General features: G+C 49.2%; 2 protein-coding genes across 4 annotated transcripts in view; both read right to left on the reverse strand.

Moving 5' to 3' along the window:
- LOC116942811 (volume-regulated anion channel subunit LRRC8D-like) overlaps positions 1–15,359 on the reverse strand; it is an 82,096-nt gene extending 66,737 nt beyond the window's left edge. Inside the window, exon 1 of the mRNA XM_032955118.2 lies at positions 15,035–15,359. The gene's annotated coding sequence lies outside the window, so the exon portion shown is untranslated. The remainder of the gene's footprint in view (positions 1–15,034) is intronic.
- Positions 15,360–51,625: 36,266 nt separating this feature from the next.
- Positions 51,626–121,357, reverse strand: LOC116942810 (caspase recruitment domain-containing protein 11-like). Of its 3 annotated transcripts, none has more exons than XM_076067533.1 (25): positions 121,168–121,357; positions 103,691–103,857; positions 102,651–102,759; positions 99,819–99,944; positions 97,423–97,683; positions 95,568–95,662; positions 94,494–94,655; positions 92,570–92,686; positions 91,412–91,537; positions 88,980–89,234; positions 84,963–85,088; positions 83,747–83,804; positions 82,406–82,496; positions 80,594–80,658; positions 79,580–79,652; positions 76,945–77,146; positions 75,785–75,917; positions 74,210–74,407; positions 69,427–69,523; positions 62,821–62,899; positions 62,008–62,089; positions 58,847–58,993; positions 57,543–57,667; positions 56,305–56,399; positions 51,626–55,011 (listed from the first exon to the last, which is right to left on the reverse strand). In XM_076067533.1, the coding sequence occupies exons 2-25, from the start codon at positions 103,799–103,801 to the stop codon at positions 54,741–54,743; spliced, it is 3,204 nt and encodes a 1,067-aa protein (XP_075923648.1). In that variant the 5' UTR covers positions 103,802–103,857; positions 121,168–121,357; the 3' UTR covers positions 51,626–54,740. The 3 variants fall into 3 exon arrangements, with proteins under 3 accessions (XP_075923648.1, XP_032811007.1, XP_032811006.1); XM_032955116.2 differs by lacking the exon at positions 121,168–121,357 and adding an exon at positions 112,073–112,843 and having other exon boundaries at positions 82,406–82,493; XM_032955115.2 differs by lacking the exon at positions 121,168–121,357 and adding an exon at positions 112,073–112,819.
- Positions 121,358–121,896: the final 539 nt, after the last annotated feature.

The raw sequence follows: 121,896 nt of genomic DNA on the forward strand, positions 1-121,896 counted from the left end.
ACACAGTACGGTACATGTAAATCAGCGTCACTCATGCAGACAGACATGCTCCGTTGCGTTGGCTGCTGTTATTTTGCATGCTGTTATGCTCTTGCAGTCTATTGTGATACCATCAGCGTGTGAGACAGGCATTACTTTCCAAGTTAAATACCGAACCAACGTTAAGTGACATGGCATCATTTAAATTAAGTGCAGACACTTCCGCTAAGTGACCGCCTTTTTAAGTAAGTCACACTTGGGGTGGCCGGGTTGCCTGGATATGTTGGCCTTAATTAAACACCAAGGTTGCATTAATATGATGATGCATTGTGAGAACCTCACCAAATAATAGTACACCTGCCATCCTGTCACAGGGTAGAGTCCATGAGAAAACTACAAAACCATCTGAACAATGGTCGTGCTATGATTATTTTTGTAAATGTCATCTAATTAGAACAAACAATACATCAACACTACATTATACATATACACCTCAAAGCAGCTCTTGCTGTACATATTATGATTACATATTCCCTGACGCGGCATATTGCTTTCGAAGGACGAGACAAGTCAATGTAAATATTAAATAATATTTGAAACTACTCTCCGATTAATATAAAAGGGTAAACAAATAGATTGCAGTCTTGTCCATTCACTGTTAGATAAAAAGCCTCGTTTTGACCATAGCAGCCATGGGAAATGTTTGACCACATTTCCGCACGCTGGTTACTATGGGTTGGTGAAGGGGGTATCAGGACTGGCTCAGATATCACTCGGCACGGAAGTTTGCCATGGCCGGGAATTGAACTCGAGGTTTGCCGGGTTCATAGTGCGGTGCATAACCTTTGCACAACCACGCCCCCTAACAAGCAAAAGAGATAATTAAGAATGCCATATTTGATGGAACCTAGAATAAGATATCTGTAAAATTAAACACATTCATCAGAATTCGACTTGGCCTAATGTAGACGACTTCTACTCATGCAGAAATCGACTCATGTAGAATTTGTGTTCTAATAATGCGTTAAATGGCGACGTGGCTTTGTGCTGCAGTACAGCCCAAAAGATAAACCTGCACACGCGCGTAATTTAAAACACGACTGCCATAAACATTCAAAGCGCACACCTACACACTGAACATGTATACTACAAATGGCATACACAGCACGCACAGTTCAGTAATTATAAAGCACACGTGCTCTCACCATTACCAGTCAGACAAAGCACACTTGTGCATTTCTTTTAATTGACAACACATGTATGCAGTGAAAAAGATTGATATTGAACAGGTACACATCGTAAGCTGCTTAAATTCACGGCAAAACTACTCGCAGGACATAGGCGTGCAGAGACAGAGAACACAGACCTTTCCTGTCTGCACACATGTAGCATCTACATAATTGAGGTCACAGGTCACACTCCAGGAAGAGAATCACTGGGTGACCAATCAGGAGGAGAGAAAAATGTATCCACTTATATACCAATATATGTCTGTTCTTGTTCTGTGCCCAAAAAAATCGAGATACATTTATTTAAAAAGGACGTGTAAATGTTTGTACTGGTCTTGAGTGGGATGAAAAAACAACATATAATTTTATACAGGTTGTTTTCATCTTCCAATTCCTCTTTACCTAAACATCACTTATTGGATCAAACGAGATGAATGCAAATAACATTCCAATGTTTCTCATCTGCTTAAGGCCAAGTATCATTCATAACTCTGAAGCATTAAGTTGATGTTACAAATAATCTGCAAACAAGCTTCATTATTTTCAAAAAAAATTAGACCAATACAATTCTGCCACTGTATTCTGTTACGGTAATGATTGACGCATTTTGATTAACCAGGTGAAAGCTGATATACATTAACACTCTCTGGAGAGCTGAGTAACTGTCATCACATAGGGCGTATTGGTCACTATTACAGTAATTAAGTTCAGATTTTAGTTTTGAGCTTCCACATTGGCACACGACAGCCAACTCTTGCACATGGTTGAACATCCACTTCATACTAGGTGGTGCACAATGCACCTTGCTTTATTGCGAGCATAATTCTCGACTGTAATTGATGCCCCCAAAGGATCATCACATGCCTAAGACCATCCACTTCATGCCTCGAAGCTTCTCCAGATGTTCATCTCTCCGCAATGAAAAATATGCACATCCATCCCTCCACAGCCCCAAATTACCAATCATGACCACCCCTCCCCGCATTGCCGAATTTACATAATCATCCCGAGAAAGCATCAGCAATGCATAATCTTCCCTCTTCAACTCCACACTTGCACCCACAATAATCTCTCCACACTTGCCACATTTTCATGATCATATTTCCACACCCCCCCAAATGCCTTCAGGCCAAGAGACAACAACCCATCACTGGATCATCAACAGGTGCAGTAGCAGAAACCTCTGGAATAAACAAACATCATTCGAGACCCCTACATCAAACCTCCTCCTGGCTTTGACACTCCTCCAAGACACTGCTGTACCATCATCAACCGCATCAGAACACCAACAAACCAATGCGCACATCTCCATCGCAACGGTGGACCATACAGTTAACCCACAGAGACTCACAGAGATTCACTAAAATACAGACACAGCGATACGCAGAGACGCGCATATATATACGCACAGACCCAGAGAGACACATTAAAGCTACAGCACAGGAGTACAAATGTGGCCATGCAAACAAAATTATGGACCGTATGGGTTGGAACAGCAAAAACGACACCAACGAAGCCCTCCATCATCGTGGCTTAGCAGACCTCTCGACACTGCCACCAGGCTCCCGAACGTCCCGCTGCCACCGTACAGCAACAGGACGGAATAACAGCCACCTCTCTCCACTTAACTCGCCGCAGCGTCTTGTGCAGCGGCCACCAACAAAGCCACCGGCTACGAAGATTTCGCCGTTACGTAACCCGCGGCTCCCACACGTGGTCACGTAGCGGCTCCCCATACGCGGTCACGTAGCGGCTCCCCATACGCGGCGTATAAGAAGACTCCGTGTCCCAACCGCCCAGCAGGCCACGGAATTTACACAACATGAGTGCCAGTCTGTGTCTGTGTGTGCGCGCAGAGGATTCACGTCCACATTTACATATCCACGACAGCGAGGAAGCCAGACACAAGCGGAGGGGGTTATGCGTGTTGGCCGTCACAGACAAGCGGGCCGCTTAGGCAGGCGTACTGACAGGAAATCAGGCAGCCCAACAAGCTTGTGTGTATGTCTCTGTACGTTGGGCTTCTTGAGCACCGTACGTGCTAATACGTGTTGACCGACAGACGGTAAGACAGGCCGACGGGCAGAAAGGCAGACACACACACAGTCATCTACACACACACAGTCACCTACACACACACACAGTCACACAGTCACCTACACACACACACAGTCACCTACACACACACACAGTCACCTACACACACACACAGTCACCTACACACACACAGTCACCTACACACACACAGTCACCTACACACACAGTCACCTACACACACAGTCACCTACACACACAGTCACCTACACACACAGTCACCTACACACACAGGCAGGCAGACTGGAGAAGACAGAACCGTGGACTGTACACCGCTGTACGTGAAATGTCTGCTATTGTAGAGGGTTTGAAACACACTGTGCCGGATGTAGACACACAAACTACACATTTGTACAATCGTACGCCTACAGATGCAGATACACACATATCGTGTGCACACATTGTACATACAGTACACATTCCATCTCACACTAACAATGACACACACCGACACCATCACTGACACCATCACTGACACCATCACTGACACCATCACTGACACCATCACTGACACCATCACTGACACCATCACTGACACCATCACTGACACCATCACTGACACCATCACTGACACCATCACTGACACCATCACTGACACTCATACACCATCCCACACACTTACAATAGCACACACTCACAATAACACACACACCATCACTAACAATAACAAAGATCCCCCGTATAGCCTTAACAGACTGTAGGGGCAAGTGCTGTTAGCGAGCGCCTATGAAGGCCGGTAACGGTACACGCCCGACCGCCTTTGTCTCCCTAGTGGCAATGTTTACACACCGCACCAGGTACTCATTTGAGGCTAAGTCGACCTAGGGGAGGCCCGGGACCGGTTCAGATAATCGTCACTGGTGTTGGCCGTGAGCGGGAATCGAACCCGGGTCGCCAGGTTCATAGCGCAGCGCGCTGACCGCTACACTACCGCTCCCCCCAACTCACACACTGCCACACATAGACATAGACACACTGCCACACATAGACATAGACACACTGCCACACATAGACATAGACACACTGCCACACATAGATATAGACACACTGCCATACATAGACACACTGCCACACATAGACACACTGCCACACATAGACACACTGCCACACATAGACACACTGCCACACATAGACATAGACACACTGCCACACATAGACATAGACACACTACCACACATAGACATAGACACACTGCCACACATAGACATAGACACACTGCCACACATAGACATAGACACACTGCCACACATAGACATAGACACACTGCCACACGTAGACATAGACACACTGCCACACGTAGACATAGACACACTCCCACACGTAGACATAGACACACTCCCACACATAGACATAGACACACTGCCACACATAGACATAGACACACTGCCACATAGACACACTGCCACACATAGACACACTGCCACACATAGACACACTCCCACACATAGACACACTCCCACACATAGACATACACACTCCCACACATAGACATAGACACACTCCCACACATAGACATAGACACACTCCCACACATAGACATAGACACACTGCCACACATAGACATAGACACACTGCCACACATAGACACACTGCCACACATAGACACACTGCCACACATAGACACACTCCCACACATAGACACACTCCCACACATAGACATACACACTCCCACACATAGACATAGACACACTCCCACACATAGACATAGACACACTCCCACACATAGACATAGACACACTGCCACACATAGACATAGACACACTCCCACACGTTGACACACTGCCACACATAGACATAGACACACTGCCACACGTTGACACACTGCCACACATAGACATAGACACACTGCCACACATAGACACACTCCCACACATAGACACACTCCCACACATAGACATAGACACACTGCCACACATAGACACACTGCCACACATAGACATAAACACACTGGCACACATAGACATAGACACACTGCCACACATAGACACACTCCCACACATAGACACACTCCCACACGTTGACATACTGCCACACATAGACATAGACACACTGCCACACGTAGACATAGACACACTGCCACACGTAGACATAGACACACTGCCACACATAGACATAGCCACACTCCCACACGTTGACATACTGCCACACATAGACATAGACACACTGCCACACGTAGACAAAGACACACTGCCACACGTAGACATAGACACACTGCTACACATAGACACACTGCCACACGTAGACATAGACACACTCCCACACACAGACACACTGCCACACATAGACACACTCCCACACATAGACACACTGCCACACATAGACACACTGCCACACATAGACACACTGCCACACATAGACACACTGCCACACATAGACACACTGCCACACATAGACACACTGCCACACATAGACATACTGCCACATTGCCACACATAGACACACTGCTACACATAGACATAGACACACTGCCACACATAGACACACTGCCACACATATACGTAGACACACAGCCACACATAGACACACTCCCAGACATAGACACACTGCAACACATAGACACACTGCAACACATAGACACACTCCCACACATAAGACACACTGCTACACATAGACACACTGACACACATAGACACACTGCCACACATAGACACAACTGCCTCACATATACATAGACGCACTCCCATTCATACACACAGCACTCCCACACATAGACAGCACTCCCACACTTAGACACAGCACTCCCACACTTAGACACAGCACTCCCACACATAGACACAGCACTCCCACACAGAGACACAGCACACCCACACTTAGACACAGCACTCCCACACGTAGACACAGCACTCCCACACATAGACACAGCACTCCCACACAGAGACACATCACTCCCACACTTAGACACAGCACTCCCACACTTAGACACAGCACTCCCACACATAGACACAGCACTCCCACAAATGGACACAGCACTCCCACACAGAGACACAGCACTCCCACACATAGACACAGCACTCCCACACTTAGACACAGCACTCCCACACTTAGACACAGCACTCCCACACAGAGACACAGCACTCCCACACATAGACACAGCACTCCTACACTTAGACACAGCACTCCCACATAGAGACACAGCACTCCTACACATAGACACTCCACACATAGACACAGCACTCCCACACAGAGACACTCCCACACAGAGACACTCCACACAGAAACATAGCACTCCCACACAGACACTCCTACACAGAGACACTCCCACACAGAGACACTCCCACACTTAGACACAGCACTCCCACACATAGACACAGCACTCCCACACAGAGACACAGCACTCCCACACATAGACACAGCACTCCCACACAGAGACACCCCCACACATATACACAGCACTCCCACACATAGACACAGCACTCCCACACATAGACACAGCACTCCCACACATAGACACAGCACTCCCACACTTAGACACAGCACTCCCACACAGAGACACAGCACTCCCACACATAGACACAGCACTCCCACACACAGCACTCCCACACATAGACACAGCACTCCCACACACAGCACTCCCACACATAGACACAGCACTCCCACACTTAGACACAGCACTCCTACACATAAACACAGCACTCCCACACTTAGACACAGCACTCCCACACAGAGACACAGCACTCCTACACAGAGACACAGCACTCCCACACTTAGACACAGCACTCCTACACAGAGACACAGCACTCCTACACAGAGACACAGCACTCCCACACACAGCACTCCCACACAGAAACAATCCTACACAGAGACACAGCACTCCTACACAGAGACACAGCACTCCCACACATAGCACTCCCACACAGAAACAATCCCACACAGAGACACAACACTCCCACACATAGACACAGCACTCCCACACTTAGACACAGCACTCCTACACATAAACACAGCACTCCCACACTTAGACACAGCACTCCCACACATAGACACAACACTCCCACACATAGACACAACACTCCCACACAGAGACACTCCTACACATAGACACAACACTCCTACACAGAGACACTCCTACACTTAGACACAGCACTCCCACACTTAGACACAGCACTCCTACAGAGACACAGCACTCGCACACAGAGACAGCACTCCTACACAGAGACACAGCACTCCCACACATAGACACAGCACTCCCACACAGAGACACAGCACTCCCACACAGAGACACAGCACTCCCACACTTAGACACAGCACTCCCACACATAGACACAGCACTCCCACACAGAGACACAGCACTACTACACATAGACACAGCACTCCCACACAGAGACACAGCACTCCCACACATAGACACACCACTCCCACACAGAAACACTCCTACACAGAGACACAGCACTCCTACACATAGACACAGCACTCCAACACTTAGACACAGCACTCCTACACATAGACACAGCACTCCCACACAGAGACACAGCACTCCCACACAGAGACACAGCACTCCCACACACATCACTCCCACACTTAGACACATAGACACTCCTACACTTAGACACAGCACTCCCACACACAGCACTCCCACACATAGCACTCCCACACAGAGACACTCCTACACAGAGACACAGCACTCCTACACATAGACACAGCACTCCCACACATAGCACTCCCACACAGAAACACTCCCACACAGAGACAGCACTCCCACACAGAGACACAGCACTCCCACACAGAGACACAGCACTCCTACACAGAGACACAGCACTCCCACACAGAAACACTCCCACACAGAGACAGCACTCCTACACAGAGACACAGCACTCCCACACATAGACACAGCACTCCCACACATAGACACAGCACTCCTACACATAGACACAGCACTCCTACACATAGACACAGCACTCCTACACATAGACACAGCACTCCTACACAGAGACACAGCACTCCCACACATAGACACAGCACTCCTACACAGAGACACTCCCACACAGAGACACAGCTCTCCCACACATAGACACAGCACTCCTACACATAGACACAGCACTCCCACACTTAGACACAGCACTCCTACACAGAGACACAGCACTCCTACACATAGACACAGCACTCCCACACTTAGACACAGCGCTACCGCACAGAGACACAGCACTCCCACACAGACACTCCTACACAGAGACACTCCCACACTTAGACACAGCACTCCCACACATAGACACAGCACTCCCACACAGAGACACAGCACTCCCACACATAGACACAGCACTCCCACACAGAGACACCCCAACACATATACACAGCACTCCCACACATAGACACAGCACTCCCACACATAGACACAGCACTCCCACACATAGACACAGCACTCCCACACTTAGACACAGCACTCCCACACAGAGACACAGCACTCCCACACATAGACACAGCACTCCCACACACAGCACTCCCACACATAGACACAGCACTCCCACACACAGCACTCCCACACATAGACACAGCACTCCCACACTTAGACACAGCACTCCTACACATAAACACAGCACTCCCACACTTAGACACAGCACTCCCACACAGAGACACAGCACTCCTACACAGAGACACAGCACTCCCACACTTAGACACAGCACTCCTACACAGAGACACAGCACTCCTACACAGAGACACAGCACTCCCACACACAGCACTCCCACACAGAAACAATCCTACACAGAGACACAGCACTCCTACACAGAGACACAGCACTCCCACACATAGCACTCCCACACAGAAACAATCCCACACAGAGACACAACACTCCCACACATAGACACAGCACTCCCACACTTAGACACAGCACTCCTACACATAAACACAGCACTCCCACACTTAGACACAGCACTCCCACACATAGACACAACACTCCCACACATAGACACAACACTCCCACACAGAGACACTCCTACACATAGACACAACACTCCTACACAGAGACACTCCTACACTTAGACACAGCACTCCCACACTTAGACACAGCACTCCTACAGAGACACAGCACTCGCACACAGAGACAGCACTCCTACACAGAGACACAGCACTCCCACACATAGACACAGCACTCCCACACAGAGACACAGCACTCCCACACAGAGACACAGCACTCCCACACTTAGACACAGCACTCCCACACATAGACACAGCACTCCCACACAGAGACACAGCACTACTACACATAGACACAGCACTCCCACACAGAGACACAGCACTCCCACACATAGACACACCACTCCCACACAGAAACACTCCTACACAGAGACACAGCACTCCTACACATAGACACAGCACTCCAACACTTAGACACAGCACTCCTACACATAGACACAGCACTCCCACACAGAGACACAGCACTCCCACACAGAGACACAGCACTCCCACACACATCACTCCCACACTTAGACACATAGACACTCCTACACTTAGACACAGCACTCCCACACACAGCACTCCCACACATAGCACTCCCACACAGAGACACTCCTACACAGAGACACAGCACTCCTACACATAGACACAGCACTCCCACACATAGCACTCCCACACAGAAACACTCCCACACAGAGACAGCACTCCCACACAGAGACACAGCACTCCCACACAGAGACACAGCACTCCTACACAGAGACACAGCACTCCCACACAGAAACACTCCCACACAGAGACAGCACTCCTACACAGAGACACAGCACTCCCACACATAGACACAGCACTCCCACACATAGACACAGCACTCCTACACATAGACACAGCACTCCTACACATAGACACAGCACTCCTACACATAGACACAGCACTCCTACACAGAGACACAGCACTCCCACACATAGACACAGCACTCCTACACAGAGACACTCCCACACAGAGACACAGCTCTCCCACACATAGACACAGCACTCCTACACATAGACACAGCACTCCCACACTTAGACACAGCACTCCTACACAGAGACACAGCACTCCTACACATAGACACAGCACTCCCACACTTAGACACAGCGCTACCGCACAGAGACACAGCACTCCCACACAGACACTCCTACACAGAGACACTCCCACACTTAGACACAGCACTCCCACACATAGACACAGCACTCCCACACAGAGACACAGCACTCCCACACATAGACACAGCACTCCCACACAGAGACACTCCCACACATATACACAGCACTCCCACACATAGACACAGCACTCCCACACATAGACACAGCACTCCCACACTTAGACACAGCACTCCCACACAGAGACACAGCACTCCCACACATAGACACAGCACTCCCACACACAGCACTCCCACACATAGACACAGCACTCCCACACACAGCACTCCCACACATAGACACAGCACTCCCACACATAGCACTCCCACACAGAAACACTCCCACACAGAGACAGCACTCCCACACAGAGACACAGCACTCCCACACAGAGACACAGCACTCCTACACAGAGACACAGCACTCCCACACAGAAACACTCCCACACAGAGACAGCACTCCTACACAGAGACACAGCACTCCCACACATAGACACAGCACTCCCACACATAGACACAGCACTCCTACACATAGACACAGCACTCCTACACATAGACACAGCACTCCTACACATAGACACAGCACTCCTACACAGAGACACAGCACTCCCACACATAGACACAGCACTCCTACACAGAGACACTCCCACACAGAGACACAGCTCTCCCACACATAGACACAGCACTCCTACACATAGACACAGCACTCCCACACTTAGACACAGCACTCCTACACAGAGACACAGCACTCCTACACATAGACACAGCACTCCCACACTTAGACACAGCGCTACCGCACAGAGACACAGCACTCCCACACAGACACTCCTACACAGAGACACTCCCACACTTAGACACAGCACTCCCACACATAGACACAGCACTCCCACACAGAGACACAGCACTCCCACACATAGACACAGCACTCCCACACAGAGACACCCCCACACATATACACAGCACTCCCACACATAGACACAGCACTCCCACACATAGACACAGCACTCCCACACATAGACACAGCACTCCCACACTTAGACACAGCACTCCCACACAGAGACACAGCACTCCCACACATAGACACAGCACTCCCACACACAGCACTCCCACACATAGACACAGCACTCCCACACACAGCACTCCCACACATAGACACAGCACTCCCACACTTAGACACAGCACTCCTACACATAAACACAGCACTCCCACACTTAGACACAGCACTCCCACACAGAGACACAGCACTCCTACACAGAGACACAGCACTCCCACACTTAGACACAGCACTCCTACACAGAGACACAGCACTCCTACACAGAGACACAGCACTCCCACACACAGCACTCCCACACAGAAACAATCCTACACAGAGACACAGCACTCCTACACAGAGACACAGCACTCCCACACATAGCACTCCCACACAGAAACAATCCCACACAGAGACACAACACTCCCACACATAGACACAGCACTCCCACACTTAGACACAGCACTCCTACACATAAACACAGCACTCCCACACTTAGACACAGCACTCCCACACATAGACACAACACTCCCACACATAGACACAACACTCCCACACAGAGACACTCCTACACATAGACACAACACTCCTACACAGAGACACTCCTACACTTAGACACAGCACTCCCACACTTAGACACAGCACTCCTACAGAGACACAGCACTCGCACACAGAGACAGCACTCCTACACAGAGACACAGCACTCCCACACATAGACACAGCACTCCCACACAGAGACACAGCACTCCCACACAGAGACACAGCACTCCCACACTTAGACACAGCACTCCCACACATAGACACAGCACTCCCACACAGAGACACAGCACTACTACACATAGACACAGCACTCCCACACAGAGACACAGCACTCCCACACATAGACACACCACTCCCACACAGAAACACTCCTACACAGAGACACAGCACTCCTACACATAGACACAGCACTCCAACACTTAGACACAGCACTCCTACACATAGACACAGCACTCCCACACAGAGACACAGCACTCCCACACAGAGACACAGCACTCCCACACACATCACTCCCACACTTAGACACATAGACACTCCTACACTTAGACACAGCACTCCCACACACAGCACTCCCACACATAGCACTCCCACACAGAGACACTCCTACACAGAGACACAGCACTCCTACACATAGACACAGCACTCCCACACATAGCACTCCCACACAGAAACACTCCCACACAGAGACAGCACTCCCACACAGAGACACAGCACTCCCACACAGAGACACAGCACTCCTACACAGAGACACAGCACTCCCACACAGAAACACTCCCACACAGAGACAGCACTCCTACACAGAGACACAGCACTCCCACACATAGACACAGCACTCCCACACATAGACACAGCACTCCTACACATAGACACAGCACTCCTACACATAGACACAGCACTCCTACACATAGACACAGCACTCCTACACAGAGACACAGCACTCCCACACATAGACACAGCACTCCTACACAGAGACACTCCCACACAGAGACACAGCTCTCCCACACATAGACACAGCACTCCTACACATAGACACAGCACTCCCACACTTAGACACAGCACTCCTACACAGAGACACAGCACTCCTACACATAGACACAGCACTCCCACACTTAGACACAGCGCTACCGCACAGAGACACAGCACTCCCACACAGACACTCCTACACAGAGACACTCCCACACTTAGACACAGCACTCCCACACATAGACACAGCACTCCCACACAGAGACACAGCACTCCCACACATAGACACAGCACTCCCACACAGAGACACTCCCACACATATACACAGCACTCCCACACATAGACACAGCACTCCCACACATAGACACAGCACTCCCACACTTAGACACAGCACTCCCACACATAGACACAGCACTCCCACACACAGCACTCCCACACATAGACACAGCACTCCCACACACAGCACTCCCACACATAGACACAGCACTCCCACACTTAGACACAGCACTCCCACACATAGACACAGCACTCCCACACAGAGACACTCCCACACATATACACAGCACTCCCACACATAGACACAGCACTCCCACACATAGACACAGCACTCCCACACTTAGACACAGCACTCCCACACATAGACACAGCACTCCCACACACAGCACTCCCACACATAGACACAGCACTCCCACACACAGCACTCCCACACATAGACACAGCACTCCCACACTTAGACACAGCACTCCCACACTTAGACACAGCACTCCCACACAGAGACACAGCACTCCTACATAGAGACACAGCACTCCCACACTTAGACACAGCACTCCTACACAGAGACACAGCACTCCTACACAGAGACACAGCACTCCCACACACAGCACTCCCACACAGAAACAATCCTACACAGAGACACAGCACTCCCACACATAGCACTCCCACACAGAAACAATCCCACACAGAGACACAACACTCCCACACATAGACACAGCACTCCTACACATAGACACAGCACCCCCACACATAGACACAGCACTCCCACACAGAGACACAGCACTCCCACACAGAGACACAGCACTCCCACACTTAGACACAGCACTCCTACACATAGACACAGCACTCCTACACAGACACAGCACTCCTACACATAGACACAGCACTCCCACACAGAGACACAGCACTCCCACACATAGACACAGCACTCCCACACAGAAACACTCCTACACAGAGACACAGCACTCCTACACATAGACACAGCACTCCAACACTTAGACACAGCACTCCTACACATAGACACAGCACTCCCACACAGAGACACAGCACTCCTACACAGAGACACAGCACTCCCACACGTAGACACAGCACTCCAACACTTAGACACAGCACTCCTACACATAGACACAGCACTCCCACACAGAGACACAGCACTCCCACACACATCACTCCCACACAGAAACACTCCCACACAGAGACACAGCACTCCTACACATAGACACTCCACACATAGACACAGAAACACTCCCACACTTAGACACAGCACTTCTACACAGAGACACAGCACTCCCACACATAGACACAGCACTCCCACACATAGACACAGCACTCCTACACATAGACACAGCACTCCTACACATAGACACAGCACTCCTACACAGAGACACAGCACTCCCACACATAGACACAGCACTCCTACACAGAGACACTCCCACACAGAGACACAGCTCTCCCACACATAGACACAGCACTCCCACACAGAGACACATAGACACTCCTACACAGAGCCACAGCACTCCCACACTTAGACACAGCACTACCGCACAGAGACACATAGACACAGCACTCCCACACAGAGACACATAGACACTCCCACACAGAGACACAGCACTCCCACACTTAGACACAGCACTCCCACACAGAGACACATAGACACTCCCACACAGAGACACAGCACTCCCACACTTTGACACAGCACTACCGCACAGAGACACATAGACACAGCACTCTCACACAGAGACACACAGACACTCCCACACAGAGACACAGCACTCCCACACTTAGACACAGCACTACCGCACAGAGACACATAGACACAGCACTACCGCACAGAGACACATAGACACAGCGCTACCGCACGTGTACCTTGACCCGGGCCCCACGCGAGCTGGCGGCGTGGCGCTGTGGCCCGCGCTGTGGCCCCTCTCGCCGCGCCCGTCGTGCGTCACGACACTCGCGGCGGTGGCGGCGCCATCCTTCCTCCTCCTCCTCTCTCTCCCTGCCTCGCTCCTGCTGCTGCTGCTGCCTCCTCCTCTCTCTCCCTCCTTCTGCTGCTTCTCCTGCTGCCTTCCTCCTCCTCTCTCTCCCTGCTCCTGCTGCTACCTCCTCCTCCTCTCTCTCCCTGCTCCTGCTACTGCCTCCTCCTCTCTCTCTCTCTCCCTGCCTCGCTCCTGCTGCTGCTGCCTCCTCCTCCTCTCTCTCCTCCCTCGCCCTGTAACTTCCACAGCGGGCTCAGACGGCGCACGCGCGGGGAGGGGGCTGGGCACGGGGATCGAGGGGGGGGGCTGGGCACGGGGATCGAGGGGGGGGGCGGGGATCGAGGGGGGAACAGGCTACGAAGTGGCCACGCGTGTCCGGCCCTGGACCGTGAATCGGCGACTGACTTCGTTATTGTCATTAAACCCTGACCATCTCATTAGCCCTGTCGCAGATCTCAAAGAGGGATGCCGGTCATCGTCGTGAAGTCTCTCACACTCCCCTCAATAACCCCCAATGTGTGTCATCGTCGTGAAGTCTCTCACACTCCCCTCAATAACCACCACCATGTGTCATCGTCGTGAAGTCTCTCACACTCCCCTCAATAACCCCCTACCGTGTGTCATCATCGTGAAGTCTCTCACACTCCCCTCAATAACCCCCACCCCGTGTGTCATCATCGTGAAGTCTCTCACACTCCCCTCAATAACCACCACCATGTGTCATCGTCGTGAAGTCTCTCACACTCCCCTCAATAACCACCACCGTGTGTCATCGTCGTGAAGTCTCTCACACTCCCCTCAATAACCACCACCGTGTGTGTCATCGTCGTGAAGTCTCTCACACTCCCCTCAATAACCCCCAATGTGTCATCGTCGTGAAGTCTCTCACACTCCACTCAATAACCCCCAATGTGTCATCATCGTGAAGTCTCTCACACTCCCCTCAATAACCACCCCGTGTGTCATCATCGTGAAGTCTCTCACACTCCCCTCAATAACCACCCCCGTGTGTCATCGTCGTGAAGTCTCTCACACTCCCCTCAATAACCACCACCGTGTGTGTCATCGTCGTGAAGTCTCTCACACTCCCCTCAATAACCACCCCGTGTGTCATCATCGTGAAGTCTCTCACACTCCCCTCAATAACCACCACCGTGTGTGTCATCGTCGTGAAGTCTCTCACACTCCCCTCAATAACCACCACCGTGTGTCATCATCGTGAAGTCTCTCACACTCCCCTCAATAACCACCACCGTGTGTGTCATCATCGTGAAGTCTCTCACAATCCCCTCAATAACCACCACCGTGTGTCATCGTGAAGTCTCTCACACTCCCCTCAATAACCACCACCGTGTGTGTCATCGTGAAGTCTCTCACACTCCCCTCAATAACCCTCAATGTGTCATCGTCGTGAAGTCTCTCACACTCCCCTCAATAACCACCACCGTGTGTGTCATCGTCGTGAAGTCTCTCACACTCCCCTCAATAACCACCACCGTGTGTCATCGTCGTGAAGTCTCTCACACTCCCCTCAATAACCACCACCCGTGTGTCATCATCGTGGAGTCTCTCACACTCCCCTCAATAACCCATCGTCGTGAAGTCTCTCACACTCCCCTCAGTAACCACCACCGTGTGTCATCATCGTCGTGAAGTCTCTCACACTCCCCTCAGTAACCACCACCGTGTGTCATCGTCGTGAAGTCTCTCACACTCCCCTCAATAACCACCCCAATGTGTCATCGTCGTGAAGTCTCTCACACTCCCCTCAATAACCACCCCAATGTGTCATCGTCGTGAAGTCTCTCACACTCTCCTCAATAACCACCACCGTGTTTCATCGTCGTGAAGTCTCTCACACTCCCCTCAATAACCACCCCAATGTGTCATCGTCGTGAAGTCTCTCACACTCCCCTCAATAACCCCCCCGTGTGTCATCATCGTGAAGTCTCTCACACTCCCCTCAATAACCACCCCAATGTGTCATCGTCGTGAAGTCTCTCACACTCCCCTCAATAACCCCCAATGTGTCATCGTCGTGAAGTCTCTCACACTCCCCTCAATAACCACCACCGTGTGTGTCATCATCGTGAAGTCTCTCACACTCCCCTCAATAACCACCACCGTGTGTCATCGTCGTGAAGTCTCTCACACTCCCCTCAATAACCACCACCATGTGTCATCGTCGTGAAATCTCTCACACTCCCCTCAATAACCACCACCGTGTGTGTCATCATCGTGAAGTCTCTCACACTCCCCTCAATAACCACCACCGTGTGTCATCGTCGTGAAGTCTCTCACACTCCCCTCAGTAACCACCACCATGTGTCATCGTCGTGAAGTCTCTCACACTCCCCTCAATAACCACCACCGTGTGTGTCATCATCGTGAAGTCTCTCACACTCCCCTCAATAACCCCCAATGTGTCATCGTCGTGAAGTCTCTCACACTCCCCTCAATAACCACCACCACCGTGTGTGTCATCATCGTGAAGTCTCTCACACTCCCCTCAATAACCACCACCGTGTGTCATCGTCGTGAAGTCTCTCACACTCCCCTCAATAACCACCACCGTGTGTGTCATCGTCGTGAAGTCTCTCACACTCCCCTCAATAACCACCCCGTGTGTCATCATCGTGAAGTCTCTCACACTCCCCTCAATAACCACCACCATGTGTGTCATCGTGAAGTCTCTCACACTCCCCTCAATAACCACCACCGTGTGTGTCATCGTGAAGTCTCTCACACTCCCCTCAATAACCCTCAATGTGTCATCGTCGTGAAGTCTCTCACACTCCCCTCAATAACCACCACCGTGTGTGTCATCGTCGTGAAGTCTCTCACACTCCCCTCAATAACCACCACCGTGTGTCATCGTCGTGAAGTCTCTCACACTCCCCTCAATAACCACCACCCGTGTGTCATCATCGTGGAGTCTCTCACACTCCCCTCAATAACCCATCGTCGTGAAGTCTCTCACACTCCCCTCAGTAACCACCACCGTGTGTCATCGTCGTGAAGTCTCTCACACTCCCCTCAATAACCACCACCGTGTGTCATCGTCGTGAAGTCTCTCACACTCCCCTCAGTAACCCCCAATGTGTCATCATCGTGAAGTCTCTCACACTCCCCTCAATAACCACCCCAATGTGTCATCGTCGTGAAGTCTCTCACACTCCCCTCAATAACCACCCCAATGTGTCATCGTCGTGAAGTCTCTCACACTCTCCTCAATAACCACCACCGTGTTTCATCGTCGTGAAGTCTCTCACACTCCCCTCAATAACCACCCCAATGTGTCATCGTCGTGAAGTCTCTCACACTCCCCTCAATAACCCCCCCGTGTGTCATCATCGTGAAGTCTCTCACACTCCCCTCAATAACCACCCCAATGTGTCATCGTCGTGAAGTCTCTCACACTCCCCTCAATAACCCCCCCGTGTTTCATCGTCGTGAAGTCTCTCACACTCCCCTCAATAACCACCCCAATGTGTCATCGTCGTGAAGTCTCTCACACTCTCCTCAATAACCACCACCGTGTTTCATCGTCGTGAAGTCTCTCACACTCCCCTCAATAACCACCCCAATGTGTCATCGTCGTGAAGTCTCTCACACTCCCCTCAATAACCCCCCGTGTGTCATCGTCGTGAAGTCTCTCACACTCCCCTCAATAACCCCCAATGTGTCATCGTCGTGAAGTCTCTCACACTCCCCTCAATAACCCCCAATGTGTCATCGTCGTGAAGTCTCTCACACTCCCCTCAATAACCACCACCGTGTGTGTCATCATCGTGAAGTCTCTCACACTCCCCTCAATAACCACCACCGTGTGTCATCGTCGTGAAGTCTCTCACACTCCCCTCAGTAACCACCACCATGTGTCATCGTCGTGAAGTCTCTCACACTCCCCTCAATAACCACCACCGTGTGTGTCATCATCGTGAAGTCTCTCACACTCCCCTCAATAACCCCCAATGTGTCATCGTCGTGAAGTCTCTCACACTCCCCTCAATAACCACCACCACCGTGTGTGTCATCATCGTGAAGTCTCTCACACTCCCCTCAATAACCACCACCGTGTGTCATCGTCGTGAAGTCTCTCACACTCCCCTCAGTAACCACCACCGTGTGTGTCATCATCGTGAAGTCTCTCACACTGCACTCAATAACCACCACCGTGTGTCATCGTCGTGAAGTCTCTCACACTCCCCTCAATAACCACCACCGTGTGTCATCGTCGTGAAGTCTCTCACACTCCCCTCAATAACCACCAATGTGTCATCATCGTGAAGTCTCTCACACTCCCCTCAATAACCACCACCGTGTGTCATCATCGTGAAGTCTCTCACACTCCCCTCAATAACCACCACCATGTGTCATCGTCGTGAAGTCTCTCACACTCCCCTCAATAACCACCACCGTGTGTCATCGTCGTGAAGTCTCTCACACTCCCCTCAATAACCACCACCGTGTGTGTCATCGTCGTGAAGTCTCTCACACTCCCCTCAATAACCACCACCGTGTGTCATCGTCGTGAAGTCTCTCACACTCCCCTCAATAACCACCCACCCCGTGTGTCATCGTCGTGAAGTCTCTCACACTCCCCTCAATAACCACCACCGTGTTTCATCGTCGTGAAGTCTCTCACACTCCCCTTAATAACCCCCCCAATGTGTCATCGTCGTGAAGTCTCTCACACTCCCCTCAATAACCACCAATGTGTCATCATCGTGAAGTCTCTCACACTCCCCTCAATAACCACCACCGTGTGTCATCATCGTGAAGTCTCTCACACTCCCCTCAATAACCACCACCGTGTGTGTCATCATCGTGAAGTCTCTCACACTCCCCTCAATAACCACCACCGTGTGTCATCGTCGTGAAGTCTCTCACATTCCACTCAATAACCACCACCGTGTGTCATCGTCGTGAAGTCTCTCACACTCCCCTCAATAACCCCCAATGTGTCATCGTCGTGAAGTCTCTCACACTCCCCTCAATAACCCCCAATGTGTCATCGTGAAGTCTCTCACACTCCCCTCAATAACCACCACCGTGTGTCATCATCGTGAAGTCTCTCACACTCCCCTCAATAACCCCCCCCCCCGGGTGAGGGAATGGGCGGGGCCTACCCATAAAGGGGCGGGGCCTACCCATAAAGGGGCGGAGCTTAACGAATAAGGGGGCGTGTCTAAAAAGGAAAGGCGCAAGTAGCTGGAAGAGATGAACAAATATCAGAATCTGAATTTTTGTTTACAGCTTTAAAGCTCTGTTTTGCAGATTTCCAGTCGGGGCACGAGCTTCCGAACGTTACAACGACAAACAAGACAAAACACAAGGTAGCAATTCAAAGTATAGGAAAGGTAAACAAATAAAAAAATAAGGAAGAGGTAAGAGGGGGCTAAGGGAAAAGGGGGCGGGGTCATAAATCGGAAGGGGCGTGGCCTACAGAGGTTGAACCTCCCACTTGATTTCAGGTAATTAAAAGGCATAGAAAGAAATACGTGCATGGCTTTAGTGAGGTGGAACCTCTCGTTTGCGCGGGTGTTGAGGGCAGAAAGTGATATCGTGCACACGTAATACAGTGGATACAAAATACGTTCAAACTATAACTTACACCGTACGTGACTTTGCCGAAAGAACCAACAAGATGAATCCCTGCAGTCACGAAAGCTTTAAATCGAAATTACACCGTATACATATTCTTGGGTTCTTCGGTAAAGTCACGTAGATAGGTTCAAAGAAAATAACAATTTTCACACGGGTGTGCTGTGAGGGGTGAGCGGGTTGACCAGTTCTTCTTGATGTACATGTGTGTCTTGTTGGTTCCCCTCGTTCCATACGTTCTCCCCCCCTCTCGGTGTATGTACACATGTTTTTTGCAGTATTTATTATTGGCCGTCGGTTATTTATTGACGTTGGTTGTTGGAGGCACACTGTGTTTTTTTGGATTGTCTCAGCCGGGCCATCTGAATTTTAATTGTGGGGGGGGGTGGGTGGAGGGTAATTTAGTGACCAGTAGCGTCACTACTGTGTACACACGCACATGTGTGATGTCACTATGCGGGGGAGCGTCACTACCACGCGGGTCTACACACACACATGACGTCATCCCGGCTGGAGGCGGGAATGACGTCGGGGCCGGTTCTGGACTCGGGACGCCACGGGGGTGGTGTGAGGCCGTGGCACTCTATGACCCCGGCTGGACACGTGACCGGATCCCAGTGGGGGCCAGGGGCCCAGAGAACACCTTGGGGGGCACGTGGACAGCAGGGGGGGAGGCTTCTAGAGGGTTCTCGAAGGGAGGCGTGGCCGGGGTGGAGCCCGTGCACGCCGAGGCCCATATAAGCAGCCTCCTCACGAGGTTCGAGGCTGCCCGTTTCAAAAAGGAAGATGCCTCGTGTAGATGCCAAGAAGAGTCAAGCCTCCAGTCAGCGAACCCGCCAGTAGCCCACCTGGCTGGGTCACGCTAGAGTATCTGAGAGTCAGTGCTAGAGAAGTATGTGTGTTAGCTAGAGTAGGACGGTGGTTAGCCCTCTATGTAACGCACCCAGTGTTGGTGTTAATAAATAGTGTTGCCTCCCAAGAAGTGTGTGCGCCTATTTGAGCCTACTACACAAGCAATCGTCATCAGAAACGATTGCTTGTGTTGTGATCGAAACGTCGTAGTTTTTTGTTATTTTTGTTATTTTCTTTGAACCTATCTACGTTGCTTTATAGAAAGACCTAAGAATATGAATTCCTGCAGTCTCGAAAGCTTTAAGTCAAGATTTACACCGTATACATTTGCAGAATGAACATCATAACACGGTAACACACGTACATAAGTCGATACATGAATAAACTCCTTTAAAAATATATATTTTTTAAACAACGGTTTTATAAACAACTTCGTTTAACTCACGGTCAAGAAGTACGTCAATGATGTGGCACCTGCTCCCACATCAACGCTTACTTGAATTAATTGATTACTTTATAAATGAATCTTCAATGTGCAACTTTTGTTTGTGTAGAGTGAGGGTGCCCATAACTCGTTCACAAGGAGCAGGCGTTCCTGAGACACGTGGCGCCTGCTTCTTGGGCGAGGCGGTTCGAGAGTTTAGGGACCGCGGCGTTTTTTTCCTTCACAAACATATATAAATAATAAGGCGTCCATACAAAATGTTAATTTCTTTAAAGTAGCGAATTAATGTATGCCAAATTTGATACAGGCATGTATTGTCACCGGATCTGAGTACGTGTGCACATTTTGGAATTGATTGGACAACGGGAAGTGGACGAAATGTAGATTACAAGATTTGACCACGACACAGGAATCAAGTTAAGTAAAACCGTTTAAAAAAAAGTTTGTTTTACAAAATGCGGGGGTGTAAGTCCAAAAATACATTAATTTGCACAGATTTTGGCTTTTTTGGAGACAGTGGCGAAAATAGATCTACAATATCCAAATATATTGCGGATTATAGCAGGTAAATCCATCCTTATAAAATTCGCAAAGCACCTAGATGGGAACTATTGGTTTTATTTTAAGTGCGGCGGGCATCGTTGGTCATGGCTGGCGTGTAGTGAAACTAGTCATGCTGTAAAGCAAAACATCTTTCCCTTCGCGGTGCCTTGCTACACACAGGGAGGCACAGAGAGACGTGAAAGATGTCCGAGATACACACAGAGAGACAGCCGGAGATGCAGAGACAAACGACAGTTGCAGAAAGACGGGGCGTGCACAGAAACGAACCGAAGGTTTTTATAGGGACAAGGCGTAATTGTGAAGACTTGGTAATTATATTTGTTTTGTTGAATTATTAAACACGTTTTCTGCATTAGTGGCCTCGAAAGTGCGCACGAAGTAATCTGGGACTGATACCGGGATGCGTGCTGCCCCCACTTGTCTCGTGGCAACCCCCAGCTGCAGAAGAGTAAAAATGAGACACATTGCAAAAACCCTTGGCTCCATGGCAAAATTGATAAGTGCATCATTAGTACATTAGTGAATGATTAACAACACTCAGGTGCTGTGATATCTCGCGAAATGGTTGACGTACAATTTCCCACGGTGTGGAAATTGAACGTAGTCTTATCTTTGTAGTGTCGTCTGTGCGTGCGGGTGGCATGCGTCGCACACACAGTCAGCTGGAAACGAGGTGGTCGCAGGAGGCACCGCTCTGCCCTCTTTATTCGTTGTTGCCGAGCTCACGCCACCACTCGGGCGCCCTCTTTCTCTCACACGACCCCGCTGCCGTGCGCCCCGTCCCAGACATGACCCTGTCCGCGTTGCACCGACGGCGTCGACCGGGACAGCCAACTACTGACCGGCCATGCAATGATCGGGCGAAGGCGGCAGCGACAAGGGCGATGACAACAGCGACGACGAGACAAGTCCAATCCCAGAACCGGCAGCCCGGAGCTCTCGCTCACCGCGGCTAGGCAGAGCCAAGCCGCACCTCCCTTCTCAAACCCTCTAGAGGGTTCCAGAGGTTTCCACACGAAGTCTATCATGACCCTTGCCCCAGTTCCTCCACCCTGCCGGCACACCCGCGTATACGCTCAGCGGTGTCTGCGCTAAGTTCCCACCTGCAGTTGCAGCTGCTGTACAACAGTCAGCGCTATGTCACTACTGTGGTGCCACGGCCACGGAGCAACTCCGTGTCACGACTCCCCCCTGGCCCCCACACTGAGCACACACACATGTAGTGTCCTAGCGGGGGATTGCCTGGCACAACGGGTTTTCATCCGAAGGGTCCCTAGGAGGAAAGTCCCGCGGTTTCTCGGTGCCAGGAGATTGGCCGACCCTCGCAGGACAAGTCACATTGCGGTGCCCCTAAATTGGCTTAAATTTGTATGGGCGCACAAAGTGTCACCGGGCCAGCCTCAATGAGTCATGCACAACATTGGGGAGGGAGCTGGGGTGAGATATTAAGCGAGCAGGGTGTGTATTTACCAGCCAGACGTCCTTCCAGATTAAATAGGATGAGTCAGAAATTAATGAGTATGGGCGGATAGACAATAGGTAGCAGAAGTGACCGTCTCAACGCTCCATGTAAGGGAAGGAAAACTATTGAAAATCACAGGTAGGCGCACGATTGGCACGCGGGATAACGTAACCCTGGATTTTTAAAGTCAGGGGGCATAAAAACGGGAGCCTGAAACCGTTTAGGGGAGATCTCATCTTCAACCTCTTGGCCGCCAAGGCTGCCGTCCTGCCTTCTCGAGCCACTCGCAGCATCCGTGAGATGCCAGCGAGTGCCGCCACGAGGCAACGATAGGTAAAGTTCCCTTTCATCTTCGTCCCTCCGACTCTCACAGCGTCCGTACGACGCCGAGAGTACAGCCGCGAGGTACATGATAGGGCGTGTGAGCATTTGGGGACTTGGCTCTGCTCGTAGAATATTCCCTCTGGGCAGTGCGGGGTTTGCGCCGCAAATGAAAGTTAGTAGAGAGTATCGATGTGGTGTCAGTGATTCCTGTGTGCAGTGGCTGCATGGGCGGACGCGCGGTGAGAGTGAGGGCAGAGCCGCAGCACGAACGTGCGTTGAGATAATCGCTCACAGGTGTGGGCACCAGTGTGCCGCTTCGTGCTGCGTTAACGATAGCTGCGGTGTACACAGACGCTCGTTGAGATAATCGCTCGCGGGTGCGGGCGCTAGCGTGCCGCTTCTCCCTCCGACTCACACAGCGTCCGTGCGACGCCGTGAGTCCAGCTCCGAGGTACGTGGTAGGACGCTTGAGTGACCGGGTTCGTAGGCAGAGTCAGGCTAATCCCTTCTTGCGAAATATTCCCCCTCCCAGGTAGTGTGTATTTGCGCCGTTAATAAACTTTGGTACAGAGTATCGGCGCAGTGTGATTTCTGTGTGTGTGGGTGGATCCTCGGTGTGGTGTCTGCGATTTGTGTGTGGCGCGACTGCGCTGGGGGGGGGGACGATGCGCGCGAGAGAGCGAGTGCAGGTCTGCAGCGTCGATGTGTGCGTGAGGCGCAGCGCGTAAATTAAACCATACACGGCCGCCGACGCCCACGTGTCCGTGCGGTTGTGCCGCGCAAATCTTAGAGGGCGGGGGAGGGTGGAGTTAAAAACCCGCTCGCCGATGCTCGCGCGTGTCCGCGCAAATAACAATGCCACCATCAAAGGCGAGGCGAGGCGCAAATTCGCGCAGCCCTTTAGCGCTCGCCTTCGTGCGTAAACGAGCGCGCGCAGGAGCGCGCGTGTGCACGCAGCAGCCTTCGTACTTTGTGGTGGTGTACATGGGCGTGTGCGCGAGATAACTCCCGGGCGGTGGTGAGCCAGCCGGTTAGCTCTGTCCCTCAGAGATGGCACTGGCGAGGGGGGGGGGCAATCACCCGATCGGCGGGGGCCCGGCGAGAGGCAGCCGACGGGAAGGAGGGGGGAGTGGAGGGGGTTGGCGTCGCGCCCCACCTGCCTAGCGAGGGCGGTGGGGTGGACGTCGGCCCCCAACACTACATCTTTAAAGATAGAGCCATTCGAGTCGAGTCCAAATGTTGCATAAAAACTATGAACTGCAACTTTGTTGTTACTGTTTTGGTTTATTTATTAAAAGTTCGACATTTAAGTCCTGCCATTTACATACGTTGCTGTATTGGCGAAACAGACCGCCAGCAGCGTTAGATACATAATACTTTCCAACACTAGCAATGTAAGCAGTACGTTGCCAATTGTTTAAACCTTTTTTTATTACCACAAACTGATGTGCCAAGATAATTATACTGCTAAAAAAATCATACTCTCATGAGAAAAATGTTTTGCTGGCTGGATTCATAGTTGCCTGGCGGTCGCGCAAGTCTGCGTGCGCCGTAGTGACATCACCGCGTCCGTCTGCGTGATGACGTCATTTGTGTCACATCGTTGAGCTGTGTTCGTGCGTGGTGACGTCGTGCCCCCCCCCACCATCCACCCCGGCCGTGTATCCTGCGCATTAGCACGGGATGCGCTGTCATACTGCATGTCCGGACATCCGATTAGCAGCGCTCCGACGTACGGTGCGAAAGTAGTTCAGCGTACACACTGTACTGTAAGGTATTAGAAAAGCAAAGTTTTGCTGGCTGATGGGAGTTAGTGGGGGCGCGGACGGTACGTGCGGACTGCGAGTTTATATATTTAGAAAGTTTGACTATCTTTTTCCCAATAGCAAACTCAGGTCGCCAAGTTGATGGAGCAGTGCGCTGACCACCGTGCCAATAGTTCACGTGAATTGCAGAAGTTAAACCTCTTTTAACTTAAACACGACCATAGGGACCATAATTAGTAACAAGTCGTTGAAAAAAAAACTGTTGATAAAATTGTTCCCAAAATTCAAGTCAATTGAGTAGAGAAAATGTCGCCTTGGATTACACACAGTGCAGTATAATCAATGATGCACAGATAACCTCTACCAGAGGTAATGGCATCACCATTACCCCTCCGTACACTATTACATTGATAATAACATGAAACAAACCAGAGCCCTTTAAATACATAAATGAATAAAGGCCTCCCCATGCTGTAGTCAGCAACGGGGTTTATTTGACCATACTTCACCACAATGGTCAGTGCAGATTGGTTACCATACATTGGAGGGGGGTGGGTAGCCTCTGATACCATTTGAACTCTCGTCGCCGAGTTCACAGTACCACAGGCTGACCGCAGTGCCACCACTCCTCCACCTACACTGATCATGCTTGATTAAAGTCTACAACGCACTATTACAAAAGGGAAGCCGAAACCACAGAACTTGTGAATTGTAAAAACTCACTGTTCTCCAAGATGTATTATTGCTTTATTTTTATATTTTGTTTTAAATCAACGTACTGGACACAGAAACTAAACACTGCAACGGCTTCTCCCAGCGTGTCTAGCCACATAAGTGTGCCGGTTAACGAACAGCAGATACGTTCTGCGTGCTCCCGCGCCCATTGGGTGTCCTCTAGGCAGCCAGGCTGTCCATCGGTTCCTCGCTGGGCCGCACCGTCGCCCGCACCGCGCGGCTTCCTCGCTGCCCCTTACGATCGGCACCGCTCCTCTACCCCGTCTCCTGCCTGCCCCCACGCCCACCGGGCATCCTCTTGGTGGCTCGGCTGCCGGCGGTTGCCTGCCGGGTCACGCCGGCGCCGTGCGACTTGCGCGCCATCCTGCGTGAGCGGTGGACCGCTCCGTCACCCGTGTCGGGCGGCTCCTTTTCTGGGCCACGTTGCCGCCGAGGCATCGGCAGGCCCCTGGACGTTGGATGGGAGGTCGACTTCCTGCCCGGGGGAGTCTTCACCGTATCAGCATGCCGGGCATGGAGGGAAGTTTCGCGTCCGTGGCAAGCGAGCTGGGCCCGAGGCTGCGTGTTCTTCCTCGTCGCGGCCCGGCCGGGACTCCGCTGCTGCACTGCACAGATGTTGCGGACGTCGTCGGCGGAGCGGGGGACTCGATCGCACTGGCCCCTCCCTGCCCCCCTTTGTCTCCCCAGATTTCTATGGCCCCCAACTATGGCCAGGCCTATCTCAACTCCTCTTTATCAATCAATATTGCTTTGCTGCATCAAAACTACACTACGTACAATAACCCTTTTCTTTATTTCAAATTATTGTCATGCTATGGACAATTTTATAATTGCTGTTAAGCGCCTTGGTAAAGGCACTATATAAATCTCATTAAGATTAGATAAGAGAGTACTTTCTGAAGGATGACATCAGGATTAATGTTCAAGTTTGCTTTAGAGAAGTAGCATTTACATCACTGTATTGGGTTATAAGTCCATCATTCATCGTCCCTCCAGGTTTGACACAACAGTTACCAATTCAGTTTAACATGTAAGTTTTTGTGACCAATATAATCCATAATAGGTTTTATTTTGTTAGATCGCGTGAATATAAAAGTGTCGTTAAACCCGCCACCACCCGACACAGCCAATTAGTAAGGTTTGTCACTTAAAAAAGAACATACCAATTCGTAACTGTCGAAACATCATCCTCAGATTGGAAATGTTGTGCATTTGCTCTCAAACACACTGGTGTGCTGTATTAGTGTAATGACTCTCGGACGCCTCGAAATGTAGAGGTTTCTTTCATTCTTATTTACGGCGCTTCACGCAGATAACTAGGTCAGAGATGACACGCAGATAACTTGGCCAGGGATGATGCACAGATAACTTGGGCCAGGGATGGCACGCAAGTGGCGACGACGCGAAGACAGCGATGGCATGAAGACAGTCGACCCAGATCCCACAGCAGCCCTGAACCTTGCCTCTCGCCTCCTTTTATTCCCGGCATGGACCTCACTCCGCCCCCGGCCACGCCCCCTTTCTCGAACTCTCGAGCCCGTTCCAGAACTTCCCAGATGGTCCCCCCTCTGTAATTACCTCTCGTGACCACTGGGCCACGTACTGTTCCTGCACCTGCACTGTCTCCACGCACGCACTGTCTCTAAACCCGCACTGTCTCTACACTAGTAACGAATTGGCACTTTTTTTTACGGAAAACACCTTACTAATTGGCTGTGTCGGGTGGTGGCTGGATTAACGACACATTCATTGATATGAACAGAATGGCCCCTGTCATATGAATGTTGAATTTCTAGAAAAAAATCCGTGTTGCTAAAACTCACATGTTTTTGGCATAAAACGAGGCAATGTTGTCATTGCCATACCACTCTTTTAAAAAGTTTGCGTTACTGGTTTGTAACAATGCGTTCCCCCATTCAGATGAATTGTTTAATCAGCCTTGCTCCTGGGAACGCAAACACCCCTGCCCCAATTGTCAGCCTCGAGACCACCCATGAGGACCCGACCCACCATCCTCTGGTGCGTGTTCTCATGCACGAGTGAGACACAAACACTGCGCTCACTAGTGAGTGAAAATATTGAACTGAGAGATTTCATTAACAACTTTAAATATCACGCATAATGTTCTATAAAATCTAGTTGTAACTCTATACATGATTCTATTGTGTGCGTGTTGTTTGCTGTTGTAATGTTCTGACCTGCCCCTACTGGACATCTGTGAAAGATATATTTATAGCTCATCGGATTCCTCCAGTATAAATACATATTTTGAGTCTGATAATGGTGGTAAAGTTGTGGGAGAGCAGAACAGTGAGCAATAAAAGCCTGGTGCCAGGGACACATTCCACAACCTCTGTCAAATCTTTGAAGTATCAATTTATTTGGGTTATCTCATTAATTGTACATGAATGGCCAATGAAAACAAAGACAATGCTTTGTGCAACAGTAAAAGTCACGTCAACTGGAAAGCCTAGCCAAGTGTGTAATGCATAAGTACAATACACTACAGTCCTTAGATGTCTGTTCAAAAGTAACCCTGATATGAAAGACAAAACGTGCTATTCTTTAGCAAAAAAATGAAAATATTTCCCCTCCACCCGATTGTCACGTACAAATAGATCAGTCCAAATTGCACATCCATTTGAACAGGTGGAGCTCATTTTTGAATGCACAATGTGCAGGGGTCGCAGGAGATTGGGACATGCGAAAGCATTTCCTTTGGAGTAATGGGATTACGCATTTATATTTGTCTGTAGATGCTTAATCTCTAAAAGTTAACCTTCTGGTTGTAATTCGCCTTCGTTTATTTGCAACTTTTTTTCCAAAACCGAATAAATGCACTTTTAAAGGAAGCCATTTGCACGATCAAATATTTGTCAAACCCAAAGCTATTAATTTCCTTATTCTCATACCAAGCGCTCCACACCCACCGCTTGTGGCTTTGGCGGTAGATGTGCACAGCATTGGCGGAGACAGTTTTCATGTTTAGACAAACTGTGTCCCTTCACGAACAAGTATTAAATCACTCCTGCCTGACCGTTCACAGGTGTGTGCATTCACCAAGGAACATAGCTTAATCCAGTACTTGAAAAATGTGTCTCATCAAGTCGCCTGCCAGCTATACTGAGAATTATGTTTTCACTTATAAGTCGGATAAGTTGATGTGTAAGTAACACGTTTATAATATTAGGTAACGGCAGTAATTAAAAGGTAAAAAAAAAATTCTTCCAGATTTGATATTGACTATTACTCCTAAACCTCTCAGGAAATATCAGCTGTCACTTCAGCCTGCCAGTTGTTGCCTCACTAGTTCACTCACATCAAACTGTACAGCTGCACTGTACTACCTCCGGTTAGCACGGTTGTCTACGTACGGCGCGAAAGAAGTCCAACATACCTTAGATACATTCTACAAAATGGCATGGCAACGTGTACAGGGACTACTGAAGGTGTGTTGTTATTATCCCACAATCCCTTTCATACACCCATGAGGAGTGATTCAAGCACAGGTGACGTTTCTCAAAGCACAGTTTACAACAAAAGACTCAACGTGCTCGTCAATAACACCCTGGTATTAAAAGGGAAATAAATAAAACTATCTGTACCCAGGCGTAACATACGCCAATCTAGCAGATCTAGATCGGTAGAAGATAAAATATAGGTGAAACATTAAATAATAAAGAAGATGTAAAATAATAATACTGAAGGTAGATATAAAAGATGGCAAATTGCCAAAAACAAATATTAACTTCAGTGAAGCAAAAGCCTTAAGAGAATTGAGAGCAAATAAAGATATCCAAATTCTTGCTGCTGATAAGGGCCGATCAACTGTTGTGATGCCCCGTGAGGACTACGATAATAACATCAAAGATTTACTCGTTAAAGGTACCTACCTTAAAATTTAACGAGACCCAACCAGCACCTTGGAACGTAAAACAATGGCAATCATTGCCAAGTCATCAATTCCCAAGGAAGAGCAATACCTGATCAAACTAAGGGCATTAAAACCACCAAGACTGTATGGGCTACCAATAATTCACAAACCTGATGTCCCACTAAGACCCATAGGACAATAAGCTCTGCCACGTACAAATTAGCACAGTACGTAACGAAACAAATACAGCGCTACATCGGTAGGGCCTCTTCGTTCATCAAAAACTCCGAACATCTCGTAAATATAACCAAAGGTATTTAGCTTAACCCTAATGATATGCTCGTACGTTTTTATGTGACCTCTCTGTTCACGAGGGTTCCGGTCAACGAGTCAATTAAATTACTCGACACTCTGGTAACGAACAAAAGTTTAGCCAAAGATATCCCAGGACTCGATGAACACTGTCTAAAGAACACTTACTTCTTGTGGCAAGGTGACTTCTATAAACAAAAGGAAGGAGCAGCAATGGGCTCTCCTTTGTCTGCTGTGATAGCGAATTTGTACATGGCAGATTTTGAAATAAAAGCAATAGCTGCAAGCAGACTAAAACCCTCTGCTTGGTTTCGATATGTGAATGGCACATTGGTGGTCTGGCCACACGGCAAAGATACACTTATCGAATTTCTAAATCATCTGAACTCGCAAAACCCATCCATCCAGTTCACCATGGAAGTGGAAGCTGACAGAACTCTACCATTTCTGGATATTCTGCTCGGACGGGGTCGAAATGGTAAAATAACACACGGCGTTTACGGAAAGAAACCACATACTGACACATCTGAATGCAAAGTCACACCATCACCCCGCACAGAAATCTGCTTTTTTCAAGACGCTCATTCATCGAGCAAAGAAAGTGTCAGATGGTGACAGGTTGAGAAGTGAAATTCAACATGTTAAAGAAGCGCTGCACGGTTACAATGATGCACAAGCCAACAGAGCATTGAATGCCAACACCAAATCAAATAACACGAACATTGAAACTGCCCAAGTAATTAAAACGATTAAAATACTGTCCATTGCGGGAGTAACTGATAAACTAGCCAGATGTGTGGAAAAACAAAACATCCAAGTCAGATTTGGCACGGTACATAAAATACAGAAATTAATATCTGGTACAAAAGATGGATTACCGAAGATATTAACAGAAGGTATGTACAGGATTAACTGCACGTGTGGCAATTGTTACGTTGGCCAAACACGATGAATGATCAACACTAGACGAAAATAACATCAGATAAATATGAAATTATCCCAAATACAACTGTCAGCAGTAGCAGAACACGCATGCCAACAAGGACACTCAATTGATTTTGATAATGTTGAAGTTCTGTGCAAAACTAGCTTCTACTGGCCAAGACTAATTAGATAATCTATCGAAATTGAAAGAAATTAAAAATAACTTTAACCGTTCGGATAGCTACCGCCTTAGTGCTGCGAAAAAGCGAATAATCAAATGAAACATCATTTATATTTCCTCCATAGTGTCTCATCTTCGGAGCTGAAACACCATCTTCAGAGGCAGCAGACGCACCATCTTCGGAGTTGTAGCTTATCCAGAAGCACTGTCTTCGGAGCCGAAGTAGACGATCTAGGAACCGGAAGCCAGTTGAGTTGTTGCAGAAATCCTTCGCCATTTATATACAGTATATAGATAGGTGACATTTTGGAAAATGTCCCTTCTTCATAGCAGCTTATTTTCATATGGAGTTTATTGATGAAAGTTATTTTTTGTTAAATTGTTCTTGTGCACCACCGCCAGTGCAGCATCACAAAATAATGCTCAGATTTTCTTGCGTGCATTATCCACAAGACACACTCGTAATTGGCCATTACTTTTATACCTGGCCTCGATTCGCAGTGCTGCCCTGCTCCCGTGAGTGTGATGCGATGCTCACTGACGGTCCCCGGACCGGTGGTGGAAATCACACATCGCTGTGTCGGAACCAAGAACGCCAGAGGTCAACTGTTGTTGAACTTTCTACACAGTTGACTTATTTAGTTGACCATAAGTGGGATTTGAGTCGAATGCCTAACCACAGTACCTACCTGGCCACACGACGGCACGCCTAGCGGGGTAATGAATAACACGGGGAAGAATGCACCACGACATGGGCCTAGTGATCCGATGTGTTTTCGGGTTGTACGGCGTTGTTGTTCTTCTTCTCGCACAGAGTCCGACGTTTTGCCCCACGTGGGGCTGGCCGATTGTTCAGAAACGGAATCCACGCTGAGCAGAACGTCGAACATCGTGGCGACCAACACACGGTACAACTCTAAAAGACAGATAAGGTGGTGGTGGTGCTCGTTGGAGTGCCACCGGTGGGAAGTGCGCGCTTTGGCTGCCCGCCCGCCCAGCGGCACATCGGCAGTGGTTCAGTTGGGGACAGCTGCCCCCTGTGGTGCCGCGTGAAACGAGGCCCGTGGTGACCTCGTCGGCTCCTGGCCAATCCTCGCAGCATTGGTGGCGCGAAGCAAATTGGGGTTGTCCCAACGGGAGACCTCCCCCCTCGCCATATTTGAGTGTTGAGTTGATTTGATCTTGATTTGAAGCTTTCGTGACTGCAGGAATCCACACTCTTTGGTTCTTCCGGTAAAGTCACCTAGGTAGAAAAATAATAATAGATCACGACGTTGCGATTGCAACACAAGCAACCGTCATCAGGTGGGACAACCACAGCTGCGGTCGTCCCACCTGATGACGGTTGCTTGTGTTGCGATCGAAACGTCGTGATCTATGATTTTTCTACCCACGTGACTTTACCGAAAGAACCAAAGAGTATTGATTTGATCTTGTTACATGGATGGTCACCCGTGTAGCGACGTGAATATTACAGAGAACGAGTACAAGACGGGGTCCTTCAAGAATAATGCACAACTAAGAAAGACAATGAGCGCAAGAGGCGGCAGAAAAGGAATGTCTCTGACCCCCCCCCGCCCCCCCCCCCCGTGAATCCGTGTATTAAACAAATCACTCAGGACGCTGGCAGGAAAGAGCAGTTTTTTTTTATGCGAATGCTGCACCCAAGAGGTCACGACGTTTGGCGGAACGGCCATTCGCCGACTATGCGCGATTAATGAGTGAATGTTAACGGTGAAGATAAAGAACACATAAATGGCATCCCTTTGCACGCCGATACAGACACGTCGTTTAGCACGCACATGTGCAGGTGTTGAAACTCCTCTCTGCGTATTGCACACTCGTTTGCATTGAGGTCAATAATGTGCACAACAGGAGCAAAAACAATGGCGAGGGCTGAAATAAAGGTGTCACAAAGAAGGGAGCAGTCAAAGAAGGGGATTAGCCTACAGATCAGGTTATCGTTGCCAAGTAACCCAAGGCCCTGCACAACTCACGCAGTACACTACTTATGTTACTGCCACATACGCTGGTGGATTGGCACTGCGGTCCCGAACGCTCATCGCGCAATCGCAAATAGTGTCCCCGTTTTAAAATCCCGAGTTTTGAATTCAACTGTGGCTAGTATTCCTCCAGAGTTTTAAAGTGCGCACTGCACCACTCATTCTACAGATGAGTGGGTTCTCAACTTCTGTTGGCGACTGTACCCTCATTATTGAATTTTGCTTCAACTGAGTTACCCCAATTTGCCTGACCCCAACATGGTTCTTAGAAATAAATGTGTGAATAATGAACACCAATCTTTTACCCAACCAATTGTCCATTTTGTGAGGTAGCCTAACTAGCTAGTAACTGCAATCAATAAAAAAATAACATTCAACGGACGCTCTGCATGCTTGACGCAATGTGTTCGCACTCGCTGTTTACTCTTGGAAACCGCATTGTTGACGATAAATGAGTTCAGAAAGATATTTCATAGCGTGCTAGGTTACCATATGGGTTTACAATGTTATCGTAGTTTGTTTTTATTATTGGCAGATTCATACATGATTATTCACCAATGACTCATGTATTGTGCCATTTCACACATTTATAAATCACCTCACGCACCGCCTGGGACATTGCCAGTTACCCACAGGTGTCCACTGAGGTAGAGTGAATGACCTGGGAATGTGGAATTTCCACGACTGTCTCAGAGCTGCCAATGGAGATGAACGCTGCCTCATTGCTCATTTGAACAGGGACGACGCTTTTGGACATTTGAGCGTAAGCTTCACTACGTTTCGTTTCACAACTCTGCAAGCGTATTGGGGGATATAGGATTCGTGGCACAAATCTCAACTCGTGGGTCTATTTAAATGGCACTTGCTCACCAGGCTCATCAAAATGTTCCACCGTTTTTGCCTGCACATTAAAAAAAAACCAAGAGTGACTTCAACGCCAGGATTTTGCAATAATGAGGTGCGGTGCTCACGCCTGTCCGTGTTTGAAAGCTTCAGGAGAGAGGAGGGGCGATGTGGTGGGATATTTATGGTATCAGCTATTTCCACGCCAATCCCTGAACGCTGCCCGGCTGTCCCGTTCCTTCGACCTTCGGCAACCGCCGTAAAACGGTGCCACGTGCAGCTTTTGGGTTCGTAAAAAACACACACACACACACGGACACTTTCCCTCCACAAGCTGCTGAAAAGTAAAACAAATATTACGGTGATTTGTCAATCCACTGCTGGCTGAGGGCCTCCCCCATGCCTTGTCAATCGTGGAGGCTGTTTAACCGTACCTCACCACGCTCATTGGTGCGGTTTGGTGAAGGTGAGACCTGGGAATCGGATCAAATGTCACTCGCCACTGAGATTTCCCACGGTTGGGAATTGAACTCGGATCACTGGGTTGACCGTGCGGCGTGCAAACAACTGCACCACACCGCTCCCCTGTGCCACACGGTAGTTATTGTTCATGATTATTTTGTTCGAAGTGTTTTACCTAAATCTGCTTGATTGAAATTTACAATCGTAACTTTCGGAAATGCTACTGAGGCAGAACGTTGGGAGCAAACGTATCAGAGAGTTACGTTTCCCAAGAGACTCGTGTTCCTTGCGAGCATAAGTAAATGTACACACCTGGATATCCTGTGGCCACGCCTACATGTTCTGCATTATAAACAGTGAATGTAGCAGAGTTGTAATATCAGACAACAGTCTCAGCCTTGCATCACAATTCAAGTATATTAAAATTAGCAATCACAAAGATTAGCAGTTTCCTCTTGCTGGCAGGACAACGCAGTGGTACCATTCGTGCCTCATTGCAAGAAATGTCTGGGTTTGATTCCCACTTCAGGTGGATTTCTGAGCGGAGATGGATTTTATTTCCCTGTTCCACATGGATTTCTCCTGGACTCCCCAATTTCTGATTGTAGCTAAAACACAAAGACCATATAAATGTATACGGTATTTAACTGGCAACCAGTGAGGTGATGCGAAGATAGGGGTCAAATGTTTTAAATGAGGAGTTCTGGGCAGGACCACTTTCAGCTGCATTCTGAATGGACTTGAGTTGACAGAATACCGGACTGGAGTTGACAGAGCACTGGACTGGAGTCGACAGAGCACTGGACTGGAGTCGACAGAGTACTGGACTGGAGTCGACAGAGCACTGGACTGGAGTCGACAGAGCACTGGACTGGAGTCGACAGAGTACCGGACTGGAGTCGACAGAGTACCGGACTGGAGTCGACAGAGCACTGGACTGGAGTCGACAGAGTACCGGACTGGAGTCGACAGAGTACTGAAATGGAGTCGACAGAGTACTGGACTGGAGTCGACAGAGTACTGGACTGGAGTCGACAGAGCACTGGACTGGAGTCGACAGAGCACTGGACTGGAGTCGACAGAGTACCGGACTGGAGTCGACAGAGTACCAGACTGGAGTCGACAGAGTACCGGACTGGAGTCGACAGAGTACCGGACTGGAGTCGACAGAGCACTGGACTGGAGTCGACAGAGCACTGGACTGGAGTCGACAGAGTACCGGACTGGAATCGACAGAGTACCGGACTGGAGTTGACAGATCACTGGACTGGAGTCGACAGAGCACTGGACTGGAGTCGACAGAGCACTGGACTGGAGTCGACCGAGTACTGGACTGGAGTTTACAGAGTACTGGAGTGGAGTCGACAGAGTACTGAAATGGAGTCGACAGAGTACTGGACTGGAGTCGACAGAGTACTGGACTGGAGTCGACAGAGTACTGGACTGGAGTCGACAGAGCACTGGACTGGAGTCGACAGAGCACTGGACTGGAGTCGACAGAGTACCGGACTGGAGTCGACAGAGTACCGGACTGGAGTCGACAGAGCACTGGACTGGAGTCGACAGAGTACCGGACTGGAATCGACAGAGTACCGGACTGGAGTTGACAGATCACTGGACTGGAGTCGACAGAGCACTGGACTGGAGTCGACAGAGCACTGGACTGGAGTCGACCGAGTACTGGACTGGAGTTTACAGAGTACCGGAGTGGAGTCGACAGAGCACTGGACTGGAGTCCACAGAGCACTGGACTGGAGTCGACAGAGTACCGGACTGGAGTCGACAGAGCACTGGACTAGAGTCCATAGAGTACTGGACTGGAGTCCACAGAGTACTGAAATGGAGTCGACAGAGTACTGAAATGGAGTCGACAGAGTACCGGACTGGAGTTAAGAGAGCACTGGACTAGAGTCCACAGAGCACTGGACTGGAGTCGACAGTGCACCGGACTGGAGTCCACAGAGCACTGGACTGGAGATAACAAAGCACTGGACTGGAGTCGACAGTGCATCAGACTGGAGTCCACAGAGCACTGGACTGGAGTCCACAGAGTACCGGACTGGAGTCGACAGAGTACCGGACTGGAGTCGACAGAGCACCGGACTGGAGTCGAGAGAGCACTGGACTGGACGGCCCAGACAGCTAGGCGTTGTCGTCGTTAATGCGTGATAAAATAAAACCACGAACGAATTTTTCTGCATCGGCGGCTGAGAAGATGGGGGAGGTAACTGGCCTAATGTTTGGTCAATTAAAAAACAGTGACCTCGACAATTGTATGTGCACCTCAACAGTGATTGATGAATCGAAGATGACACCAATCATCCTGACGTCCTGTGCAGGGCGTGCGTTTTGACCGTCGATCCTCAGACTGAACAGACCAACTGGCTGGACGAGACCCACTGAGCATAGCCACCATGTCATCCCATTTTAGCTGATGGAAGTTGTGCTGCTATGCTTGCAAGAATATAGATACTGAATATACTGAATATAAAAACACCCAGGTCTGTGATTCTGTCATTCTGTGACTAACGCGGCACGGATTGGTTGAAGTGCGTGACGTGCCCGGGACCAAGCAGCCAACCAACGCTTGGCGGGGCTATAGAGGCGCTGGTGAAAGTCCGCATCGAACCAAACCCCCAGCAGGGCCATCGACTTAACGACGAGAGGAAATTCACCACGAAATGTCGTCTTCAATTAAGTATTCCAGATGTTAAATGATATAAGCTTTTAATGAAGAAATACAAGTATCTAATTCAAAACATAATACAATTCAAAAATATGTTTCATTTTACAACTTCAAAACGGAGCATCGGGTGCTCGCGTGAACGCGTCGTTCGTGTGCAATCTTTTTAGTGACATTCCTGGCCGAAGGTCGTAAATGGTTGTGAGGGGCCCCATAGGCGCCGAAGAACAACCTCTAGTACTGATTATATATATTTTTAATTGCCGTTGTAATCCAGAGCCCGAGGCTTGGCAGGGACACATGGCTGCCCTGTCCCCCTGTGCTAGGAACCACGTGGTTTCCTGTAGGCACACCCGCGGCCACAGAGGGGGGGCAGGTCACGACACTGCCCCACTCCTTCCCCCCCTCTCTCGTGATGTAGACAAGGGGCAAGCAATGTCGTCTATTCCTCCACACCCCATACAAAAAAAATCCCTGTGGGCGATGAGCAGGGTTGGTTGCCTCCTGGCTGACTGTGAATTACTTCATGAGCCGCTCGGAGTGAGTTGACTCACTTTAACACGAGCAAGTATCAGCGTTACGTGGCGGCGTCGCCGTTTCAATTTTCATAACACTTTCATTTCATACAATACTTCTTTCATTTCATACAGCGTCATTCGTGCCAACAGCGTCCCACAAGGCTGTACATCAATTATATATAAGGACCAGGTCCCGTATGTACGCGCTTGGCTTCGCACGGCGCGAAAGAAGCCCAACAACGTAGGCAGATGTAGAGACGGACTGCGCCGTTTGAGGGCCTCTTGCGTGAAGCACAAAGGCCATGGGTCTGGTGCTTGAGTTCGTCAATGTTCCGTTTATTCTCCAAAGAGCTGCACTTACACAGTTTGTACTTTTCTAATTACGCACGGGAAAATGGGTGGAAACGCTGGCTTGTTTGACGAGAGAGAGAGGTTAACACCCTGTGCTGTTAATAAAGAAACACGACCCTTACGTAAGTGATTTGTGCAATAAATATAATCGGATCTCGATCAGCAGATCGCAGTGCAGTGCGGTGAACACCGCTTGTGCAATTGGGTTGCTGCTAAAGCCCAGATGCATCCTCCTCTCTCCCCCACAGAACTAGCACAACGAACCATTGGCATTTCCCTACCGCATGCATTCACGGTTGAGAATAGTCTTGTTAACGAGCAGTAAGGACTGGGAGAAGTGGTTCTGATCGTAACTCGCCAGCAGGTTCACTCCCACCACGCTACTATTCGTCGGTATCTTCCTTCACCGACGCACGCATTCGTGGTTCAGTCGCTACTCACTAATGTGCCCCGTACACCTCCAACGGGTGAAATTCTCGGTTAGATTCCAATTATATAATATCGCCGTCATGGCATGAGGCCAAGGGATTGCCATTGGGAGCTACTAGAATGAGCAGCGCGACATTCCACTCTGTCAGGGGATGGCCACGGAAGATGACATCAGAGAACTACTCACGAAGTCACTTCAATAGGAGTCGATTACTAATTGTTTCACGACACAGTGCGCGCGTGCGATCTATTAAAAAAAACTGATCCAGTGGAAAGTGTGTCGGAACTAGGATGGGTAGCAGAGAAAATGGCTTCAAGATAACATTGTGTTGTTATCTAATTCACGTTTTTTCAAATTTTCTTGCTGTGGTTTTCACACCTGATGATGATTGCTTGTGCTGCAATCGAAACGTCGTGAGAATTTAGTTTAATTTTTATTATTTTATTATTTCCCTTCTACGTGACTTTACCGAAAGAACCAATAATATTTTTAAAAAAATGTCTTATCTCTTGACTTAAAGCTTTCGTGACTGCAGGAATTCATATTTTTGGGTCTTTCGGTAAAGTCACGGAGATAGCGTCAAAGAAAATAACAAAAACTCTTCCTGATGACGACCGCTTGTGTTGCGATCGAAACGTCGTAGTTTTTTGTTATTTTCTCTGAACCTATGTACGTGACTTTACCGAAAGACCCAAAGAATACAGTGTGTTATCTCTACGAAGCCACAGCGGATCGTTGCCCAGGCAGCTTGATTGCGACTCTAGTGGCGGTGGTTGCCTCTAAACCACAACACGGCAACTCACTCGCACGAACCAACAAGCAGGCGAGACCAATTCTGCACCGGGCATTGTTTGAAGCCTCCGCTGACAATCGGCACTAAGAAGATGTGGTGGGTATGTTTTGATTCAAGGGGTTTGCGTTATTGCTAGAGATGCGATCTCTTAAAAATGCACCTTGGAGAACGCTTGGTCCGCGCGACATGTTAGGAGTTAGGATTTATTGAGCCATCGAATATACTACAGGACACGCTTACAAATGACAGCATACACACACATAATTGCGATTGTATGTTTCAACCAGTTCCAATTTATATACAGAATCTTCAAACAAATTTAAAAGAACAATTCACATCCAGCAATGCGACATGTAATGCTTTAGGGTTGCAATTGTATTCAACAATCTGTTCTTCTTTGTTTTGTTTTTGCGGCTTTATTTCTAAAGTTTTTCATTTTTCTATGCATTTTTGTAAAGTTTCGTCTGATGCATTCACCATTCATGTAATGGCACGTAATTTAGAATTTTCATGCACTGCAATGTAATTTGCATACATTGTAAATACATGACAGCATTCTCACGTGATTCAGTGCTCGCTTTGTGTGTGCAAGGATACAATTTAATCCACGAATGTAACCGATGCATCGTTACTCCCCTACAGATTATGCATTGGTTAGATTCCACACATTTAGAGCACGCATGACCAAGCGTCTGGACACAACCCAACGCCTTGCACACAGCTCTAAGAGTGACAAGAAGCATTTGCAAAAAAAATTAGTTAAAGTGTACGTGACCGATATTCCTGTTTTACAGGAAAGGTATTTCCTTTGAGACCTTGGCCCACGGAATTGTGCTGTTGAGCATCGGCAGCCTGCTGCTCCGCAGCTGCGTGTGGCTCTTTATTGTCTGCAATGTGGCTCTTGAAATAGTAATTCGAAAAAAAAGGCTCTTTTTTTGTTATTTTGGTTGTCGACCTTTGGTTTAGAATCACGCGCTCTTGAGAGCAGGATACTTCAGGCTCTAGCTTCTCCTTATCTTGCATATATATTTTTTACACTCCTTTGTCAATCCACTGCTGGATGAAGGCCGCCCCATGCCCATGTTTCTCGTGGGGGTTGCTTGACCATACTTCACTACTCTCGTCAGTGCGGGTTTGTGAAGGTCGTGAGCGGGTACCCAGGACCGTACACACTTCACTCGCCACCGATGCTAGCCGTGGCCGCGATTTGAACTCAGTCTTGCCCGGGGTTCACAGCACAGTGGTAGCTGACCACTGTTACCACTTGCCATGGCCCCTCAAGGGATCATTATGGCCATGTTACCATTTGCACGCAATTACAGATGAGGGAGTGTTTTGTTCATGGAGGCCGCTTTCCATTAGCATCGCGGGTGATTTAAAACAACGACTGTAAAAACAAACAGCCCCACCGAAGCGGTATATTGCACGTTATGGATATTTTGCGGTAAAGTGGTTGAAATTGATCAATGGCGGTGAGGTTTATGAATAAACCCAACAAGGCTGAGAATGGGCCGAGTTGAATTTCAATAGGGACCGTTGTGAACCGTTGCTACTCTTTCCTGTGTATTTTATTCTAATCACAGGCAATGTAAAACGTGGCAAAATGTTAGGGGGGGGCACAATAAACCCACGAGGATAAACATATTTGTTTCTGTGCAAAAAACTATTTAACTAAGGCTCACTGAGCTATACAGCTAACTAAGGCTCATTCAGCTATATAGCTCTTTTCACAAGAGCTATTATAGCTCAGTGAGCCTTAGTTAAATATATGTTTTCTGAAAAGAGCTATTTAGCTTCAGAAGAGCAAAAAGCTCAGTGGCTTATCATGTGGAAATTTACAGCAGCCTAATACTCTAAATGCATTTTTCTAAATGTGTAAGGAAAAAACCGGAGGACCCGGAGAAAATCCACACGACCACGGGGAGAGAAGCATGCAAACTCCAAATATATAGACGTTAGGGTAGGGATTGAACCCACGACCTCATGTATACCATACGAGGGAGTTAACATCTCGCCACCGTGGCGCATCAATGCTTGACCGTGAGACAACAATAACCGCCACTCCTCTTTAACATTTTGCTCCAAAACAACAACAACCGCTTTTCGCCACTAAGTGGTGGTGACGTCACCACGACGCTTGTGTCAGGCCATGTGCACCTTGAGGCCAAGATGCTCCTAAACACCACAAACCACACAAACACTTTCCCAGTCCACTACAGCCCTGAGCTGCGTGGCCCCCACTCACTTTCACCGCACATTTCTGTTCTCATTGGAGTCACGATCGGCGACAAGAGGAAGCCTGCAAGTTCCCTCATTCTTCTGCTGAGTAAATGTTTAGCGCCAGACAAAAGAACCTTTGCCCCAGCGCTGCTCGATTCACCGCGCCTGCTAAGAGGAAGATCGCTGCGTCCCCATGACACATGCAACAAGCCCACGAGCTGCACCTGGGCGGCATGGCCGAGGGGGTAACGTAAGCTACAAACGCGAATGCTCGTAAAACCCAGTTTCAAGAAATCACTTCCCTCTGCCCACAGAAAAGAGAGGCTGAGCCGTATGTTGGATCTGGTGTGGAATCATCGTGACAATGCAGAATAAGCAACAGTTAACAACAACGCAAATCATTGTTAACATATCCCACAAATTACAAACATGTCAAGGAAGCCAGCATGTGAAAATGAAAATGTTATTTGGCATGAAAGGACTTCCCCTCCCTGGAGTCAAACATTGCACGATGTAACACAAGGGAGGCACGTTTATGGGTCCAAATTGCATCAAAAGTAATTTTCATAAAAATTCACAAAAGCCCATATTAATACAAATTATAACTGAATATTAACAAAAAAAATCACGAGCCAACGACGACATTTGCCAAGCTGTGTTTGTTTTTTGTAGTCGCTATTCCACAGCGCGCAATAAACAGATTATTGCTTTAACCTGCGGCATATTTCCTGAAAGCAGTAGTCAGCGAGAAGGCTGAAACAGGCCTAGTCGTCAACAACGGTGCCACGGTTCGAACGAGCAAGGGGGTGACACTCATTGCGGCTCGTAGCCATTAACCCAGAAGTGCAAATTCCCCGTGTGGCAGACGACCTCCTTATATCGTCGTTTTGATCACGGCCCTCTGGGTTCAGCAAAACTCTCCGACCTGCCGGGAGTTTCGGCCGCGAGGGCCGGACGCCGTAAATGCTTTTGTAAATATCAAATTGTATTACTCTTTGGTTCTTTCGGCAAAGTCAAGAGTCATTCCTGCAGTCGTGAAAACTTCCACTCTAGTTTGAACCACCTCTACGGAGAGGGTTTGCCGTGCGTGTTTGTTTCACACTTAACTTCTAATTTAGCAATCTTTGGAAGAACGTTAATCAACCAGGCTATGCGTTAACTGTGTGCTAACCGACTATCTGTGTTGCATTGCATTACACTTCTTAAGTTTACTAAATTTGCTTTCTACCGTGCTTGTTTATAAGTCCATTCTCTCCTCCGGCCGCTATGGGCAGGAATTCCACACAACTCCCCCTCTGCACCTCCCTCTCTCTCTATTTAAGGCCTCGACACAGAGACATTGTCTTTCTGTGTGCCTATGTGTGTGTCTCTCTCTGTTCGTCTCTGTGTGAGTCTCTCTCTGCATGTGTATCTGTCTGTGTGTCTCCGTGTCTATGTTTTGTCTCTTTCTCAAATTTAGCAATCTTTGGAAGAACGTAATCAACCAGGTGGGGTGTTGGCTCCTGTGTTGGCCGACTCTCTGTGTTGTATTCCATTATATTTCCAAGTTTACTAGGTTTGTTTTCTCATTCATTTGTACCTGATGATGGTTGCTTGTGTTGCAATCGAAACGTAGTATTTTATTTAATTTTATTTCTTTCTATGTGACTTTACCGAAAGAACCAAAGAGTAATGCCTGCAGTCACAACAGCTTCTAATCTTGTTTATAAATTGTATTGTTAGAAGCAACGTCCCCCAAAGGAGATCATTTCAATCTGTGCACACCGCCTTGCCTGCTGTGACACGTAGGGCTCGCTAAAAAAATAGGACATTGACATAGCACATGGAAGTAAAGGTAGAAAATAAGATTAATAATCGTGGAGATAAGCGTGCTGGGATTAATTACACCTGAGAGACAGAAAGAAGAACACGTGGATCAGGGACGAAACATAAATTAGAGGCATGACATTGGCTGTGAAGGAGATGCTGAGCATGGTTGGCTACGTAAGGTGCGAAAAAAGTTAAACATGCGTAAGTACGTACATACAAGTGGGCTCGGGCAGGGCACTCCCATCAGAGGGGGCACAATGACCGACGGATGAGACTGGTAATGGAGCATCAGCCAAAGGGAGCACATCCTTGGGGGATGATCTCCACGGAGACGGAGCGATGGGATCAGTTGACGTGTAGGAGCCAGACGGACGGCAACGGGAGACCCTCCATCAAGCAGTGGATGGATCACGGCTGACCGATGGTGTCGTCTAAATCTCTACACAAGATGGTCCCTGCTGACCCTTCGCAACGTGGTAGACATATTTTTTTACTAATCCTTGAGACGCGGTAAGGGGCCGTCCATAAATGACGTCACGCACCTGGGGGGGGGGGTCAGACATTTGTGACGATGTGTGACTAGGGGGGGTTGATAAATGTGACGTTACATCAAAATGCGCAACTTTAAATAAATATAGACAACACGTTCTACATTATTAAATAGACTTTTTAATAAATGTTTTCTCCTACAACATCAGAGTGCAGCGCCACATTAAATACGCACTACAAGGACAATAGTTTATTTGGGGGGGGGCAGAGCTTTGTGACGTCATATTTGAGGGGGGGGTCTGATTTTTTGTGACGTCGTGTGACGAAGGTGGGGGGGGTCAAAAATCGTCCAAAATCGCGTGACGTCATTTATGGACGGCCCCTAGGTTTAGTTGACCTCTCATCGTAATTTGAATGTGCAACCTTTTGATTGTGAGCGGAGCAGCAGCAGCAGCTCCACCTGGCGATACCCACACAGCGTGGCCTCGCCAGTGTTAGAGCAGAGAACGCCAAAAGGCGAACAGGTACGTACAGTACGTCTTTATTGTACGTTGGACTTCTTTCGCACCGTACGTAGCACAAAGGCAATGCAAATATTAAAAAAAACCATTAAAATATCGGGTTGAGCAGTGATATCTATGGCACCTTTTCAAAGACAAGGCATATGATATTAGAGCATGTTTGTTTACATGTTTTGCCACAAGCATGCGTGTGGTTAATGCAGACCTGATCCCTTGCAAAATGTATCTATTTGGTGTTTGAACATCTTAACACCCCCTGTTTTATTGCCAGAAAGGGTAAAACCCTATTCTTATGTTTTCATATTTTGGTACTGGCAGAAAAAAACATATCCCATTTGGCGGCATGCCGGAGTTTCCCCTTTGTATTCCGCAACAGTTTCCCACTGGAGCAAAGACACCGCAACATCGCGGCGCGTATGTTCGGCAATATCATCGTGCACTACAATTACGTGAATGCCAAAACTATTAATGCAGGCAGCCCACCTCCACGTTCAAACGCGTCGTGGAATAGAATATGAAGTCTGTTGTTACCAGGGCAACAAAGCTGCCAATGAAAACGAAGACAAAATACGCCTATTGTACGGTCTTGTTCTACTATAACGCTGCGGGTTGTTTTCATGGCGCAAATTGGATACAACGCGATTCATGTATTGGTGGAAACACATTTGTTTTATAACGCGGATGTGAATTGGATTGAGTGAATAGAACGACGTCGCACAAGGCACTGGGATGCTGCTGGATGCTTCTAGGCGCTACCCACGCGCCCTCAGTCTTTGTTCAGCCTGCGTACGCATCTCACGCGCTATCGTGGACTGTGCTTTACCCTTTATTATTTATTATAACGCGATTTTTTTTCCCATAACGCGGTGTTCTTCAGGAACGCAACTTACCGCGTTTATAGGAGAACAAACGGTACTGCGCTCTTTACGAAGGAACGGATTAATAGTAGATGGAGCGGGCATTAACAGCCATGCCGGAGTGAGGTGGACCACTGTGGAAACGTCCAAGAACCATTGGCATCGGCGAGCTTACAAGCTTATATCAAAAAGATCATTTAAAATGGCAATTAGTCGTGTTTTTATTGGTAAACATTAAAGAGATTCAACCACTGTGGATGATCTCCATATTCTAGCCATAGCAGCGTGAACGTACTTGGGATTCTATCCATCGTACGCTAGGGACGAAAATGTTTTGTGAAGCCAGTGTGAGAGTGTGAATTGTGACAATGAATTGAGTCGTGATGATAGTGAATCAGAACATCTCTTATAATAACCACGGTGAGAATGATTTATCGCTGGTTTTCAAGATGAGAAATACTGTCGCTTTGATTAATTTGATGGTGTTTGTAAAGTGTGCAGGTGAAAACAATCACTGGATATAATGGCCAATAGTAATCGAGGGTGTAATTATGGGCTTGTCATATACACTTCCTGAATGTTGATTCATCTTCTTTTGCAATGAAATGTACTCTCAGCACAATTGGTTTATTAGGAGACACATTTGAAACATCTGGATATGATCGCATTCGAAATTGGGGCTGCGTGCTCTCTCTCATTAAATGCAATCATTCCCTTTTCCCAAGTGGCACTCATTTACCCAAGATCTATATAAAATTATCTTGAATCTGATTGTGTGAGGGGGAGAAAGCCCATACACAAGTATCTTATGAAGCGCAAAAACAATCAAACGTCTATGCATCACATCAGACATAAGTTTAACAAATGTATGAATGCATACAAAATTGAGCTGCATTTTCTTTACGCAGAGAATTCAGTCACTGCACCAATTTAAAGTTAAGGGCTCCACTGTGGCAACATATTGGCTACTTTGCCTGGTATACAGGAGGGCATAGGTTCGATCCCGACCCTGACGCCTTTCTATTTGGAGTTTGCATTTTCTCTCTCTTCTCCCGTGTTCGTGTGGATTTTCCTCCGGGTCCTCAGGTTTCTTCCCTCCACATTTATAAACATACGTTTAGAGTATTTAGAGTATTTGGCTGTTATAAATTTCCACGTGATAAGCCACTTCGTTGAGGTTGTGGCCAGGTCGTTTCTGATAAAGAGCTCAGTGAAAATCGTAGAGTAGAATGATAAAACGGGGTTAATTTGTTTAGTGTTGCATTTGTAGCTGCTCTGTAAGCAGTGTCAGAGTAGTCAAAAAGTGGTAAATTGAGAGCATCAACAATTTGCAAGCACAATCAAATGGTAAAAACAATGGTATGAATAAAAACCCTATTTTAATTTGATTTTATTTGAGATGTGAATTACATGGGGTTGGTATTTAAGTTTTGAATCAGTCAGTAAACACAAGTATTTGAAGCACTCCGTTTGTTCAATGTTGTTGCTTTTGATATCCGTAATAGGTGAAGGGAATTAAACTGAATTTTTGTTTGAAGGAAATAGCATGACGTTCATCTTTAGCGATTTTGAAGCAATTCTTTCAATGGCAATTAATATTGAATTAAGTCGAAATCGTGTTGGAGATTCTATTTGACTTCGTTTGGAGATTTACCCAATACTAGTGTAGTGACATCGCGTGATGTCACTGTGCTGTGCCGGCCCTAGAGAGTCACGGCGTGCGATGTAACGACATCACGGACACCACGATGGTGTCGGTTTAGTACCGGTCCTAGAGAGGCACGGCGTGTGATGTAACGACATCACGGACACCACTATGACGTGGGTGTAGTACCGGCCCTAGAGAGTCACGGCGTGCGATGTAACGACATCACGGACACCACTATGATGTGGGTGTAGTACCGGCCCTAGAGAGGCACGGCGTGCGATGTAACGACATCACGGACACCACTATGATGTGGGTGTAGTACCGGCCATAGAGGGGCACGGCGTGCGATGTAACGACATCACGGACACCACTATGATGTGGGTGTAGTACCGGCCCTAGAGGGGCTCGGTGAGTGCTGTTGATAGCGCTAGGTGCCACCACGCTTGGCGTGCAGTGCCAGCCCTCCAGGATAGGGTGTGGGAGTGCCGAAGTTACTAAAGGCCATGGCACTCTGGTTGACCCGAGAGGACACGTGACCGGTGAAGTCTACAAAGGGGCCTCTAGTGGGGGCTAGGGGTGGTCACGTGGTCCGGGTCCAGATCCTGCTCGAGGATTCTGGAAGGTGGTCATGGCCAAGGGCGGAGCCAGCCACGCCTCAGAGAATATAAGCCGGGTCCCCCAGAGGGACCGGCGTTGTTGTTCATTCTGAAGAAACCTTCGTCTACGTCCTACGTTCTACCGAGTCTCCAATACCTGGACCTGGACCCGAGCTCTGGTCCGGTCCGTTGTAGCTCGTTACATTGTAATTAGTGCAGTTAGCCTGGTGGTCACCACCATAGATTGTTATACTATAAGGGGCAGTTACCCCGTGTGTTGGTGTTAAATAAATGTGTTGCCTCAAAGAGTACGTCTGCGACTCGGTTGAAATCACTACAACTGGTGTCGGAAATGGCCAAACATTATTTTATGAGTAAGCTAGCCGAGTTAGGTTATGTTTACACGAAGCAGACTACATACCAGGACGTCGGACGACGAAGTTATCCCTCAAAGAGCCCCGGGGATGGTGACTCCGGAAAAAAGGAGTGAGGCGCCAGTGGCGGAGCATTGCGTCGACCATTCATGCGACAGCTCACCACCGTCGGGGAGGGAGCGCCACACAGCCCACTCCCGCCTCGCAAAACTCCTCCAAGCCGCGAAGAGCCAGCGGTGGAGGAGAGAGAAACGGATCCGCGTGGGACTAAACATCCCGTCGCCATTTCCCGCCAATGGGGAACCTCCGTGGCGCAGCCCGCGCAGGCGGCCGCCATTTTGATCATGGAGAGGAGCGAAGAGCCCGCCAAATCTGAGACTGCGTCAAACTCGCCCGTGGATATTCCATCTCTCAGGCGACGACTGCCCTTTGTTAAAGAATTTATAGCCGCCGGAGGCGACTGGGTGGCCTTCAAGTTCCGGTTCCAGACGAACTGTGACTTGGCGGGGTGGACGGAGGCAGAGGCACTGAGAGCGCTGCCCGCCAGGCTTGACGACAATGCCTTGGCAGCGTTTCTCACCATCCCGCCGTCGGAGAGGGTCACATTACATCACGCCTTTGCGCAAATGGCGGCAATCTACGAACCGCCGTCAAATGTGCACCATAAGTTCGCTGCGTGGAGGAGGAGGGAGGCCGAGATGCCCCTCACCTTCCATAGCGCACTATTGGCGCTAGCAAAGGCTGACGTCTCGAAGATGGACCACGACGGATTCGATTTGCTGGTTTTCGAGAGATTGTTGACGTTGGCAAAGGACCTCAACATCATCCTGCCGGCTGTCGACGGAGACGACTTGTCTTCTCTCAATGTTGCAAGATGCATTCAGGCGCACCTGCTCTTGCAACGGCATAAGGGGTTGGCGGCGTGTACCACGCCTCGTGAGGTGCGGGATACACCTAAAGATGTGGAGCCCATCCAAACCTGCGCTTCAACTCAAGGCAGAGGCTGGCGGGGGGACGGCATGGTGTGACGAGATGAACACCAACGATGGAGGAAGACCTCTCCTGATCCTGGGAGCGGGCTCGTCGTGTGCTACAACTGCGGGCCTGCCGGGACACGTCTCAACGGGCTGCCGCGTGCTGTGACGACGCCTCCCCGGACCACCGCCGTCATCCGCCCGACCGTCATCCAATCCACTATACCCAAACGCGAGTCATGACACACCACACACTCGGCCCCTGAATCCACCTCACTCATCGCGTTCCTCACTCATCGCGTTCCATAAGGTTTTTGTTTGGTTAGATGACGTAAATATGCGTCGTTAAACCCACCACCCAACACAGCCAATTAGTAAGGTTTGTTATGTAAATAAAACTTAACCAATTAGTTACTAGTTCAGAACACCGGTGTGATGGAAAGTAAACCCACAATATTTACAATTTGAGTATGATGTTTAGCAGATAATTATTAGACAGAAGATGTCCGGCCAAAGATGATTTAATTCCATTTTGAATTTCTCAATTTTGCACCGGTGGGGCGGCCGACTTTTCTCAACTCTGCGAGTTGGTGATCTTCACGACAAAACGGCCTGGACAAGGCCGACAGCATTTGCACGTGCAAAGCGCATCTCTGCGTGTTGTTAAACATACACGGCGGTATGCAGAAGACGGCGTCCAACTGTTTACTCCAGCACTCGAGGTTTTTCTGTCAAAAGTTCTGGTTTTAATTTTATGCTAAAAGGAGTGACCAGAGAAGAGTCGTGCACGATAGGACTCTCCCGACTCCACTATACTGCCCCAAATGCAGGTGGTGTCTCACGCTCACCTCGGCAACGATCCCTCAACCCTGCCTTCTAACTGGCTGCACCACTTCACTCTCTCTGCAGCAGCCTTTCAGTCCGGACACACTACGGTCTCTCAGTTGTGCCGTTTTATTAAATCACTGTTACACTTCACACTCTATGCTCACACCAGTGTAGGTGCTCTCTATGTCGGTCCTTACCCCGGACACTGATCACTATTTGGTCCTACCCTCGGCTATCCCGTTGGGCTCTCTCACTCGTCTGTCCGGAGCGGGGGTTCAGCCAATACCGCCCCGTGATGAGGAGAGAGAGACCCTCCTCCAGCCGATCCTTTACTCCACACTACAGGGCCTTACCCTCGGCTATCTCCTTGGCTCTCTCCAACCGATCCTTACCCTGGCTCCCCAAAACAACCCCGCCTCCATCACGGGGTCCCCCTTAAGAACCCCTTGGGTGGCTCCACCCCCTAGCTCGGACCCGCCTTTGTTCCCGAAGGTACCTCTTACACCACTGTGACATTACGTCATCCTTGACTGTCAACCCACTCACACCTCCTTCTGTTTGCCCCCTTATGGTTACTCATAATACTCCTCGACATCTCTTAGTAGACGCTTTCTTTTGGAAATTCCACGCAGGCCTTCCTGGCCCACCGAGGGAATTGAACCATCAACCCAAACGTCAACGGGTTCAAAACAAGCACGCTCACAGCTCGGCAATGCAGAAAGCACAAATTCGCGGTCATATCATTTCAGTCTGGATTCGAAACTGAATAACACATTTCCCTAGATGTATTTTTTTATCACTGTGGATAAATGCCCCTTTCTTACACACACATTTCTCAAGTAAACTATAAAATATAACCTCGCCTAGTTTCTTGCCAACTTCCAAATGCATCGTCAACATAACATTTTGTCATAAGTCAGTTTTTTGTTGTTGTACCGAAGTAACAGCTTGCTGGAAACACGCTTTGGATTTTGTAAAAACAAATTCCGTACGTTCGAAGCGGTACATCAGGCACTGGCATAATAATAATAAGCGATTTTTATGACCAGTTTTATTAGTTCTTCACAGTTGTTAACATGGGAGCCAGAGCAAGTAACAGTACCCAGAGCGTTTGCAGTCGAGTCGGTTAACACGAGAGAGGAAGCACAGGTTGAAAAAGTGAATCCAGAATCCAAGCTCCGTGAAGATGGACGGGGGGGGGGGGGGTGAGAGAATGTTCTGTGTTGCAGTGAACGAGCCGCAAACAGCTGAGGGAACGAAATGTGGCAAGGCGTGTCGACCGAATCATGGGAAATGCATTCGAATCACGCGCGGACGGACACTCGTGTGACGGATTGCGTTTATAAACCTCCGGTACGATTCTAACAATACGCCTTGAGGGTTTGCATAAATATAACGCGCACGATTGCTGTGAATACAACAATCTTATACTTGATTTTCTTACGTATTCTCCCTTCGTGTAATGACCCAATGGCTGGGCTCGCTCAACGGCCCCTGTGGGTGTTAAGTCAGGTGCAGTTTCTCCGAGTTGAACGTTGGTGATTATTGCGGTAGTAACGGGTTTTCCTCTGGCTGGGAGCTCTGGTCATGGCACATAATGGACGCCACACAAGTCACCTGTATCACCCCCATCATCTTACTTCAGCATGTACACCGACGCAGAGGAATCCACGCCGCCAAACGGGCATAATTAATTGCCAGTAAAAAAACAAGTTTACTAAGATTTGTAAACAAGGTATGATTCCAAGAGAAATGGAAACAAAGGTTTAACTACATTCCCTGACTAGTGTCGGAGCCCCTATCCGGTACTATAGCTACTTAGGAACGCGATAAGGCAACATTAATGTTCACTTGCAGTGAGAGGTCAGAATGGGGGGGGGGGGTCTTTAGCCATGGAAGGCGGTGAAAACTCCTAATAAATAACCTGCAGCAGCAAAGCCACCACCAGCCCTCCTGGGTGAATTCTGATGAGCGTGCCGAGAGAATGCGCGGCGCAAACGCCGCCGATTGGCGCGGTTGGCTACGTATGGTGCGGGAAAAGTTCGGCACACTGCGCAAGTCCCCAACCACTGAAATCAATCCACGCGCACGCATCTCTAGCATGTATGCGGCGTCTTGGTAGCTTTCCGCCGTCTTTGAAAAAGATGTCGTGCACTGTCTCTCCTAGTTTCATACTTCACTAACGCCGGCAAAGAAATTAATTTATCGAACATCGCGATAATGTCAGGTCACGGCACTCTATGGGGACTCAAAAGGGCATGGCGTTTTGACTTCATTCGCCTGGTGGACACAGACGCCAAGACCAACGTGACACTTTCAGTATGAAGATAGGGTCACGGCCCTTAATCATATATCCTATATATCTCGAGACAACTTTACACGCCCCAAAGCATGAAATATTGACAATGTAGAAAACCCAAAGGTTGTGCAGGTTGGTCCACTTGAGAACATTCGTCAATTGAAACCGCCCTGTCGTGAATGCTGGCCATGTGCGATCAGTTCATTGCATAACAAAGCACTGCCCCATTGTATGAATGCTGTGCTCCACACACAGCTGCCAGTTGCATTTCAAACGCCATCGTCGATTAGGCTGAATGCTTCCATTGCTATCACAGTCCTCGTTCTCCAAAGTGGCTTGAACCACGGCATCATCCTTCTCGTTCTTCATTCTCCGTTGCTGTCAAAGCAGGACGTGACGTAAAGCGCACACGGGCGTCGCACTGTAGGTATCTATATCGAATATTCGTCCTGGAAACCTTGGCCGGGTCTCGGGCTGTCTGACGCGAATTTAAAGGTTCGTTCGGGAGGAAAAAGGAGACATTCTGGGCAAGCGAACATTATGGAAAGGTGCGTCAATACGGCACTCCAACATGGGCTAGTACACCGATCGGGGTTGATACACCTTGAGCCATTTGAATTTTGGGTTCCATTTTCCTGAATTAAAAAAAAAAATGCAATATCAGTTCAACACGGAGACAACATCCCCGAAACGACGTGAGCAGCAGCGTGAGAGAGACACAACGCAGCGCAAGAGCGGACAGGAAGCAAGTGGACGCGCAGGTCAGCACGCGCAATTAGCCCTTAAAATACAGGAAGCTGCTAAAATACCAACAAGTAAAACAAACGCCTTGATGGAATGTAACAAGTCAGCAAACGTTGTGTATTTAAATGCATTGCAACGTTTACAGCCGGTAGGATGAAAGCTGCCGATGTTTATGTGAACGGGTGAACACGATGGTGAACATTGCTCTTTCAATACACTGTCATTTTCAGCAAATTTTTTTTCATGGAGACTTCTCTAACAAATACAAAAGTGATCAACCTTTGCGAGATGTGACCAACATGTCGTTACACCCTACAAAGATAAAGATCCCCCGCATAGCCTTAACAGACTGTTGGGGCAAGTGCTGTTAGCGAGCACCTATGAAGGCCCGGCACGACACATGAAGGTGTGGGTGGCCAACAACACGACCGGCCACCTTTGTCTTCCCAGTGGCGATGTTTACACACTGCACCAGGTACTCACTTGAGGCTGAGTCGACCTAGGGGAGGCCCAGGACCGGTTCAGATAATCGTCACTGGTGTTGGCCGTGAGCGGGACTGGAACCCGGGTTGCCAGGTTCGTAGCGCAGCGTAGCGCTAACCGCTACACCACCGCACCCCATTTACACCCTACACACACGCGTATGCGCGCGTGTGCATATATGCAAGGAGTTAAACGTGGAAACATTTTAAACAACAACAAACCGAGGGACTCTCAAAGGACGCTCCGCGAGCGACGCAAGGCGTTGGCTCTGTAGCCAGCTGCTGGAGCCATCCCCGTTCCCGAGTGAGACCAGCACTCGCCCATCCCTCCTCAAGGCCCCACACGCGGTGCCCCCATCCCGCACAGCGCACTGGCAAGACGAGACTCGTGCCGCGCATTATTTTTATTAGCTACAAATTTTTTAAACAAAAATGCGGTCACCCGCGGAAAAAACTTCCCTCGCAATTGATGCGACGCATGTGGAACGTGCACTGCACATGGCTTTTTCCCTTCGAGGGTGCGCGCCATGCACCCTCCTGGCTTCCGTCCCGGACCGTCGTTGCCCACCGTCGACGCCGTCACGGCGGCAATCCCCCCCCCCCCACCCCCCCAGATGCCCCCCTCACATGTGCTTGCGCGGGACCCAAACGCGCCTCTTCTGCTCCGCGACGACCGCCTCCCTCGCCTCCTGCAGGATGACCCCCACCACCGTGCCGTCCTTAGCCGCCGGCGCGCCGCCGTCCTGCTCGCTGGCGAGCGCCTTGAGCAGCGAGCCTCTGCCCTTGAGCTCCACGTAGTTGTATCCGCTCTCGGCCAATGCCTTCCGGTCCTCGTTGAATGCCACGGTTGGCGGCGACGAGTTGTCCGTAGGATCCACGAGCGACAGCTCCTTCCTGCGAAGCGGTGTTACGTGTCCGTGATTATTGCGCTTCGCTCGCCGCCCCCCAGACGCGTGACAAACAACAAGAAATGTGGGGGGGGGGTAGGGGCATGGCACGGAGCAAGAGCACGGATGTTACAATCCCAGTTGTTCAAAGACTACGAAAACTATTTAGCTAACCGTTTTTATTTTATCAAGGCCCACCGATCTATGTAGCTCGTTTTCAGAAGCAACAAATGAGAGCACAACACAGTCGCTCATCATGTGGAAATGTAGAGCAGCCAAATACTCTAAGCGCATGTTTTTAAATGTGGAGGGAAAAACCGGAGCACCCGGAGAAAAATTCCACGCGACCACGGGGAGAGAACACGCAAACTCCAAATATACAGCGGCAGGCGTCAGGGTCGGTATCGAATCTACGACCTCCTGCACACCAGGCCAGGGAGTTAACATCTCGCCACCAGCTGGCAGCGAATTGTACATATGTACGTACGTTGAACTTCTTTTACACCGTACGTAGCCAACCGTGCTAATCGGAGGCGCGGGAATTGTCCATCTGGGTGGATACACTGAGTAAATTTGGAAAGGAACAGTGATCATTCAATGGAAAAGTGACCATGGGAATGTGTAGTTTTCACCTTAGGCTCAAGCCTATCCATGAAGATGAGCGCATTGTCACACTTAATTGCGTGGACGTTTAGAAGCGGTGGTTTCCCCGTTCAATACAAAGTGGTTACAGACTGAGACGAATGAGCTCCCACTGTTGTGATGATTCCGCTCGTTGACTCAGGAAAGGCTCGAGTATTTGCATTTAGAGATTACGTTACTTTTTGTAATCCCATCTCAGTAATTTGCAGATATTTTTTGCATTGGGATGTTTGGCCAAGGCCAGTTACATTGTTCTAGATTGAAAACTCATTTCTTCAGAACTGCTTTTTGTGTTTAGTTTGTTGCTCTTCCCCCGAACCCTCGATTGGCTACGTACAGTGAGAAGTTAAACATACATACACACATATATATTGTACGATTGTTTTTTTTTCAGATATCGGAGTAAACCGAAGAACCCAGAAGGAACCCATGCAGAGCAAGGGGAGAACATTTAAACTCTGCACAGGAAGGCGCCCTAGTCGGGAATCGAACCCAGGTCCTTCTTGCGGTGAGGTGCGAGTGGTGGTCACCACTGCACCGCCGAGCTGCCCACTGTTGGAGTGCACCAATAAGTGTGGGGTTAGAGGTCGGTTACGTTGACGCACACACACGCACACGCGCACACACACACACGCGCACACTCGTTGCATTTGCTCACTTGTTTTTTAAGAAGATGAAAATGATGATGGGGAAAATGTCAGCTTTGTGAAGAAGTTCCACCGCATCCAAACCGATTGGAATCACGCAGTGAACCTGCGGGAGAGAGACACGCATCAACAACACGGCCAGCGCCTTCTCGGTGCCCATGGGGGAAGCTCTCCTGAACTCCACATTCAAGACGTTCATGCATTTTTTGTTCAAAACGAGAGTGAGTGGATTCAGCTCGGCCACAACGTGGTTACAACAGAGAGGCACAGCCCTGCAATGTCTTGCTCACGCCATGTGCTTCGAGGGAGCTCTGGAGAGTAGAGTATCTTGGGTCTACTTTTCTAGACGCCGTGGCAGAAGTGGGAGTACCCACATTTTACCCCGCCACAAATGCCCTGCCCATCGACTGACTGCGGTGTGACTCACACTGCTGGGTGGCCGGAGGCAGAGGGATTGAAGAAATGTGCCCCATTGTTTCAACTGCAGCGCAGAGATTTTAATGTGGTGACCTTCGGATTGCAAGTCCAGTGTGTGTACCTTTGCACCAGAGCATCTTGATTGTATGGAAGGATATATATTTGTTTATTTGCTCTTTGCAACTGTCGCGCATCCAACACTGGGGGTACAATTAAAAAAAGCTACACGGAGCCTTGTACCGGAGCAAGCAATTCACTGGAGACACAGAGGATTCCGAGGGATAAGGCTACGACGGGTTGAGCCACTGACTGTAAACACTGGCTCCGTGGCAGGTGCGCTCAGCCCAATGGGACTATCAGTGCACTTGGAGCACAGCAGTTATAGGCCGCATGCCTACAGCTCGCTGAGCTGCATTTGCTTCCGATGAGGCCGCACTCATTACACGCAGAGTTCTGGACAAATGAAGCAGTGTGCCTCCCTGATCTTTCAGATGCGCTTCTGCGGCCGTCTGGAACGCTCTTCCCATGTAAGGAAGCCACTTTTAAATCATCTAGGATGAAAATGTATTTATTTTAGAACTGCTTTTTGTGTTTAGTTTGTTGTCCTTACCCACCGCACCTCCAATTAGCATAGTTGGCTACGTACGGTGCGAAAGAAGTGCAACAGGCATACAAAAAAACACAGAGACCCCCTTACAGCCTTAACAAACTCAGTTACGGAAAGTGCTGTTAGCGAGCACCTAAAAAGGCCGGCGCGGCACAGGCATATAAAGACACACACATGCGATTAGCCATGGAAATGGGAGCGTGTCTACTGTGGGTGGGAATCCACCTTGTCCATCTGCTCCCGCAAGGAAGGAAGGAGCCAGCAGCTGTGAGGTCCGCTCCCAGGGCAACCCGATTTCAAAACCTCCCCCTTGTTCTCGCGCCTGGCAAACTCCTCGGGTGAGAGGTTCACTGTGAGGGGGGGGGGGGGGGGGTAGTGCCAGACACCGTCGCAGATATCCACGAGAGTTACCACGTCGCAGTAGCCTTGTAGATTACATACACAACAAATAAGCACACACGTGCATCAGCCTGTACGATGCCTCGTCACACTGCTCCACACAGGAAACATCTCCCATTCACCTTCGTGTCACCGCTCAATTCACGCTTGATTTTTTTAAAGGTATGTTTTACTGGAACGAGCGGTGCACACCACATCTCCCACGTTGGAAGCAGTAGGAGGCCGCGATGCGAGCCCGAGTGCAGCGTCCCGAGGAGGTCATGGAGACTTCGACTAGCACGGTTGGCTACGTGCAGTGCGAAAAAAGTTCAGCATACAAAGTTCAACATACAAAGTTCAACATACAAAGTTCAATATACAAAGTTCAACATACATACGTACAGACGAACGAGACAGCACAGCACACAGCTGGCGACTATCACCGTCCAAACGATGGAGGGCACTCGCTCGCTCTGCCCTTACGTACCCCCCCCTGCCCGTCGGCCCCCGATGTTTCCGTGTCCCTGGTGATTGCAGACATTACGGACAGCGGGGAAGGGAGGAATGACCACCCATAGAGCAGAGGTTGACAAAGGGGATGACCGAGAGGAGTCGGTGGTCGTTGCAGCGGCAAAATGGGGAGAGACGTCAACAGGGTGGAAAGGAAAGGCCATGGCTGGTCGTGGCCGCCACGTTACAACGCGGTAGACACTGCAATGAAGGGGTTGATGGGGAAGCAGTGGAGCAACACGAAGACGTTTTCAATTTGGCCCCTCTTGTCGGTCCAACAAAGGGGCCCGCAGCGGGGGCGCGTGAATCATTCCTACCAGCCTCCCGTGAATCGTTCCCACTAGCCCCCCCTGAATCGTTCCCACCGCCCCCCCTGAATCATTCCGACCGGCCCCCGTTAATCGTTTCCACCGGCCCCCCGTTAATCATTCCCACCGACCCCGCAAATCGTTCCCACCGGCCCCGGTTCGCCTCCACGGTGCAGGTGGAAGCTGAACGGGGCCGGTGCCACTTTGTTGGGTTGTCATTTGTGATAGCCAGGACGCTGATGAAAATGAGCCACATAGCTCAGTGTTTCCTTACCTGCTAAGATAAAACATAGTTTAGTTTAATAGGTCACAGTGAAGGCCGAGCAGCACCACCTGGAAGGTAGTGGACCATGTCCTGGTACTGCCTGGCGAGCAGCGGGCCCAGGTGCCGTGCCACCAGGCTGGGCAGCACGACGACGGGGCGGCGTGCCGTCACTCGGTGGGGAGTCACCAGCGTGTAGGGCAGCCAGCCCCCACTGTCTGCAGGAGGAGGAGGAGGAGGGGGGGGTGGAGGAGCGGGGGATGCACCCCAAGCGGTGAGTGCACGCTGGCGTCTCCATCGTCCTTGCTCCGGGTGTCTCGGGGCGATGTGCAGCTCGGGCCGCGGTATCTTTTGGCAACGCCCTGCACTGCCCCGAGCCTGACTTACGCTCTCATTGTACCCCCCACGTAGATTGGTGCAACGTGCGGATGGCTAGGAGATGTTAACTCCCAACGCCTGGCATGCAGTAGGTCGTGGGTTCGATCCCGACCCTTACGACGCCTGTATTGATTTGGAGTTTGCGTGTCTCTCGCTCTCCCCGTGCTCACGTGGGTTTTTCTCCGGGTCCTCCGGTTTTTCCCTCCAACAGTTAGAGTATTTGGCTGCTATAATAATGCTTTTTTGTTTACAGTTTTTAATAGGTCACACGGGACTAACTACAGGTTTGGATAACTGCAACTGCTCATTGAGCCACCTGCGACTGTAATCCACACGTTTGGAATGATCCGGTGTTACCTGAAACACGTGAGGGTGGCCACGCCAGATCATCACACGAGTTCCCTCGATTGGATTATGATACTTATCATTCAACTACACAGAGTCTACAAATCGCCCTTCATGCCTTGGGCTTATACTGGTGTAGCGACATCGCGGGATGTCACTGTGTAGTGCCGGCCCTAGAGAGGCACAGCGTGCGATGTAACGACATCACGGACACCACTATGGTGTGGGTGTAGTACCGGCCCTAGAGGGGCTCGGTCAGTGCTGATTTATAGAGCTGGATGGCATCACGCTTGGCGTGCAGTGCCGGCCCTACAGGAGAGGGTGTGGGAGTGCCGGCCGTAGGAATGAGGTTACTAAAGGCCATGGCACTCTGGTTGACCCGAGAGGACACGTGACCGGTTAAGTCTACAAAGGGGCCTCTAGTGGGGGCTCGGGGTGGTCACGTGGTCGGGGTCCAGATCCTGCTCGAGGATTTTGGAAGGGGGTCATGGCGGAGCCAGCCACGCCGCAGAGGGTCCCCCCAGAGGGGCCGGCGTTGTTGTTCATCCTGAAGAAACCTTCGTCAACGTTCTACGTTCTCCGAGTCTACAACACATGGACCTGGACCCGAGCTGTGATCCCAGGCCGTAGTAGCTAGGTATGTGTAATTAGTGTAGTTAGCTTGGTGGTCACCACCCGGGTAACTACACTAGTTACGTTGTAATTAGTGTAGTTAGCCTGGTGGTCACCACCCTGTTAACTACACTAGTTACGTTGTAATTAGTGTAGTTAGCCTGGTGGTCACCACCCGGTTAACTACACTAGTTACGTTGTAATTAGTGTAGTTAGCCTGGTGGTCACCACCCGGTTAACTACACCAGTTACGTTGTAATTAGTGTAGTTAGCCTGTTGGTCACCACCCTATTAACTACACCAGTTACGTTGTAATTAGTGTAGTTAGCCTGGTGGTCACCACCCAGTTAACTACACGAGTTATGTTGTAATTAGTGTAGTTAGCCTGGTGGTCACCACCCGGTTAACTACACCAGCTACGTTGTAACTATTGTAGTTAGCCTGGTGGTCACCACCCGGTTAACTACACCAGTTACATTGTAACTAGTGTAGTTAGCCTGGTGGTCACCACCCGGTTAACTACACCAGTTACATTGTAACTAGTGTAGTTAGCATGGTGGTCACCACCCGGTTAACTACACCAGTTACGTTGTAATTAGTGTAGTTAGCCTGGTGATCACCACCCTGTTAACTACACCAGTTACGTTGTAATTAGTGTAGTTAGCCTGGTGGTCACCACCCGGTAAACTACACCAGTTACGTTGTAACTAGTGTAGTTAGTATGGTGGTCACCACCCGGTTAACTACACCAGTTACGTTGTAACTAGTTACGTTGTAACTAGTGTAGTTAGCCTGGCGGTCACCACCTTGCTAACTACACCAGTTATGTGGTAACTAGTGTAGTTAGCCTGGCGGTCACCACCATAGGTTGTCATTCTGTTAAGGGGAAGTTACCCCGTATGTTGGTGTTAAATAAATGTGTTGCCTCCAAATCTACGACAGTAACTCGGTTGAACGCAATACACTGGTATTTCACCACCGCCTCTCTTTTCTGTTGAGACAAACATCAAACACCGAATTAAAACATTCAGCTTAATCTAAATACGAGGCAAAGCGATAAACTTGAAATCTGCGTTTAAGTTTGTAAAACTGGCAAAGTGCCAACCGTGACTCGGTAGTGACGTACGAGAGTGGCGCGATGGCGCAGCCTTGCCCCTCTCTAGCTCTCCCTGGCCCCTCTCATCACACTCGCTTCACACTCGCACTGCCGCTGCCTGCATTGGTTTTGGGGCCATTTCTTCATTTCTTTATGAAATATTTTTTTCGCTTGGTCAGAGAGCCGGACTCTGGCACAGCAACTCTAGAAGAAGCTCCCCGCCTTTGCATACAGCTAGGATTTCAATGACACTCCACCAGCAAGCTTACCAGCTTGGTTGGGAACTGGTGACTGTGGTCTGGGATGTGTGGCAGTAGACCTCATGGACTCATTGCTCTGTTGTGATAACTTTTTTTAGTTTTTTGTGCTTTTTGTTTCGGTGCCATTTCATAATCAGTTCATTAATTCGTTTTCTTAGTCTTCTTGGCAGTAGAGTTTTCATTTGCTTGGTAATAGCCATATATGGTATATGGGTCCTTATATATAATTAATGTACAGCGTTATGGGATGCTATTCGATTGAATGACGCGAGATAAAATGAAAGTATTGTTATTTGTATGCATGATTGTGCGAGCCTTGTATCACTGCATCGGTGTGGACCCGAAATCTCATTCTGCCTTACGCAACTCCTATCAGCATCATTTAAGGAATCAACTTCTTTATCAGATGCTGCCACTCCAGCCATGAGATAACCAAAACTCTGTGCAGAGATATCCCCACGACCTAATAGCGTGCGAGCGCGAGTACACGTGCGTATGCCCACCACCTCAGGTGTGTGAGTTTTGCGAGGGTTTTACGCACTTGTCTCTCGCACGGACGGCCAGCCTCCATGTCTGTTGGCTCGTACAAAGCGAACAATCTCGACTCTCCTGGAACGGAAAATCTGAAACAAAGCCAGAGGGGAGCGTGAAATCTCAGCCGTAACACCACAAAACAACTCGATAATGGACAGATGATGGACACCCCTTATTATAAAACCAGCTGAGAGTTCATCGAGTCTCATACTGCTGCATCCGCACACACCATGTCCAGACACGTTCTGTGCCGTGCCACGTCAGAGCCGTTATCGATAACCTGGCATTCGGGTAAACTCTGGGCTGTAATGGGCATCCCCCCCCTACACTTCAAAGATGGACTGCCTGGACCCGCTCCAGCCCAGCAGTCCCAGCTACAGCCCAGGATGATGCAGTTAAGGAGACAGCCCAGACCCAAAACACAGCCTGCGTTCAGCTGCCTCTACTGGTGCATGTATGTATTTATGTTGAACTTCTTTCGCACCGTACGTAGCCAACTTTGGTAATTGGTGGTGCGGGGGAAGGACAATAAACTCAATGCAAAAAGTGGTTAGAAAATAAATTGTCAATCTGGATCTCTTAAAAGTGCATAATCTCCAGTGAATTCCTAATATCAGAAGGAAGAGCATTCCAGCCGACCGCAGAAGTGCATCTGAAAGTGTGCGATACGGCGACCGTCTTTTGTTCGATGGTTAGCCAAAAGCTGCCACCGCTGCTGCGAGGAACAACAACAACAACAGAGAGCAAGTAGCCTGCTGTGTTGGAGCGTAACAATGAGTTTTATGTTCAAATGCATGTGAACCGAGTGCAGACGATTAACCTGGCTCCATGACTGTTGGGCACCATCGCCGGAGCCTCCCATCATCCGCTTCTGTTTCACAAGAAGCAGTGCCTTCGCCCTGAACCATGCGACCAGACAAAGCCACCGGGCACAACAAAAACGGAGTTCCAGCAGCCGTTTAATGACACTCACAACAAGCCACATGTCCATTGAGACACAGCAACCAGCCACATCGACACGCAGGGGCCAGAGGTGAAGACGGGAAACCATCTTAAAGCACGACTTTCATTCACGTGTTTAGGATTTTTTTCATGAAGGTTCCGGGAATCGGTTAGTCGAATGAAAAGTAGAGACTAAAGATACAGCAATTAGAGGCACGACAACAAATACACCGACATCCGAAAGGTCGCAGAAGGGATGGCCAACGAGGCACGCGATGACGACTGTTACAAAGTAGACTCTGACGCCAATGAGCTGCTCAATTCCACCGCTCTCTTTGGACAATGCACCCCACTCAGAGGTGAAACCCCAGCAGACGACGCAACTAAACGTCTGAGCGTCCAAGTGTGTGAGCGTCCGAGCAAGCATGTGTGATCCTTGTGGTATCTTGTTTGAGAGCTTCAATGGCAGAATTGCATTGTGGGATACAAATATGAACGGTGTCACTGCTTGTGAACCGACAACCGGACCACACACATTCATCATTACAATGGCTCTCAACGCAGGGTCGTGCATTCAATAATATGAATAAGATTTGTGGACAGCAATTACCAATCGCGGGAATTATTAAGTCTGCTCCTGTTTTGGCCTACAGTCCTCATTAGATGCATTCAGTACCACGGAGCTAGAGATGATCCGGCGTGACGCGATGGGAAATGGGATTACCAGCTCGTTACCTTCGTTATTTATTCATCAATGTGTTCACCACCACCGTTGTCCTCTACCCTGCTCACTGTGACACCCATCCGTTAGCGGGTCCTGACTTTATCACCAAACCCTTAGCATGTCCTTACTTTGTCACCCATCCCTTAGCGATTTCTCACTTTATCACCCATCCCTTCGTGATTTATCACTATCACCCATCCCTTAGCATGTCCTCACTGTGTCACCCATCCCTAAGCGTGTCCTCACTTTATCATCCATCCCTTAGCATGTCCTCACTGTGTCAGCTATCCCTTAGCGTGTTCTCACTGTGTCAGCCATCCCTTAGCGTGTCTTCACTGTGTCACCCATCCCTTAGCATGTCCTCACTGTGTCAGCCATCCCTTAGCATGTCCTCACTGTGTCACCCAACCCTTAGCATGTCCTCACTGTGTCACCCATCCCTTAGCGTGTTCTCACTGTGTCAGCGATCCTTTAGCATGTCCTCACTTTATCACCCATCCCTTAGCATGTCCTCACTGTGTCACCCATCCCTTAGCATGTTCTCACTGTGTCACCCATCCCTTAGCATGTCCTCACTGTGTCACCCATCCCTTAGCATGTCCTCACTGTGTCACCCCTCCCTTAGCGTGTTCTCACTGTGTCAGCCATCCCTTAGCATGTCCTCACTGTGTCACCCATCCCTTAGCGTGTCCTCACTGTGTCACCCATCCCTTAGCATGTCCTCACTGTGTCACCCATCCCTTAGCGTGTTCTCACTGTGTCACCCATCCCTTAGCATGTCCTCGCTGTGTCACCCATCCCTTAGTGTGTCCTCACTGTGTCACCCATCCCTTAGCATGTCCTCACTGTGTCACCCATCCCTTAGCGTGTTCTCACTGTGTCACCCATCCCTTAGTGTGTCCTCACTGTGTCACCCATCCCTTAGCATGTCCTCACTGTGTCACCCATCCCTTAGCGTGTTCTCACTGTGTCACCCATCCCTTAGTGTGTCCTCACTGTGTCACCCATCCCTTAGCGTGTTCTCACTGTGTCAGCCATCCTTTAGCATGTCCTCACTTTATCACCCATCCCTTAGCATGTCCTCACTGTGTCACCCATCCCTTAGCATGTTCTCACTGTGTCACCCATCCCTTAGCATGTCCTCACTGTGTCACCCATCCCTTAGCATGTCCTCACTGTGTCACCCCTCCCTTAGCGTGTTCTCACTGTGTCAGCCATCCCTTAGCATGTCCTCACTGTGTCACCCATCCCTTAGCGTGTCCTCACTGTGTCACTCATCCCTTAGCATGTCCTCACTGTGTCACCCATCCCTTAGCGTGTTCTCACTGTGTCACCCATCCCTTAGCATGTCATCGCTGTGTCACCCATCCCTTAGTGTGTCCTCACTGTGTCACCCATCCCTTAGCATGTCCTCACTGTGTCACCCATCCCTTAGCGTGTTCTCACTGTGTCACCCATCCCTTAGTGTGTCCTCACTGTGTCACCCATCCCTTAGCATGTCCTCACTGTGTCACCCATCCCTTAGCGTGTTCTCACTGTGTCACCCATCCCTTAGTGTGTCCTCACTGTGTCACCCATCCCTTAGCGTGTCCTCACTGTGTCACCCATCCCTTAGCATGTCCTCACTGTGTCACCCATCCCTTAGCGTGTTCTCACTGTGTCACCCATCCCTTAGTGTGTCCTCACTGTGTCACCCATCCCTTAGCATGTCCTCACTGTGTCACCCATCTCTTAGCGTGTCCTCACTTTATCACCCATCCCTTAGCATGTCCTCACTGTGTCACCCATCCCTTAGCGTGTTCTGACTGTCAGCCATCCCTTAGCATGTCCTCACTGTGTCACCCATCCCTTAGCATGTCCTCACTGTGTCACCCATCCCTTAGCATGTCCTCACTGTGTCACCCCTCCCTTAGCATGTTCTCGCTGTGTCACCCATCCCTTAGCGTGTCCTCACTTTATCACCCATCCCTTAGCGTGTCCTCACTGTGTCACCCATCCCTTAGCGTGTTCTCACTGTGTCACCCATCCCTTAGCGTGTCCTCACTGTGTCAACCATCCCTTAGCATGTTCTCACTGTGTCACCCATCCCTTAGTGTGTCCTCACTGTGTCACCCATCCCTTAGCATGTCCTCACTGTGTCACCCATCCCTTAGCATGTCCTCACTGTGTCACCCATCCCTTAGCATGTCCTCACTTTATCACCCATCCCTTAGCGTGTTCTCACTGTGTCACCAATCCCTTAGCATGTCCTCACTGTGTCACCCATCCCTTAGCGTGTCCTTACTGTGTCACCCATCCCTTAGTGTGTTCTCACTGTGTCACCCATCCCTTAGCATGTCCTCACTGTGTCACCCATCCCTCAGCATGTTCTCACTGTGTCACCCATCCCTTAGCGTGTTCTCACTGTGTCACCCATCCCTTAGTGTGTCCTCACTGTGTCACCCATCCCTTAGCATGTCCTCACTGTGTCAGCTATCCCTTAGCGTGTTCTCACTGTGTCAGCGATCCTTTAGCATGTCCTCACTTTATCACCCATCCCTTAGCATGTCCTCACTGTGTCACCCATCCCTTAGCGATTTCTCACTTTATCACCCATCCCTTCGTGATTTATCACTATCACCCATCCCTTAGCATGTCCTCACTGTGTCACCCATCCCTAAGCGTGTCCTCACTTTATCATCCATCCCTTAGCATGTCCTCACTGTGTCAGCTATCCCTTAGCGTGTTCTCACTGTGTCAGCCATCCCTTAGCGTGTCTTCACTGTGTCACCCATCCCTTAGCATGTCCTCACTGTGTCAGCCATCCCTTAGCATGTCCTCACTGTGTCACCCAACCCTTAGCATGTCCTCACTGTGTCACCCATCCCTTAGCGTGTTCTCACTGTGTCAGCGATCCTTTAGCATGTCCTCACTTTATCACCCATCCCTTAGCATGTCCTCACTGTGTCACCCATCCCTTAGCATGTTCTCACTGTGTCACCCATCCCTTAGCATGTCCTCACTGTGTCACCCATCCCTTAGCATGTCCTCACTGTGTCACCCCTCCCTTAGCGTGTTCTCACTGTGTCAGCCATCCCTTAGCATGTCCTCACTGTGTCACCCATCCCTTAGCGTGTCCTCACTGTGTCACCCATCCCTTAGCATGTCCTCACTGTGTCACCCATCCCTTAGCGTGTTCTCACTGTGTCACCCATCCCTTAGCATGTCCTCGCTGTGTCACCCATCCCTTAGTGTGTCCTCACTGTGTCACCCATCCCTTAGCATGTCCTCACTGTGTCACCCATCCCTTAGCGTGTTCTCACTGTGTCACCCATCCCTTAGTGTGTCCTCACTGTGTCACCCATCCCTTAGCGTGTTCTCACTGTGTCACCCATCCCTTAGCATGTCCTCGCTGTGTCACCCATCCCTTAGTGTGTCCTCACTGTGTCACCCATCCCTTAGCATGTCCTCACTGTGTCACCCATCCCTTAGCGTGTTCTCACTATGTCACCCATCCCTTAGTGTGTCCTCACTGTGTCACCCATCCCTTAGCATGTCCTCACTGTGTCACCCATCCCTTAGCGTGTTCTCACTGTGTCACCCATCCCTTAGTGTGTCCTCACTGTGTCACCCATCCCTTAGCGTGTTCTCACTGTGTCAGCCATCCTTTAGCATGTCCTCACTTTATCACCCATCCCTTAGCATGTCCTCACTGTGTCACCCATCCCTTAGCATGTTCTCACTGTGTCACCCATCCCTTAGCATGTCCTCACTGTGTCACCCATCCCTTAGCATGTCCTCACTGTGTCACCCCTCCCTTAGCGTGTTCTCACTGTGTCAGCCATCCCTTAGCATGTCCTCACTGTGTCACCCATCCCTTAGCGTGTCCTCACTGTGTCACTCATCCCTTAGCATGTCCTCACTGTGTCACCCATCCCTTAGCGTGTTCTCACTGTGTCACCCATCCCTTAGCATGTCCTCGCTGTGTCACCCATCCCTTAGTGTGTCCTCACTGTGTCACCCATCCCTTAGCATGTCCTCACTGTGTCACCCATCCCTTAGCGTGTTCTCACTGTGTCACCCATCCCTTAGTGTGTCCTCACTGTGTCACCCATCCCTTAGCATGTCCTCACTGTGTCACCCATCCCTTAGCGTGTTCTCACTGTGTCACCCATCCCTTAGTGTGTCCTCACTGTGTCACCCATCCCTTAGCGTGTCCTCACTGTGTCACCCATCCCTTAGCATGTCCTCACTGTGTCACCCATCCCTTAGCGTGTTCTCACTGTGTCACCCATCCCTTAGTGTGTCCTCACTGTGTCACCCATCCCTTAGCATGTCCTCACTGTGTCACCCATCTCTTAGCGTGTCCTCACTTTATCACCCATCCCTTAGCATGTCCTCACTGTGTCACCCATCCCTTAGCGTGTTCTGACTGTCAGCCATCCCTTAGCATGTCCTCACTGTGTCACCCATCCCTTAGCATGTCCTCACTGTGTCACCCATCCCTTAGCATGTCCTCACTGTGTCACCCCTCCCTTAGCATGTTCTCGCTGTGTCACCCATCCCTTAGCGTGTCCTCACTTTATCACCCATCCCTTAGCGTGTCCTCACTGTGTCACCCATCCCTTAGCGTGTTCTCACTGTGTCACCCATCCCTTAGCGTGTCCTCACTGTGTCAACCATCCCTTAGCATGTTCTCACTGTGTCACCCATCCCTTAGTGTGTCCTCACTGTGTCACCCATCCCTTAGCATGTCCTCACTGTGTCACCCATCCCTTAGCATGTCCTCACTGTGTCACCCATCCCTTAGCATGTCCTCACTTTATCACCCATCCCTTAGCGTGTTCTCACTGTGTCACCAATCCCTTAGCATGTCCTCACTGTGTCACCCATCCCTTAGCGTGTCCTTACTGTGTCACCCATCCCTTAGTGTGTTCTCACTGTGTCACCCATCCCTTAGCATGTCCTCACTGTGTCACCCATCCCTCAGCATGTTCTCACTGTGTCACCCATCCCTTAGCGTGTTCTCACTGTGTCACCCATCCCTTAGTGTGTCCTCACTGTGTCACCCATCCCTTAGCATGTCCTCACTGTGTCACCCATCCCTTAGCATGTCCTCACTTTATCACCCATCCCTTAGCGTGTTCTCACTGTGTCACCAATCCCTTAGCATGTCCTCACTGTGTCACCCATCCCTTAGCGTGTCCTTACTGTGTCACCCATCCCTTAGTGTGTTCTCACTGTGTCACCCATACCTTAGCATGTCCTCACTGTGTCACCCATCCCTTAGCGTGTCCTCACTGTGTCACCCCTCCCTTAGTGTGTCCTCACTGTGTCACCCATCCCTTAGCATGTCCTCACTGTGTCACCCATCCCTTAGCATGTCCTCACTGTGTCACCCATCCCTTAGCGTGTTCTCACTGTGTCACCCATCCCTTAGCGTGTCCTCACTGTGTCACCCCTCCCTTAGTGTGTCCTCACTGTGTCACCCATCCCTTAGCATGTCCTCACTGTGTCACCCATCCCTTAGCGTGTCCTCACTGTGTCACCCATCCCTTAGCATGTCCTCACTGTGTCACCCATCCCTTAACGTGTTCTCACTGTGTCACCCATCCATTAGCGTGTCCTCACTGTGTCACCCATCCCTTAGCATGTCCTCACTGTGTCACCCATCCCTTAGTATGTCCGCACTGTGTCACCCATCGCTTAGCATGTCCTCACTGTGTCACCCATCCCTTAGTATGTCCTCGCTGTGTCACCCATCCCTAAGGGTATCCTCACTTTTGATAGTTGGGTACCATGCCTCTTTGCTTGTGCTCCAGGGTTTCTGGATCAATCTTCCAGGCATGCCACGACTCGTTGTTCTTCCAATGCAAGTCTATTAACGGACCACACACATTCATCATTACAATGGATTTGACAGAGTCCACTGCCGTTCGTAATAAGGGTAACGCTCTCTAACTTGCACCTGCCGAAATATATTAGGACATCGTGAAAGGAAAACTATTTTTACATGAAGGGGCAAAAATGTGATGTAAGTGGTGAAACACTCACTCCTTTATTAAGTTTATTGAGGCATCTGGCACGGATTAGACAACACCTTTCCCACTTTTCACCGGGGCAACCGGAGAGCAGCACAGACTGAGTGTTATTCACCTAACATTCACATTCTTATTCTTGGTTCTTTCGGTAAAGTCACTTTACCGAAAGAACCAAGAATATGAATCACTGCAGTCACAAAAGCTTTAAATCAAAATTCACATTATTAGCCCGGTTGGCTAGGTACGGTGTTTAAAAAGTTCAACACACATACAACATCTTTAAGAATCCCAATTAAGAGAGACCCCACCAAAGGATGGTAACCTTATCGTGGTGGTGGGGTTTTTGTGGTACAATGACCCTCAGGGCTATGTTGCCTGGAGTCTTGTACTCCTGGTTGGGTCTCCCTTGGCAAACAGGTCTGGTGGGTGGTTCCAGACAAATTACGGTCCAAAAAAGCCCCTCGTGAATGATTAAACAATACAAAAATCAGAGAACCTCGCCCAGACAAAGCATACCGGGACACACCCCTGGTGCCAGGCCTGGGGGTGGTGTTCGCCGGCAAGCACCTGGTGGCCGGGTTATCCCCCGTAACCCGGTCGGGCCCAGCCCAAAATGGCTATGTGGCACGGTCCTGTGGGTCCACCATCCGCAGGATGAAGGGTGAGGGGCGGGTGCGATGCCAGTGTGGCAGGGAGAGTCTCAGACGGACTGGACCTTGGCGATAGACACTAGATACTGGGACGTGGAATGTCATGTCACTGGGGGGGGGGGGGGGGGGGGGGGGGAGAGAAGCCATGGCTGGTGGAGGAGGTGGAAAGATACCGACTAGATATAGCTGGTCTCACCTCCACACACAGCATTGGCACTGGAACCAAACTTCTCAATTGGGGGTGGTCTCTCTCCTATTCTGGAGTAACCCCTGGTGAGAGGCCCTGGGCAGGTGTGGGGATACTCACAAGCCCCCAGCTGGGTGCTGTTCAGTTGGAGTTTGTCCCAGTGGATCAGAGGGTCGCCTCAATGAGACTTCGGGTCTTAGAAAAGAAAACTCTGACTGTTGTCTGTACTAATGCACCAAACAGCAGTTCAGAGTACAGGCAGTCCTCTACTTACAATGGAGATGCGTTACGACGACCCCATCATAAGTCAAAAATACTGTAAGTCGAAGATGGCCTAGCCTATCCAGGAGTCTTAAAGAATGGTGATAATTTAGCAAAACAGAGCAATTTACAGTACCGTACTGTATAAACTATATACTGTATGTATTTATTAATTACAATACTGTATTGCACAGTAAAATGTAAAGTAAAAAAAGGTATATGCTTAGCCTACCTATATGAACTGCAATTTAATAGAAAGTTTTTTTCAGGAAACAATCCTATCTGCTATAAAAACTTTCAACATGCGTTGAACGTATCGTATCGTGGTTACCCTAAAATGAAATCGCTAAAGCTACGTATCATACATAAAATTTTATCGTATCGCTATCGCCATCGTAAGATCGAAATATCGTAAGTCGGACCGTCGTAACTCTGGGACTATCTGTATTTGGCCTTCTTGGAGATGGTGGGTGCAGTGCTCGAGACACTGCCACCTATTGGCTCCATAGTCTTACTGGGCGACTTCAATGCTCACGTGGGAAACGATGGAGATACCTGGTGATTGGGAGGAATGGCCCCCCTGATCTGAACTCGAATGGTGACATATTATTGTAATCCTGCGCTCGTTACAGGAATGTCAATAACAAACACCGTGTTTGAACACAAGGATGCTTATTAGTGTACTTGGTACCAGAGCACCTTGGGCCGAAGGTCAATGATTGACCTTATAGTTGTATCATCGGACCTAATGCCGTATGTTTTTGGACACTCAGGTGAGGAGAGGGGCAGAGCTGTCAACTGATCACCACCTGGTAGTAAGTTGCATCTGATGCTTGGGGCACTGACCAGATAGACGTGGAAGGCCCAAAACGAATAGTGCGGGTCTCGCAGAAGACCCAGTGCAGAAAAATTTAAACTTCCACCTCCGGGAAAATTTATCCTGCACTTCAGGGGAGGTCGTGGACATTGAGTCCGAATGGACGATGTTCAGGAGCTCGATTGTGGATGCAGCTGCGAAAGGCTGTGGCCTGAAGGCAGTTGGTGCCTGTCATGGCGGTAACCCTAGGACCCACTGGTGGTAACCAGTGGTGAGGGAAGCTGTCAAGTTGAAGAAGGAAAAAAGGTTTCCCGACTCGATTGAGAGGTACTGGCTTGCCAAGAAGGCAGTCATCGAAGCGAAAGCCTGCGCATGAAAGGAGTTTGGAGTGGCCATGGAGAGGGACTATCGGGCAGCCTCAACGATCTCGACTTAAAGCTTTCGTGACTGCAGGAATTCATATTCTTTGGGTCTTTCGGTAAAGTCACGTAGATAGCTTCAAAGAAAATAACAAAAATCTACGACGTTTTGACCGTCATCGCTTGTGCTGCGATCGAAACGTCGTAGTTTTTTTAATTATTTTCTTTGAACCTATCTACGTGACTTTACCCAAAAACCCAAGGAATAATCCTCAAAGATTTTCTGGCAAACCGTCCGACGCCTTAGGAGGGGTCAACGGGGCATGGACCAGGCTCTTCTTAGTAAGGGTGGCGTAACATTGAACTCAAATAAGGAAATAGTCAAGAGGTGGAAGGAACACTTTGAGGAGCTCCTCAACCCGGTAGACCATGCCCTCCTCTCAGGAGGCAGCACTGGAAACAGCTGCGGGGGTCAGATTCATCACGGCTGCTGAAGTTGCTGCGGTGGTCGAGGGCCTTCATAGTACACATTCTATCGACGTGACTTTATCGAAAGAACCAAAGAATAGGCTTTAATTGTGGCAAAGTTTCTGGGGTGGACGAGAATCGCCCAGAGCTCTTGAAAGCGCTGGACAGTGTAGGAGTGTCATCATTAACATGCATATTCAATGTGGCATGGAAGGCTGGTACAGTACCTCTGGATTGGCAAACTGGGGTCGTGGTTTCCATTTTTAAAAAGGGGACCAGAGGGTGTGCTCCAACTCCTGAGGGATCACTCTCCTGAGCGTCCCAAGTAATGCCGATGCCAGACTGCTGGAGAGGAGGCTCCACCCGGTGGTCGAGCCTCAGATTCAAGAGGAACAATGCGGATTCCATCATGGTTGTGGAATAATGGACCAGCTCTTTTCCCTCTCACAGATATTTGAAGGGTCATGGGAGTATGCTTCTCCACTCTACCACTGCTTTGTAGACTTCGAGAAAGCATATGACTGTGTTCCCCGCAATGTCTTGTGGGAGGTGCTGCGGTAGTATGATGTACTGGTGCCACTTTTATGCACGATCCGGTCCCTCTATTCCCGGAGCAAGAGCTGTGTCTGTATTCTTTGTGTTAAATCAAAGTCGTTCGCTGTGGGTGTTAGACTTGTGTCTTGTCTCCACTCCTGTTTGTGAGTTTCATGGACAGGATATAAAGGCGCAGCCGAGGTATGGAGAGTATCCAGTACGGGGGCATAGAGGTGGCTTCGTTGATTTTTGCAGATGATGTTGTCCTCTTTGCCTCATCAATCTGTGATCTCCAGCATGCATTTGAACAGTTTGATTCCGAGTATGAAGCGGCTGGGATGAGGATCAGCACCTCCAATTCTGACGTCATGGTTCACTCCCGGGAGATGGTGGATTGTTCTCTCCAGGTGAGGGGGTAACAGCTGCCCTTCGTAGAGGAGTTTAAGTACCTCGGGGTCTCTTTCGCAATTGAAGGTAAGTGGGAAAATGAGATCAGCCGGCGGATCGGTGCGGCGTCCGCAGTGATGTGGGCGCTGTACCGTTCTGTGCTAGTGAAGCAGGAGCTGAGTTCTCGAATAAAGCTCGCAAGTTTACAGGTCGATCTATGTTCCCACCCTCACCTATGGTCATGAGCTTTGGGTAATGACCGAAAGGATGAGATCGCGGGTACAAGGGGCCAAAATGAGGTTTCTCCGCAGGGTTGCCGGGCTCACTCTCCGTGATCGGGTGAGGATCTCAATAATCGGGGGAAGCCTCAGAATTGAGCCGCTGCTCCTCTGGATCGAGAGGAGCCAGTTGAGGTGTTTCGGGCACATGGTAAGGACGCCCCCCGGTAGACTCCCCCTGGAACTCTACCAGGCTCGGCTGGCCTGGGAACGCCTGGGAATTTCCAAGGAAATGCTAGAGTCTGTCGCCAGGGAAAGGGAGGTCTGGACCGCCCTACTCAACATGCTGCTGCCGCGACACACCAGAACAAGCGGACTGAGAAATGAACGAAATGAACGAAACGAACGAATTAAGAGACAAAAAACAAATATACCATTAAACAGAAGAAAAATTTAAAATCTCATCAATGATGTATATACAGTATGTTGAACTTCTTTCGCACCGTACGTCGCCAACATGTGTAATCGGAGGTGCAGAAAAATTATGATGGTGATGATGATGATAACGGAAATGGTGATAGTGATGATGGTGATGATGACGAGGATGGCAATGATTATGATGGCGATGACGACGCTTCTTGCCTGTTTCCCCGTCCAGGGAGTGGCTGGCCTTGGTGCAGCGGGGGAGGTCGGAGGGGGACGGCACGGAGTTGGTGATGTGCAGGTAGTCCCCACACAGCACGGGCAGGGCACAGTTGTCTGTCTCTGGCGACAGCGAGAAGTGGATCTGCACGTAGAAGGAATCCCCAATGTCTGGGTTGCTCAGCACCTTGGCAAACCCTGGAGAGGGAGGTTAAACAAAGGCAAGGAAGCCACTGTATCGCTGTAAAGATTGTAGAAAATTCCACCGTGAGACGATGTACACTTGCACACGTGTACAATGTACACGTGCGCAGGTGTACATTGTACAAGTGTACATTGTACACGTGCACAAGTTCTACTCCTTGCCCACAGTGGGACAATGTACACTTGCACAGTACACATCGCGCACGTGTAAAATGTACACTTTTGCACACACTGTCAATCTAATGGTGACATTTTCTGCACGTGTCTTTGTGTTGCTGCACCCAAGGACAACGTTTATGCTGCTGCTTTTCTGGCCTTTTCATCTTTCAAGTGTCACCTTATCACCTCAATTACAATGGTATTTACAACACATGACAAGAGCATTAAACATGACTCAGGAGTCAATTGTAACGACAAACAGATGCAGTGTCCCTTGTGGCCACTCTCCTATTTATGTCAATATCTCTGCTTTTACGTTATGCACGCGGGCGCAAATTTCGGCCAATCCGAGAGCTCATAAGTGGGGCTGGGCTATGCCTCAGCCAATCAGCGACGCCCATTTATGAGCGTTTAGACCTGGACTGGCTTTGTTTACATTGCATTATCTGTTTTGGCAGTGAAAACAGCTCTCTTGCGGACTTATTTTTCAACTTAGAAGTGAATTCGATGAAACAGTTATTTCGGGAAACAGTAGCTTTCGTGAAATGGATTAAAAACTGCTTTCGCACCGTACATAGCAAACCGTACTAATGTATCATCGCGCCTCGTTTAAACGTATCCACGTTCACTCTCTATGGAATGGCAACTCCGGCAATCGACCCCAGAGGAGGAATGCCTCTTTCCAAGGATGAGTGAAGTGCTTTGTCAGTCCGTTCTGGTATGGCGCACAACGCAGAGTGGCAAAAGCCAATGTGCGAGTGTCTGTGTGTGTGTACACACAGACACTCGTTTGTGTACACACAGACACTCGTTTGCATATGGCTGCTTGAATGCTGCCAGCACGAGGTAAAGTTCATTTGTTTCGCCAGGTTGAGATCTGAAGAGACTAAGATGAAGTCTCACTTGCGAGATGGACCTTGGGTCACCGCAATGGCAAAGAAAGAAACGAATTAAATCAAGTACGGCAATCTGGGCAAAAACAACTGTCACGTGAGAAATCAAATATGTTGCTCGAACGTACACCGTTTAAAGAATATCTTTTTCTGTAGCGTTGGCTCATCCACATTATTTTTTTTATACTCATCATAAACACGAAACGAATATCGTATTATTATTTGGCTGTTCAAAGTGAGATGATTTGGTTTACAAGTTTGTATATGCCCCATGGTTATCATCGTTGTTGTTGCTGCTGCAACCTGCTGTCCCACCCACCTTCTGGGTTGTGCTTGAGGGAGAGCGTGACCTCTGCCGTGAGATTCTGAAGGATCCACGTGGCCTCTTCTTTCGTTGTATTCTCCAGCAAAAACCTCTGTCTCTCCATCAACCCGCGCATCTGCCCCTCCACCTGTGGAATTTTGTAACGTCTGTATTGCGCCGAGTGAGGACATTCCCGTTGCAATCCCCGCGCTTTGACATCGACATTGACGGATCGCGTAACGCAATTATCCATCACACAAGACTCTCCATCTGAACAGCTGCAAGGTGACGAGCGGATGGCAGTGTACATCGAGGAGGTTCCGAACTGCGGTGACATAAACCTCGTTCTCCCTGCTAAGTGGCAGACAGAAATGTTGCCTTGAATGCTGCATCGCCCGTGCTTGTGTGTGGGTGCTTGCAATACGCAGCATCGTATGATGCAATGCAGCGTACGTGAATCCTTCACACAAAAAGCACAATTGAACTTATAAATGGATAAATGCATCCGTGACCTCGTGTGTAATTAATTCATTCTCGTTTCTAACTAAATAAATTACCGCAGTCATGAATTTTGATTTAAAGCTTTCGTGACTGCAGGGATTCATATTCTTGGTTATTTCGGTAAAGTCACATAGAAGGGAAACAATAAAATAATAAAAATATAAAACAATAAAATTCTCACGACGTTTCGACTGCAACACAAGCAATCACCCTTCTATGTGACTCTACCGAAAGAACCAAGAATATATACCGCAGTCATGTTATATCCATGCCTTGGAACAGGGGCCGGGAAGCCATGGCTCATTAAGGCCTACTTCATGACAGTATTCGCATAGTGCATTGTGGCTCTTGAAATATTGATACTTTTTTTAAATATACCAAATTCGAAAAAAATGCCTCTTGTTATTTTGGTTGCCAACCCCTGCCTGGGAAGATGCCAAACTAGATAACACTCTACCACTTGCATTGTGTTCCAGTTATCAACAATATTGTTGACGCTTTAAGTCGGCACAAATTATGTTATTCACGACCAGCATAGGGTTTTCAGTTGTATTTTTGTACTAAAAAAAAAAACTACAGTGCACTATACCCCCGGACAAAATTACGGCGTGCCTGGACCTTACGCAGTGTGCAGGCGAAGGCCGCCGTGCGAGCGTCGGGCACACGAGTCTCACCGTCAGGATTTGGTAGTTCTCCTCAAGTCCAGAGAGGCCCGGCGCTTGGCCGTTGTGAGGGGTTTGCAGGAAGACCCCGGTCTGGTTTCCTCCGATCACGGTCACCCAGTTGATGAGGGTCTTAGCAAGAATCGTGCGATACACCACAGGCCGTATTGGGTTCTGGGGCAAATCGCTCGGCAATGGGCTGACTCGGAATGGCCTGGTGGTGGGGGAGGGGGGAACAAGGGGGATGGCCAATTAGCAAGGACATCAGCCACTCAACTGCATCCGACCCCACGATGCCAGCCTTCCCCCAAGCTGGAGCCCACTGGTAAAAATCACACGTTCAGTCTTCTTCTTTCGTACATTCAGGTGGTCAAGCCAGACAACCGAGTCAGGAGCAGTAGAGTGTACCGCTACGATGCCTCCTTCGTATTTGTGTATCAGGGCATTACGCCATCACACGTTGTATGGTTTGTTCTGGATGACCACAGTCGCACACTGCAGCGTTTTTAATTTTCCATTTGTGTATTGGGTGTCCGCATCTACTGCCATGGTTTGCACAGTGGATGCGATTTAGGGTGGACGATGAGCCTCGTGAAAGAGCAAACCCAGAGATCTTCTGCATTGGGTCTTTCAAAAGGTGTTCAGTAACCAAGGGTTTATGTGAAACATCATGCTTTCCCACTGTGTCTGTGTCCCACGACCAAATACTAAACACGTTTCCTTAGATCAGGTTCACTAAAGGTAAATGTACGCGTACCAAATATTTTTTTCTGGCACGTTACAAATTGAACAGAAGCTAGTTAATATATACCAGCCAAATAGATTTACAAAAGGGATCACTCTTAGTTTGATCACTCTTAGTTTGATCACTCTTAGTTTGATCTTGAGGGCATGGGGAGATATTCATGGCTTCAGTGTGCAAAGTCAGCACAAGCCGAGTGAAGTTCATGTCTCATGGGAATGTTTTCCGCATCACACAAAGACCTTTTTTCGCGCGAAAGTAACAAAAACCGCCATAAATGAGGGCACAATTGAGATGACTGAAATCACTCTCCGACGTTTTCCTAAATGGTATTCACCAATTACACTTAACGTTTAACCAGCCGCTGCTGGCAAACTCCAGTGTCAGTCGTGACTCACTACTACTATTTTTATTTTACCAGGTAAGGCCCGCCCGACTCTGTTTTTCAGTAGGGTCCTGCCAAGTTTTGGTGGCGAGAAAAAGGCGGCCGGGCGTGGTGCTGGCCATCCACCTCCTCGTGTGCCGTGCCGGCGTTCATAGGTGTTACTCGCTAACAGCACTTGCCCTAACAGTCTGTAAAATTCTATATGGGGGATCTTTGTGTCTGAGACCTCGTATAAAGGCACACTTTAATTGTTGCTTCTTTTCAAATAGTGTGTACATGCCGGCGACGTGTGTGCTGTGCATCACGCGATACTGCAGACACCACTTGCAGCCATGGGATTATCCAGGTGGAGCAGCATTTTAGCGAACACAAACTAAAATGTTACACACGACGAGATTACTTGGTGATGCTGCATTGGCAGTGGTCCACGAGCACAAATAACAACAAAAAAACTGAATGACACGAATCAGGAGCACCCGTGGCCTTCAAAGAATTAAAAAAACATGATAGGAGACGTCTTGGGCTATTTGTCATGAAGAAGGCCATTGCCGGAAATGTCGCCTCGTGTATATATTGTTACTTCTAAGACCACGCAGTCTTATTGATGACGGTTTTGAATGGTGTTATCATGTACAGCAATATCTCGATATGTGAATGTTCTATCTACGCATTTTCAGTATGCCCAGGTCGAGGTTTTGGTCTATGGGTGACCGAGATTTATCCCGTGTAGCCCCCAGGCTATGGAACGCTCTTCCACGAGGAATCAGGGATCTTTGAGTCCGTGAACATTTTAAAAATGCGCCTTAAAACCGTTTTATACGCTTACGCTTATTAAACGTTTAGTTATTTTAGTAAATTATTGTTAAAACGTATTTATAATATTATTTTTGTGCTGAGTGTCTGTTGCTGATGTGTCCTGTACAGCACTTTGAGATCCTTGATGAAAAGCGCTGTATAAATGTAATTATTATATTAATGAGAAAAAATATATAAGTAAAACAAGAAATAAATGCACAGAAATGGATAGGTACTAAATAAGTAATGTGTTGCTCATCTATAGTACTACATAAATAACAATAGAATTATTATAAGATCCGGTTTCTTGAGTGTTGTCCACCTCAATGAGTCACAGCAAGTTTGTTTACAATCGTCTCGGCCAATCAGCGTGCTCTAGGGAGCAGTGGTGTTTGCTGGACAATGCAACCTCACGACTGCGCCCAAGACTACACTGGAAAGTGTGAACATATGTTAACGTACAGTACACTATGTTTCTTTCATTTATGTAAAGTTTTTATTTATTTTAATAGTATACAGTATGATAAATATCATCTCGTTTTCAACATAAATTCTCTTCCTTTACATTATGAATGGTGAGAGGTGTTTATAGGATGAAATGGTAAGTTACGGAGGCTGGTGACGCATCCGCATAAGCCAATACGACGTTTTGACATACGAACGAAGCTCCAGTCACGCATCTACTTCGTATATATCGAGCTACAGACGGCACGTGCGTGTTTTACCTGTCCGTCCTGCAGTCGGGAAATTTCAGCAACTCCCTTGGTTCTCTATCAGCGGAGGTCAGGTCTTCCTCCTCTGTTGCACAATGTGCACATCAACAGCAGCAACAACAACAACAACACCACCACAGTCGTTTAGAGAGCTTCCCCGGGAGCTCTACCAGTGTGGGCCACTGTGTGGGCCCACACACCGCGCCGATCCTTTGTACATTTTGCACTACGTGGGCTCTTCCACCCCTCCCCCCCATAAGGGACTCTCAGTTTATATATATATTTGATTACAAAACTGGCAAAATTAACGAAAAGATGAATCTTTCAATGAAAATGAAATTATTTTATTTTACCAGGTAAGGCTCGCTTGAGTGGCATAGTTATTTTTCAGAAGCGACCTGGCCGCAAATGATAGCTCAATGAAGTGGCTTGTCACGTCGGCATTTGTAGCAGCCAAATACTCTAAATGCGTGTTTCTAAATGTGGAGGGAAAAACCGGAGGACCCGCAGAAAAATCCACGCGAATCACGGGGAGAGAGACACGCAAGCTCCAAATTTACAGCAGCAGTGGTCAGGGTCGGGATTGAACCAACGACCTCCTGCATACCAAGCGAGGTAATTAACATCTCGCCATCATAGCGTCAGTCTGGGGCCAGCTGCCCAGAATATCTATACCTCTGGACTGGAGATACGATGAAGCCGTCAATCACGTAAATGCAAAATCCCAACCGTTAGTACGCTGCTGCGCTATGGGCTCTGGGTCTATCGTTAGTAGCAAGCAATAACCCGAACCCGGTCCTGCTATGTCCCTGTGCCCCCGCCCCTCCTCATTCACCAACCACACAGACCAGCGTGGTGAAGTGCGGTAAATAAAAACACACACACAAGATTGACATGGCGTAGGGGAAGGCCTTCACATACGCCGGTCCGTTGAAAATGGCTGGAATATTTTTTTTTTATCTTTTTATTTGATTCTTAGTCCCGAGCATCGGATATGTCGCATAAGATGGCAGCGCAAGTACATACCGTCCTGCTTTGAAACGCGCGGGTTTTCAGGAGTGTTGAATGCTTCGTACTTGCCGTAACTAAGCCTGCGCGAGACACGCGAAAGCACGCAGACTCAGCACACGCACGCGGCACGCGTACCACGACCTGTCAAGCGAGTTAAAGGGCACGGAAACGAGCGACGCTGTTCAATCAGAGGGTCTTTCCATTGTAGCCACGAAACAGTGACCCCTCAGATCGAGGTGAAGGCACAGCCCTGCAATTGCGAGGTCGTGTATATTTGGAGTTTGCATGTCTCTCTCCCCATGGTTGCGTGGATTTTTCTCCGTGTCCTCCGGTTTCCCCCCCCCCCCCCCCACCAAATTTAGAATCACGCGTTGAGAGTATGTTGCCGTTATAAATGTCCACGTGATAAGCCACTTCGTTGAGCATTCATTTGTGGCCAGGTCGCTTCTGAAAAAGAGCTACATAGCTCAGTGGGCCTTACCTGGTAAAATAAAATAAAAAGTTTAGTTTCAGTTGAGTTGATGTCATGTTCAAGCCATTGCTGGTGGAATGGCCTCCGAGAGGGAGCGCCAAAGAGCCCCCCTCTAAAGTGTATTTGGCCTACTCTTCCACGCTGGTCCACTGGCCACAAGTAGCTTGCCCACGCTCCTACGTGTGGCTGCCGCTGTCGCGCGAGAGACGTCGTGTGAACAGTGCCGGATTATCGTAGTAGCGCAAGTAGCTACACAAGTAGCTACATATGTAGTAACTACATATGTAGTAGCTACACAAGGAGTAGCTACTACATATGTAGTAGCTACTCCTTGTGTAGCTACTACATATGTAGTAGCTACTCCTACATATGTAGTAGCTACATATGTAGTAGCTACACAAGGTGTAGCTACTACATATGTAGTAACTACATATGTAGTAGCTACACAAGTAGCTACTACATATGCAGTAGCTACACAAGGAGTAGCTACTACATATGTAGTAGCTACATATGTAGTAGCTACACAAGGTGTAGCTACTACATATGTAGTAGCGACACAAGGAGTAGCTACTACATATGTAGTAGCGACACAAGGAGTAGCTACTACATATGTAGTAGCGACACAAGGAGTAGCTACTACATATGTAGTAGCGACACAAGGAGTAGCTACTACATATGTAGTAGCGACACAAGGTGTAGCTACTACATATGTAGTAGCGACACAAGGTGTAGCTACTTGTGCCTTGTGTAGCTACACGGAGGAGCGTGGGCAAGCTCCTTGTGGGCAGTGGACCGAGCCGGGCCTGCGAGGCCGCCTCGTGAACGTCGCGGGCGAACGTGGTGGGTGAACGTGGTGGGTGAATGTAGTGGGTGAACGTGGTGGGTGAACGTGGTGGGTGGACGTGGTAGGTGAACACGGTGGGTGAACGTGGTGGGTGAACGTGGTGGGTGAACGTGTGGGTGAAAGTGGTGGGTGAATGTAGTGGGTGAACGTGGTGGGTGAACGTGGTGGGTGAACGTAGTGGGTGAACGTGGTGGGTGAATGTGGTAGGTGAACACGGTGGGTGAACGTGGTGGGTGAACGTGGTGGGTGAACGTGTGGGTGAACACGGTGGGTGAACGTGGTGGGTGAATGTGGTGGGTGAACGTGTGGGTGAATGTGGTAGGTGAACACGGCGGGTGAACGTGGTGGGTGAACATGTGGGGTGAACGTGGTGGGTGAACGTGGTGGGTGAACGTGTGGGGTGAACGTGTGGGGTGAACGTGGTGGGGTGAACGTGGTGGGTGAACGTGGTGGGTGAACGTGGTGGGTGAACGTGGTGGGTGAAGCCGCTCCCATCGGTGCCGTGCATCACCTGGGAGGTCGGAATTGTTGATGCTGACAATCAACCGTTGGGCTTTCGTCGTTTTCCGTCTTGTTCGGCGCGGGTTCCATCGGCGACCCTTCTAGAGAAAAGGCAGAGGCGGCATGAGGGGACGTTCATTGCGTTAACGTGAGAACGTCGGTGCTTTGGCGGGTGGATGTATAAACCAGCTGTGTTGTGTACGTCCCCTTCACACGTCCATCCCGCCACCCACACACATCCCATGAACAAAGCCGTTAAAACTTTCAATGTCCACCACGTGATTCTGGAACCTCGATTTTTTTAAATCCGCCTTACGATCGCAACGAAGCCAACCACTTTGGCAAAACGACGACGCGGCCCAGCAGCAGAAGCGTTCGCCGCTCGTCGCAGACGTTTGGGGTTCAAGTCTGGCCGGCAGCCCTGGTTAGTTCTTGCCAGGGCAATAACCCATTTCCCCAGAATGGAAGCCATATTGGTGGCGTTACATTGCCGAGGAGGATCGAGCAAAAGCGTAAATGCGTGCGAAGCAACGTGCAGAGGCACGTGCTTGGAATCTCGTCCGAGGAGGCAGGAACAGAAACACGCGCATTAGAGAATGCACGCACGCAAGCGAAAGACGTGATATTGGCTGTTAAGAAAAGTGCGTGACACAAATGCAAAATTGAATGTTATTGTCAAGAATGTTAATGACAAAAGTATCATCCATAATACAAATCCGGCTGTCGCCTGATGATGCTAGTTGTAATTACCGGTGAAATGTCGTACTCGGATTGTAAATGTTGTGGCTTTGCTCTCCAACACACCGGTGTGATGTACTAGTGACACACGGTGTGCTGTACTAGTAACGAATTGTCATGTTTTGTTGACGTGACAAACCTTACTAATTGGCTGTGTCAGGTGGTGGCTGGTTTAACGACACAGTTATATATACTTATGCCATCTTACCCCAAAAAACCTGTATTATAAAAGTAAGTATGCCTCATTCCCATATTCATATTTCCACACATATTTCTACCACAACCCATCGGCCACACGGCCTTCATGATTCAGCATCTCATCGTGATGGTGCACTCAAATATAAAAACTCATCAGATGATCGATGAAACCGGACCAGAGTTTGCTTGTATTTCACCAAAGCTGCTGATATGATGCACTCCCAGAAGGCCATCCCAGCTGATGGGTTCCATAGTAGATACGTTTATTTTATGATGTGGTTTTTCAGCAAAGGCATGTAGTTAGAAAAAATGTTGGTTCCAGGCCAGGAGTGGACTGCAGTGTCTATGGGACATACATGAAATACAATCATTTGTTACGTCGAGAATGTTCCAAGGTAAATCAGATTGAATATACCTTTGTACTTGCAATTAGTCACATCTTCCCTCGAAGCATATCGGTGGGCATTTATGAACTGCAACAGAGATGGAGCACAGTCATCGTTACGCCAAATGTCGTTACCACAGAATACACGCTACGAGTGAACAGCTATTAAACAAGTCTAACACACGACGTCCATGATGTTAACCAGCAGTGGGGGGGGGGGGGGCTACTTCACCAAATCATGCAGCAGTGGAGTGAGAGTAGACGGTGCAGTCGGCACCATCCCTGTTAATTTAGTTTTCCCTCTCTACCCACAACACCGCACAGAGACACGGGCGGCTCGTTAAACGGTTTTAAGGCGGAATTAATCTCGGGAAGAATCCCAGGCAAGTTGCGCGTGATGAAGAATTTAAACTGAATTTCCACTGAAGCCACAACCAACAAAGGACATGTGATTATGGCAGGTAACTGTCACCTACGTATATATGTACAAATTCAGTCACGCTAAAACATTATCGATTCAAAACGTGGGAAATCAAATGGTGGATATGTATTCAATTGATGGGACGTATTGTGCATTACCACTGCGCGGAAAGTTGCGACTACCGTTTGTGAGATAGAAATAATGCAGCTCAGCTACTTTTCCAGGACAGAGGCCATACAAGGGCGTGTATCCGTCTCAATGTCACACACATACACACGTGCGCGCACACACACACTTACACACGTACGCGCATACACACACGTACACACGTACGTGCACACAAACACACGTACACACGTGCGCATACACACACACGTACACACTTACGCGCACACATACAAACATACGCGCATACACACACACGTACACACGTACGTGCACACAAACATACACACGTACGTGCACACAAACATACACACGTACACACGTACTTGCACACACACATGTATACACGTATGCGCTCACACACACGTAAAGACGTATGCGCTCACACACACGTAATCACGTATGTGCTCACAGACACACATACGCGCACATGTACACATGTATTCACATACAAGAACACACACACGTACATATGTACGCAGCTACGCACACACACGTACACACGTATGCGCACACACACTTACGCACGTACGTGCTCACACACACACGTACGCACGCACACACGCGCACACACGCACACACGTACGCACGCACACACGTACGCACGCACACACGCACACACGCACACGTGCACACACGCACACGTGCACACACACATACCGCTGCTTTCAGGACCGAGGCTGGGAGTGACTTGCATATATCGTCATCATGCTGATCCAGTGATGAATTCGAGATGTTGTCTTGCAAAGATGAACTCTTGTTGATCACGTGGGGATGACTCAGGTTCTTTAAGAGAAAAAGCACACGTGCATTCCTTGATTGTGCAAAAACTAATCAAATGTATACACACGAAGACTTAACAAATTGTCAATACAATTAATCGGTACATACTATTCCAAAATAACATGCATATAATACATTAACAAACAAAGCAAAGAGTGGAGTAATAACGTGAGCATCGCCCACGGCCACGTTTCTCAAAGTACCGAACCGCGGATCGCGACTCCATCTCTGGCTGTGTTCTCAACATCGGTGTGGAATTTCCACTGCAAAGTCAATTGGCTACTTGCCACCCGCCCGCAAGCATTGTAACCCACCAGCGAAACATCATCGTGCTCGAATTATACAGTAAATGTCGTGGACTTTGATCTCGAACACACCGTGCGTGTGACAATCCTTACTAGTCGGCTGTATCTGCGGGTGGTGGCAGGGTTTCACGGCACATTTATATTTGCGTCATCTAACCCAAAAAAAAAACCTCTGCTGAGGATTGTTATGTATGTATGTTGAACTTCTTTCGCACAGTACGGCGCCAATTGGGAGGTGCAAACCGCGCTGAATCGTGGGCTCCTTGAGGCCACCGCTGGCTCCCGCAGGCGTCCGAGTAGGGGAGAGCAACATGCCTCAGCTCACCTCCCCCTCCGTGGCGCAAGCGGACGCGTGCCCGATGCACGATCGGTTTCTTTTGGGTGAGATCGTCGTGCTGGTATGATGCCAATTTTTTTTTTTACTAGAACCCTCCACCATCTGACGGACGGAGCCAATCAAAGCAATCAAAGCAGGTCATCGCGTGACCAAACGCGGCGACCGATTTGGCTTTTCAGAAAAGCGGAGGAGGGATGTTGAGAGGCAAGCAATATTTGACAATTTTATATCCGACGTTTCGCTGGCGTTAACAGAAGCTCAGCTCTTTCGCGTGTACTACGTGGGCCTCATATTTGTTTCGTGTTAAATATAAAAGCTACGCTTTCTTTCCAACTGAAATCCTTGCTCATTCTGCCCATTTATGTGTAGGTGCGTTTCGTGCCTTGCTACATGATCTTGGGTACTGCAGACAGACAACCAAACCTAACGAAGTGGTGGTTGCTGGCGCTGTTCAGGGTTAAGTCCTGGTTACAACCGCTCACCAAAGTTATTCACCTAATCTCACCCTCACCACCTAAACGAGTCACTTTGAAACACAGTGCACAGGTGTCATATTGACAACCCTCGCGGAAACTGAGACAGTCGGTCAAGCTCTTAACGTCCACATCCCGTTGGGTTTGGTGACCAGAGCACATCGTCGGTTGGTGGCAGACGCTGGTTTGGGATCGAGGCATCCCTCAGCTGTAATTCAACCGGGTTCTCAAAAGGCAGCGAGTCGATGGTTTCAGCTCGGTGCACCAATGACTGCGCAAAAAAAAAAAACATCACCCTAAATTTGACATTTATTAAAGAATCAAAATCCAAAAGTTGCCTTAGCAATGTGTGAATGCCTCAAGTGCTGCATTATTTGTTTCCCCAGGGCAGCCAGCACCTGCGTTGAGGGCAGCACTATCAACATCAGCAAAGTCAGCCTCTTGCGAATTTGTGCGTTCACGTTCAGAGCTCGGGGTGTGCGATGGCTGCGTGCGACGATTGTTTACAGCAAGTCGATGAGCTGCGGGTCGCCCATCAGACGTTTTCTGCTGGTGCTAAGAGATCATACAAAACTCCAAATATATAGGCATCAGGGTCGGGATCAATCCCACGACCTCCTCTACATCGCGATTCGCCCATGGAGACCGCCACTCGTCAAATTAAAACACAGACGATGCCACCGATGTCCCACAAAATAAAGTCCTCCAGACAAGTTTGGACATCAATGGATTTTAAGAGGACACATGGTTCTCTTGGAGATTAGCGTGCGCACTTTTCATTGACCTCATCCATTCCCCTTACAATCGAATCATGAGTTGGGAGATAAACCATTACCTGGCCCCGACACGAGTGCTGTTTCAACCAACAGGTTTCGACCAACTCCGAACACTCAAATGGTTAAATTTCGATTTAAAGCTTTCGTGACTGCAAGGATTCATCTTCTCTGTCGTCCCGACAGTTCTGTTCTTTCACCTGAAGAAGGCTGCTTGTGTTGTGGCCGAAACGTCGTGAGAATTTTATTGTGTTCTTTTATTGTATTATTTTATTATTTTATTCTCATTCTACGTGACTTTACCGAAAGAACCAAAGAAGACTCAAATGGTTGCGTCCGCTCCACTCCGCCTCCAGACCTGGGACTCATGCCTTTGCCTCAACACGCCTGGGATTGTGGCAACGTCCTCTACGCAGATCTACCACTTGGATTGGTGCACAGGCTCCAGTTGGTGCAGAATGCAGCTGCCTGGATGATCCGGCGGGTTAGCCGATTTAAGCACAGTACGACTACTCCCCACAGCTTGCGCCGGCTACCGGTCCACTTCAGCATCCAATTCAAGGTCACTGCTCTCCTTACCTAGAACGCACTGTGCATGGCTTGGCGCCCTTTCTACATGCAAAAACCGCACTTCCCTCGAATACTCAAGGAACATAACGCAACACTCCGCTCCACGGGAACGGCGAGACGTGGCCCAGCCGAGGATTGCCCACCCGACGCCGGGGGGGGGGGATGGAGCCTTCTTGAGCGCAGCCCCAAAAACTCCGGAACATCATGCCTGCCTCTCAATTCCGTGGTGTGTGTGCAAGACAACCGCTCGCCATCGCCTCTCCGTCCCCCTAACCCCCTGCAGCATCATAATTTAGCACCACCCCCCACGGCCCTTCCTGGCAACTCCCCCCCCCCTTAACCTGTCTGTAATCTCGGGTATCTTAGAGCTCTCTTCACTTGATGCAGCTATCTTGCTGTGACTGTTCCACCTGAAGACAGAAGCTTGTGTTGCCTCCAAAACGTCGTGATTTAATTTAGTTGTTTTCATTTTCTTTGGTTCTTTCGGTAAAGTCACGTAAGAATGAGAATAAAATAATAAATGGATAAAATAAAATAACACAATAATATTCTCACGACGTTTCGGCCACAACACAAGCGGCCTTCATCAGGTGAAGGGACGAGACTGTCTGGTAGGACAGCGCTGGAGTGTCCTACGACGAAACGTCGTGAGAATATTATTGTGTTATTTTATTTTATCAATTTATTATTTTATTCTCATTCTACGTGACTTTACCGAAAGAACCAAAGAAGATTAATCATTGCAGTCACGAAAGCTTTAAATCGAAATTGTTTTCATTTATTTTATTGTACCAACGTGACTTTACCGAAAAAAAACAAAGAGTATTAATCTTTGCAGTCACGAAAGCTTCAAATCTAGAATTAAAGACACACCTGCTCAGACGTGCCTTTCCATGAAGTCTCAAGTAAAAACTTTATTTATTGTTTATTTGATTGACCACTTAACTTTATGCAACTCATTGTGTGCGGTTGCAATTTACTCTGCTCAGTCGGTGTTAGCCGCTGATGATGATGAACCATAACTCTTATGTCCCTTGAACAGATCTCGCATAGTCCAGTCAATAGTGATCATACGAAATATTTGCTTCGTGGAGTCAACATTGAAATCCAAGTGTTTCCTATTCAAAATAATGCAGGGAGGTGCTTGGGCATGATCCTGCGCTAGAAACTCCACATTGCCATTCCGGTGACCTGGGCCACTCTCAATGACGACACTCTATCCTGGCGTCTCGACTTCTCACCCCGGTTAAACAGAATAAACGTGAAACAACGCAAACTTAACCACGGCCGACTACCCTCGCACAGTCGAAGACTATTCTCAACCCCCGGGGGGCTGACGCACGACTGCGATTGAACGCTCGAAGACGCAAGCCCACCGACCCCGATCCACGTGGTGGCTCGGGCAGAGCGCAAAACGCGCGCGCGGTGCACCTCACCGGCTCCGACGCCGTGCTGGTCATGCCCCGGCCGCTCCCCGGCATCAAGAGGTTCGCCGTCCCGCTCGCCGAATTTTTTGCCTGCAGCTTCTTGGCGCAGGCGTTGAGGCTGTTGATCTGCGCCTGGCTCTGCGCGAACTCCACGCGCAGGGCGTCCAGCTGCTCCTGCAGCTCGCGCAGCTGCTTGCGCTGCCGGTCCTTGATGGCGAGGCAGCGCGCGTGCTCCCCTTGAGCGTGGTCCCGCGACTCCAGTGCCTTGGGACAAGGGGGGTACGCGGTTCGGAGACGACGCCCGCGTTACGGGACGCTTCAAGATGGAATCCATTCCACCCACACTCCCACCACGGCTTCCTTACTCTTGCCAGATCCCAATGTTTGTTGCTTGGTCGGCGCGCGACCTGCCGCAAGTTCCACTCTTAAAGAACCCCAGCGTGCGGCTCTCGGTCCTTTCCTCCCCTCGCTCGTCAACCTCGGCGTGCCATTGCTGTACACGCCGAGTCTCCCCCCACGCGTGCCACCACTTGGACACTCCTCCCCCTGATTACAGAGAAAACGATTCGTGTCCAAGTTGCCGACCCTACCCTCTCGCATAACTCCTAGGGCCCACCACGTGTGTCTATATTTGAAGGCCGAATAAACGCTTGCATTCTCGTTACGTGCTGCATGTCCGCGTCTTGCTTTCAGATTCCCAGACATTACTCGTACACAGCACGCCCATCTCCGAGGAGTACAGCTGGTATTTTGTATTTTGTAAAAGTGATGTATGTAGACCATAAAATCATGCCCTTTGAAAGCAACACATTTCTTTAACTCCTTTTCAAAAATGCGGTGCTGCGTACATTTCTGCATACAAATATCCCCCAGTATAGCCTGAACATACTGTTTGGACAAGTGCTGTTAGCGAGCACCTATGAAGGCCGGAATGGCACACGACGGGGTGGGTGGCCAGCATCTCGCCCGGCCACCTTTGTCTCCTCAGTGGCGATGTATTTACACATCTCACTCGGTTCACAATTGAGGCTGAGTCGAAGCCCAGGACCGGTTCAGATAATCGTCACTCGTGTTGGCCGTGAGCGAGAATCGAACGCTGGTCACCGTGTTCGTGGCACAGCAGCGCGCTAACCGCTATGCTCCCACTCCCCATACATTGCTGCATTAACAAAGACAAAGATCCCCCGTATAGCCTTAACAGACTGTAGGGGCAAGTGCTGTTAGCGAGCACCTATGAAGGCCGGAACGGTACACGAGGGGGTGGGTGGCCAGCACCACGCCCGACCGCCTTTGTCTCCCTAGTGGCAATGTTTACACACCGCACCAGGTACTCATTTGAGGCTGAGTCGACCTAGGGGAGGCCCGGCACCGGTTCCGATAATCGTCACTGGTGTTGGCCGTGAGCGGGAATCGAACCCGGGTCGCCAGGTTCATAGCGCAGCGTAGCGCTAACCGCTGCATTAACACACACTCAGACACACGCTCCTTCATCGCCTCATCGTGCCAAGCTCCGACAGACACACCAACGCATGTCTCGCCGCTACCGTCTGCTCCCTTGGTGGGGGATGAGCACTGCGTGGCTGCACAGCGTGTTCATGACAGTTCCGTGACGGCCACAGAGGCGACGAGTCTTTGTCACGTAATCACCCTTTGGGCACGACAGGCCTCGCCTACTTGGTTCAGGTGCAACTGTCGTCCAATTATTTACAAACAACTGCAGGTGACGGTAGAAATCTTCCTTGTTCTGGACCCCGCAATACAGAAACGTGCAGTTGTATTTTGTTACAGGAGGCATTGGGATATTTTGGTGAATTCCTAGCCAAACACTGACTATTGCCTGCGAAAAAAGTAAACACTACCCGAGTCTAACCCACACCCGTAGGTTTTGCGCAACTGATTATTGCATCACAATCCACAACCTCACCTCCACAGCGCAGGATTAACATAGAGACCTCATTGGGTGCGACCCGATCGTAAGTGATGGATTGCATCACGGACTCCTGCAGACCACGAGCGAGCCACGAGCGAGCCACGGGCTAGCCACAAGTGAGCCACGAGCGAGCCAGGAGCATGCCACGGGCGTGCCACGAGCGAGCCATGAACGAGCCAGGAGCATGCCACGAGTGAGCCAGGAGCATGCCACGCTGCCACGAGCGAGCCATGAACGAGCCAGGAGGGAGCCAGGAGCATTCCACGAGCGTGCCACGAGCGAGCCATGAACGAGCCACGAGCGAGCCACGAGCGAGCCAGGAGCGAGCCACGAGCGTGCCACGAGCGAGCCACGAGCGAGCCAGGAGCGAGCCACGAGCGTGCCACGAGCGAGCCACAAGCGTGCCAGGAGCAAGTCACAAGCGTCCCAGGAGCAAGCCACGAGTGAGCCACGAGTGAGCCACGAGTGAGCCAGGAGCGTGCCACGAGCGCGTGAGGGCGCGTGTCCGCACCTTCTCTCGCTCCTTCTCCACGTCCTGCAGCTCGGCCAGGATGCTCGCGATGCGGTGCTTGTGCATCTGGCAATCTTTCTCCGTGGTGTCGCATTTCAGCTCCAGGCACCCTTTGTCTTCCAGGTACTGCCGGGGGGTGAAGCAGGGCGGAGTGTCAGTGGAATCAAGCGACTCAGATGAGCTATTGCTACTCTTCACTATTTTTGTTTTACCAGGCAAGGCCCCACTGAGCTGTGTCGCTCTTTTTCAGAAGCGACCTGGCCATCACGAATGATAGCTCAACGAAGTGGGCTGATCGTCACGTGGGAAATTATAGCAACCAAATACTCTAAACGCACGTTTCTAAATGCGGAAGAAAAAACCGGAGGAACCGGAGAAAAATCCACGCGAACCATGGGGAGAACGTCCGAACTGCAAATAATCAGACGTCAGGGTCGGGAATCAAACCCACCAACTACTGCATACCAGGCGAGGTAGTTAACACCTGGGGGTGTGTGTGTGTGGGGTGTGTGTGTGCGTGGGGTGTGTGTGTGGGGTGTGTGTGGGGTGTGTGTGGGGTGTGTGTGGGGGGGAGGGTGCGCGTGTGTGGGGTGTGTGTGTGTGTGGGGTGTGTGTGTGTGCGTGTGGGAGGGGGATGTGTGTGTGGGGTGTGTGCATGTGTGGGGTGTGTGCGTGTGTGGGGTGTGTGCGTATGTGTGGGGTCTTGCGTGTGTGGGGTCTTGCGTGTGTGGAGTGTGTACATGTGTGGTGTGTGCATGTGTGAGTGGGGTGTATGCATGTGTGGGATGTGTGTTTGGGGTGTGTGTGTGGGTGGGATGTATGTATGTGTGGGGTGCATGTTTAGGGTGTGTGGGGTGTGTGGGGTGTGTGGGGTGTGTGTGGGTGTGTGGGGTGTGTGTGGGGTGTGTGGGGTGTGTGCGTGTGTGGGGTGTGTGCGTGTGTGTGGGGTGTGTATGTGTGGGGTGTGTGTGTGGGGTGTGTGTGTGTGTGGGGTGTGTGTGTGTGGGGTGTGTGTGTGGGGTGTGTGTGTGTGTGGGGTGTGTGTGTGTGTGTGGGGTGTGTGCGTGTATGGGGTGTGTGTGTGTGTGGGGTGTGTGTGTGAGGGTGTGTGCGTGTGTGTGGGGGTGTGTGCGTGTGTGTGGGGTGTGTCCTGGGAACCTTATCTCTGAGCTCCTCTGCCCGTGCTAACTCTTGGCGAAGGGAGAAAATCTGGTTGAGCAATTCCTCTCGTTCCTGGAGGTGTTCGCAGGAGACGTTAGAATTGTTTCCCTTTTCCTAGGAGTGGATGAGATTGGCGAGAAGGTAGAAGGGGGGATAGTCACACACAGACAATCACAGCCCTGCAAAGTGTGCTGTACGTAGTCAACCGTGCTAATCGCACATTAAGTTTCCGTTAATTTATTCACAAATTAGTTGACGCACCAGTTGGAAATCGAACGATACAAAGCATGTACAGCAATGGTTTGCCACGTCCACGCTTTGAACAGTAACGCATCTTCATAACTGCTAAAAAAAAAACATCACCGAACAATAACTGAATGCTTTTAAAAAACAAAGCGCATTGACTGTCGAGACCCGTTTCGAGGGCTCTACAGTGGAATGCGCCCTGTGTGTACGGAGCGCTTCGCACGTGCCCGAATAAAATTCCACCCAGCGGCTGTTGAATTTCGGCCGCTTAAAGAGTCCCCAAGGTCCCGCGAAGAAGCGTGCAGGAAAAACGACGTCGACGGCCATGAGTAACACAATGAGCCGGAACATTAAAGAGTTAATGAGTCGAAGGCGTGGCAAAATGCATCCCAGCCAATTCCTCCCACTGGCAGCTCTCGCAGGGTGTTTCAACAGTGCCACCTCACCCCTTACTCCGGCATCCTCTCTGCCGCGCCCGTCTCGCTCCGGCGACACCGACCCAGCGTGCCGAGGCTCCGGGCTCGGACTTCGCGATTCGTCCGCTGCCGCGGGACGTGAAAGGTTGGGCCTCGGTCTAAAGGTCTGCCGCACACGTGCTCATTGGACTAGGGTTCTGCATTGAAAACTCTTGACCATTTCAGCAGGCTTTGGGAGTCTCGCAGTGCACGTTTAATTCTGTCCTGGCCCCCCGTGAAGTATTGCGCTGCACTGGTAATGTCCATATTGTGTCACTCAGCATCCACGTGTTATTTTAGCCAAGATGATGCATTAGGCAGCCTTTAATTTACATCACCTGCCTGAGATATAACACTTTAAGTATAAGAATAGGTTTTACCCTTTCTGGCAATAAAAGGAAGCCGTCTCTGGTGTGGACCAATCAATTTCAAGGACAATGCATATATTATCAGAGTACGTTTTCTGTTTGCATTCTGACCACAAGTATTGTGGTTAATGCAGACATGATTCCTTGTAAAAGGTTTCAGCTTGGTGTTTTAACATCTTAACACAGCTGTTTTGTTGCCAGAAAAAAGGGGAAAACCTCTTCTCAGGTGTTAAGATGTCCGAACACCAAACAGAAATCGTTTGCAAGGAATAATGTCTGAATGAACCGCACATACTTGTGGTGGACATGCAAACAAAAACATGCTCTTAACACCTGTTTTATTGCCAGAAAGGATAAAACCTATTCTTATACTTTGATACTGGCAAGAAAGGTCCCAAGTTAACACTTTAAGCGTTTCCAAAAGGGCTTTTGTGTCATGTAAATGGAGAAGAAAACAAATCAATCTCCATGAGAGGCAAAAAAAAAAGATCTTCAGCTAAAATTCGAGCACAGGACTCACTTGATTTTCTGAGCCAGTGCATGGATTGTGTTTTCATTTTCATGCTCACGGTAATTGCGCAGTAAATCACAGCCAACGATGATAACAAAAAATAATGACCCTAAATTATGACCCTATGATGGGCAGACCAATGTGACAACCTTAACGAACGGCGTTCCAGGAAACGCATTCAAGTTTGACACCGTCCAGAAACTTTCCAAGGGCGACCGACTAAAAGCCTCCATGCCGCCGGTGCCGCTACCGCCGCCGCCGCCGCCGCCGTGGCGCCGTGGCGCCGTGGCGCCGTGGCACGACCCCGAGCGATGCGCCAGAGGGGAGGGGCGTAGCCGCACCTTGCCCACGCGGTTGCGGAGCAGGGCATTTTCCTGCTGCAGCTGGAGCAGCACCTCCGCGTGTGGCCTGCGCTCCATGTCCTTGAGCACGCGGCGAGAGTTGCGCCGCACGACCTCGCACTCACGCTTGGCCTCGTTGCACACGTGCTTTAGCTCGTCCACCTACCGCGGGGCGGGGGGCGGGGGGGAGGGCGAGGGGGGCAGAAAGAGCCGCGGGGGGGGGGCAGTGTCCATCGCTCGGCAGGGGGGTGCACAAAAGACAAAGATCCCCCGTGTAGCCTTGACAGACTTTCGGGGAAAGTGCTGTTAGCGAGCGCCTACGAAGGCCACCACGGCACACGAGGGGTTTGGGTGGCCAGCACCACGCCCCGGCCACCTTTGATTCCCCAGTGGCGATATGTATCAGAAGTGCACACCACACCACAAAGATAAAGACAAAGATCCCCCATATAGCCTTAACAGACTGTAGGGGCAAGTGCTGTTAGCGAGCACCTATGAAGGCCGGAACGGTACACGAGGGGGTGGGTGGCCAGCACCACGCCCGACCGCCTTTGTCTCCCTAGTGGCAATGTTTACACACCGCACCAGGTACTCATTTGAGGCTGAGTCGACCTAGGGGTGGCCCAGGACCGGTTCAGATAATCGTCACTGGTGTCGGCCGTGAGCGGGAATCGAACCCGCGTCGCCAGGTTCATAGCGCAGCGCGCTAACCGCTACACTATCGCTCCCCACACCACACACACACACACAGAACCCCCCACAGAGCCACGTAAGGCCATAGACTCGAGGGAAGCACTCGGCTTTTTCTGGCAATTGTGCGAGGAAACGAGCCGTTCGAAAATTGCCAAACGATCGATCCGTCTTGACTTTATGCAGGCTCGGCCGTCAACCGACATGATAAAACGGCAGGGCCGGCCAAAATAGCTGCGCGACTCGGTCTCACGGCGCGGCTCCACGCGAGAGCGATATCCCCCCCCGCTGAGCGGACGCATCGCTGCGCCTGCGAGAGGGCACGCGTCGCTCCCAGTGGGCGCGCGAGCGCGGGCCGAAGGGATCGTTGAAGTTGGCGCTCACCTCCAGCTGCAGCTCACGGCACCTCATGTGCGCCGCTGTGCGCTCATTGCTCATCGTCATCATCCTCATCGCCAGCGTGTAGTTCTCATCTTTAACTGTGAACAAAGACAAAGGTCCCACCGCCCCCCCCCCCCCCCCGTGTAGCCTTAACACACTGTTGGTTGGAGCAAGCAACATCAATGGAGCCTTTTTTTTGCCAGGATCAACGTATTAAAAATAAGAGTAGGTTTTACCCTTTCTGGCAATGAAACAGGTGTTAAGATGATCAAACACCAAATAGAATCCTTTCGCAAGGAATCGAGTCTGCATTAACCAGACGTACTTTGTGGTGAACATGCAAACATTGATTCCTTGCAAAAGGTACCTATTTGGTGTTTCGACACCTGTTTTATTGCCAGAAAGGGTAAAACCTATTCTTACTTTTTCATATGTTCGGGCAAACACTGCTAGCGAGCAGCACCTATGAAGGCCGGCACGGCACACGAGGGGGTGGGTGGCCAGCACCACGACCTTTGTCTCCCTAGTTGCGATATTCACACATTGCAACAGGTACTCATTCGAGGCCGAGTCGACCTATGAGAGACCCAGGACCAGCTCAGATATTCATCACCGGTGCTGGCCGTGAGCGGGAATCAAACTCGGGTTGTGGCGTGGTGCACGAGCCACCGCGCCACCGCTCCCGTCACCACCACCGCCACATTCGCTGCTACGGCACCTCCCCTGCTCGTAGCGCACAACGAGCGGCCGCTCACGGCGGTTTGCGTGCCCCAATTGCGCGCTACCGAAGGCAGCACGGGTTTCGTGATGAGTAGACACTTCGAATAACATTGAAAATGATTGCTGTACGTTGGTATAGTTCAACAGAAGACAGTATCGAGGCACGTGACTATAGAGGTGTTTTCTTGCTTCCTGGCCAAATTTTACAGAAAAAAGTGAACGCGGTGAGAGATTATTTTTTTCATTGGGTACATTATTTAAAAATTTGAAATCACATTATTTAAGTGTAATCTCATTTGTTACGGATGTTGTGCCCGTTTTTCAAGGAAAAGACTGTGAGTCTCAATGAGTTCTCAGGTGCTCACCTCTGTTTACTGAACGGGAATAAATCTGTCTCAAGTTAAGGGCAGTCGCGATGCGAGTTATGGGGCAGCTGCAGCCTCCCACGAGGACTTGACAAGAGTGTTGCCTTCCAGCCGTGTATCTTATCCAGACAGGTGTTGAACTCTGCCTACACGGAGCAAGCCCAACGCTCACCGCTGCCCCACCAAACGTAATTCCCATGCCCCCTCTCCTTTATCTCGAAGAGGATATCGCAGCTGTACGAAGGGATTATGCCTGACGGCAACGTGGCTAAAGCTCATGTCTCTCTCTTGAAACGTGATCATCCTCGTAGCAGGTTAAATGAGTTCATAATCCCTCCAGGGTGGTTAAAGTAGGCACCAACAGTAGATGTCGAATGTGAGACTATTGCCTGCCAATAGCATGGAATTTCCACCACTGCCGACGGCGATGAGCAATTGCCCCACCTGCGTTTGAAGAGGGGACACGTTGGTTAGACCTCGAATGACCGACAGCTGTATGTGAGCCTCTCAAGGCCGCCATTCATTCTGTTTCACTCTCTCACTTTCCCAGCCCCAATATTTTTAAACTCGTGTCTCTCTCTCTCTCTATTTCTGCCTCTCCTCCCTCCAGGAGTTCGAAATCATAAATTGTACAGCACTGTTGGACAAACAAACAAAACCGAGAAAACCCATTAAAATTGGTAAAAAGGGGATGCTCAAACACCGGTTGTGCCACTTTGGAAACACCTTTCGGCCCCGCGCACCGCGTGGCCCAGCCCGACCCCAGCGGTCACCTCGCGCCAGCTCGTCGCTGCAGTTGTCCCTCTCCTCCTGCACACGCTGCAGCCGGTCCTGCACCTGCACTAGCTCCACGCCCTTGGCCTCCAGGATTTTGAGTCGATCCTCAAGGGCGGCGATCTTGCCCCGCAGGTGGCCCAGCTCGCGCTGCTTCGACGACAGCTGGGACTCGAGCCGCACGAGCTGCGCGATGAGGCAGCGGGGGAACGGCTCGGCCATTTCACGCTGCTCCAACAGCGGCAAGGGATCCGGAAACTCTGCCAGAGGCAACGGGAGTGAGATGCGGGAAAGGGGGGTGTCAAGGGGTCTCGACGGAGCCGTTCGTAGTCGAAGGCATTTGTCTGTATGTCACAAAGTACAAGTGCATGCATGCATGCGAGCATGCACGTGGTAATCAATGCATGGGTAATGTGTGGTTTTAATAATGGAAGAGTGGCTTTGTAGGCATGGCTAAAAACAGATGATGTATCCCTTCATGCAATAACCGCAAGAAAGAGACTAATTACACAACGTGGACCTCGTTTGCACGTGGAGCTCAGAAAAGCACGGCACGTACATATGTACGTATGTATTTTGAACATATTCTGCCCCGTACGTAACCAACAGTGCTAATCGGAGGCGCAGAAGAAGGACAACAAACTAAACACAAGAAGCAGTTCTGAAATAAATTAGCATGCCCCCCCCCGCCCCATCAATGCAGGTATGGGTCAGTAAATTGTAACAAAAAATGGCCGCTATAGAACATCGAAGTGCAAAATTTAGGGAAGCAGATCACCAACTTGGAACCCCTTCACAGATTCTCCTCTAGTGGACATTGATTTTTAAGATTAATTCGCACATTTAGCCCCTACACCCCCCCCCCCCGCATCTCTCCCGTCCTTCCCTAGAGAGTTATCCGAGTTAAGGAAGTAGTCACCTGGGATGTAGAGTTTACTGAAGCACATGGCACAGAGAGGTTAAAAATAATAAACGTTCGTAATAATTTTCGATTTAAAGCTTTCGTGACTGCAATGATTCATTTTCTTTGGTTCTTTCGGTAAAGTCACATAGAATGAGAATAAAATAATAAATTGATAAAATAAAATAACACAATAATATTCTCACGACGTTTCGGCCACAACACAAGCGGCCTTCATCAGGTGACGAGACTGTCTGGTAGGACAGCGCTGTCCTACCAGACAGTCTCGTCCCTTCACCTGATGAAGGCCGCTTGTGTTGTGGCCGAAACGTCGTGAGAATATTATTGTGTTGTTCGTAATAATCATTGTCATTCGCATTGTGTCTAGACTACTGGTGTCAATTCCCATGCACGCTACCCTCTGTGTATACCTGAATCGTTTGTTCAATACAAATGAATTTGTAAAACTTTAAATGTTTCAATTACACGTGTGTGCAGTTCCACATGGAAGGATAATGGCACGGGGATGGCTGTACTTCGCCATTTAGCAAAACATTTTAAAATGAAACAATGAACCGAGAAAATAGGATAAACGTGGGACATTTCAATAATCACAACGCAAATGCCGTCCGTGTGCTATCTCCGCCTTCTTTACAAGAACGCTGTACGCCTTTACAAGAGCGCTTTACGAGTGCACGCACACGATGCTGGAGAGAACCACCGAGGTATGGCTCAAAGCTCCACTTAGCGCGTTGTGAGACCCTAGAGAGCAGCGCATTCATATTCACGTCACGAAAGAGGCATCAGAACAGTTCATATGTCAAACGTGTTGACCAGAACACAACCGTTTTCATGTCGAAACATTTCTAATCAGCAGGGAAATGCTCTGGGAGGTTGTGTACATGTGTGTGCGTGTCTGCTGGCTTTGGGGAGCGGTAGTGTAACGGTTAGCGCTCTGCGCTACAAACCCGGCTATCCGAGTTTGATTCCCGCTCACAGCCAACACCAGTGACGATTAATTGAACAGGATCCCCCTTTTAGCCTTAACAGGCTTTTGGGGCAAGTGCTGTTAGTGAGTAGCACCTATTAAGGCCGGCACAGCACACGATGGGGTGGGTGGTCAGCACCACGCCCGGCCGCCTTTGTCTCCCGAGTGGCGATGTTTACACACTGTACCAGGTACTCATTTGGGGCTGAGTCGACCTAGGGGAGACCCAGGACCGATTGAGATAATTGTCACTGGTGTTGGCCATGAGCGAGAATAAAACTCCGGTCACCAGATTCGTAGCGCAGTGCGCTAACCCGCTACACTACCACTCCCCATATGCATAAGTAGACCAATGCACATACATATAAAGTACAGATTTCCACATATGGAAATGTTATTGTACAATCTGTATTCCCATGAATTGAGACGCAGGAAGAGAATGCCCATGACAACAAGGCGACATGCAAATACATGATGGTAAATTACCAACATACAAAAGCACGTACCTTGGCCAGCCTTAGGAGGGTTTCCACTGATCTTGGTGTAGACATTTTGGTATTGCGTCTCCAGCAGTGTCATGAACACTTCGTAGGCCTTCTTGCCCTTGGTCTGCAAGATGTCCAACAAACGGCCTAGAGACACGGACATCCTCACGGTCATCAATACGGAAACCACCAAACAATAACAGAACTTTTGATTTAAAGCTTTCGTGACTGCAGAGATTCATATTCTTGGTTCTTTCGGTAAAGTCACGTAGAAGGGAAACAATAAAATAATACAAATATAAAACAATAAAATTATCACGACGTTTCGACTGCAACACAAGCAATCATCATCAGGTGTGAAAGTTTGAAAATTTTCTTGTTGTGGTTTTTCACACCTGATGATAATTGCTTGTGTTGCAGTGGAAACGTCGTGAGAATTTTATTGTTTTGTATTTTTATTATTTTATTGTTTCTCTTCTATGTGACTTTACTGAACAAACCAAGAATATAATAACAGAACTGTCTGAGGGCCTCCCTCATCCTCCTCCTCATTCCTCAGACGTTAAACAGCTGCACTGCGTCCCACCCCGAGCTGCCAATGATGTCCATCATCATCACATGGCCACCACACCCAACACCGCTTCCTCTGCGGCCCGATGCCTGGTGCACGAGGTTCATAAAACGTACAAAAAACTAAGTTAGGGTTGATATCTTTACTCTGGCAGAATCCGTTTTCATTTCCAATTTTAGGCAGAAAACTACAAATGTTGTGAAATTGCGGTGGAATGGTACCGCACTTTGGCGTGGCGTGGTCTCTGCGCGGTTAGAAAATGGGGTCACTCCTTGGTAACTGCAAAAAGGGGAAACGCGAATGAGTGCCGATAAATGAAACGGAAAGATTTAAAATGTAATGAGAGGGCTAAGAGGCCTAGCGAGGGGGAGATGCACGCGCGCGTTGGGGGTGGGGGGTGGATAAATTTTGCGAAGAATGTGGCTGCGTCGTAAGCTCCCCTCGCGTGATCAGCCATTGCCCCACTTATTTCCTCGAAACCCTCCAATGTACTTCTGGCTCCACCGTGTGTTGTTGGCCATTATTTCTGACCTTTTCGCTCCATGTGCTGGGAGCTTCCTCGCTCCAAGCACCACCCGGTATTGACAGCTCAACCTCGAAAAACCTCCGCAGGATTATGGTATTCATAATAAGGGTTTTTTTTGTTGGGTTAGACCGCGCAAGTATTAATGTGCCCTTAACCCGCACCACCCGACACAGCCAGCCAACGAGTAAGGTTAGTCACGTAAACAAAACGTGCCAATGAGTCACTACTTCAGCCCAACGGTGTGTTGGAGAGTAAATCCACAACATTCGCAATTTGAGTACCTTGCCATTTCGCTGGTAATTACACCCGGCATTATCGGGTGATTTTTCCAGAATTGCCAAGATTATGGTATTGCCATAGATTCTGCTCAAAGCCTTCTGGTAACTCATGCCCCCCCACGCCCTCCTCTTGTAAAAAATACAAATTTAAAGCTGTCTGGAAACAAGTACGATCACAGAAAATGTCATCGCCATCAATTACTGCCGATGAAAACCGTAACAACGGCGACGAGGATGATGGAAGCGCCGCACAATGAGCATCGCATTGACCGGACTCGAGACAAAACCAATAGAAACAAAAGTGAATCGAACTGTCAGCCGTTGTTAACGTGCCACAATTGACACGACGAAAGGAGTCCTCACAGTAGGGCAACTGCTGCATCGACATCGTGTTGCACAGGTCTGTTCCACAGTGAATGAACAGCAGCACTTCAATGTGCCATCAGGGGAAATGCAGTCCATTCCAGAAAACCATGTTTTGCAACAATGCACAAACTGTGCAGTTATAACATTTTTTTTTTACAATTTAGGCAGCCATGAAGGTTTAAATCACGGCTGTGTGCCAACAGCTGCAAGCTACGAGCTGCAAGCACCCCCTGCATCGTCACCCCCCCCCCCCCCCCCATCATTGTCATCCACCAGCTTGATTACCTGCGACAGCTACAGCATCATCATCATCACAGTCAACAAACCATCGAGCGCCATCTCACAATACCTGAGTCACCATCACCCTGTCAATGCCAGACATCATCATCATCATCGTCGTCTTCTTCATCATTTAAACCCCTTCATCCACATCCTGTGTGATGCGTTTAACATGCAAAGGCATAACTCCCTGGCCATGGATGCTTTCAGTTCAGAAGCTTCGAGTGCCCCATGCGTTACACAGGCGGCTCGCGCAGCCCATTTCCCTAGCCATTTAAAGGAACTTTCGGCTCACCTGAGGAAAATTCACAGGAAAGTGGAATCGCGCGGAATATTCAACCTGTTATACATGGGTTAACATCGGGTCTTAAAACCCGGCACTTTTTCCTGGCATGCGCTTTGGGAAATTACGTAATTTATCCGTGAATTATTTGTTGGGGATAAGTGGAGGTTTCACTGGCAGATCCATCACATTGCCCACAACTTTGCAGATAAGTGGAGTCAAGTCAAAGACAACACATATAACATGAACCGCAAATGTAAATACGCCAAATCACCAATCTCTACCTTGGATTGAGGATTACCTTTTCTCTCATCAATAATCATCGTGATTTGTCTCGTTATTGATTTGGTAACCTTCAACGCGATGCTCAATTCAAGTGAAAAATAGCATCCGTTTTAGAACTAAATGCATTAAAACTGTACTCAAATGGAGGCATAACATCATCATGTTAAAGTTGAGGTCATGGGAGTGAGCCACGTCGCTCCGAGGTAGCTCCTGCGTGTCGCATGACCGAGTTGTGTCGAGGCGATGAGAGAACGGGGACACTCACTCATGCGCATCGCCTCGTTCTTGAGGGTCAAGTCGCCACACGTCACCTCCTCCTCATCCTGGACGGAGATGACCCCATACGATCGCAGGTGATGCGTCACCCTTGAGGCCTGCGCATTTGGGGGGGGGGGGGGGAGAGGGGGGACACGAGCACTCTCATCAATTAATGCGATTGAGAGACATGATCACAATTTTAAGTTGCCATTCCATGGCTTTTTCAAGTCACCGTTACGGGCAATGACGAATCATCATTGCTTCATCCACAGAGATCCAGTCCCAAAAATATGTTGTTCAGGCTTTCACAAAATATATGAAGAGTGGTGTTAGAGTTTCGTGCCAGTGAAATGGTTCTGGGTTGTGATAAACAATAGCAACCACGCACAGTTGTCCAAGTCAAGGTTTTGTAGCGCGGTAAACATTCACGTAGCCGACCGGATGACACGCACTCATCTGTGTAAGCATACACTCCCGCACGTGCAATAAGCAAAGGCCAACCCTGTGGAATGCTGTATCGTATCAACGATCATATAAACTATCATGCCGCACCCACCGAGTCAAGCTTAGACACGCACACGTGTGCCTTGCGAGGTTTCTTTTACAGCCACCCCTGACATTCAATCACAATAATTGTTGCCCATCTTGGAGTCACGGTTTCAATTCAAGAGTTCATTCTCCGAATAACTCACGGTGATTGTAGCACCTCTAGTGGCTGCAGGGGTCAGGTGAACCAATTGTATGCAATATACACACACACACATGGAAACATATGGTCATGGATTTTACGCCCACGCTGATTTCAGGATTAGTGTCAGTCGATGAATCGATGCATCGTCCTTATGCCGCATTGTTTATACGACGGGGTGTAGGCATCTTTGGTGGCTCACGGAGACGAGTGAAGAAGGGGCGGGACTGGTGGAATGGTTCGTGTGGGATGGAGAATGAGAACGAGGCCCTCCTCGATGCTGAACCCAAAAAGCCATTTCTCTTTTAGACAACACACCCGTGCAATACAGCAACATTCACCCCCCACCCCACCCCTACCTTGATGGTGTTCACGATGACCTCGCGGAACCGCTCCAGCTGGTCCCAAAGCAGCTTATCCTCGTCCTCAATGTCCATGGAACCCTTTAGAATTAGTGATTCACATTCCATCGATGCGCCTGTTTGCTTCCTAACAGACGAGCTTTTGGCTCTCTTCCAGCCGACACCTGGAAGACAGCGCAACGAGCATGATGTGCTTTTACAATGTAAAGCACGAGTGTGTACACAAGGGTTCCTTCTACTTACAGAACTTTCAGAGATACGAACAAACCTGCCCGTATGTCCAGGTGTCTGTTCGGACCGAGAGTCAAAAGTTCAACCACCGCGCAATAGATAGTGGTGGCGGCGGCATCGACATTTGCAGAACATGAAGAACCAGTGGCATCTAAGTCTGCATGAGATTACACAATTTTTAAAGCCATTTCCCGTGTTTAGTCTACATGCCATACAACACGTTTGAAATCGACAGGAGTAATGTTGGACTTACGAACAAATGGACTTACGAACAGACCTCTGGAACCTATCTCGTTCGTAAGTAGAGGAGTCCCTGTACAGTACAGAAGAGGCTCTTCCTCTCTATGCGTGTTTCTCATTGCACCTCGGGCAGAATTGGTGTCAACAACAAAAAACCCGATGCAGCACTTGGAGACATCTTACCTGTCCTGGTCGTTCGCCTGTCGGTTTAGTTTCAATAGCCACTCGCTCTTTGGGTTTTGTTCCCGCGGGGTAGGGAGGGGGAATTTGTGGTAATATATTTAAGATGTTGCTATAAACCGTGCACTAATTAGGACAGACCCTTGAGTCACTTCACCAACTCGCGAAACGCGATCAAGATGAAACCCACCCAAGCATCGGGAAGCGATGGTAGAACGGCTTCAAACTGGGTCAAGTGAATGGTGAGGGAGAGGAGTGGAGCCTGAAGACGTGAGCAGGCAGAACACCCAGACGCCCACGACCTCGTAAAGATATTTAAAACATGTGCATGACATGACACTAACACACACACATTTCCTCCTTCTCATTATAGAGGCGTTTGAGGAATGCCTTGTTCAAACAGGCTTTTGAAAGGGATGCACAGCAAAACCTTGGATTGCGAGCATAATTCGTTCCGGAAGCACTCGTATATCAAAGCACTCGTATATCAGTTGTGATCACGTGACGCTCGGCAGACAAAGCGTAGACGTACCACTCGTATTGCAAGACCTCGCTCGTTTATCAAATTAATATTTACTTTAAATGTTTGCTCGTCTTGCAAAACACTCGCAGCCCACGTTACTCGCAATCCAAGGTTTCACTGCATTTCCAAAACGTCTGCATCGTTATCGAGTACAGCCACGGCTAATGCTCGAGTACAATCGATGTACCAAGATACCCCAGTTTATGTCGGGGATGCGCTCCGGAAAGGTCCGGCGACGTATATCGAAACGACGTAAATCAAAGTATTTACACGCTTTTATTTAACTCAATCTTGTCTGTTGTATCCTCAACTCTGTCTGTTGTTGTATCCTCAAATCTTGTAACTCAATGTTAACCCACTTCCCAATGTCGTATCGATTGCAAACTTGGTATACGTATGTCATACTGATGCCAATACTATATTCTATAATTAAAAATAAAATATATATTTTTAAAACATTATTTTTTGTATGTTATGTTTCGGCTTGGGTCTAATTGTCCACGCTCAACTCACGTTGGCTGTAATTGGCCACGGTCCCCTTACGTTATGGAAAGCTTCGGGGCCACTTCCTGGAGTCGTGGTGGAGTTCTTCCATTACTAGTACGGTACATTTCATTAAAGCGTGTTTAAAAAAAAGTTTGTTTAAAATAATATTACTTATTTTTTTCAAAATCACTAAAATCCCGCACCTAAATAAGAACTTGTACTGTGCAGAACAGTATAGTACGTTTCTTTATGCACGACGCAAAGTTCGTGTACAGGGTAGTAGTAGGTGGAGGCAAAGGCCGAGAGGCGGCGGATAACGAAACAGGACGGACGATGCTGTCAGCCACGTGAGTGCGGGTTGAGGCGACGCATGGCCAGGAGCGGTGTTAAACACATTCCTGCGGAGGGAGGAGCTGGTAGCAACGTTGGGTTGCTCGGTCAATGGCCAGGGTCAACGGCGGCACCACGTGGTGCATTCCGCAAATATGCCCGACTGTGAGGGCGGGCACAGGCCGGCGTGAGTAGGTTAATCGTTGAGTTTTATAAGGGCACCACGGGGTGACCAGCCCCTCCCCACCCAGCCCCACCCCTCCCACCCCCTACCCAGCCCCACCCTCCCCACCCAGCCCCTCCCCACCCTCCCTTCTCCACCCAGCCCCACCCCTCCCATTTTTGGATGCACGACGGACGGACGGACACAATAATCCCCTGTGGGCTGGTGGTGTAACGAGGATATTCCTACGGCGTATTTGTGAAACAACGTAAAAATGGAGACACGTAAACTGTGGTATAACTTTACATGTGCAGCGCTGACGAATTATACCATTTCCATCAGTGATCCACCACCACCATCTCCATCAGTGATCCACCACCACCATGCCCATCAGTGATCCACCACCACCATGTCCATCAGTGATCCACCACCACCACCATGTCCATCAGTGGTCCACCACCACCACCATGTCCATCAGTGGTCCACCACTTTGCTCATCAGTGATCCACCACCACCATGTCCATCAGTGATCCACCACCATGTCCATCAGTGATCCACCACCACCATGTCCATCAGTGATCCACCACCATCATGTCCATCAGTGATCCACCACCATGTCCATCAGTGATCCACCACCACCACCATGCCCATCAGTGATCCACCACTTTGCTCATCAGTGATCCACCACCACCATGCCCATCAGTGATCCACCACCACCATGTCCATCAGTGGTCCACCACCACCATGTCCATCAGTGATCCACCACCACCATGTCCATCAGTGATCCACCACCATCGTGTCCATCAGTGATCCACCACTTTGCTCATCAGTGGTCCACCACCATCAGTGGTCCACCACCACCATGTCCATCAGTGGTCCACCACCACCATGTCCATCAATGATCCACCACCATCATGTCCATCAGTGATCCACCACTTTGCTCATCAGTGGTCCACCACCATCAGTGGTCCACCACCACCATGTTCATCAGTGGTCCACCACCACCATGTCCATCAATGATCCACCACTTTGCTCATCAGTGGTCCACCACCATCAGTGGTCCACCACCACCATGTCCATAAGTGATTCACCACCATCAGTGGTCCACCACCACCATGTCCATCAGTGGTCCACCACTTTGCTCATCAGTGGTCCACTACCATCAGTGATCCACCACCACCATATCCATCAGTGGTCCACCACCACCATGTCCATCAGTGATCCACCACTTGCTCATCAGTGATCCACCACCACTATGTCCATCAGTGGTCCACCACCATGTCCATCAGTGATCCACCACCACCATGTCCATCAGTGGTCCACCACCATCAGTGATCCACAACCACTGTCAATTGTATCAGTTTTAAAAACGATAAAACAGTACAGTTGAAAGAGCTGTTCCGTTAAAAATATTTCAGCTTTCAGTGTCTTACGTGAACATAAATGACCAATATATTGATTACCTGATTTTATCTAAATTTATCTTGTTTTTTTAAATTCATATTGCAAACTGTAGAGCAGAAGAGTGTGATGAGATGATTTCATGAGAAGGATGGCAGCACAGGATAACGATGCGTGATATAAACGACGATGAAATTGACAATGGGTGGTTAATGATGAGCCGGTGTGGTGGATGGGTCGGGAAGTGGGGACGAGGAATGGTGTTAATGATGGGGAGGGAAGGGAGAGGAGTTTGGGTGAGGGATAATAAGTGAGATGATGTTTAAGGCAAGGAGGAACAACGGACAGTGGGGGTGATTGTTTGACGTGGAGGGGGCAGCTTGTTCCAGCGTTATGGGGCACAGAAGCAAGAAAGAACCGAATCGAGATCGGGCGCATGGAGGAGGGGGAACGGAGAGACGATGGCAGCTGGGATTGTGAACAGAGAGGGGGAGATGATGGCGTAGAGACGAGAAGACGATGCGTTGGGGCCAGGCCATGGGGAGAGATTTGTAAACGAGGGTGAGGAATTTGAAAAGGCAACAATGGTAGATGGGAAGCCAGGTTGGCTGCACGAGGAGGGGAGGGAGAGGCGATTTGTGGGAGTGGTGGGGGAGATTCGAAATGATACGGGCAGCGGCATTTTGGGTTTGTTGGAGCGGTTTGAATGCATAGGCGGGAAGACCAAGCATGAGGGAGTTGTAATAATCGAGTCGAGTGATGAGGAGGGAGGGAGTTTTTTTTGTTAAGTTTGCAGCCATGGGTGAGATGAGGGGGCGGACATTGCGAACGTTGCACAGGTGAAAACGGCAGGAACAGGTTGTGGTAGATTTGTGGTCGGAGATAGAGGGCAATCAAAGATGACTCCAAGATTTACTGGCAGATGATACGGGCAGGGCCAATGCAAAAAGGGGGGAAAGGAGATAGTTGTTTAGGAATTCGCATGACGTATTACGCCTGTAGCATGCTACACAGGCAGGCACGTGCCACACGGCAGTGGCCGAACATGCATGGTTGAGGATGAAGGAGTGTGTCAGCAACTGTTGCAACTGCAACGGATACGCACTTTGCCCAGCAGACGGAAGCCGTGATGTCACACGAACCACCAACCCGGCCTCGGCAGATTGTCAGCATGAACCTATTCTACAACCTGCTGCCGAGACGATCTGCTGAACGTCGACCACCAACCACGCGGACTTCTGCGAAGACGAGTTGCTGCTGGACTCGTCTGCCGAGACGACAAGGCACAGTTTTCGCGTCATTGCCAGTCGGAACGAGTTCATCGCAAGACAGTGGGGACCTCGTGATTTGCATGTCAGCAGTTGCGGCGATTTGCTGTGGGAATGGGAGTTGGAGCTCTCCCACCTCTTCCCCCACACCACCACGCAGGCGAATGGCGAAGCTGAATCTCCCGGTCGAGATCGTGAAGAACCTGAGCAAGGACGCGCTACAAGTGAGGGTGAAGACGCGTGGAAAGATGCCATCCTGCATCAGAGGAAGACGCGCCCATCAGAGGTTGATGGATATCAGCTCAGCAGAGCGCCCGTTGTCTAGGAGACGGAAGGCATCACTGCCAACGTCTAACGACTTGCTTGGGCCCTGTGCGGTATGCGAGGTGCGCCTGAGATACCGCGGGGCGGAAGAAGCGAACCTCAGACGCAGCGGCACGATTCCTCAGCACGAAAGAGCCGCCCGAGCTGAACCTTGTGGGGAACCCATCGGCATGAAGCCACGACACGGGGATGGGAAGAGGCCGCTGGACACGGGGTTCCGGTGTGAAGAAAGCTGCGCCGAGCTCCTACCTCGCGGATGTCGATGCAACCAGGTGGAGTTGCGCTTGGCGGAGCAGCCGACTACAGAGGGCCGCCGCTTTTGTGTGCAAGCCCGCACGCTCACTGGCTCGGCAAAGGTGCCACGCAGGACCGGGCGAAGCCGGGAGAGCAGAGTGTGTTCTTGTTTTTTAGCAGGCACGCCTGAAAGCAGCAACTTGGAGCAAGCAACCACGCCGGTCAGAAATCCCAGGACCCAGTACGTCAACGTGGAGCGATGCTGGCAGCTCATCAATGTCTGCACAAAAGCGCCCTGTTTATTTTATCCTCAGTGGGCGACTGTCACAGCCAACGGAGAGGCTTCGTCTAAAAGAGCTGATCGAGGTGAACAGCCGAACAGAAAAGGAAATCGATATTTTGAGTATTGTTCGACTGCTTAATTCAAGCTAAATGTCAGAAATTGCTTTATTCTATGTCTTAAGTAGATTTGCTTTGAATTGTTAATTGTTGTTTGAATTTGGTGTTGTTTAGTGGCTGTTTGAATTTAACTTGTTAAATTGTTATTTGAAAAGGGGAGATGCTAAAGAAGGCACATCACGTGTATGTATTGCGCCATTGCATTGCACCATGACATTGTGGCATTGCACGAACGTGGCTGACACAAGCCTGCTGCAGTGCCGGATTACCGACACTGCAGTAGCTACATATGCTACGGGCCCCGCACTTTCAAGGGCCCACGCTAAATGCTTTCAAGCTATCAATTCCGGTTCAGTGATTCTACACTTGCTCTATTATAGTACTATACCGCCTTCAACTTTTATGAACGACTGGGTGTTTAAGGTTAGCGATTTGTCGTATTATCTGGCTGTATAGCAAATGGAAAAATACAACTACTTTACTATTCAAGTAAAAAAATTGTGTTTTAATATGTATGCGTTTTTATTTTATGTATGGCCCCTTTAAAACATATACTACAGGCCCCACACTAGCTTAATCCGGCACTGGTCTGCTGTCGTTATTCTATGAATCGAGAACGAGAGTAGGACATGGAGGAGGGGTTTTGTAAGAATTGATAAAGAGAAAGTGCTGGGACATCCAAGATTGGGTTGCGATCATGCAGCGAGAAATGTGAGACACGAGGTGAAAGAGGGGAAGGAGAGGAAAATATTTAAGACCGAAACAGGAGGATGTTTTTCACAATTCGGGCTGTCGCCTGATGATGCTGGTTGTTATTACCAACGAAACGTCGTACTCGAATTGTAAATGTTGTGGGTTTATTCTCCAACACACCGGTGTGCTGAACTAGTAACGAATCGGCACGTTTTGTTTACGTGACAAACCTTACTAATTGGCTGTGGCGGGTTTCAGGACAAATGTTTACATGATCTAACCCCAAAATACCACGATTATTGATACTATTGGTCGCGCAAGTCTACCAGTAGGTGTTCAAATGCGAGTGTCGTCAACAAAGAATTGATGGGGACGGTTGAATGACGATTTACATTAAAATTTCAATGCAGTTCTGCACATACAGAAACAACCCTGGTCATCGTGAACCCCGAATCATCGCTGCTGTCCCCAGCTTTGGAAGTAACGCGCACAGCAAACCACGGAATGCACACGCGCACAGCGCCGAACGGTGGCGCATACACACTTCTTAAAAGCAAACACATCACAGTTGCTGCTCCACGCCTGTATTTACAGGCGATGTGCGTACATGCGTTTGTTTGTTGATTTCTTCTACACATTCTTATCCGCACAACGTCCTTATCAGCGTCAAGAACTGCAAGGCGGGCGCGTCCGCGGGAACACCTGGACCCTTGTCTTGTCGAACATTGCCACCCAGAATCAGAAAACAGTAAAAACCGTGGATTGCGAGCATAATTCGTTCCGGAAACGTGTTTGTAATCCAAAGCACTCGTATATCAAAGCACTCGTATATCAGTTATGATCACGTGACGCTCGGCAGACAAAGCGTATACGTACTACTCGTATATTGCAAGACCCTCACTCGTTTATCAAATTTATATTTATTTAAAAATTTTGCTCGTCTTGCAAAACATTCGCAGACCAAGTTACTCGCAATCCAAGGTGTTTACTGTACTGTATTTACGCTGGAGGAATCCGATAAGCTATGAAGCTCTTTTTTCACAGATATCCAGTAATGGGGCAGGTACGAACGTGAACAACAACAGACAGTACAAGAACACGGTAGATGTACAAAGTATAGGAATAGGTAAACAAATCACTTAAACTATTATTTTTGTTTATTACCAGGTATAGCTCAACTAAGGTATTCACTAATTTTCCTAGAAGCGACCTGGACCACAAACGATAGGTCAACGAAGTGGCTTATCGTGCCGAAATGTACGGCAGCAAAATCATGGAAATCATCTCAATCAATGCACGTTTCATTCGACTCCCTGCCGGATGTAAAACTCCCACGTTGGACGCACGGACTGCCGCACCTTGTCCGCACACAAAGCCAGCCACGGGCACACGATTCAGCGTCAACAACACACACTCACGGTCAACTCCCGGCGCACATGGAAAGCGATGCGTTCATCGGAAGCCGCAAGAGTTGAAGTGGGTACAACATTCCGTCTCACACGCCCGTTTAATAATTAACCCATTCTATCTGTCGATGGTTCCTAGTGACCACCCAACACCCTCCACTCATTATTCGCCCCGTCGAAAGTGTTGGTGAATGTCACGTTTAAATGGCATACTTAATTAGTCAGGCTACGTACGCTGTGCGAAAGAGGTTTAACGTACGTACATCATTCAATCACTGGACATGTTCAGTGACAAGCATGAAACACTGCCGTCGGAGACTGATCACGGCATCGAGATGCGATGCAATGTGAATGTATATTTTTAAAAAACAAACAAAAAACACAGCAAGGGACGGGTAAACTTGCGAAACAAACACGGCAGGGGGAAAAACGTGGCAGAATCTTGACGTTAAAAACCACACAAAAACCACCGGACAGGAGTGTGACTCTCGCACAATGTACCTCTCGGAATCCCGAAGCGTCAACTCACAACACCAAGAGAGGCATCTCGTCTGTCTGCCCTTCGATCTCCGCCTCCTGTACAGTTTCGAGGGCCTGGCCACGCAGTCTCGTCGAACCAGTTCCGCACCGCGAAAACCCACAGAGGGAAATTCCTCGGCACTCATCATGATCATCATCACAAAGCGCGGTCCCGATTCCCATTTCATTGCCATTGTAAGGCCTGTGCGTTCACACACACAAAAAAAATAACACAAAGCTACATCGCCGTGATGGCTCTGCTGTTACTGATGATTTCCTGATGCTTTTTTTTTCTCCCCACAAGATCGTTAACCCGTTTTTAAAATTGATTTCATCTTAGACACATAGCCTGCGGCCCCCCACTTTTCTTTCACTTGCAGACACACTTGCGAAGCTACTTCGTGCGTTTATTTTTCTCTCCGCATTTACTTTTGCGATTCACTCTTTGCGTGCATGCCCCCTTAAAACGGTTAAGTCGCCTCCAGCACGTGCAGAATACGCCTGTCAGAATGCGAACGCATGTTGACATATGGCCTTCATGCTGGCTTCTCTCCATTGCTTGCTAGTTCGGTGTCGAGTAGAGAGTTCATTTTTTTCCTCACCTACGCGGCTGGCAATGACGCTGCTCACTCACATATATTAGGGGGAAAAAATACGAATTTTGACTTATTTTACCAGGTAAGGCCCACTGAGCTATGTAGCTTTCTTTTCAAAAACGAAGTGGCTTATCATCATCAAGTGGAAAATGTATAACAGCCAAATACTCCGAGCGCATGTTTCTAAATAGTGGAGGGGAAAGCCAGACGACCTGGAGAAAAATCCACGCGAATCACGGGTAGAACGTGCAAACTCCAAATACTCAGACGTAATATGTCGGGATCGAACCCACGACCTCTTGCATACCGGGCGAGGTAGTTAACATCTCGTAGCCACCGTGACGATGATGATGATGATAGAGACACGCAAACTCCAACTATACAGCAGCAGGCGTCAGGGTCCGGATCGAACCCACGACCTCCTGCATACCGGGCGAGGTAGTTAACATCTCGTAGCCACCGTGGCGATGATGATGGTGATGATGATAGAGACACGCAAACTCCAACTATACAGCAGCAGGCGTCAGGGTCCGGATCGAACCCACGACCTCCTGCATACCCGGCGAGGTAGTTAACATCTCGTAGCCACCGTAGCGCCCCGTCTTTACAGGACCTCCTCCTTCGCCTCATGTGTTCCAGTAAGAGCTCTGCGGACTTAGTCCGCCGCTGTTGTGCATACCCAGGTCACGTCACTCAACGATGATTATGACGATGGGTGACCAGGCCATAGTCTCGCGTGAAATCACGTCCGCTGGACGTTCGCTCTGCTGACTCCCCTCCCCCTCATATTATTCAAATCGCGCCTTCACAAGACGCAGCTTATTTTTAAAGGGTTTCTTCTATTTCTTAAATTCTTTGTTTCGAGTTGGGACTTTATTGGTGCCGTCTCGGCCTTCATAGTTGCAACTCGCGAACAGCACTTGCTCGAACAGTATTTCAAGCTATACGGGGTATCGTTGTTTGTTTTGGGCACCGCCTTGTGATCTCTGGGTGAAAGGCGCTTAATAAATTGTATTTTTTTATCGTTATGATTTAAATTGGTTGCAATACATCTTAACTATTACTGCAGTGCTGTAATTTGCTCCAGAATGTTAACACTGATCTGGAAACGTGATGCCACGTTTGTAACTATTTTTTAATGGTTTGGCTCCTTTTCACAATGTAGGGCTACGGGGCTTTAACGAGGTTCAGAGACATCCCCCCCCACCCCTCCGAAGTGAATTCCAGGAGCAAAACAGTGTTACAGAGTCTGCGGTGTTGTCACGGGGCTCAACGCAGCGCTGCTCCCAAGCACGTTACCAATTACACAGAAACACGACTGCGTTTTAATAATCCCCCCAAAATGAATACACCACCGATATGACGATGGCACGGCGGCGGAGTTGTGACTTTACTAATCACGCATGTTTTGCATGCAAATCTTTCGATAGACTGAGTCACTATAACCCTGTCAGTCAACTTAACGCCACTGCATTGCGTAACAGCTCCATAATCCCAGAATTTTGACGGTATTCACACACCCATACTTTCCGCAGCCAGACATACAGCAAGTCTGAACAGGTGACACAGCGTAGGGTTGACAAGACAAGCGGGCACTCTGAGAGCGAATTGTGTCACAAAACGTCGACCACGATGGTGGCGCACATCAACGACGTGAGGCTTGTGTCCAGTGAGCATCAAGGAGGCGCCAAGACGATGGTTCGCCAGGAGAGATTGCGGTATGGCAAGATGTGGCACTATTCTCCGTCGATTCCCATCTGTACGGGGATAGAGTGTTGCCCCCTCGCACGTGTGGGTTTTCTCCCGGGTGCTCCGGTTTCCTCCCACGTGGTTATTAAGCAGAGAGGACGACAGAGCTTGGGCTCACCACGTGACTGCTGCTACTGCTACCTTCCCCCTCGTCTGTGGCTCCTCCCCGCGCCTCCGAGTCATCCCCTCTCTACACCGAGAGCGAGCGAGGGCTGCGCCGCACTGGCGCAGACACACAAGTCGAATGAATGATTGTGCATGCACTTGTGCTGTGACTGCGGAGCGGGTGCGCGGTGGTTTATCGGCACTGTGCTACGACGCTGGCGGACCTGGGCTGACCACGGTTAAAGCATTAACACTAAACCGGCTGTGAGTGTCCACGCCAGCGAGCCACACCGGTGATCGGCATGGTGCGGAACATCCCCAATGCTGGGAGGGATTCTTCAGCTGTCATGTTAACAAAAGAAAGTCTGCGGAAAAGTATTATGCCGCTAAACACAGTGTTAACTATTCTTCTTATGTTTAAATAAATAGATAGAAATCACATTATTTCATGGTGTCGTGCATAGCGTTAGTCACGGTACGTGTTCTACAGAAGCAATGGCATCTGGCGCCGGCTCAATGCCACCTGGCCAATATTGGCGCGTGAACATCACTCTGCACCGGTGGACCACCCACGAACGTTGACAAACAAACATATTTCAAACTCTGCACCTCAACGGTAACGTTTAGGTGCAGAGTTCTTGTCATTGGGCTCTTGCCTTCCATTTTATTGTCTTGTTTACAATGTGAGGTTTTATTTTTCATATATATAACGCTCGTTGTGCTTCCTGTTATGATGATTGTGTACAGTGCTTTAAGATCCCTGCACGACGAACGCTATACAGGATGCTTCAAAAATAGTTTAACACTTATATGGGACTCTAGTTTTAATTGAAAATGAACGGATAACACACTGGAACATGATAAAAAATGTATGTTAATAGCTTTAAAAAGTCAAAGAGTCTCCACTTTCACACGTAGGCTTTTTAACACGTACGCTTTCGCGACCAATATCATCCATGATAGAGGTTTTTTGGTTAGATAGGCCATAGGTTCGCTGCGCGGAGGAGGGGGGAGGCCGAGATGCCCCTCGCCTCCCATAGCGCACTTTTGGTGCTAGCGAAGACTGCCTTTCTGAAGATGGACCACGACAGAGTCGACTCGCTGGTCCTCGAGAGATTTGCTGGCTTTGGCTAAGGACCTCAACATCGTCCTGCCGGCTGTCGACGACGACGAAGACGACGATCTATCCACCATCAAGGTTGCAAGATGCATCCAGGCGCAACAGCTCTTGCAACGGCACAAGGTGTTGGCGGCGTGCACCGCGCCTCGTGAGGCTCGCGATACACCTGAAGACGCGGAGCCCGTCCCAGCCTGCGCATCGACCCAGGGTGGAGGCTGGCGAGGAGGCGGCGGAGGACCTCTCCTCGTCCTGGGAGCGGGCTCGTCGTGTGCTACAACTGCGGCCTGCCGGGACACGTCTCAACGGGCTTCCGCGTGTCGCGACGACGCCTCCCCGGACCACCGCCGTCATCCGCCCGACCGTCCTTCACTCCGCTACACCCGAAGGTGGGTCGCGACGCGTCACACGCTCGGCCCCTGAATCCACCTCACCCATCTCGCTCACTCGGTTTCCGTTCCCATCGTGCGTCGGTGCGGGAGGGTTCGGATTTTGATCGGGCCGACCGGCCGCTCCGACCGGGTCAGTGGTCAGAGCTGGCCCATAGAGAGATTGATAGAGGGGGTTGAAGTCAGGATGCTCATTGACACCGGTGCATCAGCGTCCATCATTTCAGTGTCGATTTATAACATCTTGCCCCGAAATGTCGTACCTTATGCCCTGTCGAAGCTCCGTGCTTCACCGCAAACAGCGGCTCATTAGGCATCATTGGGAGAATAACAGCGGAGGTGTGCATTGCGGATGTCAAATTGACGGGGCCAGTTCTTGTATCGACATACCTTGCTCTTCCTTGCTTGCTCGGTACAGACTTTTTGGGGAGGATGCCCCTGAAAATTGTAATCGACCCAGGGTGCCTTGAATTACCATCCGGCCGTCGAATGTCATTTTTGCCTTCTCCCACTCGCTTTTGCACAGCCAACGCTGTCGTGCAAACACTTGCACGTAAGACAGGTAAGATTCCCCCTGGCGCGCAAATCTTGGTCCCTTTGCGATGGCGGAAGCCGCTAGACCAGGAGGCGATGGCGGGAAGAATCCTCTTGGGACCCTCTAATAAAGCCGTTTGTGGGTTGCCATAAAAAAGGGAAAACCTCTTCTCATATTTTGGTACTGGCAAAGGAGGTCCAATGATGTAGATGCTCACCCCCGAGCTCTCATTACTCTGATAGTGGCGTTGTCTTTGTGCTGTGTACGCCTTTTTGCGTCCTCTGGTCTAACACCTTTTGAGTCTCGGCTCCAAAGAAAGCTGTCTCTGGTGTGGACCAATCAGTGTCAAGGACAAAGCATATATTATCAGAGTATTTAAATTTCGATTTAAAGCTTTCGTGACTGCAATGATTCATCTTCTTTGGTTCTTTCGGTAAAGTCACGTAAAATGAGAATAAAATAATAAATTGATAAAATAAAATAACAATAATATTCTCACGACGTTTCGGCCACAACACAAGCTTGTGTTGTGGCCGAAACGTCGTGTGTTGTGGCCGAAACGTCGTGAGAATATTATTGTTATTTTATTTTATCAATTTATTATTTTATTCTCATTTTACGTGACTTTACCGAAAGAACCAAAGAAGAATTATCAGAGTATGTTTTTTGTTTGCATTATGACCACAAGTATTGTGGTAAATGCAGACATGACTCCAGGTAAAAGGTTTCAGCTTGGTGTTTTAACATCTCAACACAGCTGTTTTGTTGCCACAAAGAAGGGGACCGGCTGCTTTTGTTCATCCTGAGGAATCTACGTTGTACGTTCTACGTCCGACAGAGTCACCAACACGTGGACCTTGACCCAAGCTGCGGTCTGGTCCGTTGTCGCTAGTTGCGGTGTAATTAGTGCAGTTAGCCTGGTGGTCACCACCATAGGTTGTTATTCTGTTAAGGGGCACTTACCCCATGTGTTGGTATTAATAAATGTGTTGCCTTCAAGAAGTGCGTCTGTGACTCAGTTGAACTGTCGTTAAAACCCGCCACCACCCGACACAGCGAACTAATAAGAGTTGTCACGTAAACAGAACATGTCCAATTCGTCACTAGTACTGCACACCGGTGTGTTGGAGAGCCAAGCCACAGCATTTACAATCTGTAGTAATAGGTTTTACCCTTTTAACTGGCACAAAAACTGACACCTTTATTCAATAACCACAACACAAGCAGTCAAATGCAAACAAAAGAGACAACTCTGATAATAATATGCACTGTCCTTGAATTTGATTGGTCCACACCCGAGAGAGCTTTTCTTAGAGCCTAGTCTCCACTGGTGTTGGACTAGAAGATGCCAAAAGGCGTACAACTCAAAAACAGCACACTATCAGAGTATTGAGGGCTCGGGGTGAGCATTTACATTATGAGACCTCCTTTGCCAGTAACAATATATAGTAATAGGTTTTACCCTTTTAACTGGCACCAAAACTGACACCTTTATTCAAGGCATCATGTTTGCAATAACCACAACACAAGCAGTCAAAATGCAAAGCTTGTGTTGTGGTTATTGCAAACATGATGCCTTGAATAAAGGCGTCAGTTTTTGTGCCAGTTAAAAGGGTAAAACCTATTACTATATCTTGTTACTGGCAAAGGAGGTCTCATAATTTACAATCTGATTACGTATGTTTCGACAGTAATTACAACTAGCTTCATCAGGTGACAGACAGTCTATACTTGTTTGCCATCATTGTCAACACGTTGCCTGGAATCTTCTCCAGGTGATCTCCAGAGCCAGGAGGAAGCACATTTATTGTGGTATTGTTGCAAATTATCAGAAGTATAACAAAAAATGTGAAGCATCCTGTATATAAGTCCGAAGTATGGTTGTTTTTTTTGTTATTACATAGGTCCAGTGTGACCTTATCGATCTGGTATCCTCTGAAAAGTCTTTGATGGGACTTCTCTCAACTTGCCAACTGCAGCATCGTGCTCACTGAGGCGTTCCCGATTGGGAGGTTACGATCAAATATATACATACAGTGTAACATTTGTTTAACCAGAGCAGACATCAAGAGAACCAGGATACCGGAGTCCCAGTTGCAAGAGTGATTTGGGTCACTAAAAATGGCAAATGGAGAATAAATCACAGCATCGACGCAAGAGAAATTGGCGCAAAAAACAGCAGACTCTTGTCACGTGGGAAATTGCACAATCATAAATTGACGTTAAATAAGTCAGCTTGGGCAGATAATTGTTGGACTGTATCGGAGTACACTTGGCATTAAGTTACAGAAACATGAATACAAAGAGATAGGGAGAGTGACTATTGTAGTGTTAAGAGATGAAGATGTTTGTCAAATGCAATTGCAGCTGAGCATCAAATTGTGATGCCATCTTCCCAAATCATAGAATTTCACTCAGGAGCGAAAAAAATTACGATAAATATATTACATTAATTTACCCCTAACATTTGTTTTTCCGTTGCAAATTCATTTCTGTTTTAAATAAACCTGACTTTTTAAAATATATTACGTTTTAGATAATTAAATTGTGGGGTCACAAGACATATGGACCACTCCCTGTATACCCTGTATAATATCGACAACTTACAGTAGTAATATATGCGTAATGACAGTAGAGCCTACATGCGCTGTGAGTGGACTGGTGGCCACGGGAGGTAATGACAGGGGAGTCAGTTGTGAGTGTGAAGGGACTAGTGGCCACGGGAGGTAATGACAGGGGAGTCAGTTGTGAGTGTGATGGGACTGGTGGCTACGGGAATGATCGGGAAGGGAGCGTGGTCAGGTGACGGAAGAGGACGGTGGAGTCTGCCGGTGGAGCGAGCGTCCAGAGTCAGCGAAAATGATCGAGAAGGGGGGCGTGGCCTCGTGTCGGTATATAAGGGGGAGATGCGTAGGAGACTCAGGGCTGTTGCAGTGGGGCGTCTCCGCCTGATGTCAAGTGAACGTCGTGTCTTCAATAAAGTGCCATCTCAAGAGAAGTGTGTCAAGTCGTCATTACATACGGAACAGGGAGAGGTTTCCACGGTAACCGTTTGGCGTCCAAAACAGCCTAAGACAGTGCTATGTTCAGCAATGTACGTATTGTCACGGTAATCGTTCTTTACACACCAATGAAAGCTCTTCACGAGAGAGCACTCTTGAACGCCTGTGCTCCCCACTTGTCGCTGCTGCCATATTCCCTTCCAGTTTGTAAGCAGTGTCAATGCACGCAGAGTCTTAGCAGTAACTGAGCCGCAATGGTATGTTGGTAGCCCCAATTTGATGTGACGGACACAAAACTAATATGAAGATGTATAGACCCATTGGCCTCTTGTTACAGATACCTAAACTGCTCACCAAGGTGAACAGAGTAATGGAGATTAATTTTCTCGATTGAAAAGGCATTTTGTGTTTAGTTTGTTGTGGATCGCCCGCACCTCCGATTAGCACGTTTGGCTACGTACGGCGCGAAAGAAGTCCAATATACATACATACATGCATACAATGCAGAGACCAACCACAGGAGCAGGCTGATATAAAAAAAAATCTATTTGTTTACCATTACGATCTACGTGTCCCACAGATTCCGCTTGCAAACCGAACCTCTAATTTAGTGATTTTTTTTTTAAAACGTCAGCGAATAATTCACATCACCACTCATCAGGTTGCCAGCAGATTGCATTTCATTACCTTTTTTTAACCCCTGATATGGTCCCAAACAAATACAACAGAGGATCGATCATTATCATCAGCAGCTTGAGAATAGCAGAAGCCAATTACTGCTTCTGCAGTAACTCGCTCCAAAGCCGGCAATTAGAACTCACATGAATACATGGGGGACTTTAAATACATTATCTACACACAGTCTGGGAGTTTCACTTCACTCATTCAATCTGGGTGATGCGATGCTATTCCTATGACATCTCAGCGAAACAGACTCAACGTATATTCCATATACAGTAAAACTTCGGATTGCGAGCATAATTCGTTCCGGAAACGTGTTTGTAATCCAAAGCAGTCCGTGTGCTTTAAGTTTGGCTGGCTGGCTTAGCTGGCTGAAGGGACGAACGGGTGGACGGTCACGACCAAAGGATATGCACGTTGCTAGTAACATTGAAACAACACGTGCGGTCTGTATGTACCACCCAACCCATTTTGATCCCGTGCTGTCATCTTCAAACTGCATACCAAGCACCACGGCAATATTCTGAAGCTGCAGCACGCGTGCCTCCATCGCTGTGAAGTCAGGCGGCTAAGCTGATATGTTTCGGCCACCGTGGTACTGAAAAAAAGAATCGAATCTGTGACCTTTAATAATGATTAGGGATCGCAGATGAAAACCATCGGCCCAAGCCACGAACGAAACAGCACTTCCAAAGGCAGAACTAGAATTGATGCATGTTATAGAGTGGGATACGTGTTTGTAGAAGTATCAGATGTCACACCACCTACACCAAATGCAGCATAGCACCGCACAATCCGAACACAGCTCTATCTTCGCAGATGCCCAGCAGGGGCGGGTAAGAAAGTTAGAACAAACAACACAAAGACACGATTGTAACGTAGCCGCAAAAAATGCCCATTTACCTGCAGGAGTTAGCGTCGGAGGCCAACGTGCTCGCTGTGTGTGCGAGCTATGAAAGTGAAAGAAGCCGGGAGGCAGAGGCGATGAGGAAGAGCGGCGGCAGCCGCGGCATCAGCAGGGCAGCTGGCCAGTGGGAGGGGGGAATGGCCAGGAGGCGATCACGCACAGGTAAGCGTGGGCGTTAGCAGACCACAAACAAGGTGGAACTGGCGCGACCAGCACATAGCTCGCCTACCGTGCGTGGTCAGCGCGCGACGAAGCGTCGCAACGTCCACTTTTGAAGTTGATGTCGTTTTGATCAGGACAATTTACCAACCGCAGTTGTTTGTCTTGTCCCGAGTTTTGCGAAGCGTGGTTCGGGTCTACATTTTTTTTTAAAGAATACACACACACACGCACCTTGGGGTGTGTCTAGTACTCTACCGGTATTATAATTATACTCGTGTCATGTTTCCAATGAACATATTTTTTACTCACAAAATCTAAATTGATCTATATCACGAGGCCTCCTTTGCCAGTTCCACAATATAATAATTGGGGGTTTTCACCCTTTTGTTTTCTGGCGTCAAAACTGAAACCTTTTGCAAGGAATAATGTTTACATTAACCACAATACTTGCAGTCAAAATGCAAACGAAAAACAACACTCTGATCATTTGTTGTCTTTGAGTTGTGCGCCTTTTGGCGTCATCTGCTCCAACACCGTATGAGACGAGGCTCAAGGAAAGCTGT

Source organism: Petromyzon marinus, chromosome 16 (assembly GCF_048934315.1).
Source record: "Petromyzon marinus isolate PM22_M1 ecotype Great Lakes invasive population chromosome 16, UKy_Petmar_22M1.pri1.0, whole genome shotgun sequence".
Taxonomy (NCBI): Eukaryota; Metazoa; Chordata; class Hyperoartia; order Petromyzontiformes; family Petromyzontidae; genus Petromyzon; species Petromyzon marinus.

Coding starts and splice junctions, on each gene's coding strand:
- LOC116942810 (XM_076067533.1), bottom strand. CDS start 103,801: ATGGAATGTGAATCACTAATTCTAAAGGGTTCCATGGACATTGAGGAC. Junction 79,653..80,593: donor GCGCGTTTCAAAGCAGGACG/GTATGTACTTGC, acceptor ATTGTGCAACAG/AGGAGGAAGACCTGACCTCC. Junction 55,012..56,304: donor TTCATCTTCTTAAAAAACAA/GTGAGCAAATGC, acceptor ACCGCTTCGCAG/GAAGGAGCTGTCGCTCGTGG.